The sequence below is a fragment of the Mobula hypostoma genome, chromosome 3 (genome assembly GCF_963921235.1).
Source record: "Mobula hypostoma chromosome 3, sMobHyp1.1, whole genome shotgun sequence".
NCBI classification, from domain to species: Eukaryota; Metazoa; Chordata; class Chondrichthyes; order Myliobatiformes; family Myliobatidae; genus Mobula; species Mobula hypostoma.
In genome coordinates, this window is record NC_086099.1 from 205072550 (window position 1) to 205216728 (window position 144179).

The window sequence follows — 144179 nt, forward strand, 5'->3', positions numbered from 1 at the left end:
TAATTTTGTTTTTCTTTGGGGATGGGGGTTTGTTTTTTTTTGGTTTTGTTTTTTATTCTTTTTCATGATTTTTTTTTCAGTTTATTTTATTTGTATTATCCGTTGTCAGTTCTACATGATTGGGAGCTTTGTTAACTTACACTATTTGATTTTACAATTACTTTTCTTAAGTGTAACAATATATCTCCTACCATTTGTATTATTGTTATGTTTTGTTTCTATATTTCGAAATTAATAAAAAGATTGAAAAAGAAAGAATTTGCTTCTGCCACATTTTCTGACATCTTGTCTGCGATTGGTTCCACACCCGCTGCTTATGGTTATGATTATGGTCTGGGAATGCGCAGGAGAGGGGCAGCATTGTGCAGGGGCATACAGTAAATATTTAGAAAGTGAGGCAGCTAATTGCATCTGCCAGTAGAAGGCAGGGAGTGAAATGAAACAGTTTGAAAGTACTCATTTCATTGGCAGCATCTGTAGAGAGAGCAAAAGAGGTAGCAGACACCTCACTAGAGGCAAGAATGGTTAGAAATCAAACATGTTTTGTTGTGTGAAACGGAGAGGTGTGGAGGGACCAAAGGCGACACCAAGAAAAGCTGAATGACACACGGTGAATGACATACAGTTGTGAAGGCAGATGAATTATCCAGAGAAGATATGACTAGGAGGCACATGAAAACTGAAGGAAGGTAGAGAGACAGAGTGGCAGAGAGAGAGAGAGAGAGAGTCTCAGAAAGACATAGAGAAAGAGACACAGAAAGGCTGAAAGACAGAAAGAGAGAGGTACAGGGAGAAACCAAGAGAAAGATAAGGAGAGAGAGACAGAGAGAGGCAGAGAGATGGTGGGGGGGAGGGGGAAGAGACAGACAGACAGACAGACAGGCAGACAGATAGACAGAAAACTAAGGGAGGAAACAAAAAGTGCCAAAATTGTGAGATGTAAAATGCTGCAAATGCAGTAAATCTGAAGTAAAACTGGGACTAAGCAGTTTAGAGCAGGGCAGTTTTCAAACCAAGCTGAGATATAACCTGTCAGGATATGCTCTATAGTGCATCTGTAGAAATTTGAGAGAATTCTTGTTGACAAACTGGAACTCAGCAGCTGTTTAAGAAAGTAAATATGTTGATGCATTTTCTTTTCTACCTCTTAAGGATGGAGGGATCAGGTGAGGTTGCTGTTGATATGGATGCTTAGAAATTTGAAGGTATTGACTATCTGTACCATTCTACTGATGAGGACAGGGTCTGTTCACTCATCATCACACTCACACCTACACCTCTCTCCACTTACTGTTAGTCAACAGCCAACTCTTTGTCTTGCTGACATTAAGTGCCAGGTTGCTGTTTTCACATGGTGGCACCAGTTTGACAATTCCTGTTGGGTGACTGATTGCTCATCTTGTTGTGCCAGTGGGCTACACCATTTCTTTCAGAGACACCTGCCGGCACTTGTCAGGGCGCAGGTATACAAATGTAGCTAAGTTTTTTTGCTTCCTTCGTGTAGTCATTATACAGGGAATATTGAAGACCCCTCTGTCAATTCCCTTCTCCTCTATTCGCTGGGTATCCCTGTCACTCCTGTCCCTTTAGCCGGCTGGTGGCGTAGTGGCATCAGCGCTGGACTTTGGAGCGAAGGCTCCCGAGTTCGAATCCAGCCGGCTCCCTTGCACGCTTTCCATCCGTGCTGGGTTAAGCGTCAAGCTAGCAACTCGGCCTCGTAAAAATAAGAAAGCCTGCTAAAAAAAACGCCGTCATGACGACGTCCCGATGACTCCACTCGGAGTTAAGGGCTTTCTTCTTCTTCTTCTTCTTCTTCTTCTTCTTCTTCTTCTTCTTCTTCTTCTTCTTCTTCTTCTTCTTCTTCTTCTTCCTCTTCTTCTTCTTCTTCTTCTTCTTCTTCTTCTTCTTTCTGTCCCTTTGATGCTGCTGCTGAACTTTCTTTTCCAATTATCTGGTAACTTACCCCTTTATGAGACTCACTAATCAATTGCCAGCATCTACCATGCCATAGAGCAAGGTGTTAAAAGCACCCATGCTTCACGTTGCTGACATGGGGCATGTTTGTCACTAAATTTGCCTCTCACTCTGTTCCTGTCCTTCTGAATCTTGATTCAAGTTAGAATTCCTTACGAATACTTATGCTTTGGTTCTGTATTAACTGGCAATTATTATTTCATTTCTGAATTTATTTTTACACTGTAGTTCCCCTAATTTACCAACAGGTGGTAGACAAGGTACAGAATTTAAATAGCAGCCTTCAATAGATGTTTTCCCCTCATGTCCCTCAAAGCATGCATTCGGAAACATGGATGAGGACGTACACACACAAACACCCCCACCGACGCGGACACATGCATGTGCACACACTCACAAACACCAACGTGGAGACACACTTTTGCACACATTATCACAAGCTCGCGCACACACACAAACGCACTAGATTTAACTGCGATTTGTTATGAATAAATTCCCTTCAATAAAATCAATGGTGTATATTTGAAAAAAATATTACGTAGATCAAAAGCAGATGGTTGAGGGCTTCCTGTGCTGGCTGTAAGCCAATTTAGGTTGTGCATTTGCACATCCGCGTGGATTATTGATCGCTTGATACCCTCCAAGAAAGAAATTCTGCTTAAATTTTTATATAGAGTTCACAATTAGTGACATATCAGTTGTTAACTCTGGTATAACTTCCTCTACAATGGCAATGAGATCTTTTACCCAAGAAAGCATACAGGACCATTACTCTGTACATGGGAGGCTCCAGAGTTGTGGCAATCCCACCGTACTGCATCGGAATAGCAGTTCGGATTTTTGTGCTCAAGTGACTAGAGTGAGAAAAGTGCAAATGGAGATATGTGAAAAGGCAGATGCACATCTCCAGTCAGTATACTCTCCATCCTGCATATATTGAAGTTTGTCAAAGTTTTAGGTGGCATGCCAAATCTTCGCAAACTTCTGAGAAAGTAGAGGCGCTGCTGTGCCTCCCTTGTACTGGCAGTTACTGTACGTGCTGGACCCAGCACACATCCTCTGAAAAGATAATGCCAAGGAATTTAAAGTTGCTGACCTTCTCCACCTAAGATTCTCTTATGAGGACTGGTTCATGGACCTCTGGTTTCCCTCCTTTGTAGTCCATAATTAGAAGTAAAATCAAAGAAAAAAATTCCAATGGCAATGAATGTAAAACGCAGGAAGGTAGACACTGAGTGCCAAAGTTTCCAAGACACTTGGACACTAGATTACTTCTTCATCAAGCAAGTTGGGAAACCAGTCTGTCTCATTTGTCTAGAAAATGTCGCTGTGAAGAAGGTGGCAAATATCAGGCAACATTATGAGACCCACCATAGTGGACATTTTAACAAGTTTACTAGGGAAGCAAGGAAAGATGAAGTTGAGCGAATGAAGGCTAGTTTTGGAAAACAAACATCAGTTTTTGCCAAGAAAAGCAGTGAAAATGAAGGAACACACATCAAAGTTGCAGGTGAATGCAGCAGGCCAGGCAGCATCTATAGGAAGAGGTACAGTCGACGTTTCGGGCCGAGACCCTTCGTCAGGACTAACTGAAGGAAGAGTGAGTAAGAGATTTGAAAGTTGGAGGGGGAGGGGGAGATCCAAAATGATAGGAGAAGACAGGAGGGGGAGGGATGGAGCCAAGAGCTGGACAGGTGATAGGCAAAAGGGATATGAGAGGATCATGGGACAGGAGGTCCGGGAAGAAAGACAACGGGGGGGGAGAAAACCCGAAGGATGGGCAAGGAGTTATAGTGAGAGGGACAGAGGGAGAAAAAGGAGAGTGAGAGAAAGAATGTGTATATAAATAAATAACGGATGGGGTACGAGGGGGACGTGGGGCATTAGCGGAAGTTAGAGAAATCAATGTTCATGCCATCAGGTTGGAGGCTACCCAGATGGAATATAAGGTGTTGTTCCTCCAACCTGAGTGTGGCTTCATCTTTACAGTAGAGGAGGCCGTGGATAGACATATCAGAATGAGAATGAAGATGAAGGAAATACCTGTGCCAGCTATGAAGTCTCAAAACGTATTGCAGAAAAGATGAAGCCTTTTACAGATGGAGAGTTTGTCAAAGAATGTTTACTGGCAGGGGTGGATATTGTTTATCCTTAGAAGAAATATTTATTTGCATTTATCAGCCTGTCAGCAAGAACGATCACGCGGCGAGTTGAAGAAATGTCAACATATGTTAAAAGTTGTTTAAGAGATGCCTGATTGCATTTTTTTTTCAATTGCGCTTGATGAGAGCACAGACTTGAGAGACACTGCTCTACTTGCAGTGTTTGTGCGAGAAGTGACCTCAACTTTTCAAAGTTTTGAAGAGTTTATTCAATTAATTCCTATGAAGGACACGGTTACTGGAGCAGAGATTTTTGAAGCTTTGCTGAAAATGATGTCAGAAATGAAACTTAATGTGTCGAAGCTAATTGGCATCACAACTGATAGGGCACCAGCAATGGTGGGACAGAAAAAAAGCATCATCGCATTGCTGCAAGGACAAATGGAAAACCTTGGTTAAAACCTGGTTAAAATTCATTGCAATATCCATCAAGAGGCATTATGTGCCAAATCTCTGAAATTAAAGGATGTTACGGACATTGTTGTGAATTCATTAATTTGAGGCAAAACATAACGTGATGTATTTAAATGGATAATTCCCATATTTCAAGTTTTTTATGGCCCTTATCTGGCCCACCGTCCGCTCATTAATACGCGATCCGGCCCACAGAGGCAAAAAGGTGGCCGACCCTTGGTGAAAAAATTGACGCGTGGAATGTAAAAGGTTGGCCATTCCTGTCTTAGAACTCAAGATCCATTCGTTTCCCATTTTTTTTTTACAGGATTTCACCACCATTAATAAGGCAAGAATTTATTAGTAAATGAGGAGGTGATGATGAGCTTCCTTCTTTAATGACAGCAGTCCTTTTGTTGAAGGTCCTCCCCATTTCAGCTGGGTCTGAGTGCTTCAGGGTTCACCTGCAACAATGATGAACAAGTGGTGATAAAATTCCATTTCAGTATGATGCATGATGTTCTTTCCTCTTTGTATATCAAAGTCCTTCCTGTTAAACATTTGCCCCTATTCCTCTATCCACAGAACTCCCTGACCCATTGAGATTTCTTCCAGCAGCTTGTGTTCAGTGAGATAAGTGAACCTAATATTCTCCACATCTTTCCTTATAGTCTCCTTTAATTTTTAATAAATAGTGAAATAATGTTTCCGCCGCAACTCCTGGGAGAGCATCTTGTCCATCCCTCATTGTCAGATCATTTCAGAGTTTACTGTGAGATTGGAGACACAAAAACTTCATACATTTCATAGAGGTGCAGTGTGGAGTCAGCCCTGTCGGCCCTTAGAGTCGCGTCAACGCAGCAACACCTGATTCAACCCTAACCTAGTTATGGGACAATTTACAAGGACATAGAAACATAGAAAATAGGTGCAGGAGTAGGCCATTCAGCTCTTCGAGCCTACACCGCCATTCAGTATGATCATGGCTGATCATCCAACTCAGAACCCTGTACTTGCCTTCTCTCCATACCCCCGATCCCTTTAGCCACAAGTGCCATATCTAACTCCCTCTTAAATATAGCCAATGAACTGGCCTCAACTGTTTCCTGTGGCAGAGAATTCCACAGATTCACCACTCTCTGTGTGAAGAAGTTTTTCCTCATCTCCTAAAAAAGCTTCCCCTTTATCCTCAAACTGTGACCCCTCATTCTGGACTTCCCCAACATCGGGAACAATCTTCCTGCATCTAGCCTGTCCAATCCCTTTAGAATTTTATACGTTTCAATAAGATCCCCCCTCAATCTTCTAAATTCCAACGGGTACAAGCCCAATTTATCCAGTCTTTCTTCATATGAAAGTCCCGCCATCCCAGGAATCAATCTGGTGAACCTTCTTTGTACTCCCTCTATGGCAAGAATGTCTTTCCTCAGATTAGGGAACCAAAACTGTGCACAATACTCCAGGTGTGGTCTCACCAAGGCCTTGTACAACTGCAGTAGTACCTCCCTGCTCTTGTACTCGAATCCCCTTGCTATGAACGCCAGCATACCATTCGCCTGTTTCACCGCCTGCTGTACCTGCACGCCCACTTTCAATGACTGGTGTACAATGGCTGGTAGGACCAATTAACCTACCAGCCGGTACGTCGTCAGACTGCGGGAGGAAACTGAAGCACTTGGAGAAAACCCATGCATTCCACAGGAAGGGTGTACAGACTCCTTACAAATGATATCAGAATTGAATTCTGAACTTCAAAACCCGAGCTGTAGTGGTGTAGCGTTAACCACTACGCTTAAAGGTAAATAAAAACATGATGGATTTCTTTCTTTTAAGAATGCACCAGATGCATTTTTACATTTTTTTCTATCATTTTTAATTATTCAAATTTAAGTTCCCCAGCTGCTATGGTGCAATTTGGCATTACAGTCCAGTCCTCTGGATATAAAGCTGGAACCTATTCCATATTCTATATTGGCTTTTCACTCCTTTGCATTTTTCAGCCGTGAAATATGTATGCAAGTGCAGAAGCTACCTTAAAATTTAACAACTTTAAACTCCTTCTACGTTTGGGAACGATGAAAGAACTTCATTCAGAAGTGATTTATAAGGACTGGAATAATGATTAATTAAGTTCACACACGAACAGTTATTAACCATGCATCCCATGCAGGTGCTAAACTGTTTAAAATAAACAGGTCTGGACCGCATAAAAATAGCACCCAGAAAGAATATAAAACAGAGCTTGAAACATTAACAAGTGAACTGCTAAAGTCAACATCTTTGGGTTACTTGCTTATAGAATGTAGATATGGAGAATATTTATTTCCCTATCTAAATGCTCCATTAACTGGCTATCTTGCAACTAAGATTTGGTCACATTGGTATGTGTTTGACATCATATATAGGTCAGAGGGAAGGTAGATTTTTTTGTGAAGGATGGAAATAATATAGATTTTCATGACATAATGGTAATTTCATAGCCACTCTTAATGATATTGGAATTTTTAAACTAACAGTTTTAAATTTCCATGAGACTTCTCTCTCTAGTTCAACTCAATAGGCCTCAGGTAACAATTCAGTGAATTAAATCAAGTGCTAACAAGGCAGGTCCTCCAGCATAAGATCGATATAACAAGATACATCTCCTCAACAGAATATTACCCATCAAGTCACATACCTCCAACACAACACAGACCATCAAGGAATTTCCCTCCAACAGGGACATCCTTCCAAAGCACTTGCCTAACATGAGGCATCTCCCGAACAGAACACCAATCCAACTTGGGACATCATTTCAACAGAACACGAATCCATCTTGGGACATTACTCCAACAGAACACTAAACCAACTTGCGACATCACTCCAACAGGACACTTAACCAACTTGGGACAGCCCTTCAATAGGACACAGATCCAACATGGGACATTGCTCCAACAGAACTCTGCTCCAACATAGGACATCACTCCAACAGAACACAAGTCCAACGTGAGACATCTCTTCAACAGAACACTGATCCAATTGTGGACATCCCACCAACAGAACACTGATCCAATTGTGGACATCCCACCAACAGAACACTGATCCAACATGGAACATTCCTCCAACAGAATATTGATTCAACTTGGGACATCACTTCACCTGTGAGTCGACTGGGGTGATATACTGCGTCCGGTGCTCCCGATGTGGCCTTTTATATATTGGTGAGACCCGACGCAGACTGGGAGACCGCTTTGCTGAACATCTACGCTCTGTCCGCCAGAGAAAGCAGGATCTCCCAGTGGCCACACATTTTAATTCCACATCCCATTCCCATTCTGACATGTCTATCCACGGCCTCCTCTACTGTAAAGATGAAGCCACACTCAGGTTGGAGGAACAACACCTTATATTCCGTCTGGGTAGCCTCCAACCTGATGGCATGAACATTGACTTCTCTAACTTCCGCTAGGCCCCACCTCCCCCTCGTACCCCATCTGTTACTCTTTTTAATGCACACATTCTTTCTCTCACTCTCCTTTTTCTCCCTCTGTCCCTCTGAATATACCTCTTGCCCATCCTCTGGGTCACCCCCCCCCGTCTTTCTTCCCGGACCTCCTGTCCCATGATCCTCTCGTATCCCCTTCTGCCTATCACCTGTCCAGCTCTCGGCTCCATCCCTCCCCCTCCTGTCTTCTCCTATCATTTTGCATCTCCCCCTCCCCCTCCAGCTTTCAAATCCCTTACTCACTCTTCCTTCAGTTAGTCCTGACGAAGGGTCTCGGCCTGAAACGTCGACTGCGCCTCTTCCTATAGATGCTGCCTGGCCTGCTGCGTTCACCAGCAACTTTGATGTAAGCTTGAATTTCCAGCATCTGCAGAATTCCTGTTGTTTGCGTTTTAATTCACTACTGCGAAGCCTCTTCCGGTGATGCCTACACCGAAGAAGTTTAGATCCTCTCTTCAACGGGAGTTCAGTGAAACCATCTCTCACTGCTCCCCATCTGTGATTTCTTCGGCTCTTCAACTTTTCGACCAGACTTTGACTCAAACTCGCTATCACTACCATGTATCCTTTCTTGGAACGTGCCTCCGTCGCCAACTTACTCCAGTTGGCTTTAGGATTCGTTTCCAAGCCTCTCAATTTGGACCTTCTGAGGATCCCAGGTACTCACATTTCATTGACTCTGCCTCTCGCCGCTTCTCCCGTCAAGCTCTGAAGGCGACGCTCTCCGCCATGAGGAGGTACTTGGTGTCCCTATCCCAGACCCTTCCACACCTTCGGGACACTTTCTTCGCCGTCTGTAATGGTCCTACCCGCTATTTCATCCTCCGTTGGATCCACGCCTGCAATCGCCGTTTCTTTGACTTTGTCATGTTAGGCAAAGATCGCAAGATCTTACATCTACGGACTGCAGAGCCTGCCGGCCCCGACGCTAGCAGGCATGGACTTTCGGTTGCGGCCCCTGCCGTTGGTCTCGGCGGCTCCAACACCTCAGGACATATTCAAAACCCGGACTCCAGCAACGACCATGGAGACATTCAAAGCGATCGTGCAACCACCAACTGCGACTCCAGCCTTGAACTCCAGGCCGGGTCTTTATGTGCTGCTGTTGTGACTCCCGTCTCCCCTTCCCCCACCACCACTCCGCAGCCCCGTCTTCCTCAGATCCCACCGTCAACTCCTGGGCCCTCAGAGGCTCCATCTTCCTCTCACCCCAACCCTCCCCTCTCCATTGACACCCCCAGCCTCCCCCCTCCCCCCTCTGATCCCAGCTCTCATCCGTGCCGGGTCTTTACCATCCCCTCCGACCTTCAACTGTCGGAGGCAGAACGCTCTGTTCTCAGTAAGGGCCTCACGTTTGTCCCCCTTCGCCCACACCTCAGTGAGTTCCGTGTTCGCCACGATGCGGAACTTTTCTTCCGCCGTCTCCGTCTCCGAGCCTACTTCTTCGGCAAGGACTCTTCCACCCCCACCGATGACCCCTTCTCCCGTCTTCAACCCTCCTCTTCTTCATGGACACCCCGCTCTGGTCTTCTGCCTGCTCTGGATCTCTTTATTGCCAACTGCCGACAGGACATCAACCGTCTCGACTTCACCGCACCTTGTCCCCATTCCAACCTCACTCCTTCGGAACGCTCTGCTCTCCGCTCCCTCCGCACTAATCCTAACATTATTATTAAACCCGCTGATAAGGGGGGTGCTGTTGTAGTCTGGCGTACTGACCTCTACCTTGCCGAGGCACAGCGACAACTCGAAGATACTTCCTCTTATTTACCCCTCGATCGTGACCCCACTAAGGAGCACCAGGCCATTGTCTCCCACACTATCAACGACTTTATCCGCTCAGGGGATCTCCCATCCACTGCTACCAACCTTATAGTTCCCACACCCCGCACTTCCCGTTTCTACCTCCTACCCAAGATCCACAAACCTGCCTGTCCTGGCCGACCTATTGTCTCAGCTTGCTCCTGCCCCACCGAACTTGTTTCTGCATACCTCGACACTGTTTTATCACCTCTTGTTCAATCCCTTCCGACCTATGTTCGTGACACTTCTCACGCTCTTAAACTTTTCGATGATTTTAAGTTCCCTGGCCCCCACCGCTTTATTTTCACCTTGGATGTCCAGTCCCTATATACTTCCATCCCCCATCAGGAAGGTCTCAAAGCTCTACGCTTCTTTTTGGATTCCAGACCTAATCAGTTCCCCTCTACCACCACTCTGCTCCGTCTAGCAGAATTAGTCCTTACTCTTAATAATTTCTCCTTTTGCTCCTCCCATTTCCTCCAAACTAAAGGTGTAGCTATGGGCACCCGTATGGGTCCTAGCTATGCCTGCCTTTTTGTTGGGTTTGTGGAACAATCTATGTTCCGTGCCTATTCTGGTATCTGTCCCCCACTTTTCCTTCGCTACATCGACGACTGCATTGGCGCTGCTTCCTGCACGCATGCAGAACTCGTTAACTTTATTAACTTTGCCTCCAACTTTCACCCTGCCCTCAAGTTTACCTGGTCCATTTCTGAAACCTCCCTCCCCTTTCTAGATCTTTCTGTCTCTGTCTCTGGAGACAGCTTATCCACTGATGTCTACTATAAGCCTACTGACTCTCACAACTATCTGGACTATTCCTCTTCTCACCCTGTCTCTTGCAAAAACGCCATCCCCTTCTCGCAATTCCTCCGTCTCCGCCGCATCTGCTCTCAGGATGAGGCTTTTCATTCTAGGACGAGGGAGATGTCTTCATTTTTTAAAGAAAGGGGCTTCCCTTCCTCCACTATCAACTCTGCTCTTAAACGCATCTCCCCCATTTCACGTACATCTGCTCTCACTCCATCCTCCCACCACCCCACTAGGAATAGGGTTCCCCTGGTCCTCACCTACCACCCCACCAGCCTCCGGGTCCAACATATTATTCTCCGTAACTTCCGCCACCTCCAACGGGATCCCACCACTAAGCATATCTTTCCCTCCCCGCCTCTCTCTGCATTCCGCAGGGATCGCTCCCTACACAACTCCCTTGTCCATTCGTCCCCCCCATCCCTCCCCACTGATCTCCCTCCTGGCACTTATCCGTGTAAGCGGAGCAAGTGCTACACATGCCCTTACACTTCCTCCCTTACCACCATTCAGGGCCCCAAACAGTCCTTCCAGGTGAGGCATCACTTCACCTGTGAGTCGACTGGGGTGATATACTGCGTCCGGTGCTCCCGATGTGGCCTTTTATATATTGGTGAGACCCGACGCAGACTGGGAGACCGCTTTGCTGAACATCTACGCTCTGTCCGCCAGAGAAAGCAGGATCTCCCAGTGGCCACACATTTTAATTCCACATCCCATTCCCATTCTGACATGTCTATCCACGGCCCCCTCTACTGTAAAGATGAAGCCACACTCAGGTTGGAGGAACAACACCTTATATTCCGTCTGGGTAGCCTCCAACCTGATGGCATGAACATTGACTTCTCTAACTTCCGCTAGGCCCCACCTCCCCCTCGTACCCCATCTGTTACTCTTTTTAATGCACACATTCTTTCTCTCACTCTCCTTTTTCTCCCTCTGTCCCTCTGAATATACCTCTTGCCCATCCTCTGGGTCACCCCCCCCCCGTCTTTCTTCCCGGACCTCCTGTCCCATGATCCTCTCGTATCCCCTTCTGCCTATCACCTGTCCAGCTCTCGGCTCCATCCCTCCCCCTCCTGTCTTCTCCTATCATTTTGCATCTCCCCCTCCCCCTCCAGCTTTCAAATCCCTTACTCACTCTTCTTTCAGTTAGTCCTGACGAAGGGTCTCGGCCTGAAACGTCGACTGCGCCTCTTCCTATAGATGCTGCCTGGTCTGCTGCGTTCACCAGCAACTTTGATGTAAGCTTGAATTTCCAGCATCTGCAGAATTCCTGTTGTTTACTGATCCATCTTGGGACATCCCTCCAACAGAACACTGATTCAACTTAGGACATCCCACCAACAGAACACTGATTCAATATGAGACATCCCTCCAACAGAACACTGATTCACCTTGGGACATCCCACCAACAGAACACTGATTCAATATGAGACATCCCACCAACAAAACATTGATTCAATATGGGTCATCTCTCCAACAGAACACTTATCCAATATGGAACATCTCTAAAAACAGAACACTGATCCAACATGGAACATCCCTCTAACGGAACACTCATCCAGCCTGGGACATCCCTCCAGAAGAACACTTATCCAATATGGAACCTCTCTCCAACAGAACACTCATCCGACATAGGTTGTCCTTCCACTGGAACACTGATCCAACATGAGATGTCCCTTCAACAGGACGCTGATCCAACATGAGATGTCTCTACAACAGAACACTTATCCAACATGGGATGTCCCTTCAATAGAACACTCATCCAACATGGGGTATCTCTCCAACAAAAGACTAATCCAACAGAGGGCATGATTCTAAGAGAACACTGATAGAACGGACCAATGCTTTATCAGATGGTTGATGTATAGAGACACTTCGTTCCAATGATATATTGTTAAAGTAACTTCATCCATTCATTCCCTTGTGATGGTTCTTCAGCGGAGCTCTTCTTAGCAAGTCCAAAGATCAGTATTGGAAAGCAGTCACTGGGTAGTACTTTGCTTCCCATTCACTGTATCACATTTCCTTCATTCTGATTGTGGGCAGGAAGTGCTTTGTATTCTTCCATTTCAGTGCCACTTACCCAGTCTCACCGTGACCTTGCAAGGCTGATGGCCCCTTGGTACTCAGAAGGGCAATTCACCTTTTAAGCATCCTGAGAATTGGATGCTCTCTTATTTCTGACTCCTGATTTTCTTTCCACCCTTCCAGAATGATATTCCTTTAAAAGAAAAAAAGATTTAAAGTTTGGCTTTATTTGTCACATGTATATCGAAACAAAGTGTCACCATGCTTCTGGGCCAAAATATCAGACCCGCAACTCACTAACCCTAACCTGTATGTCTTTGGAAAGTGGAAAGAAATGGGAGGAAAGTCACGTGGTCATGATGTGAACGTACAGATTCCTCACAGATGGCGACGGGAATCAAGCCCTGATCTTACAGCTGGCCCTATAAAGCATTACGCTAACCGCTATGCTGCCATGCCAGAAAAGCGCAGTAGTTGAAAATGTAATACAGAAATAGAGAATTCCAGAAATACGTAACATCTGGGGGACCAGAAAAAATAAAGTTTCAAACTGGACACTCTTTTTCAGGAGTTCTAATGAAGGGCCTTCAACCTCAAGTCAGGTTAAGTTTATAGTAATTTGCACAAGTATGGGGAGATACAGGTGGAATGAAAAATTGCTTGAAGCATCATTATAGGCATGTAGATTTGGGAAAACACAGTATAGAAATTATACATATATTATGCAAATTATACATATATTATGCCTATTATGCATAGGCATATAGGTTCAGACAACTATAGAAATTATACACATATTATGCAAGAGTGAAGAGAGAGAGAAGAAGGCTGTGCTAAAACATAATGCAAAACAGAGAGGCAATCAGTGACGTTCATTGTAGTGCAAGAGGTGGTCTGGCTGCTAAGGTAGGGTTAGGGTTATAGGAAAGCAGAGTTCCTGAATCTAGTGGTGTGGGACTTCAGGTATCTGTACCTCTTTCCTGATGGTAGCAGCGAGAAGTGACCTGAAGTATTGACTCCTTTTCTTTTCCCACAGATGCAGGCTGACCTGCTGAGTATTTCCAGCATGTTATGCTTCTGTTGTGGTGAACAGAAGCCCTTGCCTCACTTTGCAATCGGCAGAAACTCTGTGCCTCATAATTTCAATTAACACTGATGAGGCATCAGCCAGAAAACCCTTGGGAGTGTTTCTGATATCCGTCCAAACATTTCTGATCCACAGTGAGATTGCCAACCCTTTATTTGTTCAAGGTCAAGTTCATTCAGCCTTGTACCCTTCCCCAAATCTGTGGTTCTCTGACTTGTCTTGAATGCTCTCTTGTGTTCATTTTGGCTTGGTCTGTTGAAAATCTACCATACTGTTGGACCCTACAGAGAAATGGGTCATTTATTCTAATGAATTCATTGAAAACATTGAAAACATTTGATCCTCCAATTTTCTGCATCAACAAATTGTGTGGGTTGGTAGTGTAATACCTGTATATTGCACCTAAGGAAAGTTAGTGTAGTAATTACAAAGGGGATGAATATATTTTAGTCTCATAATTTTGGTTTTTAATTTTTAGTAAATTGTTGTCAGGTTTTGGATTTCTTCTTTTGATTTGACATGACGCACAATGTTTTGTAAATTAGTTCAAAAAATTCTACTTCAAAATATTTTAAATTTAGAAAATGAGACAGTAAAATGTGAAGATAGTTCTGGGGGCTGAATACTTTTTCAAGCACTGTACAGTCTAAGGTAGCATTAATGTTTTTCAAATTGGTTCAAGAACCTGATGGCAATGGGAAAGAAGGTGTCTTTGAACATTGAGGTGTGGGGCTTGAGGCTACAGTAGCTCCTGCCTGGTAGCAGCACTGGGAAGGGAGCATGGCCTGGATGGCAGGGTCCTTAGAATCAGGGTCATAGAGTTGTACTGCACAGAAAAAGGCCTTTCAGCCCCTATTTCTCCATGCTGACAAAGTGTATTTTCAAGTTAATACCATTTCCCAGCAGCTAGTCTATAATCTCCTATTATTCATATACCAGTTCAGATTCTATTTATGTATCTAAGGTTCTTGTTAAACTATTCCCAAGTCTTTACATCTTTTGCCAGAGTAGAAACAGAGGAAAAATAATCACCAAAAGCTCTGCCAACCTTTTACGTCTCCATCTTAGTCTGTTTTCTCCCTAGTCATTCTTTTTCCCTAATGCATTTTAAAAAATAAACTCTTAGGATTCTTCTTAATTTTCTCTGCCAAATCAGTCTTATACCCCCTTTTGGCCTTTTGAGTATCCTCTGGCATCAGCTATTTATCACCAGTGATTCACTGATCCCAGGTGCCTATATGTGACCCTAGCCTCCTTCTTTCTCTTGGTATCCATATTACCAACTCCCATCAGCTTTGCCCTTGACACCTAATGATGGATTTTGCTGTCCAGAGACACCACCTCCTGCAGATGTCTACAATGGTGTGGAGAACTGTGCCCATGTTGGAAATGATTGAGTCCACCACTCTCCATAGACTTTTATGTTCCTGTGCATTGGAGTTCCTACATCAGGCCATCATGCAGTCATGATGTAGAAGTCTGTCAGTCTTCAATACCATGCCGAATCTCCTAAAATTTTTAAGAAGGTGGGAATGCTGGCACGTTTCTTCCTGATTGAACTGATCAAGCTCATATTGCCACTTATTCCTCTGGGGTACATTAGTCAAAGTAATTCAGAAACATCTGGACAGCTGCCTCTGGGGAAATGAATTTGGATTATAAAGGCCAGATTTCCAATGCTCAGCCAAAACTAGCTGAGCCTTAGATTTAACAAAAACATTTTCATAGTGTTTGACTTTCAGCTGTTTTTGCTGGAACAGTAAAATGAATTTTTGAAATTGAGCAATGTTCTAATTTGGATCAAGGTCACTCAGACTTTCACCTCAATACATTTGGATGCTTTGTAACTTCAAGGAATGAGTTCTAAGTTAATGCGGTGCTACTTAACATTCCTGGGTATGTGGCAGAGCCAGTCCCTGCAGACTGTGCCAGCCACTGGGGTTGATGTCGTATGCAATACACACAATGTGCTGGAGGAGCTCAGCAGGTCAGGCAGCATCAATGGATAGGAATAAACAGTCTGCGTTTCGGGCCAAGATCCTTCAACAAGACCAAAACTTTTCAGCCTGAAACATCAACTGTTTATTCCCATCCATGGATGCTGCCTGACCTGCTGAGCTCCTCCAACACTCTGCGTGCATTGTGCTCTAGACTTCCAACATCTGTAGTACCTCTTGTATCTTTGACAAGGGGGACTTCCATTATTTCCAATTTTCCAATTTTTTAGCAGGCCTAAGAAGGGGTCCTTCAGCACACCAAGTCCATATTAACCAACAACTACACATTTACACTAATCCTACATTCATCCCACATCCTCATAACCCCCCCTCCCCCCGCAAGGTTTTACCACTCACCAATATATGGTGTCCAATTACTCTACTAACCTGCACGTCCTTGGGACGTGGGAAAAAACCATAGCACCCGAAGGAAACCCACCTGATCACATAGATCATGCAATCCCCATGCAGACAGCACCTGACGACAGAATTGAACCCAGTTTGAGGCAGCTGTTCGACCAGCTATGCCACAGTGTTGCCTGTTTGATTCCGGTTCAGGTACACTCAGCTTCGAATTGGGTGACTGAATCTTCATCGGCAGATTTCTTCTCTATTCATTTACTTCCAGTCACTTATCATTTTTAATTTGGGGAAGAATTTTCACAGAATTTCTCCTGTGGAACAGACTAACATTTAAACTGGAAGCCTGAACAGGTCACTGCATCCCTCAGGGGGAGGAGTACCAGAGGGAGGTGATTAGGTTGGAGGCTACCCAAACGGGATATAAGGTGTTGTTCCTCCAACCTAAGTGTGGCCTCGTCACGGCAGTGGAGGAGGCCACGGATGGACGTATCAGAATGGGAATGGGAAGTGGAATTAAAATTGGGAGACCCCGCTTTTTCTGGCAGACGGAGCGTAAGTGCACGGCAAAGCAGTCTCCCAATCTACGTTGGGTCTTACTGATATACAGGAGGCCACACCGGGAGCACTGAACACAGTATATGACCCCAACAGACTCACAGGTGAAGTGTAGCGTCACCTGGAAGGACTGTTTAGGGACCTGAATGGTAGTGAGGGAGGAGGTGTAGGGGCAGGTGTAGCACTTGTTCTGCTTGCGAGGATAAGTGCCAGGAGAGAGATCGGGGGTGGGGGTGGGAGCCATTCATGATCTCCTCCACTCCTCCACTGTTGTGATGAGGCCACATTTAGGCTGGAGGAACAGCAGCTTATATTCTGTTTGGGTAGACTCCAACCTGATGGCATGAACATCAATTTTTCAAACTTCTGGTAATGCCCCCCAGCCCCCTCCTACACCATATCCTATCCCTTTCCCCTCTCTAACCTTATCTCCTTGCCTGCTCATTGCCTCCCTCTAGTGCTCCAGCCCTCTTTTCTTTCTTCCACAGCCGTCTGTCTCTTTCACCAATCAACTTCCCAGCTCTTTACTTCCCCCTTCCCCCTTCTGTTTCACCTATCACCTTGCGTTTCTCTCTCCCCCTCCCCCCACCTTTTAAATCTACTCCCTAGCTTTTTCCTCCAGTCCTGCCAAAGGGTTTCGGCCAGACTGTACTCTTTTCCGTGGGTGCTGATGGCCTGCTGAGTCCCTCCTGCATTTTGTGTATGTTACTCAGAGTTCCAGCATCTGCAGATTTTCTTTTGTTTGTGGTCCAAAGACCCTTGAACCTCTAGTAGAAAATAAATGACTTAATCTCTGTGTTAAATGCATTCTTGTTTTTAAATAACAACCTATGGGTCTATTTCCCCGCAGAAGAAATATTCTCTCCTCTGTTAAAATCTGTCAGGGACAATTAGGTTTTCTCTCACTCATCTAAACTCTAACATATGTAAACCTAGCCTGTCCAACTTTTTCTCATAACAGAATGTGCCTGTTCCAGGAATCAGTCCAGTAAACCTTCTCCAAACTGCTTCCACTGCACTTATATAGAAAATAGAACATAGAACATTTCAGCGCAGTTTGGGCCCTTTAGCCCATGATGCTATGCTAATCTATGTAAATCTACTCTACAATCAACATAACTCTTTCCTCTTACCTGACCCATAACCTTCTATTTTTTTCGTTCCTCCATGTGCCTTTCTAAGAGTCTGTTATTGTCCCTATTGTATCAGCCTCTACCACCACCCCAGCAGTGCATTCCAGACACCCACCAATCTCTATATAATAAACCTACCTCCACATAATCTTTGTTCCACTAATGCTTTGATGGATATTCATGGTCCTGGGCCAGGGGTCCTTTCTTTTTTGCTGAGCTCAGCTTTCTAAACACAGCATCTGACAGTTCTAAAAGTCAAAGTGTTGTTTTTGAGTAAATTAAACTTCCAACCAATATTCTTTGTTTAGCTTCGGATCATAAACGGGAGTCAGTCTTCATTTCTTAACGTAGAGTGCCTTGAAAAAGTATTCAGCCCCCAACACTTGCATCATAAAAATGACTATTACAATTAGAGATTTTGATCTATTTAACTGAGAATTTTTATTTGTGAATAACTTGTACTTTTTTACAGTAGAGCGCAAAGACGGAAAATTATAAAACATGGACAATTAAAATTCAAAAACTGAAATGTCAGAAGTTCAAGTGTATACATTCCCCCTTTGTTCAGTATTTAATTGAACCAAACCACCTCTTGCAGCTATTACAGCCAGTAGTATTCCTTTATTAGCTGTGATGGAGCAAAGTTTGCCCATTCCTCCTTGCAAAATTGCTCAAACTGTGCCAGGTCAGTTGGGAAGCAGCAGTGGGTAGTAATCTTGAGGTCTTGCCAGAGATGTTTGATTGAGTTAAGGTCAGGAGGGCCCTTCAAGGACATCAATTTTCTTCTTTTGAAGCTACTCCATTATTGCTCTGGCAATGTGCTTTGGGTTGTTGTCCTGCTGAAAGACAAACTTGCTCTCCAGTTTCAAGTTTTCTGGCAGAGGCTAGCAGGTTTTTATCCAATATCTCTGTATTTCACGGTATTCATCTTCCCATCAATTCTGACCAGGTTTCAAGTCTCTGCTGCTGCCATAGCGTGATTCTACCTCCACCATACTTAACAGTAGGGATAGTGTTACCTCCCTGATGCACATTAATAGATCCATGCCATACACTCCGCTTAGTGTTGAGGACAAAATATTTCACTTTAGTCTCATCTGACCACAAGACCTTCTTCCACATCTTCACAGTATCTTCTAATTGACGTTTTGCAAAGACTTTATGGCCACACTTCCATAAATACACGTTTTATTCAAGGCCTTAGAGATTGTACAGCCATGAACTTCATCTTAGCATAGTAATTACAAAGGGGATTAATACTTTTTCAGCCTCACACTTCTGGCTTTTAATTTGTAGTAAATTGTTGGTATGTCTTGGGAATTTTTCTTTTGATTTGACATGATGCACCATGTTTTGTAGATTAGCTCAAAAATCTTATTTCAATATATAAATTGAAAAATTGAGACAGTAAAATGTGAAAAAAAAGTTGTGGGGGCTGAATACTTTCTCAAGGCACTGTAAGTGGCAAGAAATAATCAGACTGAAGTTCAAAGGGCATCTTTGCAAACAGTATTGATACAGTGTAAGTCAATGGGGTATGTTAATTGGGTTTGTTTCCAACTAGACGATGGTCGCTAAGTTACCTAGTTCAAGGAAGCTTGTGGACCAGATTGATATCATCATTTAGCATATCAAATAGTTAACCTGTTTGTAGCTAGAAGGTTTATGTGTGCAAAGAATCAGCGTTACAGCATTAAATGTGGGTACTTAAGATCTTTGTCTCCAGAATTTTTTCTTAAAAGTTATCCAATAAAATGTCACATGTGTCTGAAGTCACCCAAGTGGCTGAGAAACGCTATAAATAAAGAGAGCGGTCTAGGCTTTTTAGTAATGGTCCAGGAACATCAAGAAAAATAACAGAAAGACAAGGGTGAATTATTATCTATTCTTCTGTCTTCAATTTCTGCGATGGTCAATTTGTTTGCTGCTCACGGGTATGTATTTTCCGCTTATAGGAATTGTATTTGTGGTTTGGAATTACTTTGTGTTCTAGAAATGGTTTGTAATTTGGAAATCTTTGATGAGATAGAAATCCTCTGTGAGTTTTAAATTTGTTTTAAATATGTTGTTTGGATTTAAACATGTATTGCTGAAAATAAATAAACTATGTTTAAACTATTTTGTTAGCTGGAAGCATCTTCCATGACACAACATGAAATTTTTGTGACATCTAACTGAAATTTTAATTTGCTTGCTATAACATAGGGAATGCTGAACAGTCAGACAGTCTCAGTGATGAGAGACAATTTGATAAATGAATTAATTGTAAATCAGGATTTAATTAACTTTTTGTGCCACTTAGCTGAAATTTTAATTTCCTTGCAACAGCATAGAATACGTTGGAAATACTCAGCAGGTCAGGTGGCATAAATGATGAGAGACAATCAACACTTCAGATCAATGGTCTTTCATCAGAGCTGTTTTTAGATTTGAATTGCCATATCGCATTACACATTTTAATAAAAACGCCTCCACGAAATTATCCACATGCGGACAAAAACACAAGAGATTCTGCAGATACTGGAAATCCAGAGTAACACACACAAATTGCTGGAGGCGCTCAGCAGGCCAGGCAGCATCTATGGAGATGGGAACCAAAAAACGATGTTACAGGCTGAGACCCTTCATCAGGCTTTCTACTCTTCTCCATAGAAGCTGCTTGACCTGCTGACGTGCAAGGTAAGGCCCAAAACATTGGCTCTTTATTTCTCTCTTTTAAAAAATAGATTGTAACCTGGAAGGATATGACAGGGGCAGGACAGAAAATAAGCACCTGGGGAAAGTAGAGGTTCCTCCAAGAGAATCACAACCTTGTCATAGTGTTTGGAGGCTGGGTGCTTCAATGACCTGGAGAGCTATGTTGGCTGGAGTCAGGGCTTTATACTTTGGCTCTTGGTAGGGTCACCTATACCAATCAGGTCAAAGGGTAGAGGACAGACTAAGAGTGGTCCACCGGTCCACTAGGTTCAGGGGTTCAGCTCAGGTTTATCAACCCTGAATGGTTAAACAAAATAGTTATGGAAACAGCAATGAAGAATCCTTCTACATATGAGTGTGATGGTATTCCTGAGTTTTCAGCTGGGACTAGAGTATAAGGTGAATGTAAGGGTTTTTACAAGGAGATAACGCTGAGCCTTTATAAGTCACTAGTCAGGTTGCATTTGTAGTATTGTTAACAGTTTTGGGCCCCTTATCTCAGAAGCGAGGTATTGTTATTGGAAAGGGTCCAGATGAGGTTCATAAGGCTGATTCTGGGAATTAAGGGGTTAACATAAGAGGAACATTTGGCTGCTTTGGGCCAGTACTCACTGGAATTTAGAAGAATGCTTGGAGATGTCTTTGAAACCTACCAAATGTTGAAAGGACTAGATTGGGCAGATGTGAAGAGATTGTTTCCTCTGGTGGATGTATCCAGAACTAGAAGGCACAGCTTCAAAATCGAGGGGCGAACTTTTAGAACAGAAGTAAGGAGGATTTTTTTTTAACCAAAGAGTGGTGAATCTGTGGAATGCTCTGCCACAGACTGCGGTGGAGGCCAAGTCCGTGGGTATATTCAAAGCAGCTTGATAGATTCCTGACTGGTCAGGGCATCAAGGGATATGGTGAGAAACCATAGAAACCATAGAAAAACTACAGCACAGAAACAGGCCTTTTGGCCCTTCTTGGCTGTGCCGAACCATCTTCTGCCTAGTCCCACTGACCTGCACACGGACCATATCCCTCCATACACCTCCCATCCATGTATCTGTCCAATTTATTCTTAAATGTTAAAAAAGAACCCACATTTACTACCTCGTCTGGCAGCTCATTCCGTACTCCCACCACTCTCTGTGTGAAGAAGCCCCCGCTAATGTTCCCTTTAAACTTTTCCCCCCTCACCCTTAACCCATGTCCTCTGGTTTTTTTCTCCCCTTGCCTCAGTGGAAAAAGCCTGCTTGCATTCACTCTATCTATACCCATCATAATTTTATATGCCTCTATCAAATCTCCCCTCATTCTTCTACGCTCCAGAGAATAAAGTCCTAACCTATTCAACCTTTCTCTGTAACTGAGTTTCTCAAGTCCCGGCAACATCCTTGTAAACCTTCTCTGCACTCTTTCAACCTTATTTATATCCTTCCTGTAATTTGGTGACCAAAACTGAACACAATACTCCAGATTCGGCCTCACCAATGCCTTATACAACCTCATCATAACATTCCAGATCTTATACTCAATACTTTGATTAATAAAGGCCAATGTACCAAAAGCTCTCTTTATGACCCTATCTACCTGTGACGCCACTTTTAGGGAATTTTTTATCTGTATTCCCAGATCCCTCTGTTCCACTGCACTCCTCAGTGCCTTACCATTTACCCTGTATGTTCTACCTTGGTTTGTCCTTCCAACGTGCAATACCTCACACTTGTCTGTATTAAACTCCATCTGCCATTTTTCAGCCCATTTTCCCAGCTGGTCCAAGTCCCTCTGCAGGCTCTGAAAACCTTCCTCACTGTCTACTACACCTCCAATCTTTGTATCATCAGCAAATTTGCTGATCCAATTTACCACATTATCATCATTGATATAGATGATAAATAACAATGGACCCAGCACTGATCCCTGTGACACACCACTAGTCACAGGCCTCCACTCGGAGAAGCAATTCTCTACTACTACCCTTTGGCTTCTTCCATTGAGCCAATGTCTAATCTAATTTACCACCTCTCCATGTATACCTAGCGACTGAATTTTCCTAACTGGATTTCCCATGCGGGACCTTGTCAAAGGCCTTACTGAAGTCCATGTAGACAATATCCACTGCCTTCCCTTCATCCACTTTCCTGGTAACCTCCTTGAAAAACTCCAATAGATTGGTCAAACATGACCTACCACGCACAAAGCCATGTTGACTCTCCCTAATAAGTCCCTGTCTATCCAAATGCTTGTAGATTCTGGCTCTTAGTACTCCCTCCAATAACTTACCTACTACCGATGTTAAACTTACCGGCCTATAATTTCCTGGATTACTTTTCGATCCTTTTTTAAACAAGGGAACAACATGAGCCACTCTCCAATCCTCCGGCACCTCACCTGTAGACAGCCACATTTTAAATATTTCAGCCAGGGCCCCCCGCAATTTCAACACTAGTCTCCTTCAAGGTCCGAGGGAACACTCTGTCAGGTCCCGGGGATTTATCCACTTTAATTTTCCTCAAGACAGCTAGCACCTCCTCCTTTTCAATCTGTACAATTTCCATGATCTCACTACTCGTTTCCCTTAACTCCATAGACTTCATGTCAGTTTCCTTAGTAAATACAGACGCGATAAACCTATTTAAGATCTCCCCCATTTCCTTTGGTTCCGCACATAGCTGACCACTCTGATCTTCAAGAGGACCAATCTTATCCCTTACAATCCTTTTGCTCTTAATATACCTGTAAAAGCTCTTTGGATTATCCTTCACCTTGACTGCCAAGGCAACCTCATGTCTTCTTTTAGCCCTCCTGATTTCTTTCTTAAGTATTTTCTTGCACTTCTTATACTCCTCAAGCACCTTATTTACTCCCTGTTTCCTATACATGTCATACAACTCCCTCTTTTTCTTTATCAGAGTTGCAATATCCCTTGAGAACCAAGGTTCCTTATTCCTATTTACTTTGCCTTTAATCCTGACAGGAACATACAAACTCTGCACTCTCAAAATTTCTCCTTTGAAGGCTTCCCACCTACCGATCACACCTTTGCCAGAGAACAACCTGTCCCAATCCACGCTTTTTAGATCCTTTCTCATTTCTTCAAATTTGGCCTTCTTCCAGTTCAGAACCTCAACCCTAGGACCAGATCTATCCTTGTCCATGATCAAGTTGAAACTAATGGTGTTATGATCACTGGAACCAAAATGCTCCCCTACACAGACTTCTGTCACTTGTCCTAACTCGTTTCCTAACAGGAGATCCAATATTGCATCCCCTCTAGTTGGTCCCTCTATGTATTGATTTAGAAAACTTTCCTGAACACATTTTACAAACTCTAAACCACCTAGACCCCTAACAGTATGGGAGTCCCAATCAATATATGGAAAACTAAAATCCCCTACCACCACAACTTTATGTTTCCTGCAGATGCAGTGAGAGGGCAGGTGTATCAAGTTGAATGGGATCTGGGTTCAGCCAAGATAAAATGGTAGAGCAGACTTGATGGGCAGAATGGCCTAATTCTGCTCCTATGTCTTCTGGTCTTATGGACTTGCATGACTGACAGGAGTAAAAACCGAGAGGAAGCTACTAGCACAGTGAAGGAAGCCCTGAACATTGCCAGAGATAAAGGACCTTCATTGCTACCCTAAATGCCAGTGGCGTAATGGGCAGTAGGTAAGTAAGAAAATAGAGGTTAACTCTGGGTAGCATTTCTCAGGGTGAACACACCTTATGCTGCTGCTATTCTCACTCAGTGGAACATAATAATTGATAGATGAATAAATAACATTTAATAAATTTCATGCTTTGGCCTATGAACCAACTTTACTCAGATGTTTAAAATTGCTCGAAGTCGTAGTCAAGTAACAGCAGGCTAATAAATCAAGGCATTTTTCTTAACTTAGAAGAACAGTTTGAAAGGAACCAAACATCTTGAAACTGCAGGAATTACTCCTAACTTGGAACACATGTGTGTGAAGTAATGTTTGTTATAGGAACTCGGAGATTTATGGAGTGGTTCACCAGTCTTCGTTCATACAGTTCTCTGATGAATAAACACATTCACTTGCTGTGAAACATGAATTAAGATGAAGGAATATTGAAAAGTGCCTCATAATTAGTCCAAATCTTTGTAAAAGAGAGCAGGTGGATAATACTGGCTATTAATCAACAGTGACTCACTATTAATTTGCTAGTTCCTTCATCCACAAATATGTTGTATAGATAAGAAAATGTGGTGATGTCTGATGCCACAGAGGCCTGCAATGTAACCATATTATTATATAAAGCAACACACATCCAGGTTGCTGGTGAATGCAGCAGGCCAGGCAGCATCTCTAGGAAGAGGTACAGTCGACGTTTCAGGCCGAGACCCTTTGTCAGGTTATTATATAAATTATTTTTAACTATTTTTTCTCATGGAAAAGGCTTGGCTATTGGCAGGCCACCTGCAATATCTTATGAACTGGACCGTGTGTTTCTGGCATTTTGAAATAACTTAGCTCTAAGGTCACAATTAACCCTCAGAGATATCTTACCAGACTGTGCTAGATGTCTTAAACACAAGAGATTCTGCAGATTCTGGAAATCCAGAGCAGCACACACAAAATGCTGGGGCAACTCAGCAGGTCAGACAGAATCCATGGAGGGGAATAACCAGTCAACGCTTTGGGTTGAGATGCTTCATCAGGCTGAAGTTCAGCCTTGGACGTCAATTGCTTATTCCCCTCCATGGATGCTGCCTGACCTGCTGAGTTAGACCACAAGACCATAAGACATAGGAGCAGAATTTGGCCATCGACTCAACCTGCAAGTTAATCTTCAGAAAATCCCGTACAAGGACTCCAAATCCATTTGCACCTATGATTTTTGAATTTTCTTCCCATTCAGGAAATAGTCTATGCCTTTATTCCTTCTAACAAATTGCATGAACACACACTTCCCTACACTATATTCCATCTGTCACTTTTTTGTCCATTCTTCCAATTTGTCTTAGTCCTTCTGCAGACTCCTCGTTTCCTCAATACTAACTGCAACTCCACCTATCTTCATATTATCCACAAACTTGGCCATAAAGCCAGCGATTCCATAATCTAATCATTGACATACAATGTGAAAAGAACTGGTCTTAATACCATCCCCTGCAAAACACCACTAGTCACCAGCAGCCAGCCAGAAAAGGCCCCCTTTATTCCAACTCTTTCCATTCTGCCAATCAGCCAATCTTCTATCCATGCTAATATCATTCTTGTAATACCACGGGCTCTTATCTTGTTAAGCAGCCTCATGTATGGCACCTTGTCAAAAGCCTTCTGAAAATCCAAGTAAACAACATCCACTAACTTTCCTTTGTCTACAGTGCATGTTATTCCCTCAAAGAATTCCAGATGTGTGGTGAAAAAGGCACAACAGAGCCTCTTTCACCTCGGACGGTTGAGGAAGTTTGGTATGGGCCCCCAAATCCTAAGAACTTTCTACAGGGGCACAATTGAGAGCATCCTGACTGGCTGCATCACTGCCTGGTATGGGAACTGTACCTCCCTTAACCGCAGGACTCTGCAGAGAGTGGTGCGAACAGCCCAGCGCATCTGTAGTTGTGAACTTGCCATGATTCAGGACGTTTACAAGGACAGGTGCATAAAAAGGGCCTGTAAGATCACTGGGGACCCAAGTCATCCCAACCACAATCTATTCCAGCTGCTACCATACAGGAAGCGGTACCACAGCATAAAAGCCAGGACCAATAGGCTCCGGGACAGCTTCTTCCACCAGGCCATCAGACTGATGAACTCATGCTTACTTGAGTGTACTCTATATTACATTGACTGTTTTATTTATTATAAATTATTATAAATGACAATGATCGCACATTGCATATTTAGATGGAGACATAACATAAAGATTTTTACTTTTCATGTATGTGAAGGATGTAAGAAATAAAGTCAATTCAACTCAATTCAAGATTTGTCAGGCAAGTTTTCCCCTCAGGAAACCATGCTCACTTTGATCTGTTTTATCATGTGCCTCCAAGTACCCCAGAACCTCATCCTTAATAGTGGACTCTAACATCTTCCAACCTTCTTGTTGTAAACAATTAAACAGTCTTGTGCGCCCATGTTTAATCAATGTCAGGTTATGTTACTTGACCTGCGTCAGACCACACTGGCTAAGTGATTTGCACCATTGTGGCTAGGAAGCTTGCAGACCAGACTGATTTTGTCACTTCCAACATGATCACAGGTATGGTTGAGATATTTGTGTACTCAGAGAGTCAGCATTAATTTTATCTTTTTTATTTATTGAGGAACAGTGCAGAATAGGCGCTTCTGGCCCTTGGAAGCGCACTGCCCTGCAATTCCCTGATTTAATCCCAGCCTAATCATGAGACAATTTACAAGGACCAATTGACCTCCCAAATGGTTTGTCTTTTGGACTGAGGGAGGAAACCGGAGCACCCGGAGGAAACCCATGCAGTCATGGGGAGAACATACAAACTCCTTACAGGCAGCGGTAGGAAATGAACCCAGCTGGCCAGTTCTGTAAGGCGTTGTGCTAACCACTACATTACCATGCCATCCAATTTTGGGTGCTTGGGATTTTTGTCCCTAGAAGCATTTAGACCAGTGGTTCCTAACTTGGGGTCCATGGACCCCTTGCTTAATGGTATTGGTCCATGACATAAAAAAGGTTGGGAATTTTAGACCATCTGTGTGAATTACTTTGTGCCAGCAAAGGTATCTGAAAAATAACAGATGCAGATGTCAACTAGTAGCAAAACAGTACCAATGTTAGAAGGCCTTGGGGATTGTTAGGAATGGCAAGGGGAATGACAGAAAGAAGGGATGACAGGAAGTAGAACTAGAAATCATTCCTCAGCCTTCAGTTTCTGTGATGGACGACTTGATCATCTGCAACTTGTTGGTATGTACATTTGTACCTTTAGTTTGTAAGAATTGCATTTGTGTTTGGAAATCGTTTGCAGTTTATTAATATTTTGTAGTTCAGAAGCCTTTTATAAATTGGAAATCCTCTGTGAGTTTTAAATGTGTGCCTGGAATTATTTGTCTAAAATTAAATGTGTATCATTAAAAATAAAATAAATTGTGCTTTTACTTGTTTGCTAGCTGGAAGTATCTCCTCCTTGGTAGGGTGGGAGGACCCTCTACTTGAATTATAGACCAGTAAGCCTTACGTCTGTGGTGGGAAAGCAGTTGGAAAAGATTCTTAGAGATAGGACCTTTAGGCATTTAGAGAATCATGGTCTGATCAGGGACAGTCAGCGTGGCTTTGTGAAGGGCAGATCGTGTCTAACAAGCCTGATAGAGTTCTTTGAGGAGGTGACCAGGCATATAGATGAGGGTAGTGCAGTGGATGTGATCTATATGGATTTTAGTAAGGCATTTGACAAGGGTCCACACGGTAGGCTTATTCAGAAAGTTAGAAGGCATGGGAGCCAGGGAGGTTTGGCCAGGTGGATTCAGAATTGGCTTGCCTGCAGAAGGCAGGGGGTGGTGGTGGAGGGAGTACATTCAGATTGGAGGATTGTGACTAGTAGTGTCCCACAAGGATCTGTTCTGGGACCTCTACTTTTTGTGATTTTTATTAACAACCTGGATGTGGGGGTAGAAGGGTGGGTTGGCAAGTTTGCAGATGACACAGAGGTTGGTGGTATTGTAGAAAGTGTAGAGGATTGTCAAAGGTTGCAGAGAGACATTGATAGGATGCAGAAGTGGGCTGAGAAGTGGCAGATGGAGTTCAACCCGGAGAAGTGTGAGGTGGTACACTTTGGAAGGACAAACTCCAAGGCAGAGTACAAAGTAAATGGCAGGATACTTGGTAGTGTGGAGGAGCAGAGGGATCTCGGGGTACATGTCCACAGATCCCTGAAAGTTGCCTCACAGGTGGATAGGGTAGTTAAGAAAGCTTATGGGGTGTTAGCTTTCATAAGTCGAGGGATAGAGTTTAAGAGTCGCGATGTAATGATGCAGCTCTATAAAACTCTAGTTAGGCCACACTTGGAGTACTGTGTCCAGTTCTGGTCACCTCACTATAGGAAGGATGTGGAAGCATTGGAAAGGGTACAGAGGAGATTTATCAGGATGCTGCCTGGTTTAGAAAGTATGCATTATGATCAGAGATGAAGGGAGCTAGGGCTTTACTGTTTGGAGAGAAGGAGGATGAGAGGAGACATGATAGAGGTGTACAAGATAATAAGAGGAATAGATAGAGTGGATAGCCAGCACCTCTTCCCCAGGGCACCACTGCTCAATACAAGAGGACATGGTTTTAAGGTAAGGGGTGGAAAGTTCAAGGGGATATTAGAGGAAGGTTTTTTACTCAGAGAGTGGTTGGTGCGTGGAATGCACTGCCTGAATCAGTGGTGGAGGCAGATACACTAGTGAAGTTTAAGAGACTACTAGACAGGTATATGGAGGAATTTAAGGTGGGAGCTTATATGGGAGGCAGTATTTGAGGGTCGGCACAACATTGTGGGCCAAAGGGCCTGTACTGTGCTGTACTATTCTATGTTCTATGTTCTATGTTCTATGGAAGTCCTGGAGAGTGAGTATAGAGAGCTTGGTAGGAAGATGAAAAGCAGGACCTCGAGGGTGGTAATCTCAGGATTGCTGCTGTGCCACATGCCAGTGAGGGTAGGAATAGGATGCTCTGGAGGAGGAACAAGTGGCTGAGGAACTGGTGTAGGGGGCAGGGTTTCAGATTTCAGGATCATTGGGACCTCTTCTGGGGCAGGTGGGACCTGTACAAGAGAGACGGGTTACACTTGAACCACAGGGGGACCAATATCCTTTCAGGGAGGTTTGTTAGTGCTATTGGGGAGGCTTTAAACTAGATTTGCAGGGGGATGGGAACCAGAGTGCCAGAGCTGACAGTGTGGCTGGGGTGAAAATAAATGATGTTGAAAGTTTAAGCTAATCCGCAGATAGAAAGGATGTGAGTGGTGGTAAAAATCTTCTGAGGTGTATATATTTCAATGCTAGGAGTATTGCGGGGAAGGAGGATGAGTTGAGGGCGTGAATTGACACGTGGAATTATGATGTTGTAGCAATTAGTGAAACTTGGCTACAGGAGGGGCAGGACTGGCAGCTTAATATTCCAGGGTTCCAATTTTCAGATGTGATCGAGGCAGAGGAATGAAAGGTGGGGGAGTAGCATTGCTTGTTAGGAAAAATATTACAGCGGTGCTCAGGCAGGACAGATTAGAGGGCTTGTCTACTGAGTCCTTATGGGTGGAGCTGAGAAACAGGAAAGGTATGGCCACATTAGTGGGATTGTACTACAGACCACCCAATAGTCAACAAGACTTGGAAGAGCAAATCTGCAGAGAGATAGCAGGCAACTGCAGGAAACATAAAGTTGTGGTGGTAGGGGATTTTAATTTTCCATACATTGATTGGGACTCCCATACTGTTAGGGGTCTAGATGGTTTAGAGTTTGTAAAATGTGTTCAGGAAAGTTTTCTAAATCAATATATAGAGGGATCAACTAGAGGGGATGCAATATTGGATCTCCTGTTAGGAAACGAATTAGGGCAAGTGACAGAAGTCTGTGTAGGGGAGCACTTTGGTTCCAGTGATCATAACACCATTAGTTTCAACTTGATCATGGACAAGGATAGATCTGGTCCTAGGGTTGAGGTTCTGAACTGGAAGAAGGCCAAATATGAAGAAATGAGAAAGGATCTAAAAAGCGTGGATTGGGACAGGTTGTTCTCTGGCAAAGATGTGATTGGTAGGTGGGAAGCCTTCAAAGGAGAAATTTTGAGAGTGCAGAGTTTGTATGTTCCTGTCAGGATTAAAGGCAAATTGAATAGGAATAAGGAACCTTGGTTCTCAAGGTATATGAGGTTGCCGTGGCAGTCAAAGTGAAGGATAATCCAAAGAGCTTTTACAGGTATATTAAGAGCAAAAGGATTGTAAGGGATAAAATTGGTCCTCTTGAAGATCAGAGTGGTCGGCTTTGTGCGAAACCAAAGGAAATGGGGGAGATCTTAAATAGGTTTTTTGCGTCTGTATTTACTAAGGAAGCTGGCATGAAGTCTATGGAATTGAGGGAATCAAGTAGTAAGACCATGGAAACTGTACAGATTGAAAAGGAGGAGGTGCTTACTGCCTTGAGGAAAATTAAAGTGGATAAATCCCCAGGACCTGACAGAGTGTTCCCTCGGACCTTGAAGGAGACTAGTGTTGAAATTGCGGGGGCCCTGGCTGAAATATTTAAAATGTCGCTGTCTACGGGTGAAGTGCCGGAGGATTGGAGAGTGGCTCATGTTGTTCCGTTGTTTAAAAAAGGATCGAAAAGTAATCCAGGAAATTATAGGCCGGTGAGTTTAACGTCAGTAGTAGGTAAGTTATTGGAGGGAGTACTAAGAGACGGAATCTACAAGCATTTGGATAGACAGGGGTTTATTAGGGAGAGTCAACATGGCTTTGTGCATGGTAGGTCATGTTTGACCAATCTGTTGGAGTTTTTCGAGGAGGTTACCAGGAAAGTGGATGAAGGGAAGGCAGTGGATATTGTCTACATGGACTTCAGTAAGGCCTTTGACAAGATCCCACATGGGAGGTTAGTTAGGAAAATTCAGTCGCTAAGTATACGTGGAGAGGTGGTAAATTGGATTAGACATTGGCTTGATGGAAGAAGCCAGAGAGTGGTGGTAGAGAATTGCTTCTCTGAGTGGAGGCCTGTGACTAGTGGTGTGCCACAGGGATCAGTGCTGGGTCCATTGTTATTTGTCATCTATATCAATGATCTGGATGATAATGTGGTAAATTGGATCAGCAAGTTTGCTGATGATACAAAGATTGGAGGTGGAGTAGACAGTGAGGAAGGTTTTCAGAGCCTGCAGAGGGACTTGGACCAGCTGGAAAAATGGGCTGAAAAATGCCAGATGGAGTTTAATACTGACAAGTGTGAGGTATTGCACGTTGGAAGGACAAACCAACGTAGAACATACAGGGTTAATGGTAAGGCACTGAGGAGTGCAGTGGAACAGAGGGATCTGGGAATACAGATACAAAATTCCCTAAAAGTGTCGTCACAGGTAGATAGGGTCGTAAAGAGAGCTTTTGGTACATTGGCCTTTATTAATCGAAGTATTGAGTATAAGAGCTGGAATGTTATGATGAGGTTGTATAAGGCATTGGTGAGGCCGAATCTGGAGTATTATGTTCAGTTTTGGTCACCAAATTACTGGAAGGATATAAATAAGGTTGAAAGAGTGCAGAGAAGGTTTACAAGGATGTTGCCGGGACTTGAGAAACTCAGTTACAGAGAAAGGTTGAATAGGTTAGGACTTTATTCTCTGGAGCGTAGAAGAATGAGGGGAGATTTGATAGAGGCATATAAAATTATGATGGGTATAGATAGAGTGAATGCAAGCAGGCTTTTTCCACTGAGGCAAGGGGAGAAAAAAACCAGAGGACATGGGTTAAGGGTGAGGGGGGAAAAGTTTAAAGGGAACATTAGGGGGGGGCTTCTTCACACAGAGGGTGGTGGGAGTATGGAATGAGCTGCCAGACGAGGTGGTAAATGCGGGTTCTTTTTTAACATTTAAGAATAAATTGGACAGATACATGGATGGGAGGTGTATGGAGGGATATGGTCCGTGTGCAGGTCAGTGGGACTAGGCAGAAAATAGTTCGGCACAGCCAAGAAGGGCCAAAGGGCCTGTTTCTGTGCTGTAGTTTCTATGGTTCTATGGTTCTATGGTTAATAGAAGGTATTGGCATCTAGACCTGAGCACAGAGACTGGACAGGATAGTAAGGTAGTCTGTGAAGAGTAGTAGCCTACAATATAACCTCCCTATCGTTAGGGAACCCAAAGATAAACATACAGATAATAGGAAAACATCCTACTGGATTACGTGACTGTGGTAGTCCAAAGACAGTCCAGCATGTTTTGCTGAGCTGTAATCGATACAAAATTGAAAGAAGCATGCTGTTCAAGAGGCTATCTGGCTTAAATTTATTCTGGTTTTCTATTCAATCTTTGTTTGGCCATCAAGAGAATCAGCATCTGCTTGAAGAGTCTATCGTTCAGTTTACACGTGAGACTAGGTTTTATTCGAGAATTTGAGTTCCTTGAAGTTCTATAATTAAGTATACATCGTGCGGAGGGCGGTAATACGCCTAGATGCGTCTAAACAGCCGGAAATAGAAGAAGAAGAAGAACCCATAGATACCTATGTCGGAATGGGCTTAAAATCTCCTTTTGAATTTAGGGCTTTGCGGACGGTGAAGCTAACACCATCACAATTAACATATGGCATGAGATTTGTTTTGCAGCTGCAGTAGAGTGCAATACATAAACAATTACACGAAGTTGCATTAAAATGATAAGGAAGATAAGTAGTGCAAAAAGGCAGCAAAATAGTGAGGGAGTGTTCATTCAAAAAATCTGATAGCAGGGGAGAAGCAGCTGTTCCTAAAACATTGGGTGTTTGTCTTCAGGCTCTTGTACCTCCTCCCTGATGGTAGCAATGAGAAGAGGGCACGTCCTGATATCCTGAATTAAAACTAGTAATTTATTTATTGATTGAGGTACAGGACAGTGTAGACTTTTCCAACCCTTTGAGGTGCACTGTCCAGAACCACCCCCCCCCCGCCAGTTAGTTACAAAATACACATGGACTAAGATGTTAACTGTCCTGTGCTATCACCAGTGGGATCATCAGTTGACCTGCCACCTGTCTTCAGGAGTTTCAGCTGCTTATGATCAAGACTCCCTCAAGGTGGTCAATTTTAACTGTAGCCTAATCACAGGACAATTTACAATGACCAATTAACCTATCAACCAGTATGTCTTTGGGCTGTAGGAGGAAACCAGAGCACTCGGAGGAGACCCATGTGGTTATGGAGGGAACGTAAGAGCACTTTGCAGACGGTGGCAGGATACATACTAGTCAACGAATTTTGTTAGAACAACACATGAAAGCTCTACCATGTCCTCTGGACAGAATCTAGAAAATGGATGGACTGTTTGAGTTTTTTAAGATAATAAAATAAACTCCAGGCTTATTGTGCTGCTGTTTCTCAATGCCATTAGCTGCCCTGAACTCCATTAATGTGGTATTAAGATAGCTCTTAAACAGTCACCTTTAACGACATTAATGGATAGACATTCTTTATCCACTTCCACTTTTGTGTGAGCTCTATTGTTACGCAGTGTTGCTGAATATAACTATCCAAATCCGTAAAATGATTCATTAACTTGCAATGAACACTGCATAATAAAATTGCAGAATCATAACATCATGTTTAAAACCATTTCTCAACTAAAAGCAGCTGTCACACCAAAGATTCCTCACAAATAAACTTCATAACTCAGGTTGTTCCCACACCTAATTTAACCCTCCACTCCCTGAATATTTCCCCTCTGCTGCTTTTAGGCTGATCTGTTTTATACTTTTGGAATGAACAGTCACACTGCAACTTATATCAGTAACTGCATATACACACTTAAATAATGTCCTGCTGTATTTAGCACTTCCTGTCCATATGGTCCAACTAATCTCCCCTTTTACAAAGTGCCTCAGCTCAAACGGAAAGTTAAATGGACTGCTCCTATTTACACTTTGTATATTTGGCAAAAAGAATATCACTAACAAGGGAGACTATGTGGGCATTGGAAGTGTGGTGCTCAGGACAATCTTTGCTGATTTGATTTGGCACAAATAACACATTTCACTATATGTTTTGATGTACAAGTGAAAAATGAAGATAATTTTTATCTTAGAGAAAGCAACCCCTTGCCCAACTAATTTTTCCTATTCTCCCCATATTCCTGTCAACCTCTCCAAGATTCTGCACAGTAGGGGCAAATTGGAGCAGCCAATTAACCTGGCAACGTGCAGACCTTTGGGGAGGTGGGAGGAGGCCACAGGAGAACATGTGAGCTCCACATGGACAGTACCAGAGATCCAATCCTCATCATTCAAGCTATAAGGCAGCAGTTATACTGACTGCATGACTATGCCACACATGGTGACAGGTGTCAGGCAGGAAAGTTTAGAAAGTGTTCTCCAAAGTTTAGACAGCTGACAGCAAAAGCTACCTAGACGGAGAGTTGGGATGTTGGTAATGGTGGGAATGACACAAGTGACAAGGACTGGTCAAGCACAGAATTTAGTTCAGACTAGATCAAGGTGATGCATTTTGGGAAGATAAACCAGGACTTGGCATTCAGAGTGAATGACTGGTCTGTTTGATGTGTTGTAGAACAGAAACACCTAGGGGTACAAGTACTTAGTTCCCTCAACATGGCACCACAGGTAGGCGGGCTGATGAGGAAGATGTCTGTTATGCTTGTCTTCATGGACTGGGGCACTGAGTACAAATGTTGTGACAACAGATTTACTGGTAGATTTATTTTATTATCTGTCACATGTACATTGAAACATACAGTGAAATGCATTACTTTACATTAACAACCAAAACACACAAAGGTGTGCTGGGGGCAGCCCACAAGTGTGGCTAAACATTCCCAGCATGCTCGGCAGAGCAGCACGGAGCACAACAAAGCAGAACACACCAAGTGACAAAGCAGAAACAGCAAATCAAGCCTCATTCCTTCCTCCCACCCACCCACGCAAATACAGCTCTCTAACCCTATGACTGTCCGCCTTGGGCCTTCAGCCTTGAGAGGATTCGTGAATTTGCATTAAGCCTTCAATTTCCCTGATGGACTCCCAGAGATTCACAGACTTATTGCGCCAGCCACTGCCATTGACTTCTACTGGACTTCCAATTGACGTTTGGGCTTCGATCCCGACTTCTAATCAACCTTCAGGGTTGATCTGGACTTACTATCGACCTTTCAATCATTGGAAACAACTCAGGATTCGCCAATGATGGTGAATGAGGACTCTGGTCAAGGGCCTGAAATCCAGGCCTTGAGTTCCAGACTTGCTGATGTTACAACTGTACAAGATGTTTGTGAGACCCCGTGAGGGGCATAGATAAAGTAAATGGCCACACTTTTTCTCAAGGCAGTGGATTCAAAAGCTAGAAAGCATTAGAAGAAGGTGAGAGGGAAACATTTAGAGGGGAACTGAGGGGAAAGTTTTTCACGCAGCAAGGGCTGAGTATGTAGAATGACTAGCCAGAGGAAGTTGTAGATGTCGATACTATTACAATGTTGAAAGGAAACTTAGATAGGTACACGGATAGAAAAGATTTAGATCTATATGGACCAAATAAAGGCAAATGGAACAAGCTGAGGTAGCAGACTTGGTCAGTATCGATGAGCTTGGTCAAACATTGAACAGTACAGCACAGCCCGCAATATTGTGCTGAACTAATTAAATTAACAATCAAAAGGCCGGCTAAGCTAACCATTTCTACCTACAGAAGTCCAATTTCCTTCCATTTCTTGCACATCCATGTGCCCATGTAAGTGCCTCTCGAATGCCTCTGTTATCTTTCCTTCTGCCATCACCCAGGCAATACATTTCAGGCACTCACCACACTCCATATTAAAAGGGGCACCGAGGGCAAGTCGAGATAAAAAGCCTGCCCTGCACTTCCCCGTTGAACTTCCCTCCTCTCATCTTAAATGCTTGATTACTGGTTTCAGCCGTGCAAAAAGAGATACAGACTGACTACTCTACCCAGGACTCTCATAATCTTATAAAATCACTATCAGATTTTCCAGCAACATACATCAAAGTTGCTGGTGAACGCAGCAGGCCAGGCAGCATCTATAGGAAGAGGCGCAGTCGACGTTTCAGGCCGAGACCCTTCGTCAGGACTAACTGAAGGAAGAGTGAGTAAGGGATTTGAAAGCTGGAGGGGGAGGGGGAGATGCAAAATGATAGGAGAAGACAGGAGGGGGAGGGATGGAGCCGAGAGCTGGACAGGTGATAGGCAGAAGGGGATACGAGAGGATCATGGGACAGGAGGTCCGGGAAGAAAGATGGTGGGGGGGGTGACCCAGAGGATGGGCAAGAGGTATATTCAGAGGGACAGAGGGAGAAAAAGGAGAGTGAGAGAAAGAATGTGTGCATAAAAAAGAGTAACAGATGGGGTACGAGGGGGAGGTGGGGCCTAGCGGAAGTTAGAGAAGTCAATGTTCATGCCATCAGGTTGGAGGCTACGCATACGGAATATAAGGTGTTGTTCCTCCAACCTGAGTGTGGCTTCATCTTTACAGTAGAGGAGGCCGTGGATAGACATGTCAGAATGGGAATGGGATGTGGAATTAAAATGTGTGGCCACTGGGAGATCCTGCTTTCTCTGGCGGACAGAGCGTAGATGTTCAGCAAAGCGGTCTCCCAGTCTGCGTCGGGTCTCACCAATATATAAAAGGCCACATCGGGAGCACCGGACGCAGTATATCACCCCAGTCGACTCACAGGTGAAGTGATGCCTCACCTGGAAGGACTGTTTGGGGCCCTGAATGGTGGTAAGGGAGGAAGTGTAAGGGCATGTGTAGCACTTGTTCCGCTTACACGGATAAGTGCCAGGAGGGAGATCAGTGGGGAGGGATGGGGGGGACGAATGGACAAGGGAGTTGTGTAGGGAGCGATCCCTGTGGAATGCAGAGAGAGGCGGGGAGGGAAAGATATGCTTAGTGGTGGGATCCCGTTGGAGGTGGCGGAAGTTAGGGAGAATAATATGTTGGACCCGGAGGCTGGTGGGGTGGTAGGTGAGGACCAGGGGAACCCTATTCCTAGTGGGGTGGTGGGAGGATGGAGTGAGAGCAGATGTACGTGAAATAGGGGAGATGCGTTTAAGAGCAGAGTTGATAGTGGAGGAAGGGAAGCCCCTTTCTTTAAAAAATGAAGACATCTCCCTCGTCCTAGAATGAAAAGCCTCATCCTGAGAGCAGATGCGGCGGAGACGGAGGAATTGCGAGAAGGGGATGGCGTTTTTGCAAGAGACAGGGTGAGAAGAGGAATAGTCCAGATAGCTGTGAGAGTCAGTAGGCTTATAGTAGACATCAGTGGATAAGCTGTCTCCAGAGACAGAGACAGAAAGATCTAGAAAGGGGAGGGAGGTGTCGGAAATGGACCAGGTAAACTTGAGGGCAGGGTGAAAGTTGGAGGCAAAGTTAATAAAGTCAACGAGTTCTGCATGCGTGCAGGAAGCAGCGCCAATGCAGTCGTCGATGTAGCGAAGGAAAAGTGGGGGACAGATACCAGAATAGGCACGGAACATAGATTGTTCCACAAACCCAACAAAAAGGCAGGCATAGCTAGGACCCATACGGGTGCCCATAGCTACACCTTTAGTTTGGAGGAAATGGGAGGAGCAAAAGGAGAAATTATTAAGAGTAAGGACTAATTCTGCTAGACGGAGCAGAGTGGTGGTAGAGGGGAACTGATTAGGTCTGGAATCCAAAAAGAAGCGTAGAGCTTTGAGACCTTCCTGATGGGGGATGGAAGTATATAGGGACTGGACATCCAAGGTGAAAATAAAGCGGTGGGGGCCAGGGAACTTAAAATCATCGAAAAGTTTAAGAGCGTGAGAAGTGTCACGAACATAGGTCGGAAGGGATTGAACAAGGGGTGATAAAACAGTGTCAAAGTATGCAGAAACGAGTTCGGTGGGGCAGGAGCAAGCTGAGACAATAGGTCGGCCAGGACAGGCAGGTTTGTGGATCTTGGGTAGGAGGTAGAAACGGGAAGTGCGGGGTGTGGGAACTATAAGGTTGGTAGCAGTGGATGGGAGATCCCCTGAGCGGATAAAGTCGTTGATAGTGTGGGAGACAATGGCCTGGTGCTCCTTAGTGGGGTCACGATCGAGGGGTAAATAAGAGGAGGTATCCGCGAGTTGTCGCTGTGCCTCGGCAAGGTAGAGGTCAGTACGCCAGACTACAACAGCAACCCCTTTATCAGCGGGTTTAATAATAATGTTAGGATTAGTGCGGAGGGAGTGGAGAGCAGAGCGTTCCGAAGGAGTGAGGTTGGAATGGGGACAAGGTGCGGTGAAGTCGAGACGGTTGATGTCCCGTCGGCAGTTGGCAATAAAGAGATCCAGAGCAGGCAGAAGACCAGAGCGGGGTGTCCATGAAGAAGAGGAGGGTTGAAGACGGGAGAAGGGGTCATCGGTGGGGGTGGAAGAGTCCTTGCCGAAGAAGTAGGCTCGGAGACGGAGACGGCGGAAGAACAGTTCCGCATCGTGGCGAACACGGAACTCGCTGAGGTGTGGGCGAAGGGGGACAAACGTGAGGCCCTTACTGAGAACAGAGCGTTCTGCCTCCGACAGTTGAAGGTCGGAGGGGATGGTAAAGACCCGGCACGGATGAGAGCTGGGATCAGAGGGGGGAGGGGGGAGGCTGGGGGTGTCAATGGAGAGGGGAGGGTTGGGGTGAGAGGAAGATGGAGCCTCTGAGGGCCCAGGAGTTTACGGTGGGATCTGAGGAAGACGGGGCTGCGGAGTGGTGGTGGGGGAAGGGGAGACGGGAGTAACAACAGCAGCACATAAAGACCCGGCCTAGAGTTCAAGGCTGGAGTCGCAGTTGAATCAGATTTTCCATCAGCCTCCACTGCTCTAGAGGAAACAACCCAGGTTTGCCCAACCTCTCATTATAGCATCTCAATAATTCAGACAGCATCCTGGTAAACCCCTTCTGCACTCCCTCCAAAACCTTCCTCTAATGGAACGACCACAACCTAATGCAATACTTCTGTTGAGGCCTAACTAGAGATTTATAAGGTAGTAATGAGGGACAAAGAAATGGCAGATGAGCTAAATGGGTACTTTGCATCTGTCTTCACTGTAGAAGACACTAGCAGTGTTCCAGAGGTCCGTAAGTATCAGGGAGCAGGAGTGAGTGCCATTGCAATTACAATGAAAAAGTGCTAGGCAACCTCAAAGGTCTTAAGGTGGAGAAGACACCTGGACCAGATGGGCTACATCTCAGAGTCCTGAGAGAGGGTGCTGAAGAGATAATGGATGCATTGGTCATGATCTTTCAAGAATCACTTGATTCTGGCATGGTTCTGGAGGACTGGAAGATTGCAAACGTCACTCCACTCTTTAAGAAGGGAGGAAGGCAAAAGAAAGGAAACTTTAGGCCAGTTAGCCTAACCTCAGTGGTTGGGAAAGTGCTGGAGTCTATTATTAAGGATGGGATTTCAAGGTACTTGAAAATTAATGATAAAATAAGTCAAAGTCAGCATGGTTTCTGTAAAGGGAAATCTTGCCTGACAAATCTGTTGGAGTTATTCGAGGAGGTAACAAGCAGGGTGGACAAAGGAGGGGCAGTGGATGGTGTTACAGGAAAGATACTGGCATGGATAGCAGAATGGCTGACAGGCAGGAGGCAGAGAGTGGGAATAAAAGGGGACCTTTCTGGTTGGCTGCTGGTGACTAGCAGTGTTCCTCAGGGATCAATATTGGGACTGTTGCTTTTCACATTGTTTGTCAATGATTTGGATAATGGAATTGATGGCTTGTGACAAAGTTTGCGGATGATAACAAGATAGGTGGAGGGGTAGGTAGTGTGGAAGCAGCAATGCGATTGCAGCAAGACTTAGACAAATTGGAAGAATGGGCAAAGAAGTGGCAGATGGAATACAGTGTTGGGAAATGTACGATAATGCATTTTGGTAAAAGGGTCAATAGTGTGGACTATTCTGTAAATGGGGAGACAGTTCAAACTTCAGAGGTGCAGAGAGACTTAGGAGTCCTTGTGCAAGACTCCCAGAAGATTAATTTAAAGGTTGAATCTGTGGTCAAGAAGGCAAATACAATGTTGGCAATTATCTCAAGGGGAATAGAATATAAAAGCAAGGAGATAATGCTGAGCCTTTATAAGACACTTGTCAGGCTGCGCTTGGAGTATTGTCAACAGTCTTGGGCACCATATCTCAGAAAGGATGTGTTGTTATTGTTGAGTCCAGAGGAGGTTCATGTGGATGATTCCAGGAATGAAAGGGTTAGCACATTTGGAGTGTTTGGCAGCTTTGGGCCTGTACTCACTGCAATTTAGAAGAATGCGGAGGGATCTCATTGAAACCTACCAAATATTGGAAGGAATAGATAGGGTGGACGTGGAGAGGATGTTTCCTATGGTGGGGTTATCCAGAACTAGAGGGCACAGCCTCAAAATTGAGGGGCGACCCTTCAGAACAGGGGTAAGAAGGAATTTTTTTAGCCAGAGAGTAGTAAATCTGTGGAATGCTGTGACACCGACCGCAGTGGAGGCCAAATCCGTGCCTATATTTAAGGTGGAAGTTGATTGTTTCCTGATCGGTCAGGGCATCAAAGGATATGGTGAGAAGGCAGGTGTGTGGGATTGAGTGGGATCCAGGATCAGCCATGATGAGAAAACTCAATGGGCTGAATGGCCTAATTCTGCTCCTATGTCTCATGGTTTTATAATGCTACAAAATAACTTCTGGACTCTTTAATTAATTTCCTCAACTAATAAAGGCAAGCATTCCCTAACAACACACACAGAGTGCTGGAGGAACTCAGCAGGTCAGGCAACATCCATGGAGAAAAATTAACAGCTGAAGTTTTGGTCTGAGAAAGAAGGAGGAAGGTCTCAAAGTAAAAAGATGGGGAGGGGAGAAGGAGGCTGGCTGGAAGGTGACAAGCTCCCAAGAAGGATACAGAGCTATGGTAGCGGGTCTGGATGAGTACATGGTTGAAGAGTCGGAAGCCTTCTCTCGTATTCTACCAACCTGTGTCGTGCCTTTCAGGGAGCTATGGATTTGTATGACATGATCCCTCTGTACATCAACACTGTTAAGGGTCTTGTCATTAACAGTGTATTGTCTCTTTACATTCAATCTCCCAAATATCACATTTGGTCAAGTTAAACTCCACCTGCCATTTCTCTGCCCATATCCCACCTCTGATCTATATTCCCAGGTCAAAGAGCCTCATTCCACACTTTGTGAATCTATGACTCTGAGAGCTCTTGGAGGTGATATCAGTGGAATATATCGTTTAATGTGGGTTACTTGCAACCTGGTTGGTAATTAATGCGGGGTGAGGAGCCTGTTCTGAGTGAGGAAGCCCATGGTGGTAAAGGAATGAATATAAAACTTAGCAGCAGATAAAAAGGGGTAGTGCCCAAAGGGCAGACAAATAAAACATGACAGAATAAAACAGAAGATTGCACATAAGTTACAAAGCTGACCCATTTATTCAGTCACATAAAGTTCACACTACCTGTTGGGAAAAATATTATGTAGTTTCTGAAATTAGGGCTGGTTGAATTTTTCCCTTTGTTCATCATTAGTTGATGAGGCAGACCATTTGGCCCAGGGTTCACTTTGTATTGAGCTGTAATAACCGAAAGGAACAGTTAAAAATAACCTTGAAGAGTGCCGGACTATCTAAGTTCAAGGTTCAAAAATTTCATTAAGACAGCCAGTTCTCACAAGCTGTGCTTGACCATTTCACCTTGAACTCAGTCAGTACATCGTCACCGTCAGGTTCAGAAGGTTATGAGTTCGAACTTGGACTTCAGGTAATTAAAGTCTGGGCTGAAGTTCTGACAGAAACAATAAACAGAGGCCTTGCATTGCAGAAATTTTATCCAAAGGTCCATAGAATCAAAACACAATGAAACACAGACACAGGCCATTCGGCCCAACCAGTTCATGCCCACTACCAGGCCCATCCAGCTGATCTGAATTTCCTGCTTCGGCCCATATCCCTCTAAGCCCCACCCCTTCACATAGCTATCCCGGTACTTCTTAAATGATATTATTGTACCAGCCTCTAACACTTCTTCTGGCAGCTTGTTCCATATACTTAACTCCCTGGGTGAAAAAGGTTGCCCCTCAGACTCCTTTTAGATCTTTCCCTGCTCTGCTTAAACCTTTGCTGAATTGTTTTAGATTATCCTACCCTGAGGGAAAGACTGTAACCGTTCATCTTATCTATGCCTCTCATAATTTTAAACTTTTCTGTAAAGTTCCCTCCCCCAACTATTCTCCTATGTTCCATGAAATAAAAACCTAACGTGGCCAGCCTCTCACTATAACTCACAACCTTTAGTCCTGGCAACATCCTTGTAAATCTTTTCTGCCTTCTTTCCTTTTTAACCACATCTTTTCTCTAACCGGATGACAAAACTGTGCATGGGACTACAAATGCGAACTTACCAATGACTTATACAACTCCAACTCCTGTACTCAGTGCCCTGACTGATGACAAGCTGCGTATTAAACTCCTTTTTCATCCCCCGTCTACCACTGAACTATGCATTTGTCCTCCTATATGCCTCTTTTCTATTACACACTCTAATACCCTACCAGTCACAGTATAAACCCTACGATGGTTTGACTTTCTAAAATGCATCATCTCACACTTCTGTGTATTGAAATCTAGTTGTCACTCCTCAGCCCACTTCTCTAACTGATCGAGGTCCCCTTGTAAACTACGTTAATATTCTTCACTATCAACAATACCTCCTGATTCCATGCCCTCTGCAAACCTACTGATCAAGCCTTTTGCCCTTGTATCCATATCATTTACATAAATAACGAAGGTCCCAACACCAGCACCTATGACACACCACTAATCTCTCGCCTCCGTTCTGGGAAGCAACCTTTAACGACAACCCACTGCTTCTTACCTCCTAGTCAATCTTGAAACTACCTAACTATTTCTCCTTGGATTCCATGGGACCTTCCAGACTAGCCTACCATGTGGGACCTTATTGCTAAGGTCTAAAAATAAACATCCACTGCCCTACCTTCGTCTATCTTACAGTTGACTTCTTCAAAAAAACTCTAAAATGTTCCTCAAGTATGCATGACTTCCCATGTGCAAAGATATGCTATCTCCTCCTGAATCACCCCCTTTCTATCTAAATACTGGTAGATCCTCTCCCTTAGAATTCTCTCCAGTAACTTCCCCGCTAGTGGTGTTAGGCTGAGCCGAATTTTCTTCGTGTACTTTCCGATGACATTGAAGTTAAAGTGGTTTATCAAGTATTTGCCTTCAAGAAAAATATCACCTACAAAATTTACATTGCTTCTTTTGGGATCCTGCTCTGCACGTTATGTCTGGAGCATTCTGTCCAGTGGAGCGTATTTTATGTATTGGGGACAGTATAAAAGGTGTCATTAACATCCTAACCTGTCTTTCACTTCTAAAGGAAATAAGGGACTTCCTAATCCAAACAAAGGGATAAATAGTACAGTATACACATCAAAGTTGCTGGTGAACGCAGCAGGCCAGGCAGCATCTGTAGGAAGAGGTGCAGTCGACGTTTCAGGCCGAGACCCTTCGTCAGGACTAACTGAAGGAAGAGTGAGTAAGGGATTTGAAAGCTGGAGGGGGAGGGGGAGATGCAAAATGATAGGAGAAGACAGGAGGGGGAGGGATGGAGCCGAGAGCTGGACAGGTGATAGGCAGAAGGGGATACGAGAGGATCATGGGACAGGAGGTCCGGGAAGAAAGATGGTGGGGGGGGGACCCAGAGGATGGGCAAGAGGTATATTCAGAGGGACAGAGGGAGAAAAAGGAGAATGAGAGAAAGAATGTGTGCATAAAAATAAGTAACAGATGGGGTACGAGGGGGAGGTGGGGCCTTAGCGGAAGTTAGAGAAGTCGATGTTCATGCCATCAGGTTGGAGGCTACCCAGATGGAATATAAGGTGTTGTTCCTCCAACCTGAGTGTGGCTTCATCTTTACAGTAGAGGAGGCCGTGGATAGACATGTCAGAATGGGAATGGGATGTGGAATTAAAATGTGTGGCCACTGGGAGATCCTGCTTTCTCTGGCGGACAGAGCGTAGATGTTCAGCAAAGCGGTCTCCCAGTCTGCGTCGGGTCTCGCCAATATATAAAAGGCCACATCGGGAGCACTGGACGCAGTATATCACCCCAGTCGACTCACAGGTGAAGTGTTGCCTCACCTGGAAGGACTGTTTGGGGCCCTGAATGGTGGTAAGGGAGGAAGTGTAAGGGCATGTGTAGCACTTGTTCCGCTTACACGGATAAGTGCCAGGAGGGTGATCAGTGGGGAGGGATGGGGGGGACGAACGGACAAGGGAGTTGCATAGGGAGCGATCCCTGCGGAATGCAGAGAGAGTGGGGGAGGGAAAGATGTGCTTAGTGGTGGGATCCCGTTGGAGGTGGCGGAAGTTACGGAGAATAATATGTTGGACCCGGAGGCTGGTGGGGTGGTAGGTGAGGACCAGGGGAACCCTATTCCTAGTGGGGTGGCGGGAGGATGGAGTGAGAGCAGATGTACGTGAAATGGGGGAGATGCGCTTAAGAGCAGAGTTGATAGTGGAGGAAGGGAAGCCCCTTTCTTTAAAAAAGGAAGACATCTCCCTCGTCCTAGAATGAAAAGCCTCATCCTGAGAGCAGATGCGGCGGAGACGGAGGAATTGCGAGAAGGGGATGGCGTTTTTGCAAGAGACAAGGTGAGAAGAGGAATAGTCCAGATAGCTGTGAGAGTCAGTAGGCTTATAGTAGACATCAGTGGATAAGCTGTCTCCAGAGACAGAGACAGAAAGATCTAGAAAGGGGAGGGAGATGTCGGAAATGGACCAGGTAAACTTGAGGGCAGGGTGAAAGTTGGAGGCGAAGTTAATAAAGTCAACGAGTTCTGCATGCGTGCAGGAAGCAGCGCCAATGCAGTCGTCGATGTAGCGAAGGAAAAGTGGGGGACAGATACCAGAATAGGCACGGAACATAGATTGTTCCACAAACCCAACAAAAAGGCAGGCATAGCTAGGACCCATACGGGTGCCCATAGCTACACCTTTAGTTTGGAGGAAGTGGGAGGAGCCAAAGGAGAAATTATTAAGAGTAAGGACTAATTCTGCTAGATGGAGCAGAGTGGTGGTAGAGGGGAACTGATTAGGTCTGGAATCCAAAAAGAAGCGTAGAGCTTTGAGACCTTCCTGATGGAGGATGGAAGTATATAAGGAATGGACATCCATGGTGAAAATAAAGTGGTGGGGGCCAGGGAACTTAAAATCATCGAAAAGTTTAAGAGCGTGAGACGTGTCACAAACATAGGTCGGAAGGGATTGACAATCTCCCCCATTTCACGTACATCTGCTCTCACTCCATCCTCCCGCCACCCCACTAGGAATAGGGTTCCCCTGGTCCTCACCTACCACCCCACCAGCCTCCGGGTCCAACATATTATTCTCCGTAACTTCCGCCACCTCCAATGGGATCCCACCACTAAGCACATCTTTCCCTTCCCCCCCTCTCTGCATTCCGCAGGGATCACTCCCTACGCAACTCCCTTGTCCATTCGTCCCCCCCATCCCTCCCCACTGATCACCCTCTTGGCACTTATCCGTGTAAGTGGAACAAGTGCTACACATGTCCTTACACTTCCTCCCTTACCACCATTCAGGGCCCCAAACAGTCCTTCCAGGTGAGGCAACACTTCACCTGTGAGTCGACTGCGTCCGGTGCTCCCGATGTGGCCTTTTATATATTGGCGAGACCCGACGCAGACTGGGAGACCGCTTTGCTGAACATCTACGCTCTGTCCGCCAGAGAAAGCAGGATCTCCCAGTGGCCACACATTTTAATTCCACATCCCATTCCCATTCTGACATGTCTATCCACGGCCTCCTCTACTGTAAAGATGAAGCCACACTCAGGTTGGAGGAACAACACCCTATATTCCGTCTGGGTAGCCTCCAACCTGATGGTATGAACATCGACTTCTCTAACTTCCGCTAAGGCCCCACCTCCCCCTCGTACCCCATCTGTTACTTATTTTTATGCACACATTCTTTCTCTCACTCTCCTTTTTCTCCCTCTGTCCCTCTGAATATACCTCTTGCCCATCCTCTGGGTCCCCCCACCTCCTTGTCTTTCTTCCCAGACCTCCTGTCTCGTGATCCTCTCGTATCCCCTTTTGCCTATCACCTGTCCAGCTCTTGGCTCTATCCCTCCCCCTCCTGTCTTCTCCTATCATTTTGGATCTCCCCCTCCCCCTCCAACTTTCAAATCTCTTACTCACTCTTCCTTCAGTTAGTCCTGACGAAGGGTCTCGGCCTGAAATGTCAACTGCACCTCTTCCTACAGATGCTGCCTGGCCTGCTGCGTTCACCAGCAACTTTGATGTGTGTTGCTTGAATTTCCAGCATCTGCAGAATTCCTGTTTGCGTTTAATGGTACAGTATATATGTATATCTAGGATGTAATAGGTATCTCCCCCAGCTTTCAAATATGATTCATATTATTAATCCCACATGGTCCGACGAGGTTGTCAGTAATCAAAAAGAATTTGTTTATTTCTAATTATAGTCAAAATAACAAATCAGAAATAGCTCTGGTATTACAGAGTGCTTGAGAAAGTATAAACGAAATGGCTCTGGTTTCTGTAATGTTTAAAGAACCTCACAGGAACGTAGAGAGTTACGCAGAACTTTAATAGTTTCAGGGCAATCACCGATTCCCTCTCAAATAGCACATTCAAGACTAGAAACTTGACTGGACCAGATTACAAGAACTAGGTAGCCAATTACAAATGGCTACTCTACTGACATCCTAAAATCCTTCTATTAACTGCAAGACGTGAGTAAGTTTACCAAAACGTAATTATGGCTACCACATTAACTCCATTCTATGATTCCATTCCATTGACATTGTGCACTTTAGATTCCGGATTCTGTGCTGTGACATGTAGCTGAGTGCATAAAGAGCTTCATTCTCCTGCTTACACAAAGCAACACTGAATTTTTCCAACATATCATTAATATCATTTGAAATAAAGCAGGCATGACTACCTTCCAATGGTGTACAAGTGACTTGCTCGAAGCAATTCTTTTGCAGCTCATAGAAACATTGCACCATATCTTAACTTTTTAGTTAAAATTAGCCATTTGAATGATTAGGCGTTTATTAACCTAGAATTTGTGAGAAAGATCCATTACTTACATTCTACATTTTATTATTCTGCACTTTTTATATACAATAGAATTGTTCAAGGCAGATGTCCATTAGACATATAGGAGCAGAATTAGACTACATGGGCCAACGTAGCTAATTTATTATCCCCCTCAACCCCATTCTCCTGCCTTCTCTTCCATAATCTTTGACACCCTTACTAGTCAAGAACCTATTAACCTTCATCTGCATAGCTGTGGCAATGAATTCCACAAGTTCACCACACTCTGACTAAAGAAATTCCTTCTCACCTCTATTCTAAAGAGATGACCTTCTTTTTTGAGGCACTACCCTCAAGTCCCAGACTCCCCCACTATAGGAAAAATCCTTCTTCTTCTTCTCCTCTCCGTCTTGTTTTACGGCGGTTGGCACCCAGCTTAATGATGCATTACCACCACCTTCTGCTCCAAAGTGTGCAATAGACTTACATTCTAAATCCCTTCACCCAATCTCTCTCTCTCTCACACACACACACACACACACACACACACATACCCTAACCTACACTTTATCCTCCCATCTTTGGCCATCCTAGTACCCTATTCCTGCTTATCCATGATATCCTATAAAAAACCCCTGTATCCCTTAAGAAAGCTAAAAATACCCTGACCTGTGCTCTCTCACCCATGCCCAGCAACCCTTTTATTGTGAATTCCTGCACCCCCAATTCCCTTAGATTAATTCTCATATCTCTCTCTGTATCCCATACTTCCTGCAACTCAGAACTACATGTTCTACTGACTCCTCTTCCTGACATTCCTCACACAATCCTGTCTGGTGTTTCCCTATCATTTTCAATGTTTTGTTTAATGCACAGTGCCCCAGCCTTAACCTAGTCCACACAATTTCCTCTCTTCTGTTTCCATTACCTACCCTAGTAACTGCAACACTCTTTTGTATTTGATATAAATGCCTCCCTTTCCCCTCCCTGTCCCATTTTTTTTTGCCACATTTGGTTGATTTTTTCCCAGATTACATACTTAACCTCTGCTTTACTGATACTAATGTGCATTTCTATATTTTCTTTCTTTAACGGCCTCTTCGCCAACTCATCCACCCTCTCATTCCCCTTCACCCCTACATGTGCTGGAACCCATAGAAATTTTACCTGACCTCCCCGATTTGCAATTCTTGTGACTGACTGAAGGACTTCATAAAGTACATCTTGCCGACTGTTTGAGTGAAATGACCTTAAACTTGCTAGAATTGAGGATGAATCTGAGCATATCAATAGGAAAAGTCCTCTGCATGTCCACTCTATTTCTTTCAATGGGTTTCAATTGGTCTCATTCTTCTAAATTCCAGTGAGTATTGGCTCAAGGCCATTAAATAGGACCCTTTCAGACCCTTTCATTCCCAGGATTATTCTGTGAAACTCCCCTGGACCCTCTCCAATGCCAGCATTTCCCTTCTTAGATATGAGGCCCAAAACTGCTCACAATATTCCAAGTGCAGACTGACCAATGCCTTATAAAGCTTCAATATTACATCCTTGGCTTTCTTGCTACACGGATTCTAGATGAATTCTTCTTTAATTGATTGTAATGGTTGATCACTTTTGCTGGGTTCCATTCCTCTTAAAATTGTCTTTGTCTTCTTTCCTCACAACTGCTTCACGTTAAAGGAAAAGAAGGTGGATTAATTTAAGACTACACATTGATGTTCTTCAGTAGTTGGTGTCATTGGAGAAACATTCATTTTTTCATGGAAGATTTATTAATAATTTTACCACAAATATCAACTAGTTCCTAGAGGACAATTGCCACAAAAATAAAAGACTCGTGAAATCAAATTCTTTTAATTCTGTGCAAAGAGAAACAGAACTAATATTCCAGGACAATGACCTTGTATTGATTCTGCTGAAGGGTCATTGACCTGAAATGTTAATGCTGTTTCTCTTCACAGAAGCTGCCTGAGTATGTGAAGAATTTTTTGTTTTTACTCAATTCCAAAGTTCAAAGTAAATTGAGTATCAAAGTATATATACACACACACACACACACACACACACACATACACACATATAAAAATACACACACAACCCTGACTATATACATCCCAATTCATTTTTTTGTTGGCATACTCAATAAATCTATAGAATAATAACCATAATGGAATCAACGAAAACCCACCCAGCTAGGGCATCCAGTGTATACAGTTTAATTTTGCTTTTCTTGTTGCTTGTAAAATTTACTTGCAATGCAATTATTTAGTGTCTTTGAACTACTGCAGTATTATTTTCTGAATTTGAGCAGGGATTTTAAAGATGTTGACGCAGTCATGATGAAGGAATAGCAACATAATCTTTTCCCTCCCCTTTCCCTCTTCTTCTATTCCTAACTCTGGTCTCTTACCTCTTCTCGTCTCCTGCCTATCACGATCCCTGGTGCCCCTCGTCCTCTTTCTTCCATGGTCTACACTCCTCTCTTATCAGATTCCTTCTCCTCCAGCCCTTTGCCTTTCCACCTATCACCTTGTAGGTTCTTACTTCATCCTCCCTCCCCCACCCACATGACTTAACCTGTCACCTTCTAGCCGGTCCTCCTTCCACTCACTCCACCTTTTTTATTCTGCTAACTTTCTTCTTCCTGTCCGGTCCTGAAGAATGGTCTCGGCCTGAAACATCAACGTTTTTTTTTCATTTCCATAGGTGCTGCCTAACCTGCTGAGTTCCTCCAGCATTTTGTGTGTGTTGCACTAAGGTTGATAAAGCCAGGAAGATAAAGAACCCACCATTAAAGGGGGGAAAATATCAAAGTGAATGTGAGAATCCGTTTTAAGGAGATAAGGAGCAGGTTTTCTGAGGTTCAGGAAAATTGGCATACCTCAGTCTACTCTAAGTGCGACTTAGAGACTCCAGTAATTTCTGAAAATGATCTGAGCTACAGAGATTTGAGTGAATTTCAAGTCACCATAGGAAGCTGCATCTGTAGCAACATTCAAGGATATCCATATACAAAACTTGCCCCGTTTACTCTGAGGTTCAACACTGAAACTTTGTTTAGAAACAGACTGCACAATTACTTAATATAAGCATTTGTTTAGAAATGGGGAACTATGAAATTTCAGGACACTGTAGATTTAGAATCCATTAAAACAGAAGAATTTGCTGTACATAGCATCAGGATTGAATTGAATTGACTTTATTTCTTACATCCTTCACATACATGACGAGTAAAAATCTTTATGTTGTGCCTCTATCTAAATGTGCAATTTATAATAATTTATAATAAATAGAATAGTCTATGTAATATAGAGTACACTCAAGTAAGCATGAGTTCATCAGCCTGATGGCCTGGTGGAAGAAGCTGTCCTGGAGCCTGTTGGTCCTGGCTTTTATGCTGCGGTACCACCTCCCGGATGGTAGCAGCTGGAATAGATTGCGGTTGGGATGGCTTGGGTCCCCAATGATCCTGCAGTCCCTTCTTACACACCTGTCCTTGTAAATGTCCTGATCCGTGGGAAGTTCACAACTACCGATGCACTGGGCTGTCCGCACCACTCTCTGCAGAATCCTGCGATTAAAGGAGGTACAGTTCCCTTACCAGGCAGTGATGCAGCCAGTCAGGATACTCTCAATTGTGCCCCCGTAGAAAGTTCTTAGGATTTGGGTGTCCACACCAAACTTCCTCATCCATCTGAGGTGAAAGAGGCGTTGTTGTGCCTTTTTCACCACGCAGCTGGTATGTACAGACCACATGAGGTCCTCAGTGATGTGGATGTTGAGGAACTTGAAGCTGTTTACCCTCTCAGCCCCAGATTCATTGATGTCAATAGGCATTTGTCCATCTCCATTACTTCTGTAATCCACAACCAGCTCCTTTGTTTTTGTGACCTTGAAGGAGAGGTTGTTTTCTTGACACCACTGTGTCAGAGAGATGACTTCTTCCCTGTAGGCCACCTCGTTATTGAGTTCAAAAGTCCATGGGTGTCCTTGAAGTATTTGATATATTTTTGAGGATTGAAAAGAGCGGTTTGGTAATCAGTAATGGATCAAAACATTTGAGATACAGAAGATACTTTCCTTTGATCTTTACTGAAGAGTATTTTACAGAAGTGGTATATCATGGAGGTGTGAGGATTTTATTGTACCTTTTCCTCACTGCTCTTGTACGTCAGCCAATAAACTTGACTTGTTTGGGATAATTAGAACTGCATTGAGAGCTCAGAGTAAATGACATCAAGACCACACTCCCTTTATTGTTGCAATAAGGATCCTCAGTAAATGTGAAATTAAAGAGGATCACAGGGGGTAGCTACCCAAGCCAAAGCTGCAGTTCTAGACACTGGCATTTGTATTGTGTGAGACTTTTTCCACCCGTTAACAATATTGCACCTGGGAGTGTTAAGTCTGCTGTTGTTCTGGAAACCAGAGTAGTAATTACTACTTGAAGAACAAGCACTCTCAATCTCCACTGAATATTTTATTTGTTCATTGTGTTTCCTGAGCCATTGAGACAACACTGTGTTTAAGGTAATCCAGTCGCACTGTTAAGTAGGCTAGAATTTTGGCTCATAACGATGAATTGGGGTGGAAAGGGAAGTGTGCCCACTGGTTAGTGTGGACATGATGGGCTGAATGGCCTGTTTCAATTCTGTATGATTCTGTGACTCCGAATCTATAAACCAGAATTGTGCCTAGCTTGGCGGCGATTGGATTCCTAATCATTTTCTGCCCTTTCATTCTACCTCATGAAGGCTGTGGGCTTGTCAAGTGCTGCCAAAGATGTCTTAGCAACTTGCTGTAATGAACAAAATATACAGCATACTGCATCCTGTGCAGGCATTGCAGCCAAATTCTACTGTTGGTGGAGAAAACTGATGCAGAAAAATGGACTGAAAATTGTCAAATGGAATTTAATGCAGAAAAGAGTGAAGCATTGCACTTTGGCAGGACAAGTCAGAGCAAGACTTCCACAGTGAATGGTGGGGCACTCAGGTGTGAGATAGAACAGAGGAATCTGGGAATATAGATCCATAATTCCTGGAAAGTGGCAACATATGTAAAAATCCTAGGCACATACAAACGTATATTCAGCTAGGGTACCTAAGACTTCTGCACAGTACTTTAGTAATTTTATGTATTGTATTGTACTGTTACACAAAAGAAAAACAAATTTTATGACATATGTAAGTGATTCTGATATGGGTCTCTATTATGGACTTAGAATGGGAAGGGGCCAGGGAGAGGGGAATCATGGTTGGGGAAAGGGGAAGGGAGAGGGGAGGGAGTGGGAGGCACCAGAGACGTTCTGTAATGATCAATAAACCAGTAGTTTGGAGTCAGGTTACCTTGGCCCGGTGTCTCTGGGCTCAGTGTGTCTGCACCAGTGCCCCTGGAACTCCTTCTCTGCCACGTGTCTCACACCCCTCCTGCAGTGAGGCCTTCACCAATCCCAGCATCCTTTGCTTCCGCCAGGTTTACAAACTCGCTCTTCACTCCACATTGGCAAATACACCACTGTGCAAAAGTCTTGTGCACTTCACTCCCTAGAACATAGGAAAATAAGGGGGGATCTTAAAGAGGTGTACAAAATTATGAGGCATGTAAGTAGAATAAACGCCTACAGGCATTCCCCTGAGGTTGGGTGAGACTAGAACTAGACGTCATAGGTTTGGGTTGAAAGATGAAATATTTAAGGGAGACCTGAAGGGAACTTCTTCATGCAGATGGTGGTGTGAGTGTGGAACAAGCTTCCAGCAGAAGTGGTGGATGTGGGTTTGATTGCAACATTTGAGGGAGGCTTGGGTAGGTACATGGTTGTGTGGCATATGGAGAGCTACCATCTAGGTGTGGGTATTTGGGATTAGGCATAGACTAGATGGGTCAAGTGATATAGATTAAAGATTAGCTTTATTTGTGACATATACACTGAAACATTGAAGCATACAATGAAATGCGTCTTTTGTGTCACTGATCAACATAGTCCAATGATGTGCAGGGGAAGCCGTTAAGTGTCACCGTTCTTCCGGTGCCAACATGGAGCATGCCCACAACTTACTAACCTGTACATGTTTGGAATGTGGAAGGAAACTGGAGCACCTGGCAGAAAAACACACAGGGAGAACTTGCAAACTCCTTACAGACAGCAGCAGGAATTGAACCTTAATTGCTGGCACTGTAGAGTATTATACTAGCTGCTACTCTACAACCCCGCCTGTTTCTGTAATGTGGTGCTCGATAACTCCGTGGATCTGTCTCTGCTATTAGACAGTCCATCAATTAATCAGAACGCTTTATCCTGGGTTATTCTGAGCTGCTTGGTATTTTGGAACTGGATTTGGAAATATTCTGTAACTCTCCCGACTGAACTGAATGGCTTGAGGAGTGGCTCTGGGTATTCAACAGGCAATCAAACCATCATCTAACATTTAGACCTTGACCATCTCTTGTAGCCACCAGACTTGTGTGGATTGGTAAACTGTGATACTCACATCTTCTGTGCTGTTTACAATGAAGAATTAAATGAAGGTGATGCAACAGAGAATCAAGAAAAAGGTGTAATGGCTCACTGTGAAATTCTGATTAAAGTTGTTGAGGTGAAACATCAACTCTCCAAAGGCGCTATCTGATTTGCTGAGTACTTCCAGCTTTTCGGTATCCATAATACTTTGCTTTTGGACAACAAAACCACCCTTTTTTTGTATCCCTGTTGATTAACTGTTATATGAAGCGTTTCCCACAGAGGGAAGCCTTACATTATCAAATATAGATTAGAAATTTCTGCTGTAATATTTTGTTTATCACGTTTTTCAGAAAGCATGATTTTGTAATATAAATTATTTTGCTGACTAATTCTTAATATTTATTGTTTCTGTCACCAACAATTACTCATGGTGCCAAGATTTTCCTCTGGGTATTTCTTTTCTTTTTTTATCAATATCTCAAAGGCATTAAAAAGTTCCGGAGTCTCTAGCACTTTGGCATCCGTCGTTCTCAGAACAGTCAGACAATGGGCCAGGGGCAAACTGGGGCCTCTTGGAAACAAGTCCTCTCACCATTGCCAACATGCTACTACATACGTATTTAGTCAGACAATAATTAACAGATTGGGCGGACTCAATGTGTAAATCCATGGGATGCTCTGAGCTATTATAACAGCTGATTTACAATGTACCATGATCTACAATGAAGAAGTTACTTTGTGGGCAAAGATTGAGTAAATATGGCCTTTATAGAATTCTGAAGGAAGTGAATTGTTTCTTAACAATTGGCTCTGTTGGTGAGGAATGAAATCCAGTCCCTTGCGAGGGGTGACATAGAATCAGGAGATGTAGAGTCAGTATGGATAGGACTGAGAAATTGTAAGTTCAGAAAGACCCTGATGGGAGTTATCTACAGGCCACCAAACAGTAACCTGGATATAGAGTGCAAGTTGAATCAAGAGTTAAAATTGGCATGTCGCAAAGGTAATGCTACGGTTGCTATGGGGGATTTTAACATGCTGGGAAAATCAGGTTGGTACTGGAGCTCAAGAAAGGGAGTTTGTGGAGTGCCTCCGAGATGGATTCTTAGAGCAGCTTGTACTGGAACCTACCAGGGAGAAGGCAATTCTAGATTTAGTGTTGTGTAGTGAACTGGATTTGATAAGGGAACTTGAGGTAAAGGAGCCATTAGTAGGTAGTGACCATAATATGATGTTTTAATCTACAATTTGAGATGGAGAAGGGAAAAACAGAAGTGTCAGTATTACAGTTGAACAAAGGGGACTATGGAGTCATGAGGGAGGAGCTGGCCAAAGTTGACTGGAAAGATACCCTAGCAGGGATGACAGTGGAACAACAATGGCAGGTATTTCTGGGAATAATACAGAAGGTGCAGGATCAGTTCATTCCAAAGAGGAAGAAAGATTCTAAGGGGAGTCAGGGGTGACCGTGGCTGACAAGGGAAATCAAGGACAGTATAAAAATAAAAGAGAAGATGTATAACATAGCAAAGATGAGCGGGAAGCCAGAGGATTGGGAAACTTTTAAAGAGCAACAGAGGATAACTAAAAAGGCAATACGGGGAGAAAAGATGAGATACAAAGGCAAGCTAGCCAAAAATATAAAGGAGGATAGTAAAAGCTTCTTTAGGTATGTGAAGAGGAAAACATTAGTTAAGACCAAAGTTGGGCCCTTGAAGACAGAAACTGGTGAATTTATTATAGGGAACAAGGAAATAGCAGATGAGTTGAACAGGTACTTTGGATCTGTCTTCACTAGGGAAGACACAAACAATCTCCCATATGTAATAGTGGCCGGAGGACCTAGGGTAATGGAGGAACTGAAGGAGATTCACATTAGGCAGAAAATGGTGTTGGATAGACTGATGGGACTGAAGGCTGATAAATCCCCAGGGCCTGATGGTCTGCACCCCAGGGTACTTAAGGAGGTGGCTCTAGAAATCGTGGATGCATTGGTAATTATTTTCCAATGTTCTATAGATTCAGGATCAGGTCCTGAGGACTGGAGGGTAGCTAATGTTATCCCACTTTTTAAGAAAGGAGGGAGAGAGAAAACAGGGAAGTATAGACCAGTTAGCCTGACATCAGTGGTGGGGAAGATGCTGGAGTCAATTATAAAGGATGAAATAGTGGCACATTTGGATAGCAGTAACAGGATCGGTCCGAGTCAGCATGGATTTACGAAGGGGAAATCATGCTTGACTAATCTTCTGGAATTTTTTGAGGATGTAACTATGAAAATGGACAAGGGAGAGCCAGTGGATGTAGTGTACCTGGACTTTCAGAAAGCCTTTGATAAGGTCCCACATAGGAGATTAGTGGGCAAAATTAGAGCACATGGTATTGGGGGTAGGGTACTGACATGGATAGAAAATTGGTTGGCAGACAGGAAACAAAGAGTAGGTATTAACGGGTCCCTTTCAGAATAACAGGCAGTGACTAGTGGAGTACCGCAAGGCTCAGTGCTGGGACCGCAGCTACTTACAATATATATTAATGATTTAGATGAAGGGAAGAAACATTAGCAAATTTGCAGATGACACAAAGCTGGGTGACAGTGTGAAATGTGTGGAGGGTGTTGTGATAATTCAGGATGACTTGGACAGGTTGGGAGAGTGGGCAGATGCAGTTTAATGTGGATAAATATGAGGTTTTCCACTTTGGTGGCTAGAACAGGAAGGCAGATTACTATTTGAATGGTGTCAAGTTAGGAAAATGGGAAGTACAACGAGATCTAGGTGTCCCTGTTCATCAGTCTCTGAAGGTAAGCATGCAGGTACAGCAGGCAGTGAAGAAAGCTAATGGCATGTTGGCCTTCATAACAAGGGGAGTTGAGTATAGGAGCAAAGAGGTCCTTCTGCAGTTGTACAGGGCCCTGTTGAGACCACACCTGGAGTATTGTGTACAGTTTTGGTCTCCAAATTTGAGGAAGGACATTCTTGCTTTTGAGGGAGTGCAGCGGAGGTCCATGAGGTTAATGATGGCGGGACTGTCATATGTTGGAAGATTGGAGCGACTGGGCTTGTATACACTGGAATTTAGAAGGATGAGAGGGGATCTGATTGAAACATATAAGATTATTAAGGGATTGGACATGCTAGAGGCAGGAAACATGTTCCCGATTTTGGGGGAGTCCAGAATCATAGGCCACAATTTGAGAATAAGGGGTAGGCCATGTAGAACAGAGTTGAGGAAAAACTTTTTCACCCAGAGAGTTGTGGATCTGTGGAATGCTCTGCCTCAGAAGGCAGTGGAGGCCAATTCTCTGGATGCTTTCAAGAAAGAGTTAGATAGAGTGCTTAATGATAGCAGAATCAAGGGATATGGGGAGAAGGCAGGAACGGGGTACTGATTGTGGATAATCAGCCATGGTCACAGTGAATGGCGGTGCTGGCTCGAAGGGCCGAATGGCCTACTCCTGCACTTATTGTCTATTGTCTTAATGAAATCCAAAAAGGATTTGAGAGAACCGATGTGATAAAGTTTTCTTCCAGTGATGACGAATCAGCCTGAAACTCTGGCTGAGTGGCGGCATAACAACAGCCTCTCACTCAATATCAGCAAGACCAAGGAACTGATTGTAGACTTCCAGAAGGGGAAACCAGACGTTCATGAGCCAGTTCTCCTTGGAAGATCGGTGGAGAGGATGAGTTAAATTCCTGGGTTTTACTATTTCAGAGGACCTGTCCTGGTCCCAGCACGTAAGTACAATTACAAAGAAAGCTTGACAGTACCTCACAACAGGAATTCTGCAGATGCTGGAAATTCAAGCAACACACATCAAAGTTGCTGGTGAACGCAGCAGGCCAGGCAGCATCTCTAGGAAGAGGTACAGTCGACGTTTCAGGCCGAGACCCTTCGTCAGGACTAACTGAAGGAAGAGTTAATAAGAGATTTGAAAGTGGGAGAGGGAGGGGGAGATCCAAAATGATAGGAGAAGACAGGAGGGGGAGGGATGGAGCCAAGAGCTGGACAGGAGATTGGCAAAGGGGATATGAGAGGATCATGGGACAGGAGGCCCAGGGAGAAAGACAAAGGGGGGGGGAAACCAGAGGATGGGCAAGGGGTATAGTCAGAGGGACAGAGGGAGAAAAAGGAGAGTGAGAGAAAGAATGTGTGTATAAAAATAAATAACGGATGGGGTACAAGGGAGAGGTGGGGCATTAGCGGAAGTTAGAGAAGTCGATGTTTGATGACAGTGCCTCTACTTCCTTAGGAGTTGGTGCATATTCAGCATGATATCAAAAAATTTGACAGGCTTTTATAGATGTGTAGTGGAGAGTGCATTGACAGCCCGGTATAGAAACACCAATGCCTCTGAACGGAACATCCTGCAAAATGTTGTGTGTTTGGCCGAATACACCATAGGTAAAGCCCTCCCAACTACTGAGCATATCTACAAGAAATAGTCATAGTCATACTTTATTGATCCTGGGGGAAATTGGTTTTCGTTACAGTTGCACCATAGATAAATAAATAGTAATAAAACCATAAATAATTAAACAGTAATATGTAAATTATGCCAGGAAATAAGTCCAGGACCAGCCTATTGGCTCAGGGTGTCTGACCCTCCAAGAGAGGGTCCTCAACAACATAGATCCTCGTCACTCAGGCCATGCTCTTTTCTCACTGCTGCCATTAGGTAGAAGGTACAAGAGCTTCAGGACTCCCACCACCAGGTTCAAGAACAGTTACTACCCCTCCACCATCGGGCTCTTGAACAAAAGGAGATAACTACGTAAACAACAGGAATTCTGCAGATGCTGGAAACACTCACTTGCCCCAGCATCGAAATGTTCCCACAACCATTGATCTCATTTTTAAGGACTCTTTAACTCATTATCTCATGTTCTCGTTACTTATTGCTATTTATTTATATTTGTATTTGCACAGTTTGTTGTCTTCTGCACTCTGGTGAACTTTCATTGATCCTGTTATAGTTACTCTTCTATGGATTTGTTAAGTATGCCCACAAGAAAATGAATCACAGGGTTGTAAATGGTGACAAATAGGTACTTTGATAATAAAATTTACTTAGAACTTAGAACTTTGAACTTTGGAGGAATTAGACATTTGACCATAGATTCAAAATAAGGGTTGAGATGAGGTCCATCTTCTCTCAGGGGACCATGAATCATTGGACCTCAGTGAGCCCTGGGGAATAAATTACTGGGTAACTTTAAAGCAGAGAAATGGACTACAGGGAAATCAAAATTTATGATGATCAACAGGAAGATGGATTTGGCCAAGATCAGATCAGTCATAACCTTATTAAATAGTGAACATTCTCAAGGGCCACGTGAACTGAAGTAGGTATATATATATATATATATATATAAAATGCGGCAAAAAGAACCAGAATCAGAAACAAGTTTAATATCACCAGCATATATCATGAAAGTTGTTAACTTTACAGGAGCAGCACAATGTAATACATAAGAATAGAGAAAAAAAACTGTGAATTACAGCAAGTATATACATATAAAAGAGTTAAATTAAATAAATAGTGCAAAAATAGAAATTTTAAAAAGTAGTGAGGTATCGTCCATGGGTTCAGAACTGTTCAGAGGCTAACGAACCTGCAGAGAGTAACTCAAATCCTAACTTCTCAGAGCCTGTACAACATCTACAGGGCCCAAGTCAGGAGTGTCATGAAATATTGCCCACTTGCCTCGATGAGTGAAGCTTCACAACACTCCAGAAGCCCACCGCCACGCAGAACACAGCAACCCCCTTGATAAGCTCTCCATCCACAACCATTCACTCAATCCACCACTAGCAGTGCAGCAATTCACCAGGACACGTAGGTAGCACCTTCCAAACCCACAACCTCTACCAGCTAGAAGTACCAGAGCAGTGAAAACATGGGAACATCATTGCCTGGATGTTGGAATATTTGGCCATTTCTTCACCATCGCAAGGTCAAAATTTTGGAAATCGGTTAGCAATGCTGGTATACCCACACCTCAAGGACTGGTGCAGTTCAAGAAGATAGATCACCACCACCTTCTCAAGGGTAACTAGTAATATAAATATAATTATATTATAAATACAGAATATAAATGGAATTTTTTGATGTATTCCTAAATTCTCATAAGCCTCTCACTTCACTCTCACCACCAGCGCAAGTGCAAACCCTACGTCAGTGCTGCATAAAGGAGCACTTGAAATGAGCGTATGGAATCTACTAAACAGATCCATCACACTGCAAAACACAAAAACAGCAAACTTTGAGAGAGCTTCTTGATCAACAGATTAGGCAAAGTCAGTAATCAATGTTGAGACCTAAACAATAAATCCTGAAATATTTATCAGGTTAGTTGTAGCATGCTTCCTGCGAGCTCACATTGAGAAGGAAACATGATGACGGAAGTTTTCACTTCTTTTATGTGGGCAGGAATTCCTGGGCGGTGGAATGCCCATAAATCTGAGTACAAAGCAGCAGAGGGAATGTTCTTGGAGTGAAAGTTTATGGGAGCCTTCAGTGAAAACAACGGTCAGGAAAATTTTTTAGCATAAGTCTCAATCATAAAGATTGACAGTCTGTACCTTCTGCCTATTTTAGAACGGGGGGCATAGAAAGTAGAACAATATCGTACACTCCAGACTCTTCAGCCATAATGTTGCGTCGCCCTCTTAACCTAGTCCAAGATCAATCAAATGCTTCGCTCCCACCTAGCCCTTCACTTTTCATTCATCCATGCGCTTACCCAAAACTTTCTTATATGTCTGTAATGTATCAATTTCTACCGCCACCCTCCATGCACTTACTACTCTGTAAAAATAAAGGCATCCGTTAGTCTTGTGAGACCATGGATCTGCGCCTGGAAAGTCTTCACTCTCCAGGGTGCAGGCCTGGGCAAGGTTGTATGGAAGACCAGCAGTTGCCCATGCTGCAAGCTTCCCCTCTCCATGACACCAATGTTGTCCAAGGGAAGGGCAAGGGCTGATACAGCTTGGCACCAGTGTTGTCGCAGAGCTGTGCGGTTAAGTGCCTTGCTCAAGGACACAACACGCTGCCTCGGCTGGGGCTCGAACTCACGACCTTCAGGTTGCTAGTGGAATGCCTTAACCACTTGGCCACGTGCCCACTACTCTGTAAAAAACCTACCTCTTATATCTCCCTTTTACTTTCCTCCAATTGCTTCAAAAATATGTCCTCTTGTATTAGCCATTTCCACCCTGGGAGAAAGGCGCTGGCTATCCACTCTACCTATGCCACTTATCATCTTACACACCTCTAACAAGTCACTTCTCATCCTCCTTCACTCCAAAGAGAAAAGCCTTAGCTCACTGAACCTTTCCTCAAAGGCCATGATCTCTAATCCAGGCAGCCTTCCGGTAAATTTCCTCTGCACTCTCTTTAAAGCTTTCACATCCTTCCTATAATGAGGCAACTGGAAGAGAACACAATACTCCAGTTGTGGTCTAACCAGAGTTTTACAGAATGGCATCATTACCTCATGGCTCTTGAGTTCAGTCCCATGACTAATAAATGCCAACACACCACACTCCTTCTTAACAACCCTAGCAACTTTGAGGGAGATATGGACTTGGACCCCAAGATCCATCTGTTCTTCCACACTGCTAAGGATCCTGCCATTAACCTTGTACTCTGCCATCATGATGACGAAGGGTCTCAGCCCAAAACGTCGACTGTGCCTCTTCCTAGAGATGCTGCCTGGCCTGCTGTGTTCACCAGCAACTTTTATGTGTGTTGCATACTATTGAAAACATTAGTTGTACAGTTCTTGAAAGTGAGTTCATAGATTGTGGAATCAGATCGGTGTTGAGGTAAGTGAAGTTATCCATACTAGTTTAGGAGCTTGATGTTTGAAGGGTAATTAATGTTCCTGAATAGCTTTGAATGTGTGAAGAACTTTGACTGGATAAAACATGATCACCATTCGCATGTCTGCAGAAATGTTAAATGCTTCCACAAACCCATGTGGTTTAAGACGTGAATCAAATGCTTTATTCTTTGCCCTTCAGAGTTAGTTTCCTGCAGCCATAAGAACTGTATGGTTTAAACCTCTAGATCATGTTGATACTACGTCTGAGACTCGTGAAAATTTACAATGATATGATTCTAATGTGCCAGTTGGAACAGTTTTCTGAGTGGAAAGGTGTGTGATATATTGGAGAACACAATCAAAGTTTCCTGGAACAGAATGTTAGTTTTTGTGATTAATTTATTTTAACATAATGACTTGTGTGGAATATAGTACAACTAATTATGAATAATGAAAAATGGCATTAGAGAGATGATTTGCATCTACATGCTTAATACTGCTGATAGGATATTGACATCATCTCTGTTTCTGGTGAGATTCCTGGTACTGGATGCTAATTATATTAGCCAACAAATTCCCAGAAGGTTAAAATTGCCTTAAGTTAAATTGTTGTTGGCCCTAAAACTTAGTGAAAAGTTCACACCAACGTTCTATAGACAGTAAATTAGAATATGCATAGTGCTGTGAGTCGGTATCCAAGCACCCAGCAGCTAATATATAGAGTCATTGAGCACCACAGTCAGAAACAAACTTTTCAGCCCATCTCGTCCCGGTCCCATCGAACTGCACCTTGATCATAGCCCTCCACACACGTTCCATCCATGTACTTTCCCAACTTCTCTTAAATGTTGAAATTGAACCCGCACCCACCTCATCCACTGGCAACTCATTCCACACACTCACCACCCTCTGAGTGAAGACGTTTCCCCATATGTTGCCCTTAAACATTTCACCTTTCACCCTTAACCTATGACCTCCCGTTCTAGCCTTATCCAACCTCAATGTGGAAGGTGATGGTGGCTGTACCAGACCTTTTGAAAGCTAGAAGAGCCGTATCATTTGCGCATTTTTATACAAGCACAGAATGTCAACAATCTGTTAGAGCAAGAGCAATTCAGTAGCTGATAGTGCCTCTAGAATAGGATTGGGAAATACATTAACATAACATAGAACTATACAGCTCAGGAACAGACCCTTCTGTTCATTATGTCTGCATTGAACACAACAGTAAATTAAACTTAAAACTCCTCTATGTGCACATGAACAATATCCCTTCATTCCCTGCCTGTTTATATGTCTATCTAACTGCCTCTTAAGCATACTGAAGGAGAAATTTAACTCAGTAATCTGTTAAGAAAACTAGCACTATGAAAACAGCATTCCCTAGCTGTCAGCTCCATCCCTCCACCTGACCTCTATTTGAAATTGTATCAGATTGTTCCCAACCTTAGACGCTAAGGGTCCAGAGATCATCTTCCCACCTCCTCTCCTCTCTGGTGAGGAGAATGCCTATTTTCACTGCTATAAAGCCATCTCAAACCTTGTCCCAGCAGCCTATATTTGATGAATATATCTTTGGCATTACATGATGCCTGCTCTGCTAATTGTAGTAAAAAGGCATCATTTTAAATTGCAGTTGCATAATCAGTTCAGTCTATGAGATTTACACAGGAAGATGTTTCTTGCTTGACATTGCTGCCTGCCGCTCGTCCAGCAGTGCCCTTAAGTTAGCTATGAGGTCATCAGCTGGGGACCACCATTCACTGATGTTTTGCTCCCTTAGTCCTGGTACATCTCCTGGTGGCGGAACAGTGGCAGTGACGTCACTTCCTGGCAGGGAGCTGCAGGACGTCTCCCTGCCACCCTCTGCAGCTTCCAATAGGCTTCGTCTCACCCCCAGTTACTGTCCTTCCCCCTCTGTCACGGTCAAAAGCTACCCTTTTCTGCCTCTTCGGCCAGCTCTCTGGTGGACCTCCTGAGCCTTGCTCCAGTCACTGCCATATCACGGAGTACCCTCGCTGTCGATGTGCCGATGGAGCAGTGGCATCCTGGCATCCTACCTCCCCAGGGTAGATGATGGTCCTCCAGCCAGCTCTGAGTACTTCACCCTTTTCTGCTCGTGGGCAGTCCCCACTCCTTCCTTCCAAGGGATGGTTAACTCAATGAGGAAGACTCTTGGCAGCTGTGGACCACAGTACTATGTGTGAGCTGAGAGATGTGGTGGCGATTTCTCTGGTTAGACCAGGGGTTCCCATCTTTTCTTATGCCATGGATCCCCACAACGTCTAAGAGAAGTTTGATTAGGAATTTGGACAGTAGGGGTAGGGAAGGCTATGTTCCCAGTGCAGTTCGATGGGAGTAGGCAGTATAAATAGTTTTGGCATGGACTAGATCAGCCGAAGGTCCTGTTTCTGTGCTGTGCTTCTCTGAGACATTCTGAGTCAACCTCAGGCTGGGAACCCTTGGGTTAGGCAGCACTTGGAGAATTGTGCTCAAATCTGATTGCCTCATTACGTGAAGGATGTATAAATGTTAGAGAGAGCGCGCAGAGGAGATTTACCAGGTCACTACTTGGATTAGAGAGCATGTCGGATGAGGAAAGGTTGAGTAAGCTAGAGCCTTTCTCTTTGGAGAGACTGAGGATGAGAGGTGACTTGATGGAGGTGTAACAGATGATGAGTGGACACCCAATGTCTTTTTACCCAAGGTGGAAATGTCTAATATGAGAGGGCATAATTTTAGATTGATTGGAGGGAAGGTAGGTTTTTTTTACATGGAGAATGGTGGGTGCCTGGAATGTGCTGCCAGGGGAAAATACATGTAACACTCGCTTTGCCTAGTGGCTTAATATACGGGGTGATAACCCCCTGCCCGGCCAAACTTAAGAAACCTCGCTTGGGTGGATGTGGCCCCTGTTACAAATCAGTACCCCAAAATAACAAACAGCATGGAACATATGATTAAATGATTAAGCTTTACTTTGACTATATGGTTAGTAGAGAAACAAAATATAAAAGAAAAAGGGCCCAAATCATAAGATTTAATAATCAACAGTCAAAAATCATAAGATTTAATAATCAACAGTCTGTGCACAAAAGTTGGGGCTCACTGCAGTTCAATAGTCCTTCTTACACCATCGGTCTCCTCCGAGCATTGCCGACCTTCGGACCCCGCTCCGAGTCCACCCCGTCCGGCGGCCTATCAGATCTCTCCATTCGCGTCTTCTCTCTTCATCTCTCCCTCTCCCTCTGGCAAAACCCTGCGAAATCAACTACTTCCAGAATCACAAGACAGGGCAGCAAACTCCTGGTTGGCTAACCCCTGCATTCTAAAGCCCCGTTATCTCTAGTCATAACCCAAACATTGCTTCTAGAGAGAAACCGTTACCTTAACAGTGGAACATTACACAGAAGCCATTACATTAGCCTTAGCAGTGAAACCTTACAGCGTGTTACATACATTAGGACATTTAAGAGAATCTTAGAAAGACACATGGATGAATGAAAAAATGGAGGGCTATATGGAAGGGAGTGTGGTGTGTGGCCAAGTGGTTAGGGCGTTGGACTAGCGATCTGAAGGTCATGGGTTCGAGCCTCGGCTGAGGCAGCGTGTGTGTCCTTGAGCAAGGCACTTAACCACACAATGCTCCAGTCTACCCAGCTGAGAATGGGTACCAGCAAAAAATTGCTGGGGGTTAACCTCGCGATAGACTGGCCTCCTCTCCGGCGGAGGGGGGGAGTCTCATACTCTCAGGTGCTTCACGCCACGGAAACCGCCATAAGCACCGGCCTGATGGGCCACAAGGCTCGTGATAGACTTTAATATGGAAGGGAAGGGTTTGATTGATCTTGGAGCAGGTTAAAAGATTGCCAAAGATCCCAGACTTTAGTGCATTGTTCTATAGTCTATATTCTAGAAGGCACAGGTTTTAGATGAGAGGGTAAAGGCTTAATAGAAACTTCAAGGGCAACTTGCTTATACAAAAGATGGTATACAGGTGCAATAGCCGCTGGAGGATGTGGCTGTGTCAGTACAGTAACAACTTTTAAAAGACATTTGGACAGGTACACGGATTGGAAAGGTTTAGAAGAGTATTGGCCAAACTCTGGCAATTGGTACTTGCTTGGAGCATTGACCAGTTGGGCTGAAGGGCCAGTCTCAGTAGTTTATAACTCTGTGACTCTGTGTCTCTATGAATAAAATGGGATGAGTGCAATTAGGTGCGTGATGCTCAATGGGCAAAGGGCCTGTTTTTGTGCTGTGTGATTTTGTAGTTTGTGAAAAGAGCTTCAAGTGTGAGATAATTGTAAATCATTTGTTGCCTATATTGTATTATTTTGTTGTTGATTCTATCCAAATTAAGCTGTTAACTGAGTAGAAACCCCATAAAATTCCAACCAAATATTTTCTTGTTGCCTGAGAGAGTTGAAGACTTGAATTGCTTTTCCACATTCTTTTCGGTGCATGATATTTCAGCATGAATATATTAATGCTTTAGTAAAATAAAAACACATCCATCAGACTATTAAATATTAATTTGTTCATTCCATTATTTTCATTTTTGACAGTACAGTGTATTATTGAAAACACAATTTCTTTTTTTCTAAAGGCTATGCTTTAGATTTCTGTTTATAATGAGGTGTTTAAATGCACAAATGATATTGTCATACATTATTCCAAGAACATTGTGGATTTTTATGTGAACATTGAAGTCTCTTTGGATCTGTTAGCAGATACAATGCGATTTGCAATAAATATACAGTAGCCTTATTTACATTCTATAGCTTGTCCTCATGTAACAGCAGCTTAGAAGCAGGTGAGTGGGGAATATGGGAAACAATACACTGTACAGCATGCTCTGCCTAAGACCACATGAAACTGCAGAGATCTGTGGACACAACTCACCAAAAACCAGCCTCTCCTCCATGGGCTCTGTCTACAGTTCATGTTGCCTCAGTAAATCAGATAACCTAATCAAAGACTACACCCACCCTAGACATTCTCACTTCCCCCCACCCCCCCCAGCCTTTTGGGCAGCAGATACAAATGCCTGAGAGCGTGTACTACCAGGCTCAATGATAGCTTGTATCCTGCTATTCTAAAACTATTGAGCAACCCTTCTTGTATGATGAGGTGGACTCTTGGCCTCATAATCTACTTCATTCTGGCCTTGCACCTTATTGTCAGCCTGCACTGCACTCTCTCTGTAACTGTAACACTTCATTCAGCATTCTGTTATTGTTTTCAAGGGTGGACGGGTAGGTAGTGCTGAGGAAGCAGGACTTAGACAAATTGGAAGAATGGGCAAAAAAGTGGCTGATGGAATACTGTGTTGGGAAATGTACGATAATGCATTTTGGTAAAAGGAACTATAGTGCGGAATATTATCTAAACGAGAGAAGGTTCAAATATCAGAGGTGCAGAGGGACTTAGGAGTCTTCATGCAAGACTCCCAGAAGGTTAATTTACAGGTTGAGTCTATGGTAAAGGAGGCAAATGCAATGTTGGCAGTTATTTCAAGTGGAATAGAATATAAAAGCAAGGAGATAATGCTGAGCCTTTATAAGACACCGGTCAGGCCACACTTAGAGTATTGCCAACAGTATTGGACTCCTATCTCAGAAAGGATGTGTTGTCATTGGAGAGAATCCAGAGGAGGTTCATGAGGATGATTGCAGGAATCACGGGGTTAACATATGAGGAGAGTTTGCAGCTTTGGGCCTGTACTCACTGGAACTTAGAAGAATGCAGAGGGTTCTCATTGAAACCTACCGAATGTTGAAAGGCCCAGATAAGATGGATGTGGAGAGGATGTTTCCTGTGGTGGGGGATCCAGAACTAGAAGGCACAGCCTCAAATTTAAGGGGTGACCCTTTAGAACAGAGGTAAGGAGGATTTTTTTTTATTCAGAGAGTAGTAAATCTGTGGAATTCTCTGCCATAAACTGTGGTGGAGAGCAAGTCAGTGCATATATTTGAGGCAGAAGTTGATCATTTCCTGATCGGTCAGGGCATCAAAGGATATGGTGAGAAGGCAGGCGTATGGGGTTGAGTGGGATCTGGGATCAGTCATAATTGAATGACGGAGCAGACTCGATGGGCTGAGTGGCCTAATTCTGCTCCTATGCCTTATGGTCCTATGGTCTAAAGTCAGTTTTAAGGGAAAATCTTGCTTGACAAATCTGTTGAAATTCTTTGAGGAAGTAACAAGCAGGATAGACGAAGGTAAATCTTAGATTTTCAGAAGGCCTTTGACAAGGTGTCACAGATGAGGCTACTTAACAAGATAAGAGCCATGGAAAGATATTAGCGTGGCTGATTGGTAGGAGGCATGAGTGGGAATAAAGGGAGCCTTTTTCTGGTTGGCTCCAGTGACAAGTGATGTTCTGCAGGGGTTGGCGTTGGGACAATTTCTTTTTACATCATATTGTATGCCGATGATTTGGATGTTGGAATCAATGGACTTGTGGCCAAGTTTGCAGACGATATGAAAATAGGAGAAGGTCAGATAGTGTTGAGGAAGCAGGGAGGCTACAGCAGGACTTAGACAGATTAGGAGAATCGACACAGAAGTGCCAGATGGAATACAGTATTGGGAAGTGTATGGTTATGCACTTTGGTAGAAGGAACAAAAGTTATTTTCTAAACGGGGAGAAAATTCAAAAATCCGAAGTGCAAAGGGATTTGGGGGTCCTTGTGCTGGATTCCGTAAATGTTAACTTGCAGGTTGAGTTGGTGGCGAGGGAAGACAAATGCAACATCAGCATTAATTTTGAGTGGTCTAGAATAAAAAAGGAAGGATATAAGCTGAGGCTTTATAAGGCACAGGTGAGATCTCACTCGGAGTATTGTGAATGGGCTCCTTATCCAAGGATGTACTGACATCGGAGAGGGTTCAGAGGAGGTTCATGAGAATGATTCCAGGAATGAAAGGCTTATCGTATGAGGAATATTACTTAACTTTATTGTCGCCAAACAATTGATACTAGAGCATACAATCATCACAGCGATATTTGATTCTGCGCTTTGCGCTCCCTGGAATACAAATCGATAATAAATAGTAAAAATTTAAATTATAAATCATAAATAGAAAATAGAAAAGGGAAAGTAAAGTAGTGCAAATAACCGAGAGGTAGGTCCGGATATTTGGAGGGTACGGCCCAGATCCGGGTCAGGATCCATTCAGCAGTCTTATCACAGTTGGAAAGAAGCTGTTCCCAAATCTGGCCATACGAGTCTTCAAGCTTCTGAGCCTTCTCCCAGACGGAAGAGGGACAAAATGTGTGTTGGCTGGGTGGGTCGTGTCCTTGATTATCCTGGCAGCACTGCTCTGACAGTGTGTGGTGTAAAGTGAGTCCAAGGGTGGAAGATTGGTTTGTGTGATGTGCTGGGCTGAATATTTGATGGCTCTGGGCCTGCACTCATTGGAATTTTTGGAATTTAGAAGAATGGTGGTGCAGAATTGCGTTGAAACCTATCAAGTATATGGCCTGGATAGAGTGAATGTGGAGAGTATGTTTCCTGTGGGGGGGAGGGGTGAGTCTAGGACCAGAGGGCACAGAATAGAGGGATATCCACTTCTAATGAAAATGAGGAGGAATTTCTTTAGCCAGAGGGTGAATATGTGGAACTCGTTGCCTCAAATGGTTGTGGAGGTTATGTCACTAGGTCTATTTAAATGAGAGGACATTGAAGATTACAGGGAAAATGCTGAAGAATGGGGTTGAGAGGAAAAATAAATCAGTCATGATGGAATGGCGGAGAAGACTTGATGGGCTGAATGGCATAACTCTGCCCTTATATTTTATGATCCTATGCCTTATGCCCTGTGGAAGGTGCTAGTGACCTGCCGCAGTCCGTCTTGGCTGCAGCGGAGCGAGTGGCCAGTGATGTGGATATCCGTGGATGTTAGGCAGTGGGATCAAACACCTGTGCAAGCAGGAGGCACGGGGGCCGGTCAGCCTGGAGTTTGCGGCCCAGCCATTGGATAGCCTGGAGGTCGATATCGAAGACTGAGGTTGATTGGGAGTCCGCAGTTTGAAGCCTGATGGCCGAAGAGTGAGACTGGAGGCCAGCCCTGGAGATCGAGGGCTGTCTGTGTGTATGTGGGAGGGTGGAAGGGAGGAAAGGCACTTGTTTTTCTGATTGTCGTGTTTTGTTTCGCTGTGTTCTGTGTCGTTCTGCTAAGTAACTGTGTTCTGAAGAAGGGTCTAGGCCTAAAATGTCAACTGTTGACTCATTTCCATAGATGCTGCCTGACTTGCTGAGTTCCTCCAGCATTTTGTGTGTGTTGCTGTGGATTTCCAGCATCAGCAGAATCTCTTGTGTTTAGATTCTGCTGAGTATTGTGGGTGTGTTATGTTGGTGCTGGAATGTGTGACAACACTTGCAGGCTACCCCTGGAAGTATTGGTTTTTAACATAAAAGGCATATTTCACTGCATGTTTCCACAAAACTGAATCTGAATAGAACGTTCTTAGACTTAGACCTACTAGCAATAAAAGGATGGTGATATTTTCAAACTCAGGATAGTTTGTGACTTGAAGTGGACCCTGTACCTACTGCTAAGCCCCCTCCCCACCCCATTTTGATACCAGAGGCCATGAGTTTACTTTCAGAATAGCCCAGATGAGCAACTGCAGTTAATTTTGTAAATGGTAAATGCTGTTGTCATGGTGCACAGATGGGGAAAGGGGTGAATGCTTCCTCTGAAGGTCGATCTTTCACAGAGAGAGAGGTGGGTATGTGGAATGCACTGCCAGTGATGGTGGTAGAGGTGGATACAATAAGGTTGTTTAAGAGGCTCTTAGATAGATACATGGAGCTTAGAAACATAGAGGGCTATGTGGTGGGGTAATTTGAGGCAGTTTCTAGAGTAGGTTACAAGGGCCTGTAATGTGCTGTAGATTTCTATGTTCTATGTCCTGTGAAGGCAAAAGAGACTGCAGATACTGGGATCTGTATACTGGAGGAATTCAATGGGTCGAGCAGCACCTGTGGAGGCAGAAGGTGTAAGCTGATATTTCTGGTTGAGATGCATCATCGGGACAAAGAGGGAAGGGGATTGATAGCCAGTCTAGTGCAGATTGAGAGAGCTGAGATAAAGGCTAGTAGGTGATAGTGTGGAAGTTTTGGTAAGGCAGGGTTAAAGACAATGTCCAGACAAATATCGAGGGAACACACACCGGTCCTCGTCGAGGGATCAGAAATGGAAGGGGTGAGCAGCTTCAAGTTCCTGGGTGTCAACATATGTGAAGATCTATTCTGGACCCAACATACCAATGCACTTACAAAGAAAGCATGACAGCGGCTGCATTTCATTAGGAGTTTGAGGAGATTTGGCATGACACCAAAAAGATTCACAAGTTTCTACAGATGTACTGTGGAAAGCACTCTGACTGGCTGCATCACCGTCTGAGATGCAGGGGCCACTGCAGAGGTTTGGAAAAAGCTGCAGAAAGTTGTAAACTCAGTCAGCTCCATCACGGGCACCAGCCTCTCCAGCATCCAGGATATCTTCAAAAGGCAATGTCTCAAGAAGGCATCATCTATTATTAAGGACCCCCATCCACCCAGGACATGCCCTCTTCTCATTGCTACCATCAAGGAGGAGATACAAGAGTGTGAAGACATATGTTCAATATTTCAGGAACAGCTTCTTCCTCCCTGCCATCAGATTTCTGAATAGAAAATGAATCCATGAACACTACCTCAGTACTTTTTCCCTCTCTTTTTGCACTACTTATAAATTATAATTTTTATTATTATACAAAATAACAAAATTTCACAACATATGCCAATGATATTAAACCTGATTGTGATTCTGATTTTGATTTTGAAAAAGATAGACATTGACAATTCCTTTCCGCCCACAAATGCTGCTCGACCCCCTGAGTTCTTCCAGCAGATTATTTGTTGCTCCGGATTCCAGCATCTGCCGTCTCTTAGGTCTCCATTGTTCCTTCCATGAAACTGTGTTCCAGAGGGTTCAGGAGGAATTTCTTTAGCCAGAAGTTGGTGAATCGGTGGAATTCATTGCCACAGACAGCTGTGGAGGCCAAGTCATTGGGTATATTTAAACTGGACATATATTTAAAGCAGAGGTTGATAGGTACTTGATTTACTAAAGGTAACCAAGGTTATGGGGAGAGGGCAAGAGAATGGAGTTGAGAGTGATAAAAAATCAGCAATGATCAAATGGCAGAGCATACTTGATGGGCTGAATGGCTTAATTATGCTCCTACATCTTATGGGTTAACCATGCTTTTTGAAGGGACAGAGAAACAACGAAAGCCAAACTGCAAAAGAAAATAAACTATGCTTCCCTCACAATGCATGAAGATTAAAAGATTTGTTCATAACCCACCCACTAGGCATTAGACCAGTCCATGGAAGTCTGGCTGTTAATCATCATAAGGAAGTGTGGTCCATCTTTGAGAATCGGTTATGGAAGTCTGCAAGTTAAGCCAAAAGTGATTCATATCCTGAATTTGTATTCATCCAAAAACAAAATACTGGGGGAGCTCAGCGGCACGTGCAAGATCTGTGGAGGGAAATGGAAAGTCGATGCTGCTGCTCAAGATCCTTTGTAATCAAGCATCCTGACCCAAAAAGTCAATTGACTAGTTCCTTCCATATGTGTTGCCTGAGCCACCAAGTTTCCCCTGCATTTTGTTTATCGCTCCAGATTCAAGCATCTGCAATCTTTTGAATCTCCAGTGTCTTCTCCTCCAAGATCCTTTTGCTGTAGCTTCACCTGAAGCCATTGACTAACACATGACCCGGACAATTAATTCCAAGCCATACTCAAGAAGAAGAATCAACACAAATTAGTTACAGAATGTTTTTTCAAGCATTAAGCATTTCTACAATGGTTTGGATTATTGTTGACAGCGCTGAGCAGAATACAGTTAGCTGGGAGGGATTTACTTTTAAAATAGTTGACTTAAAAATAACTTTGTTGGATATTATTGAAGTCCTTTATTTAACTTTGTTGAAGGGCAATCTAATTTTACAGTGTCAGGATATTAAGGTTAATGGTACTGTCAGAAGGTAAACATTACGTGCACATAAGTGTTGATTTTAAATATGTTCATCTTTAGATCATATCCACTCTTATCTCGGGCAGCATCTACATAAAGTGAGATGTTCAATGGTTCAGGTCTGCTATCATTCATTAGAACTGACACACCAAGGTAGACCCTAAATATTGATTGTTCTTCTCTTCACAGAAACTGTTGCCCTGATGAGGTTTTCCTTCATTTTCTGTTCTTTTTTTTTCCAGATGTCCAGCGTCTGCATTTTGTTTGATTTTCAATGGTTGAATAGATCAATGGTTCAAAAGTTCCATTTACTATAAGAAAATGTATACAATATACAACCTGAAATTCTTCTTCTTCACAGACATCCATGAAAACAGAAGAGTGCCCCAAAGAATGAGTCACAGTAAAAACGTTTGAACCCCAACCCCCCCACTTCCCCTCCCACGTATAAGCTGCAGCAAAACAATGACCCTCCCCTCCCCCACTTACTTCAGCAAAAAAAAGCTTCAGCACTTTCCATCCACCAAGCAAAGCCCTCAAAAGAGACCATGATCTGCAGTACAGCAAAAACTAATCATTCACCCGACAAGTCGACATTCCACAATCTCTCCCTCTGTCCCTAATAATAGTGCGGAGAGGCGTCCACCTTTCACAGCGAGAGGGGAGGCCAACAAAGACAAACAACTCGCTGGTTGCGGTGTTAAAGTCTGCCATGTCACTTTTTTTGCTGAGCTCTCCGACTCGAGAATCAGCAACAGACTCATTAACGTGAGAAGGAGAGAGAGTGCGCAATTCGGCAGGTAAAGAGCCCTCGATAGCTGATCCGCTGTTCCTGATGTTCCATTTTGTCCCGTGATGCTTCAGTCAGCAGTCCTGCCATAGAATCGGCTCAAACAAAGGGCTGAAGAGCCTCAGAAACCTGAAGGTGAGCTCATCTTCTAGGCTGCATCCTTGGGATATTGAAAAACAGCCGGTCGTAAGCCACTGGGAGTGGGTCCTCGTGCCGCAAAGGACCAAAGTGTAACTCCAGGTCAGAGTCTTCAACAGAACCCCATTCACTTTGATCTGATCCTTTGAAACAAAGTAACATGAATACTTCATTCAATTTCCTGATTCTGTCATTCATTGGGGAAATTTCAGATCTCCTACTCACACCTACCAGAACAAAGCCCTTCTCTAACAGAGATCGAACAATCTCGGCTTTGTTGTTTTCATTTGCACCACAGCTTCAGCATTTTATTGAATGAGCCAAACTGGGATGACACAGTAGTGCAGTGGTCAGCACGACACTCTACAATACCAGCAACCCAGGTTCAATTCCCGCCGCTGCCTCTAAGGAGCATGTGAGTTTCCCCCGCGTCCTCCGGTTCCCTCACACATTCTAAAGACCTACCGGTTGGTAAGTTAATTGGTCATTTTTAATTGTCCCGTGATTAGGTTAGGATTAAATTGGGAGATTGCTGGGCAGTGCGGCTCGAGAGGCCGCAAGCGCCTACTCTGCAATGCTTGTCAGTAAAAAAAATAGTTAATTAAGATAAAATCGGAATCAGGTTTATTAGCACTAACATATGCCAGGAAATTTGTTGTTTTGCAGCAGCAGTATAGAATAATACATTTAAAAAACTATTATAAATTGCAATGAGCAATATATAAAATATAAATTAAGTAGTGCAAATAGTGAGGTACTGTTCATGGATTTTATGGTCCATTCATAAATTTGATGGCGGAGGGGAAGAAGCTGTTCCTAAAATGTGGAGTGTGTCTTCAGGCTCCTGTACCTCCTCCCTGATAGTAGCAATGAGAAGAGGGCATGTCCTGGGTGGTGAGGGTCCTGAGTGATGGATTCCACCTTTTTGATAAATAGCCTATTGAAGATCAAATGTTCAAAGGTTCAAAGATGCCCTCAGTGCTACTGCCCATAACGGAGCTGGCTCAGCTTATGACCGTCTGCACTTGCACTTCTGTACTGTGATGCAGCCAGTTAGAGTAGTCTGTTCTGTAAATCTGTAGAAATTTGATGGAGCCTTTGGTGACATACCAAATCTCCTCAAACTCCTAATGAAATATAGCCGCTGGCATGCCTTCTTTGTAATGACTCAGGATTTAAAAGATTAATTGATGGAACTCTACGGACCATTTCTACACTACCACGGACTTAATTTTAATTGCGTCTTCTCATTAAGATCTTGTCATGTTTTCTTCACTGTCTTGTATGATTTATGTGTAACATAGGGAAAAGCTGAATAGGTTGGGACCTTATCCGCTGGAATGTAGAAAATTGAGAAGAGATTTGATAGAGGTATACAAAATTATGAGGGCATAGATAGGGTAAATACAAGCAGGCTTTTTCCTCTGAGGTTGGGTGAGACTTGAACCAGAGGTCATAGGTTAAGGGTGAAATGTGAACTATTTAAGGAGAGCCCAAAGGGCTCAGAGAGTGGTGCGAGTGTGGAATGAGCTGCCAGCAGAAGTGATCGAAGCAAGCTTGATGCAGTATTTACAATACATGGATGGGAGGCTACGTTCCAGGCACAGGTTGATGGGACTAGACTGAATAACAGTTCAGCACAGACTAGATGGGCTGAAGGTCCTATTTCTGCTCTATGACTCTCTGACTGTACAGATCGAAAAGGAGGAGGTCCTTGCTGTCTTGAGGAAAATTAAAGTGGATAAATCCCCGGGACCTGATAGGGTATTCCCTCAGACCTTGAAGGAGACTAGTGCTGAAATTGCAGGGGCCCTGGCAGAAATATTTAAAATGTCGCTGTCTACAGGTGAGGTGCCGGAGGATTGGAGAGTGGCTCATGTTGTTCCGTTGTTTAAAAAAGGATAGAGAAGTAATCCGGGAAATTATAGGCCAGTAAGTTTAACGTCGGTAGTAGGTAAGTTATTGGAGGGAGTACTAAGAGACAGAATCTACAAGCATTTGGATAGACAGGGACTTATTAGGGAGAGTCAACATGGCTTTGTGCGTGGTAGGTCATGTTTGACCAATCTATTGGAGTTTTTCGAGGAGGTTACCAGGAAAGTGGATGAAGGGAAGGCAGTGGATATTGTCTACATGGACTTCAGTAAGGCCTTTGACAAGGTCCCGCATGGGAGGTTAGTTAGGAAAATTCAGTCACTAAGTATACATGGAGAGGTGGTAAATTGGATTAGACATTGGCTCAATCGAAGAAGTCAAAGAGTGGTAGTAGAGAATTGCTTCTCCGAGTGGAGGCCTGTGACTAGTGGTGTGCCATAGGGATCAGTGCTGGGTCCATTGTTATTTGTCATCTATATCAATGATCTGGATGATTATGTGGTAAATTGGATCAGCAAATTTGCTGATGATACAAAGATTGGAGGTGTAGTAGACAGTGAGGAAGGTTTTCAGAGCCTGCCGAGGGACTTGGTCCAGCTGGAAAAATGAGCTGAAAAATGGCAGATGGAGCTTAATACAGACAAGTGTGAGGTATTGCACGTTGGAAGGACAAACCAAGGTAGAACATACAGGATAAATGGTAAGGCACTGAGGAGTGCAGTGGAACAGAGGGATCTGGGAATACAGATACAAAATTCCCTAAAAGTAGCATCACAGGTAGATAGGGTCATAAAGAGAGCTTTTGGTACATTGGCCTTTATTAATCAAAGTATTGAGTATAAGAGCTGGAATGTTATGATGAGGTTGTATAAGGCATTGGTGAGGCCGAATCTAGAGTATTGTGTTCAGTTTTGGTCACCAAATTACAGGAAGGATATAAATAAGGTTGAAAGAGTGCAGAGAAGGTTTACAAGGATGTTGCCGGGACTTGAGAAACTCAGTTACAGAGAAAGGTTGAATAGGTTAGGACTTTATTCCCTGGATCGTAGAAGAATGAGGGGAGATTTGATAGAGGTATATAAAATTATGATGGGTATAGATAGAGTGAATGCAAGCAGGCTTTTTCCACTGAGGCAAGGGGAGAAAAAAACCAGAGGACATGGGTTAAGGGTGAGGGGGGAAAAGTTTAAAGGGAACATTAGGGGGGGCTTCTTCACACAGAGAGTGGTGGGAGTATGGAATGAGCTGCCAGACGAGGTGGTAAATGCGGGTTCTTTTTTAACATTTAAGAATAAATTGGACAGATACATGGATGGGAGGTGTATGGAGGGATATGGTCCATGTGCAAGTCAGTGGGACTAGGCAGAAAATAGTTCGGCACAGCCAAGAAGGGCCAAAAGGCCTGTTTCTGTGCTGTAGTTTCTATGGTTTCTATGGACTCTATGTTCTGTGTTGTGATCTCTACCTATGTGCCCGTGTTGCAGCTGCAAACAAGTATTTCAAGGTACCCATGCCCCACTATACTTGTGCATATGACAATGAACTCGACTATCACTAATGATCATTAAAGGCCACACTGTGAATTTCTCCAGAACTGGCAATTGTGAAAATCCTCATAAGCTTAGAGGGCCCATTATTGTAACTTGGTTCCAAATAGTGCTTCATCGGAATGTCAATATTTCCAGAGGAAAAAGAGAATTCAGTTACTAGGGTTTAGTTTGCAGTACAGCACGGAAATCAATTCAGCTGAAAAATACTTGAATCACAGAGACATACAATACAGAGAGGCCCTTGGGCATTGTTTCAAATCTGACCTTTATGCTCATTTGCTATTTGATATTCATTGCATAAATTGTATGTATAAAATCCAGTATGTCTGCAATATGAAATTGCATGTCACTTTTTCTGCTGAATTTGAATGTCTTGTTTCAGGTTGAAAAACATTTTATAAATCTAGTAAGTGGTAGTCAAACTCAGCAAAAAAAAACTAACACAGAGTGTTTGAGCAATTCACACAGAAAATGCTGGAGGAAATCGAAAGGTCAGGCCACATCTGCTGTGACAAAAAATCAGTCAGCATTTCAGGCTGAGACCCAAGTACTTCTAAAGTCTAGTCTTTACACAGCACCACATATTTTACACTGTGTAGTAAAATCACTCAAGAGCAAATGCAAAAAAATGGAATCTTCTTCCAGAGCTAAAATGGCAGAAGAGAGAAAAGTAGCATAAAACAGAAGCTGCTGGAAACACTCGGGAGATCAGATGGCATCTAGGGAGAGGAAAACAGAGTTACAGTTAAGGTTCAGAACAACAACCATCTTCCTGATGGGAACGCTGTGCTTGTCTGAGTATAGATGACATTTTATACCATATGCCTGATAGGGTCTCTCCTCTGGACTGAAGCCACACAAGATCACACTATTGTGTTCGTGGGTATTTGCTGTGTTTGCCGTTAGTAATGGTCATGTTTTCTAATCTCAGTTGTTAGGGCCCTATAAATAAAATAAATACACTCTGACAAATCGAGTAATGGCTCAGATGCAGGCACTAATCAACCTTCATGCTCTTAAACCGGTCATGACTATACATTTTCAATGCCTGTAAAACATGAATATAACCCTTTCCACACTCAGCTGCCCGACTGCCAAAATGAATCAGACTCTCATTTTATCCACCTGATTGATGATAACCAAGGTGCACATATCCCTGGACTATGTTGGGCTGGAGTTTTTTTTAAAAATTCCAATATTTTGTGATCGAAGATTCTACCTTGTAACCATTTCGACAAAAGATCGGTGAATAGGCACTGCTGATTGATCGCGGATGCTGACGGCTGTGCTAATAATTCCAGATTTGATTGAGCAGTTCCCGAAATGTAGCAGGTAAGTAGAGTCCGTTTTCCTTTCTGTAACCATTCTATTTGTCCCTTCACACCTCAATGGAAGTTGATGACTTTATTCAAGAGAAGCTCTGTTCACATTATCTTCCACACTCACAAAATTTGAGCCAAGTCAGTCAGCAGCATTTATGGAGGGGAATAAACAGTTGACTTTTTGGGCTGAGACTCTTCGTCAGGACTGGAAAGGAAGGGGGCAGGAGCCAGAATAAGCAGGTGGGGGGAATAGAAGAGTAAGTAGGGTGGATGGGGAGAGAAATTGCGGGAGGTTAGAGAAATCGATGCACATGCCATCAGGTTGGTGGCTGCACAGAGAGAATATGAGTTGTTTCAATTTGATTTCCTATTCCTATTCTGACGTGTCTGTTCATGGAGCCCCCTACTGTCATGATAAGGATGAACTCAGTTGGGGGATCAACATCTCAACTTCTGTCGGAGTAGTCTTCAGCCTGATGGCATGAACATTGATTTCTCTAACTTTCAATAATTTCTCCTACCTTCCTTCTTACTCCTTCCCTTCCCCTACCTTCTTACTGTGGCTTTTACCCTCTGCCTTTCCAGTCCTGATGAAGGGTTCTGGTCCAAAACATTGGCTGTTTATTTCTCTTATTAGATGCTGTCTGACTCCCTGTGTTTCTCCAGCATTTTGCTAGTATTGCTCTAGATTGCCAGCATCTGCAGAATCTCTTGTGCTTATTTTCAGCTTAGCTTATCTACAGTTCAGATTTCAACACCATAATTCCCCTCAGGCTTGACAAGATGCTCAGAGACTTCACCCTGCACCCCGCCTTGTTCAGCTGGATCCTGGACTTCCCGTCGGATTGCCAGCTGGTGGTAAGGATGTGCACCTTTGCCTCCACCCCTCTGACCTTCAACGCAGGGCTGTGTCCTGAGACTCCCTATGCACCCACAACTGTGTTGCCACCCACAGCTCCAAATCTGCCGGTCAGATTTGCAGACGACACCACATTGATAGGCCTTATTTCCAACAATGATGAGACAGTCAAAGCCCTGACACAGTGGTGCCAAGAAAACAATCTCTCCCTCAATGTTGATCGTGGATTACAGGAGGAATGGAAACAGGCTAGCCCCTATTGACACCAATAGGACTGTAGTTGAGAGGGTGAGTAGTTTCAATACCCTTCCACATTTCCCTTCCTTATTGCTTGTACATAGCGAGGCAGATGCAACATAAAGATTTTTACTCCCGCATGTTGTGAGGTGGATGTAAGAAATAAAATTCTAATTCTAATTCTAAAACTCTACACTGTAAGGTCCCGGGGCACAGTACCACTTTGCTCATTTTATGCTGTTACCAGTGTTTTACTTTGGAATGGATCAGAACATCGTTGGGCTAGTAGGCTAGATGGTATCCGAAGAGTTAACATTTTAGGTCGATGACCTTCAGTTCAGAACTGATATGAAATGAAAATGCTGCAAAATTTAGAAACTGGAAGTAAACTCATAAAATGCTGATATTTTTCTACAGCTTACACAGCATGTACGGTGAGAGGGGTTACATCGCTTCTGTTGCCTTCCATCAGTGCTGACACAAATTACTTTGACAATGGTTGTAAAGTGCCTGGAATTGGATGTAGTATTTCATTGCATGTCTCTATTTAGAGAGTCCTGAATGCCTTTGCTTGACTAGACTGTAACAGTGCAAGGAAGTAGGCTCCTCAGACCCCCAAGCCTGCCCCGGAGTCCAAAATGTTCATGACGAATCTCCCCAGATCTCATCCCTCTTCTGTGCCCCCTCCCAAATTCCCAAACCTTTCAATAGGTTATCTGCCTCCTCTTTAAATACCTCTAATGATGTACCCTGCAGGTGATTCATCACCTTCTGCTTTATAAACCTACTTCACCAGCTTCACAGATTAGTGCACATATCTAAGTTTCTGTCCATGCATCCCTTTTAAAAACACACTGTTTAGCATGCACAGTCTATCCTAATTCTTGGTAGCAAAACTTATTATCTCTTATGACCTCCATTGAAAAGTCACGGTGAAGCAAGAAAACACCACACTGATATCAACAATAAAGAGTCAATTAATAATCTGCAGTGAGGCAGGTGCTCGAACCTAGAGCCAAAAACAAGCTTCTGGAGGAACTCAGTGGTCAGGCAGCATCTGTGAAGAGAAATCCGAGATCACATGTCAGTTCTCATAGGTGGGGCGGAAGTGGAGCAGGTCCTGGGCTTTCACCTTTCAGCTGAGCTCAGAAGGTAGATGCAACCATGAAGAAAGTATACTAGTGGTACTGCTTTCTCAAAGGTTTAAGAAGATTTGGCATGTCATCATATTCTCTAACAAGCTCCTCCAGGTGCACAATTGAGCATGTTCTGACTGGTTGCATCGCAACCATGTATGGCACATGGCACATGGCTTCAAGAGGCTGCAGAGATTAGTGGACACGGCCCGGTCCACCTAGGGCACAGCCATTCTCACCTAGGACACAGCCTGCTCCACCTTGGACACAGCCATTCTCACCTAGGGCACAGCCTGCTCCACCTTGGACACAGCCATTCTCACCTAGGGCACAGCCACCTCCACCTAGGGCACAGCCATTCTCACCTAGGGCACAGCCTGCTCCACCTTGGACACAGCCATTCTCACCTTGGGCACAGCCATTCTCACCTAGGACACAGCCATTCTCACCTAGGACACAGCCATTCTCACCTAGGGCACAGCCATTCTCACCTAGGGCACAGCCATTCTCACCTAGGGCACAGCCTGCTCCACCTAGGACACAGCCATTCTCACCTAGGGCACAGCCATCTCCACCTAGGACACAGCCATTCTCACCTAGGGCACAGCCATTCTCACCTAGGGCACAGCCATCTCCACCTAGGACACAGCCATTCTCACCTAGGGCACAGCCATCTCCACCTAGGACACAGCCATTCTCACCTAGGACACAGCCATTCTCACCTAGGGCACAGCCATCTCCACCTAGGACACAGCCATTCTCACCTAGGGCACAGCCTGCTCCACCTAGGACACAGCCATTCTCACCTAGGGCACAGCCATCTCCACCTAGGACACAGCCATTCTCACCTAGGGCACAGCCATTCTCACCTAGGGCACAGCCATCTCCACCTAGGACACAGCCATTCTCACCTAGGGCACAGCCATCTCCACCTAGGACACAGCCATTCTCACCTAGGACACAGCCATTCTCACCTAGGGCACAGCCATCTCCACCTAGGACACAGCCATTCTCACCTAGGACACAGCCATTCTCACCTAGGACACAGCCATCTCCACCTAGGACACAGCCATTCTCACCTAGGGCACAGCCATCTCCACCTAGGGCACAGCCATTCTCACCTAGGACACAGCCATTCTCACCTAGGTCACAGCCATTCTCACCTAGGGCACAGCCATCTCCACCTAGGGCACAGCCTGCTCCACCTAGGGCACAGCCATTCTCACCTAGGGCACAGCCATCTCCACTACTGACAGCATCTGCCTCAGGAAGGCAAGCACTAGGGGAGAGGTTGTTTCAACAGTCTGGAAAAGCATGGATAAAGTCAAAGGGAAGAAGAGTGCAGGGAAGGCTACTGATGTCTACAGAATAAAGAATAAGACAAAAAGTTTAGAAAGGAATTAGAATTTAACTTCAGGCAACATTTAGGCACAAGTGAAACAAGGGTGGTGAATACAGGACTGAAGATGTTTTATTTGAATGCACGCAGTATACAAAATGAGGTAGACAATCCTGTTGTGCAGTTAGGAATAGGTAGATATGATGTTGTAGGTATCACAGAGCTGCTGGTAAAAATTAAATTGAATTGCAAGAAAGAAGTGACGTAGGATTGGAAGACAGAGATTCTTATGGGTAAAGTTGAGAATCTGCAAAGGTAAAAACACCTTGATGGGAGTGAAATGCAGGCCTCTGAACAGTGGCCAGGATGTGGGATACAAATTACAATGGGAGATTATAAAGGTATGTAAAAGGTATGATAGCCATAGGGGATTTCAATATGCAGGTAGGTTGCAGCTGGATTCCAGAGAAGGAATTTGTAGAATGCCTACAAGGTCCTATCCATTTTTAGAGCAGTTTGTGCTCAGAAAAAAGGCAATTCTGGATTGGGTATTGTGTAATGAACCAGATTTGATTAGGGAACTTAAGGTAAGGAATGCATAGGAGGCAGTGATCATAATATAACAGAATTCACCTGCAGTTTGAGAAAGAGAAGCTAAAATTGAATTTATCAGTATTCCACCTGAGTAAAATTAACTACAGCTGGCCAAAATTGATTAGAAGGGGATACTATCAGGGATGTTGGTAGAGCAGCTATGGCTGGAGACTCTGAGAGTAATTCAGAGGACAGTGGATTGATTCATCTCAAAGAAGAAGCATTCTAAAGGTAAGATGAGGCATCCATATGTGACAAGGGAAATCAAAAACAGCATAAAAGCAAAGAGAAAACATACAACATAGCAAAAATTGGTGGGGAGGTAGAGGTTTGGGAAGGGAAGTAATAAAGTAATAAGAAGAGAGAAAAAGAAATATAAAGGTAAGTTATTGTGTATACTTAAACTGGTGGTTGCTAGCTTCTTGATTAGTAAAGGTGTCAAAGGTTATGAGGAGAAGACAGGAGACTCAATGGGTTGAATGGCCTAATTCTATTCCTATGTCTAATGGTCAAAGACAGCATCTATCATTAAGGAACCACCTTCAGAGTTTACCCTCTTGTTGCCATTATCATCAGTCAGGAGATACAGAAGCCTGCAGTCTAATACGAACAGGCTCAAGAATAGCTACTTCCATTCACCTAGCAAGCTCTTGAGACAGCCTGCATAACTCTAATCCTAGCTCAGCAATGAAACACTATAGACCACCTAATGAGCTACCATGGTTTTGTTTATGATCATGTTTACTTTTGACTAATATCTTGTTTTGAATAGTCTTTTCACTGCTTCATATAATGTATGTATTATTTATGTTATACTTGTGCTTTGCACCAGTATGTCACCTTACTTGCACATGACAATAAACTCAACTTGGCATGACTTGATCAGAATCCTTTATTATTGCCAAGTATGTGGACACATACAGGGAATTTGATGCCGGTTTCCCTGAGCAGGCTGTACAGAATCAAAAAGCAAACAAAACAATAGTGCAAATAATCATGAACTATATACAATGAGGTATACCTGTGTATGTACAGGTGGACTTGGTTTATAATAGACTAAAATTCAAGTGTTCAAAAGACTGATGGCATACGAAAGAAACTGTTCTTGTACCTATTTGTCCTGGCATGCAGTTGTCTAAAGTGCCTGCCAGAAGGAAGGAGTTGGAACAGGTGATCTGACTTGAAATGGACAGTCGATGTTTTGGATCTGATCCACGGTGTGATATTGATGTGAAACACACATGACCTGCCAGCCTCCTTTCTCAACGTTTTAATATTGGTTTCTCTATCATGTATTGCAGCCTGTTAACAAAACTCCCATTTGCATTACATGTCTCTGCTCCTGCACTTTGCTGTGGCATCGGGCTCTCTGCACGCGCTACTTGATCAGGGCAGACTACCATGTGAGGGTGGAAGGAGATGATCACTCTTCCTCATCACTAAGTAAATCTTTTATGTAGTGCTTCTGTTTCTGCCATGAAGTGATTTTTTTTTTGACAAACTCTGAGTCACTTCCCGGTGCTCAGCAGACAATAAAGCAGTAGCTGCTGAGTTTGTGAATACTTGGGCATTAGTGCACTGAAAAAATAGGTGACCTCCAATCTCTCAGAAATGAGCTTATACATTTATCAAAAACAAAACAGGATTACTTCTTTATTGAGATGAATGGTTTCTAATTTACAGCTGAAAGCGAGTTGAACGAGTACATGGAAATGTAAGATTTAGAGCAGGTGTTCCCAACCTTTTTTATAGTTTGGACTAATACCATTAAGCAAGGGGTTCCTGGACCCCAAGTTAGGAAACATGGTTTAGAGGGATGTGGGCCAAATGCAGGCTAATGGGACAATTTTAGCTGGGAACCCTGGTCAGTGATGACCAGCATCAAGGAAGAGCTGTATCCATGCTGTTTGACTCTATAACATCACATTCCAGAATCCAGTTTGAAAGTATATAAAAAAATGTGTATCAGTTGCAACTTATAACATCTGAGCATTTAAAAAATGAGTTCACATTTGGTTGGTTCACATTAACAACAACAAATGGTTGTAAATTTTCTTTTTGCTTATCTAAATCCCATTAATTGCCTTATTGACTTGTTATACCACCCTAGCTGATCATTAATCAATAGAACTTTACTTCCCCTGGAAAATTAAACAAGCACTCTACACCCTACAGATTTCCTTTGTCTCTAGGCAAAAAATTGAAACAAGGCACAGCCAAACCAGATGGAGTTAACACAGTGGTCTGAGGCAAACATTAACCTTTGCTTTCAGATTGATTTTAATCTCTTCCTCAGGAGTGTTCCCGAAGCCACTTGATTATGCTGAAATAGATTGACGGTATTCTTCCTGAAAATATGAGGGATGTTTTTATTTAAAATGGGACCTGGTGCAGATGTGACTAGGGAGGCTAGAAGTCTCCTGGAAATTCAGTGGTATTCTTTAAAGTGGGACAGTGTAGGAATGATTGACTGAAGCAAATAAATCTAAACAAATAAGCAGGTCCAAAGATCTCCCTTTTGAGAAATGACCCAATATATTTTACAGCCATGCTTAATGTTTCCACAGCAGAAGCTTTGTATTGAGCCATAAATGAGAATGTGGTTTGGAATTGTTTCCATGGTATTACTTAATAACCATTAAATAAAATAACAGGATTGATCTTTGACTACTCAATTAATTTTCCAATTGCCACTATAAATTGATGTGGTCAGGCAACTGAATAATGCAGGCATCTGAGAAGGGAGTGGCTGAGTTGGCTGGACTGGAAGCTGGCTGTGTTTTGCTTGATGCGTGAATGTGGTTCGGAACCTGTTGAGGGAAAGAGAGTGGGGAAGGAACGGAAATTGCTGGGAGGGGGTCGTGTGGGTCTGGTAATGGCGGACAAGATAAGAGGTGGGGTTGAGGGAAAGAAAGTGGAGAAGGAGAGGGATAGAGACTTGGGACCACAGGTAGGCAGCTGGGGAGAGGTGGATTATTGTGAAGGGAGAAATAGAGGGAATGAGGAGATAGTGAGGGGTTGGATGAATAAAGACAAAGGGAATAAAAGAATAAGTAATGATAGTGGAGAAAGCTCAAAGTGAGGAAGGTGAACAAGCTCAGAGAGGAGGTGTTGTCATAATTAGGTTTAATGAGAAGGCTCGGGGACATATAAAGAAAATTAACCCGTTTGTGCTAACAACAACTCTGACAAATAAGATAGGGGAAATAGTATTTGCAAAAGTCCTTAATGATGGCAACTTATTGGTAAGATGTGCGAATGAGGAACAACTTGAGAAAGCACTCAAGCTAAAAGAGATAGGAAAATGCAAGGTGGAATATACTGGGAGGGTGGGAGCACAAAACAGTGGTTGTAAAGGAGTGATCATGGGGATACCAATGAGTATAAATATGGAGGAGATAAAGAGGAATATCAAAGGAGGGAAAGTAATGAATATTCAAAGACTGAAAACAACAAAGGAGGGAGTGAAAAAGGAAAGTGAATCTGTATTGATTGAATTTGAAGAAGAAAGAGTGCCAAGGAAGGTGTTCCTGGTTTTCATGAGTTACCCAGTAAGGGTGTATGTGCCAAAGCCATTGAGGTGCTATAATTGTCAAAGGTTTGGACACGTGGCTAAAAACTGTAAAAGGCAGAGGAGATGTGCTAGATGTGGGGGTGATCATGAATATGGAAAGTGTGGAACAGGAGTTCAACCAAAATGCTGCAATTGTGGAGGAGCTCATAATGTTGCATATAGTGGGTGTGAGGTTGTGAGATGGGAGACTAAAATTCAAGAAATAAGAGTGAAAAGAAAGATCACTTATGCAGAAGCTGTAAGAATGTCAAGAGAACAGAATAATGCTCCTAATGAACAGGGAGCAATAGGGATATGAGAGATGCAACAAAGAACAAATGACAGGATTTATGTAGACAAAAAGGCTCTAGTAACATTCATTGCAGGAGTGATTAATAGTACGGCTGAGGTAAAGTCAAAAAGTGACAAAATTCAGCTGGTGGTAAAAGCAGCAGTGAACCATTTAGGGTTAGTAGGACTGACATGGGAGGAAGTGAGGGAGAACCTCAGTAATCAGTCAAGCCAGGAAGTGTCATGTGTTGGTTAATACTAATTAAGGTGATTCTTTTACAATGGAATGCAAGAAGCTTACTGGCCAATAGCCAGGAATTCAAGCACTTTATTAAAGAAATGGTTGTAAAACCGGATGTAGTGTGTATTCAGGAAACTTGGTTGAAACCAACTTTAGACTTTGTGGTATATGGGTATACAATGATAAGGAAAGATAGAAATCTAGGATGAGGAGGGGGTTGCGCTATGTTAATCAAGCAAGGTATACCATATAGGGTGCTGGAAAAAGGAGATGATCAGGAATACATAGTGGTGGAAGTGTGGGAGAGAGGGGAGGGAGTGGTTATAATTAACTACTACAATCCATGTAAAAGGTTGGATTTGGACAGCCTATTAAAGATACAAGGACAAAACAGACATAAAGTAGTGTGGTGTGCAGATTTCAATGCTCATAGCACAATATGGGGGGATCAGATTACAGATCCAAATGAAAGGTAATTGAAGATTTGATGGAAGAAAGGGATTTAGTGTGTATGAATGATGGTAGCGGCACAAGGATAGATATAACAACAGGAACTGAGTCAGTGTTAGATATTACGTTAGTGTCTAATACCTTGGCTGGCGTTAGTAACTGGGGAGTTTGGACTGCTTCAACAGTAGGCAGTGATCACTACCCACTTTTGTGTTCAGTGGGTGAAAGAGTTGAAGTAAGACCAGGTGGCGGAACCCCAAAGTGGGTGTTTGAAAAAGCTGATTGGGGTAAGTTCCAGAAGTTGAGTGAAGAAGGGTTGACAAAGATTGATATTTCTGGAAATGTAGATGAATTAAACAGTCAGGTGACTTCAGCAATTATCATGGCAGCAGAAGGATCTATACCTAGGAGTAAAAATAGGATGAATAGAAAACTGGTACCATGGTGGACAGAGGAATGTTGTCAGGCTGTAAAAAAAAAAAACAGAAATAGAGCATTCAGGCTAGTTAAAAGAACCCATAATATGCAGCATTTAGTTCAATATAAGAAAGCACAGGCAGTGGTGAGAAGAACTATACGTCAAGCTAAAAGGGCAAGTTGGAGGAGTTTTTGCGACAAGGTAGGAAGAACAACACCTGCGGGAGAGAGATGGGGAATGATTAAGAGGATGGGAGGAGATAGAAGGGAATGGGAATATCCAGTAATGAGATCTGAGGAGGAAACTGCAGTCTCCAGTAGGGATAAGACTGAGGTCATGGCCAAGTCATTTGTACTGATACACAGTTCAGAAAATTTGTCAGAAGAAGGGAAAGAATAATGAGCCAACACCCAGGTGTGTTAAGCAGGAGGGAAGGAACAGATGATATAATTGATGATCCATTTACATTAGCAGAAATGGTGAGAGCAATAAAGAGATCGAGACCAACCTCCCCAGGGAAAGATCTGATATGCTCTGTGTTGCTAAAAAATCTAGGAGAAGGAGCGCTCTTGAAGTTGCTGCATTTTTATAACCGAGTATGGGAGGAGGGAAGATTACCAAGTGCATGGAAAGAAGCAGTAGTAATTCCAATAAGGAAGCCTGGCAAGGATCTGTCAAAACCCACTAGCTACAGACCAATTGCATTAACATCAAGTATATGTAAGATAATGGAAAGGATGATAACCTTTCTGTTATCATATGAGCTTGAGAAAAGAGGAATGCTGGCAAGTTATCAGTGGTTTTAGAAAGGGAAGGAATTCCATGGACTCAGTGATTATGTTAGAGACTGAAATAAGGAAGGCCCAGGCAAATAGAGAGTCAGTAGTGGCAGTGTTCTTTGACATTGAAAAAGCCTATGATATGATGTGGAAGGAAGGATTATTAATTAAACTGCACAAGATGGGGGTTGGTGGGAGAGTTTTTAATTGGATTAAAGATTTTTTGTTTGGTAGAAGAATTCAAGTTCGGATTGGATCAGAATTATCAAAACAGTACATAGTGGAAAATGGCACACCTCAAGGTAGTGTGATTAGCCCGTTATTTTTCATCATTATGATCAATGATGTCTTCACAAAGGTACCAGTGGATATAGGTAGGTCACTGTTTGTGGATGATTGGGGCCTTGTGGAAAAGAGGCAGGAACATGGACCATATAATCAGGAAACTACAAGAAGCAATTGATGAAGTGGTGGAGTGGGGTTATGATTGGGGATGTAGATTTTCAGTAGATAAAACTCAAACTGTATTTTTTACCAGGAAAAGGGTTGAGGTAGGGAAGAAGTTATGGGGTTGAATTAGAAAGGGTTGCATCATTTAAATTTCTGGGAGTTGTATTTGATTCACGATTAACATGGGCAGACCATATCAGGAAAGTTGAGGAGAAATGTAAAAAAATGTGATGAGATGTTTGGTAGGGAATGGGGAGCAAGTTGTTTAGCTTTGAAGAGAATGTATGTGGCTTTAGTGAGATCTGTATTGGATTATGGAAATATAGTATATGGATCAGCAGCTAGGTCTCTTATAAGGAAACTGGATGTGATTCAGGCTCAGGCCTTGAGAGTGTGCAGTGGGGCTTTTAAAACGTCACCAGTGTCAGCCCTGCAGGTAGAAATGGGAATAATGCCTTTGGAACTAAGAAGGATGCAACTGATGGCAAACTACTGGGCTAACTTGCAGGGGCACAATGATTCTCACCCTACTAAAGGAGTGTTGCGGGAGTGCTGGGAAAATGGGAGGTTTCAGAGGGATACCTTTAGTTGGGTAGGGAATGATATTGTGAAAGAATGTGGAGTATTTGATCTGAGGATAAGTCTTTCAGTAGTTTATCCGGTTGTAGCTCCATGGAAGCTTGTATGGCCTGACATAGACTGGCATTTGTTAGAGGTAAAAAGGAAAGAAAGATATAAAACAGATTTTGTAAATGCATTTAACTGTCATGTGATGGAAAAGTATAGTGATTATACTCACATTTATACGGATGGTGCGAAGGAACCTGAAACAGGAGTGACAGGGTTTGGGGTGGTAATACCAGCAAAAGAAATTGGAATCAGCAGAAGAACATCTAATAAGTTAGGGGTGTTTACAGTGGAGATGCTGGCAGTGTTGGTTGCATTGCAATGGGTGCAGAAAGCCAGACAAGCCAAAGCATTGATATGTTCAGATTCATCCTCAGTTCTAGCAAGTTTAAGGTCTTTTCACACAGACAGTCGGCAAGATGTACTTTATGAAGTCCTTCAGTTAGTTACAAGAATTGCAAATCAGGGAGGTCAGGTAAAATTTCTATGGGTTCCAGCACATGTAGGGGTGAAGGGGAATGAGAGGGTGGATGAGTTGGTAAAGAGGGCGTTAAAGAAAGAAAATGTGGAAATGCACATTAGTATCAGTAAAGCAGAGGTTAAGTGTGTAATCTGGGGAAAAAGTCAACCGAATGTGGCAAGAAAGATGGGACAGGGAGGGAAAAGGGAGGCATTTATATCAAATACAGAAGAGTGTTGCAGTTACTAGGGTAGGTAATGGAAACAGAAGAGAGGAAATTGTGTGGACTAGGTTAAGGCTGGGGCATTGTGCATTAAACAAAGCATTGAAAATGATAGGGAAACACCAGACAGGATTGTGTGAGGAATGTCAGGAAGAGGAGTCAGTAGAACATGTCGTTTTGTGTTGCAGGAAGTATGGGATACAGAGAGAGATGATGAGAAATAAATTAAGGGAGTTGGGGATGCAGGAATTCACACTAAAAGGGTTGCTGGGCATGGGTGAGAGAGCACAAGTCCGGGTATTTTTAGCGTTTTTAAGGGGTACAGGGGTTTTTTATAGAATATGACGAATAAACAGGAATAGGATACTAGGATGGTCAAAGATGGGAGGGTGAAGTGTAGGTTTGTGTGTGTATGTGTGTATATGTGTGTGTGTATGTGTGTATGTATATGTGTGTATATGTGTATGTATGTATATGTGTGTATATGTGTATGTATGCGTGCGCGATTGAGTGAAGGGATTTAGAATGTATGTCTAGTGCACATTCTGGAGCAGAGGGTGGCGGTAATGCACCATTAAGCTGGATGCCAACCGCCGTAAAACAAGATACAGACAGACTGAATAATGCACCATTGGGAGATTTTGGTTCTGAATTACGTGTCAGTTACAGCTCATGGGATGGAATCTTTGTTATTGTATTCTGATGTAAAGAAAATATCTTGATGGTACATTGTTTCTTGCTCCTTGCTAGTTGTCCTTGAGGTGTTGGTAATGAGACATCAACTTGAATGGTGCAAATCACTTGGGGTGAAGGTACTCTCAGACTGTGAGCTGAATGGGGGTGTGATCTCACAGACATGTATAAAATCCTGAGAGGTTAGATAAAGTCAATGCACAGTATTTTTTTCCAGGGATATGGAAGGAAGAACTAAAGGGCATAGGTGAGTAGGAAACATTTAACTGGAACCTGAAGGGCAACATTTTCACCCAAAGGGTGGTCAGTCTATGGAGCTGCCGGAGGAAGTGGTCGAGGCAGATTAACAACATTTAAAAGGTGCTTGGACAGGTACATGGGTTGGATAGGTTTAGAGAGGGATATGGGCTAACTGTGGGCAAATGAGACTAGCTTTGTTTGGAATCATGCTCTGCATATACCAGATGGGATGAAGAGTCTGTTTCTGCGCTGTTTGACTCCAGCTCTCTATGACTAACCATATGATTTTGATACCTTTTAGCCTTAATTATAAAGTAATGCTAGAACAACATGAAGATGTAGGTTGGAGGGGATCTTGGACGTGGTGGTACTCTGTCTTCTGGCCTTGCTTTACAATGTAGCAGCATTAGCATTACTGTATTGGGAAGTGGTGCGGAAGATGTCATGGCAACTTGCTGCAGTCCACTCACAAGGAAAGCCTTGTCCAAAAATATTTTCATGCTCATCCACATTTTAGATTTTTCTGAGTCATGGATAGATACAGTATGGAAATAGGCCACTCAGCCCATTAATTACCCAATTTGCAACAATCCCAACCTAACTGATTCTTTTTTCCACCACATTTCCACCTCAGATTCTACAACTCGTCTACACATCAGCAGCAATCTAAGATAGCTGTGTAACTTACAAACGCACACAGTTTTTGTCATAATGTCATAGAATGATGTGGCACAGAAAAAGGGCCCACAGCCCACCTTGCCGGTGCTTGGCCGTAAGTGCTGATCTGTACCAATCTCAGTTATCATACAATCTGTACCCTACTATGACTTGATGATTCAAGTGCTCATCTGGCTGCTTCAATGTTTTGATCTCCTCTGGACTCTAAACTGCGCCAACACACCCAGGATCTTATAGACAGACATACTTTATTGATCCCGAGGGAAATTGGGTTTCATTACAGTTGCACCAACCAAGAACAGAGTATAAATATAGAAATATAAAACCATAAATAATAATAATAATATGTAAATTATGCCTGATGGAAATAAGTCCAGGACCAGCCTATTGGCTCGGGGTGTCTGGCCCTCCAAGGGAGGGGTTGTAAAGTTTGATGGCCACAGGCAGGAATGACTTCCTATGACGCTTAGTGTTGCATCTCGGTGGAATGAGTCTCTGGCTGAATGTACTCCTGTGCCCACCCAGTACATTATGTAGTGGATGGGAGACATTGTCCAAGATGGCATGCAACTTAGACAGCATCCTCTTTTCAGACACCACCGTCAGAGAGTCCAGTTCCATCCCCACAACATCACTGGCCTTACGAATGAGTTTGTTGATTCTGTTGGTGTCTGCTACCCTCAGCCTGCTGCCCCAGCTCACAACAGCAAACATGATAGCACTGGCCACCACAGACTCGTAGAACTTGCACTCCTGATGATAATCTGCTTACATTTGTCATGATCTCCCATTCATGTTCCTGCATAAGCTCTTCATTGTAGTGCAATCCACAAAGAGAATACAATATCCTTTAATGGGAAGATTGAATGCAACTATACTCCTCCTTTAATACAAAGAACAGCATTATTTTGTGTACTTAAGGTGTGGTCTCCCCATACACTTTTCTGTCGCAGCAAAGCTTCCCCACGTTGTCCACCATCCCTTTGCATTAGCAATGATCAAAAGGTTAGTGGTCACACATGGAAGTGACTGATTATCGTGCTACTTGTCTAATCAACTTCACAAGCCTTCCCCCTTTCTGAGGTACTCTCGAAAAGCAACAGATGGACGAGCATAGCAGGGGATTGTTAAAGCCTCATAGATTGGCACTGTTCATTGCCATGGAGATAATTGAGTGAGCGGGATAGGAGAATATCAGGAAGCAAATCTAACAGTCTTAATCAAGCTGTTGAACGCATCATCACTGATGAAGCAACAGAAGGATTGATTAATTGAAAGTGATTACCTCAGTGAGGACTTCTTCACTTATTTTGAACTTTAGAGTTGCTCTTCTCACAATTTTAAATGCAATGTGATCAGCAAGTACCCTCTCTCGAGTTAACAGTCACAAAGACACAGCAAGAAAGCAAGAGCTTTAATCCACAGGGTCCACATCAACTATTAAGAACTTGCTTCGGCAGCACATACGGTATACTGAAATTAGAATGATACAGAGAAGATTAATATGGCCCCTGTACAAGGAGGGCATGCAAATTTGTGAAGCATTCCATGTTTCTGGGGCAGCATCATAGCGTAGCGGTTAGTGTAAGACTATTAGAGTGCCAGCTGTAAGATTGGAATTCAGTTCCTGTCACTGTCTGTGAGGAGGTTGTAGGCTCTCACTGTGACCATGTAAACTTCATCCGGGTGCTCTGGTTTCCTCCCATATTCCAAAAAGACATGTGGACTATGGTTCATATGTTGTGGGCATGTTATGCTGGTGCTGAAAGCGTGATGGAACCTGCAGTCTGCCTGGCACAATCCCCACTGAGCTGATTTGATGCAAATGATGCATTTCACTATATATTTCAATGTACATTGACAAATTGAGAGATATGACATATGGAGAGACTATCGAGTGAGGCACTGGTTAAAAAGAGAAGGTGGATAGCTGGTATAGGTAGGAAGGAACAAATGAGGTAGTTGAGTATAAGAAACGAAGAAAATTAGGAGGGTGAATTGGTGATGTAGAATGCTGCAAGTCTGGTTCATTGGTGAGACCGATGGCGGGGGATATGCGTGGCCTTGGTTGTTGTACATTCCAGGTCCTCGTGCTGTGGGCTCATCTGTTGCAGCTGGCCAGGGGAGGTAGACTCCGGAGTTGGCAGCTGGCCCCTCCCATCAGTGCTGCCCTCTAGTGTTCCCTCGGTGGAAGACGAGCTGGATTGGGTTTGTCTGCAGCTGCACTGGCGCATGATGGACAACTGCTGCGTGCTTGTTCTCGCAGAAACGTGGCTCCAGGACATCATCCCATGTATCGTCGAGACATACAGTGAAATGCGTTGTACACAGTCTGAGGATTCTGCTAAGGCTGCCCACAAGCACATCCTTCCCTATATTTCTTACCAACATGTATCACCAAAGATCCCTACCATCCAGACCATGGCATCTTCTTGCTATTACATCAAGCAGGAGGTACAAAAAGGCTGAGGTCCACACCATCAGGTTCAGGAACAGTTACTTCCTTTTAACCATTCGGTTCTTGAACTAACCCACACAACTGTACTCACTACAGTTTGGGAACGCTTTGCACAGAAATAGACTTTTTTTTCCTTCTAATTGTTCTTTCTTGCAAAAACTGAAAATAATTTATATTTAATTTATAGGTTTCTTGTAAATGCCCCTTATACGATGCTGTGTGGATGTGATGTTACTAAAAGTAAGTTCTCCATTGTCTGTGCATTTATGTCCACATTTGTTTGCACATACTTGCACACATGACAATAAACTTGACTTTGACTTCTTTCTTCCATCGGGCAGATGAAACAAAAGGACTGAACGCACATACCTACAGGCTCAAGGACTGCATCTACTCACTGTTATAAGACAAAATACTCTGCAGATGCTGGGGTCAAAGCAACACTCACAGCACGCTGGAGGAACTCAGCAGGTCGGGCAGCATCCATGGAAACGATGAGTCGAAGTTTCGGGCCGGAACCCTTCATCAGGACTGTAGAGGGAAGGGGCAGAGGCCCTATAAAGAAGGTGGAGGGAGGGTGGGAAGGAGAAGGCTGGTAGGTTCCAGGTGAAAAACCAGTAAGGGGCAAGGTAAAGGGGTGGGGGAAGGGAGGCAGGGAGGTGATAGGCAGGAGAATAGGGGAAAACACAATGGGTAGTAGAAGGAGGCGGAATCATGAGAAAGGTGATGGGCAGCTGGGGCAGGGGGCAGAGTTACATAGGGATAGAGGAAGGGAGGGGGAGGGAATTACCGGAAGTTGGAGAATTCTACGTTCATACCAAGGGGCTGGAGACTACCTCGACGGTATATGAGGTGTTGCTCCTCCAACCTGAGTTTAGCCTCATCATGGCAGTAGAGGAGGCCATGTATGGACATATCTGAATGGGAGTGGGAAGCAGAGTTGAAGTGGGTGGCTACTGGGAGATCCTGTCTGTTGTAGCGGACGGAGTGGAGGTGCTCGACAAAGCGGTCCCCCAATCTGCGTCGGGTTTCACTGATGTGGAAGAGGCCACACCGGGAGCACCAGAAGCAATAGATGACCCCAACAGACTCACAAGTGAAGTGTTGCCTCACCTGAAAGGACTGTTTGGGGCCCCGAATGGCGGCAAGAGAGGAGGTGTGGGGACAGGTGTAGCACTTGCGCTTACAGGGTTAAGTGCCGGGTGGGAGATCCGTGGGGAGGGACATGTGGATCAGGGAGTCGCAGACGCTCTGTAATTGTAACACTACTCACTGCAATCTGCAACTGATTTTCCCTTGCAATAACTTGATATGCTGTTGTTCTGAAATGGTCAGTATGGATGGCATGCACTAAGTTAATAATAAGCCCACCTACAAGTACAACCATTACTAACTGTCTATAGTATTCTTGTTGTGTCACTCAGTTGCCTTTCACTCTTCATCAGGCAAAGTAACTGTTGTCTACAGTATTTTACCTCTCTAACCTTGACATTGGTATGACACACAGGTCCACAGCAAATGTCACTTAGTTTGCTCTTCACTCAACTCTGGAACATCTGGACAACAAAGATGTATACACCAGGATGCTCTTTATTGCCCACAGCTCGGCATTCAATACCATCATCCCTGCAAAGCTAATCAATGAGCTTCAAGACCTCCTTGTGCAATTGGATCCTCAATTTCCTCACTTGCAGGCCCCAGTCAGTTTGGATTGGCAATGACATCTCCTCCACAATCTCCATCAGCAGAGGTGCACCAAGGGCTGTGTGCTTAGCCCCTGCTCTACTCACTTTACATTTATGACTGTGTAGCTAAACGTGGCTCCAATGCCATATTTAAGTTTCCTGATGACACCATGGTCGCTGGCCAAATCAACAGTGGTGATGGATCAGCATATAGGAGGGAGATTGAAAATCTGGCTGAGTGGTGCCTCAACAACAACCTCTCACTCTGTGTCAGTAGCATCCATCATCAAGGACCCCCCACCCTCCAGGCCATGCTCTCTCCTCGCTGCTGCCATCAGGAAGAAGGTACAGGAGCTTCAGGACTCTCACAATTGGGTTCAGCAACAGTTATTACCGTGTCAACCATCAGGCTCTTGTACCATGGTGATAACTTCACTCTACTTCACTTGCCCCATTAGTGAACTGTTCCCGCAATCTATGGACTCATTTTCAAGGACTCTTCATCTTGTGTTCTTGATATTTGTTGCTTATTTATTATTATTATTTTCCCCTTGTGTTGCTCAGTTTGTTGTCTTGTACATTGGCTGTTTGTCTGCCCTGTAGAGTGTGATCGTTCTTGGATTCTGTTGTGGTTCTTGGATTTACTAAGTATATCCACACAAAAACAAATCTCAGTATTGTATAGGGTGATATATATTTACTTTGATAACAAATTTACTTTGAACTTTATAACCCAATGCATTTCCTTGAAACACAATGATGCCTAAACCACATGGGCTCCACAGACATGATACTGGAAAACCCCTGGGTCAAGCAACATCTGTGGAGACAGAAGGGATCCTGCATCAGGAATGCTCCACGTTCCAGCATCCGCTGTCTCCTTCTCCAAGCCACTCAGTTTGGATGCCCATTGGCTTTGAGCCAATCTCAGTAATTCTTACTTTTCTCTTACCACATGAGTGAGGAAAACAACAAGTAAATCCCAGCTCCTGATAGTAATTCACCTCCAGTAGAGCAACTTGTCCAGGAAAGGAAGAGCAGAAGTGGAAACATCCAAAGTGCTGTAGATTGTGGTTCTTGGAAGAAGTTTTATACTCCTTGCCACTTTATATTTAACGTAGCTTATGGGGCATAATGGTAGTGTAGGGGCAGCACAGCTGTGTAAAGGTGAAGTTCAAGTTTGGTTTTCATTCAACCACACATGAATACAGTCAAATGAAAGTGTTCCTCCGGGGCAAGGTGCGAACACAGTACCAACAGCCATACACAGCACAAGGCATATATAACACATATAAGATAGAAGTAAACACACAGTCACACCAGAAACGTCTACTAGAGCCCAAGTCCTGAGTCTGTGAATGTGCCAGCTGCAGCTGTCTGCAGTCAAACGCAGTTCAGCTCATCTTCCACCAAGCGACCTCTGGAGAGCAGCACTGATGCCAGCATGGGTGCCACACCTCACCTCCCATGGCACCGACTCCGACACCGCTCTCCCGGGTAGCTACAAACGGGCAACGTGAGGTCTAGTTCTCACTACAACTGACGCCACGCAGCGTCAGCCACACCACGGAACCAGTGACCTGGCCTCGCTGCACTGTGCACTACCAACGTCCAACGGGGTTTTGTGATCACAAGAACAATGACAAAGACGATCACCAGCTGTTGGGCTGCACACTGACTCTGCCAGCTGTCTTCAGAGTCTGCAACACGGTCCACACTCCGTCTAGCTCCTCGACCAACGAGCAACGCGCTGCTGATAGGGGTAGAGCTGCAGTACTTGAAGTTTTTAATGTTCAGCGGTATCTTGAGATGATAAAAAAAGAGAATAACATCTTTGGTTGGCCCTATTGAGGCCGCTGCATCGAAACACACAGCCATCCTATCAGAAGTGTTTTAGCGCAATGCTTTACAGCCCCAGCTATAACAATGGAGTACAATTCACACCACTGTCTGGAAGGAGTTTGCACGTTCTCCTGGGTTTCCTCTGGGTACTCCAGTTTCTTCCCATGTTCCAATATGGATTAGAGTTTCTGTATTGTGGGCATGCTACGTTGGTGGGGGAAGCGTGGTGACACCTACGGGCTGCCCAGCGCAATCCTCGCTCATTTGATCTGACACGAGTGACTCATTTCACTGTATGTTTCAGTGTACATATGAGAAATAAGGCTAAACTTTAAAAAATAATTTTTTATAGACTATTTTGTGACAAGTTGCTGAAAACTATTAAAATATTTGCCTTCAAATTTCAAGCCCTTTGTAGTAATGTTCCCTTAATACCATTGCAATCATAATAAATGAAATGTGCCTGCTATAGAATAAGCAGTTTATATCTTTTGAGACACCAGAGTCGAAGATGAAGGAAAATATTCTAAACAATTTACTTCACTGCACGTTATCGCTGCTGGGACAATATTGCACAACCTGTCACAGGCAAATGTATCTAATTATTTGAATCATTATGGAAGGAATGTAACATTTTCAGAAGATACAGTTGCTGCTGTTTATATTTATGTAAAATATTAAAATAACCTGTTACGTCCATGGTATCTGTACTTTATTTAGTGTTGAACTTCCAGAAGCAAACAATGGAGTTAGAACTACCACTAGAACATTCTTTTTTTGAAGGCAATAACATACAGTATTTGGAAAATAAGATGTAAAAACTCATACCATGTGGCTTTCAAAGGTTTACATAGATTCATATATGTAGACTGAAGTCACGGAGTTATACAGTATGGAAAAAGGAACCCTAGCTCAACTGGCCTATGCCAACCAAGATGCCCCATCTAAGGCAGACCCATCTGCCAGCATTTGGCCTATAAGTATTTAAGTATCTATGTACCTGCCAAACTGTCTTTAAATGGTTGTTCTTGTCCCTGCCTCTGGTAACCCAGTACACATTCATACCACCTCTATTGCCTCTTAAGTTCCGAATGAATCTTTCCCTATCATATTAAACCTATACCCTCCAGTTCTTGATTCTGTAATGCTGGGGAAAAGGGGGTCTTCTGGCCTGATACCTGACTATGGCCTTTGAACATGGACCAGGGGCTTAGGATCTGGCTTGTCTGCTAATTACCCTGAATCCCTGTCCCTAAAAGTGACAGGTTGCACCTGAACCCAAGGGGGGCTAATATGCTTGTGGGCAGGTTTGTCAGAGCTGTTGGGGAGGGTTTAAACCAATTTGGCAGGGGGGTGGGAACCAGAGAGAAGGGACTTAAGATAGGATGGATGGTAAAAATAAAAAGGAAAGATAGCATGCAGTCAGACTATCAGGAAGGGCAGGTAGATGATAGGGCAAAATTGCAGCCAGCAGGGTGAGTTTCAGTGTACTAGGGATGCAGAATCAAAAAGCGTAGCAAATACAGTCCTCAAAATATTATATCTCAATGCACGGAGTATAAGAAATAAGGTGGATGATTTTTGATGCACTATTACAGAATGTCAGGTATGATGTTGTGGCCATCACTGAACCGTGGCTGAAGGATGGTGGGAGCTGTATGTCTGAGGTTACACATTGTATTAAAGGGATAGGAAGGTAGGCAGAGGGGATGGCATGGCTCTGCTGGTAAAGAATGGCATCAAATCAGTAGAAAGATGTGGCATAAGATAGGAAGAAATTGAATCCTTGTGGGTTGAGTTAAGAAACTGCAATGGTATAAGGACCCTGATGGCTGTTATATACAGGCCTCTCAACAGTAGCTAGGATATGGACCACAGATTACAATGGGAAATAGGGCAATGTTATGATAATCATGGGAGATTTTAACATGCAGGTCAATTGGGAAAATCAGGTTGGAAATGGATCTCCAGAGAGTAAGTTTGTTGAATGCCTATGAGATAGCTTTTTAGAGCAGTTGGGTGTTGAACCTACTAGGGGATCAATTATACTGGATAGGGTGTTATGTAATGAGCCAGAGGTGACTAAGGAGCTTAAAGTAAAAGAACCCTTCGGAGACAGTGATCATAATATGATTGAGTTCAACTTGAAATTTGGTAGGGAGAAAATAAAGTCTGACGTTGCAATATTTCAGTGGTATGAGAGAGGAGTTGGCCAAAGTAAATTAGAAAGGGCTGCTGGCGGGAATGACAGCACGGCAGCAATGGCTTGAGTTTCTGAGAAAAATGAGGAAGGTACAGGATAGATGTATTTCAAAAATGAAGAAATACCCAAATGGCAAAATAGTACAACTGTAGCTGACAAAGGAAGTCAAAGCTAATGTAAAAGCAAAAGAGGGCATACAACAAAGCAAAAATTAGTGGGAAGATGGAGGACTGGGAAGCTTTCAAAAACCAACAGAGGACACCCAAAAAAAAAGTCATTAGGAAGGAAAAGGTGAAATATGAAAGCAAGCTAGCAAACAACATCAAAGTGGATAGTGAAAGTTTTTTCAGCTATGTTTATATAAAAAAAAAATAAGAGAAGAGTGGATATAGGACCACTAGAAAATGAAACTGGAGCAATAATAATGTGGGATGAGGAGGTGGCTGATGAACTAAATGAGTTTTTCATCATTCTTCACTGTGGAAGACCCCAGCGGTGTGCCAGATGTTGAAAGGTGCGAGGGAGGAGAAGTGGATGCAGTTATTATTACAAGGAAGAAAGTGCTCAAAAAGCTGAAAGACCAAAGGGATACAAGTCATTGGGACCAGGTGAACTTCACCCTAGGGTTCTGAAAGAGGTAGCAGTAGAGACTGTGGAGACATTAATAACGATCTTTCAAAGATCACTGGACCTTGGTATGGTACCAGAGAACTGGAAAGTTGCAAATGTCACTCCATTCTTTAAGAAAGGAGGAAGGCAGCTGAAAGGAAATTCTAGACCAGTTAGCCTGACCTCAGTCATTGGGAAGATGTTGGAGTCAATTGTTAAGGATGAGATTATGGAGTAATTGGTGACACAGAACAACATAGGACAAAGTCAGCATGGTTTCCTTCAAGGAAAACCGTCCTGACAAACCTGTTGGAATTCTTTGAGGAGATTACAAGTAGGATAGATAAAGGGGATGAAGTGGATGTTGTATATTTGGACTTTCAAAAGGCTTTTGACAAGGTGCCATGCATGAGGCTGCTTACTAAGTTAAGAGCCCATGGTATTACAGGAAAGTTACTAACATAGAGCATTGGCTGATTGGTAGGAGGCAGCGAGTGGGAATAAAAGATCCTTTTCTGTTTGGCTGCCAGTGACTAGTGGTGTTCCACAGGGGTCGGTGTTGGGACTGCTTTTTATGCTGCATATCAATGATTTAGGTGATGGAATAGATGGCTTTGTTGCCAACTTTGCAAATGATATGAAGATTGGTTGAGGGCCAGGTAGTGTTGAGGAAATAGGCTGCAGAAGGACTCAGACAGATTAGGAGAATGGGCAAGAAAGTGGCAAATGAAATACAATGTTGGAAAATGCATAGTCATGCACTTTGGTAGTAGAAATAAGTGTGTGGGCTATTTTCTAAACAGGGTGAAAATTCAAAAATCTGAGATGCAAAGGGACTTGGGAGTCCTTGTGCAGAACACCCTAAACGTTAATTTGCAGGTAAAGTCAGTGGTGAGGAAGGCAAATGCAATGTTAGCATTCATTTCAAGAGGTCTAGAGTATAAGAGCAGGGATGTGATGCTGAGGCTTTGTAAGGTACTGGTGAAGCCTCACCTTGAGTATTGTGAACAGTTTTGTGCTCATTTTAGAAAAGATGTGCTAGCATTGGAGAGGGCTTGGAGGAGGTTCACAAGGATGAGTCTGGGAATGAAAGATTTATCATAAGAGGAACATTTGATGGCTCTGAGTCTTTACTTGCTGGAGTTTAGAAGGATGAGGGGGAATCTCATTGAAACCTTCTGAATATTGAAAGGCCTAGACGGAGTAGATGTGAAAAGGATGTTTTCCATGGTGGGGAAGTCTAGGACAAGAGGGTCGTCCATTTAAAACAGAGATGCAGAGAAATTTCTTTAGCCAGATGGTGAATTTGTGGAATTTATTACCACAGGAAGCTGTGGAGGCCAGGTCATTGGGTATAGTTAAAGCAGAGATTGGTTCGTGATTGGCATCAAAGATTATGGGGAGAAGGCTGGGGAGTGAGGAGGTGGTTCAAAAAAAAAAGATAAGTCATGATTGAATGGTGAAGCAGGCTCGATAGACCAAATGGTCTAATTCTACTCCTATACTTTGTGCCATGCTCTTGTCTCAATACTGTTATCAGGCAGGAGCTATAGGAGCAGAAGAACAATGCCTCAATTTTTTTTCCTACTACCATTAAGTACTTGAACCAAACTGCAGAATTTGAGATTGTGCGAGCAGCTACTTGAAGTGAACGTATCCTGTCAGGATCTTGCTATTTATTGGGCATTCTGCAAGTAGCAATAAAAATAAATGAGGTGCAGCCATAACATGAGTCAGCCAGAGTGGGGAAACGAGGCTTTGGCTCAAGCAGCTTTGGCAAGAAAAGGCGGAGGTTAATGTACTGTATCAGTTTCTGGTAAGCTTCTTATAACACAGTTAGACAGAGGGAATGCCAGGCAGGATAGTGGAATGCTCCTTTTGCATAATGTGGGAAGACGGGGATGTCCAGTATCCCTGGCAAGTACACTTGCAAGAAGTGCTTCAAGCTGGAACTGGATGACCTTTGGATTATTCAGGAGCAGGAAGGGATGACTGACAGGGAAGTAGATATACCTAGGTGCAGGACACGGGTGACCTTCCAAAGGGGGAGTGGAGATGGGCAGCAAACACAGGATACCATTGAGCTGTTCCCTTGAATAACCAGTCTATTGCTTTGGATATGGTTGGAAGGATGAATTACCAGAGGAAAGCCACAGTGGGCAGGTCTCCGGCACTGTGTTTCAGAAGGGAAGGTGGGAGAAGAGGCAGTCAGTTGTGGTAGAGGACTCATGGCTTAGGGGAACAGACAGGAAGTTCTGTGGATGAGAATGAGATTCCACATGGTATGTTGCCTCTCAGATGGTAGGGTCAGGAACATCTCGGATCAAGTCCATAGCATTCCTGAGGTGAGAAAACAGAAGGCATGGTTTACAGGTTTAGGGAGCCTTGGTTTTTGACGGATATTGAAGCCCCTGTTAAGAAGAAGATGGAAATGTATACCAGGTATAGGCAGAAAGGAACAAATGAAGTACTTGAGGAGTATAAGAAATGCAAGAGAAAGCTTAAGAGGGAAATTGGGAGGCTAAAAGAAGGCATGAAGTTGCTCTGGTAGACAAGCGGAAAGAGAATACAGATAGTATTAAGAGCAAGAGGAGAGCAGGGGACAGAAATAGTCCTTTGGAAAATCTGAATGGTCATATATGCATGGGGCCGAACAAGATGGGGGAGATCTTAAATGGATTTTTTTGTATTTACTTGGGTTCAGACACAGAGTCTACAGAAATTAGGCAAAGCAATAGTGAGGACATGGATTGTATACAGGTTACAGAGGAGAAGTGTTTCCTATCTTGAGGCAAATTAGGGTGGGTAAATTCCTAGGGCCTGACAGGGTGTTCTCTCGGACCCTGTGGGAGGCTAATGCAGAAGTTGCAGGGCCCCTAGCAGAGTTATTTAAAACATCTTTAGCCACGAGTTGAGGTGCTGGAGGATTGGAGAATAACTTGTGTTGTTCCATTATTTAAGAAAGGATCTATGATTAAGCCAGAAAATTACAGGCCAGTGAGCCTGGCATCAGTACTGGGTAAGTTATTGGAAGATCCTCTTAGGGACCAGATATATAAGCATTTGCATGGAAGGACTGAATAGAGATAGTCAATATGGCTCTGTGCGTGGTAGATCATGTCTAACCAATCTTACAGAAATTTTTGAGGAAGTTGATGAAGACAAGGCAGTGGTTACTGTCTACGTGGACTTCAGCAAGGCCTTGACAAGGTCCCACATAGGAGGTTGATCAAGAAAATTCAGTTGTTTAGCATTCAAGATGAGGTAGTAAATTGAATTGGACATGGGCTTCATGGGGAAGCCAGAGAGTGGCAGTAGATGGTTGCCTCTCTGACTGGAGGCCTGTGACTAGTGTTGTGCCGCAGGGATTGGTGCTGGGTCTGTTGTTGTTTGTGATCTGTATCAACAATCTGGATGATAATATGGTAAACAGAATCAGCAAATTTATGGATGACCAAGTATGGGACATCAAGGAAGGCTACCAAAGCTTGCATTTGGATCTGGACCAGATGGAAGAGTGGGCTGACAAATGGTGGAGGGAATTTAATGCAGACAAGTGTGAGGTGCTGCACTTTAAGAGGACCAAACAGGGTGGGTCTTATGCAGAGTGTGGTAGATCTGAAGGGTCTGGGAATACAGATCCATAATTCCTTGATAGAGTGGATATGGAGAGGATGTTTCCTTAGGTGGGAGAGTCTTGGACCAGAGGACATGACCCCAAAATAGAGGGGCGTCCTTTTAGAACAGAGATCAGGAGGAACTTCTGTAGCCAAGGAGTGGTGAATCTGTGGAATTTTTTGCCACAAGCAGCTGTGGAGGCCAAGTCTGTATGCATATTTAAGGCAGAGGTTGATAGATTCTTGATCAGTCGGGCCATGAAGGGATACATGGAGAAGGTGGAAGATTGGGGCTGGGAGGAAAATGAATCAGCCACAATGAAATGGTGGTGCATACTCACTGGGCCAAATGGCCTAACTCTGCTCCTATACCTTATGGTCTTATGAAAGTGGTGTCAGGATAGATAGGGTCGTAAAGAGAGCTTTAGGCACATTGACCTTCATAAATCAATGTATAGAATACAGGAGTTGGGATATAATGTTGGTGAGGTCTAATTTGGACTATTCGGTCCAGTTTTGGTCACCTAGCTACAGGAAAGATGTAAATAAAATTGAAACAGTGCAGAGAAAATTTACAAGGGTGGTTGTCAGGACTTGAGACCTGTCCTATAGGGAAAGGTTGAATAGGTTAGGGCTTCATACAAAATTATGAGGGGTATAGGTAGGGTAAATGTAAGCTTTTTCTACTGAACCTTGGTGAGACTAGAACTAGATGCCATAGTTTAAGGGTGAAAGGTGAAATGTTTAACGGGAACATGAGGGGGAACTTCTTCACTTAGATGCTGGAGAGAGCGGGAAATGACTGCTATCACAAGTGGTGGATGTGAATTTGATTTCAATATTTAAGAGAAATCTGGATAGGTACATGGATGGGAGGGGTAGGGAGGGCTTTGATTCAGGTGCAGGTCGATGGGACTAGGCAGATTAATGATTTGGCATGGACTAGATGGGCTGAAGGGCCAATTTCTATGTTGTGGTGCTCTGTGACTCTGATTCTATGGAAAAAAAAATCTTAAAATTTATATTTTCTCTCAATCCTGCACTAGTCTAATTATGTTTATATTGCTTTCTGTACATGTTTAAGTTATGTATAGTTTACATTATTTTAACTTTGTTAACTTATGTTTGTCCTCCAAGAGGACCACAACATCGTGGTGCTTCAGAGGTCTGTGTGCCTCAATGACCCGAAGAGCTATGCTGACTGGAGTCAGGGTTTTATGGTTTGGCTCTTGCTTGGGTCACCCGTGCCAAACAGGTCAAAGTGCACAGGCCAGACCAGAGTGGCCCTCTGGTCCTCCAGGTTCAGGGCTTCAGCTCAGGGCTAACAACCCTGACTGGTAAAACGAGAGTGTTATGGAAATAGCAGTGAGGTATCCCTCTATATCTGTGGTGCAATGGTATTCCTGAGTCTCCACCCGGGACTTACATGACTGACAGTAAACTGAGAGGAAGCTACTGACAGGATGAAGGAAGCTGTGAATGCTGCCAGGGATGGATGACCTTCATTGCTGCCCTCAACACCAGCAAAGTAGAAAAACTTGTGTTCGCCATGCTGTAATGCACACTGTGCTGTGAAAAGCTTATTTTATGACATTTATATCCTGTGTATTTATGCCTTTAACAACTATAAACTTGAACCTAAGCTTGATCTGTTTTTGAATATAAAATTCTGCAGTGAATTAACATTTGCACCAATACTCAACTGTAAATTCAGTGAACTTTAAGTTCATGCAGTCTCTTAGTCACGGTGCTCACTGAACATTTTACTACAGTCTGCTATGACACCTCTGAAATAACAAATCAATTCCAATAGATTAATCCCCAGACAGACCTCATATACCTGGCGTCTTTCACTCTGTTCTGCTTTGGCACAGTTGTCTTCAGAGCCATTATTACGTACTGTATTCATGGCTTCAGTCTTCTGGATATCAACCAAATGTACTAAACTATTCTCAAATCTATCAGAGCTGAAACCCAAACAGAACACTTTGGATAGTCTCAGCAGGTGAGAGAACATCTGTGCAGAGAAACAGACTGTACTTGTGGAGATACAACATTGGCGTGTCTGGCTGTATTGCTTTCTCTTGCCTTTTGCTCTAGAGATAATAATTTTAGGTTCCTTAATACACCGTCCTTGCATCCTTTGGCCAAACTGCAATCTTCCCTCCTGCCTGGAAGGCTTAAATTTAGCAGGTTAGCTCAGATTCCAGCACAAGCTTGTCTGATGGACTGTCTTTGAAGTTTCTTAGGCTTGGTGCTTGTTATCACAATATGGTCACCTCACCTGGTCTCAGGGAGAGAGGTGCTTGTACTTCACCTTCATCCTGGGCTGTACTATCTCTCGGCTTCCCAAGTATTATTGCGGTCATTTTTTGTACACTGTTTTCCACATCTATCTCACCTCCTTCCCAATGATACTGCCACATCCTCGGACTCTAATCTCTACCTCTCTTGGTGATTCTGTTATTTTAAAATAAACATTTCTTTTTTCACTACTTCAGCTTGTACGGTAAACTCTGCACCATTCTGCTGCTTTGCTCTCCTTGCTGGATTTATTGTTGTATTTGTCACTACTATGTAATAAGTGACTGGAAAATTACAAATGTCATTCCACTCTTTAAGAAGAGAGGCAACGACAGGAAGCTATAGGCTAGTTAGTGGTTGGCAAGATGCTGAAGTCCATTATTAAGGGTACTTGGATGCACATGATAAAATAGGCCATAGTCAGCCATGTTTCCTTATGGGAAAATCTTGCCTGACGAATAGGATGGAATTCTTTGAGAAAACAACAAGCAGGTTAGTCAAAAGGGAGTCAGTGGATATTGCTTACTTGGATTTACAGAAAGCCTTTGACAAGGTGCCACACATGAGGTTGCCAACCAAGATAAGAGCCCATGGAATTACAGGAAAGATACCAACATGGATAGAAGATTGGCTGATTGGCAGAGGGCAAAGAGTGGGAATGAAGAAGGCCTTCTCTGTTTGGCTGCTGGTGATTAGTGGGCTCCCGCAAAGGGTCAGTATTGTGACTGCTTCTCTTCAAATTATATGTCAATGATTTGGATGACAGAATTGATAGTTTAGTGGCCAAGTTTCAATCTAGTCACTGGAACATATTCAGAAAGTGACAGGGTCTATTTGTCCTTGTTCACTCCCCCACCTCCCATGATTCAGAGAGCATCTCTTGAATTTGAGCTTAATGCTATTCTGCTCTGCATCATGCTGGTTAACATATTTCAGATGGGCACCTTGGCCTAAGGAAGATTGACTTGAGCAGCACTGCACATATTTTTAGTTGCTTCCTCAGTCAACAAAGCGGCCTTATGTACCATGTCACAGCTCTCCTGCAGTGTCCAATAGGATCCGTTCAGCATTCCTATTTCCAATCCTTCATTGTTTGCCGCCACTGTGTGCACTGTAGTCCAGTGGATTATTCCATGACCTTTCCCACGTATCCAAGGCAAACATAGAGCACCAATTGATACACACTGTTTTTAGCAGATAGACTACTGTAATGCACTCTTTTTAGGACTGCCTAAGAAAGATAAATTGGCTGCAGCTTGTTCAAAATACAGCAGCAAGAATCTTAACCAAACAAAGGAAATCTGAGCACATTTCACTGGTTTTGGCATCATTACACTGGCTGCCTGTGTCCTTTAGTGTCAATTTAAAAATACTCTTGATTGTATATAAGGCTCTGAATAATCTAGCTCCTCTGCATATTTTGGAGTGTCTATCCTCTTGCACATCCCTAATCATAATCTTAGATCCATGAACATCAGTTTACCTAAGTAGCCAAGCATGTAAGAACTGGTGATGTGAGTTTTTGCATCAAAAATCTAGAATACTCCACTGAGTACATCAGGTTAGTACTGTGGAACATTTCAAAATGCTTCTAAAAACCTACTTTTTTGATTTAGCCTGCTTATACAATTACTTAATGCCTGTTGCCCTTGATGCCTGTTGACCTTGATTATCTTTATATAATTTGGTATATTCAATTACATTTTATTCTATATAATAGAACATAGAATAGTACAGCACATTACAGGCCCTTCGGCCCACAATGTTGTGCCGACCCTCAAACACTGCCTCCCATATAAGCCCCCACCTTAAATTCCTCCCTATACCTCTCTAGTAGTCTCTTAAACTTCATGAGTGTATCTGCCTCCACCACTGACTCAGGCAGTGCATTCCACGTACCAACCACTCTCTGAGTAAAAAACCTTCCTCTAATATCCCCCTTGAACTTCCCACTCCTTACCTTAAAGTCAGGTCCTCTTGTATTGAGCAGTGGTGCCCTGGAGAAGAGGTGCTGGCTATCCACTCTATCTATTCCTCTTATTATCTTGTACACCTCTATCATGTCTCCTCTCATCCTACTTCTCTCCAAAGAGTAAAGCCTTAATCTCTCCCTTAATCTCTGATTATAATGCATACTCTCTAAACCAGGCAGCTTTCTGATTGGCAGAGGGCAAAGAGTGGGAATAAAGAAGGCCTTCTCTGTTTGGCTGCTGGTGACTAGTGGGCTCCCGCAAGGGGTCAGTATTGTGTCTGCCTTCACTTACGATTTTTAATTTGTCTTGTATTTTTATGACTACATTGATTTATTTTTACAATCCATGTAAAGCACTTTGAGCTTAATGTATGAAAGGTGCTCTATAAATAAACTTGTTATTTTTAATACCTGCTTTGTTGAGAATGATCATTTTTAGCAATGCATCTCCATACGGTAGACCTTGCTCTGTGCAATTGTTACACTAGATCACCTTGAGTGGACATTCTGCAGTCAGGTAGCACCTATAGCATCCATGGCCTCCAGCAGCCACATCGCTAGCGCCCTTTGTGTCTATCGCACTAAAGAAGACCCACTGGTTTCCTGTTAAAATCACTTGCAGCATCTATGTGAGTCGGCCACAGAGAAAAGCACCATGTTGCCGGTCCCTACTTACTCTTGGTATTCTGCCCTGAGCCAAGTTGTATTTAACATGTACCATCTCCCTCGGCATGTTCCCTTCTACATTGTCTACCATGTTAAAAACCTTCACCGAATACTCTCGTCCATCACTTGACATGGAATATAATCCCAGAATACCCAGTATAAAAAGGTCTGGATGTTGTTCCTTGTGCTAAAGTCTTTAGTCTGAATCTCTTTATGCTAACTGTTCCCTCTTGTCCTGAACATCACGTCATCTAAGATTTTGCCGACTTTTACAGACGCACAGCGGAGAGCACACTGACTGGTTGCGACCTGGCCTGGTATGGAAGCACTGTTGTGCAAGAGCAGACAAGCCTATTTATTTATTAACCTACTTATTTACTAATTTATCGTATTTGCACAAGGTGTCTTTTGGTTGTTTGTCAGTCATTGTTTGTAGATCCTCTTTGATTCTACTGTTTGACCGTGAATGCCTGCAAAAAAATGAATCTCCATGACTTTGAACTTTGAGCATTTGCCTGTCCTGCTGAGGAAGGGTGGAAGGGTAAAATGGACCGACACTGTCCACAGGGTCACAAGGAAAAACAAGGATGAGTAGAAATAGTGACAGTGAGGGAGGTGATACTTGGAAGCAGCAACAAGGTTCAGAAGATGGAATCTTATTGGAGAAGAAGGAGGAGCATAGAATGAAATCAGGGACATGGTGGGAATGATGGGAGCAGTGGGGAGTGGGGACCCGGTGGGAGGACTATATGGGAGGTTTAGGGAAAAGAAGCAGGGTTATGTGGGTAACTCACACAAAAAATGCTGGTGAACACAGCGGGCCAGGCAGCATCCATAGGAAGAGGTACAGTCGACATTTCGGGCCGAGACCCTTCGTCAGGATGAACTGAAAGGAGAGATAGTAAGAGATTTGAGAGGGGGAAGGGGGAGATCTGAAATGATGAGAGAAGACAGTAGGGAGGGATAGAGCTAAGAGCTGGAAAGAGCTTGGCAAAAGAGATACGAGGCTGGAGAAGGGAGAGGATCATGGGACGGGAGGCCTAGGGAGAAAGAAAGGGGGAGGGGAGCCCAGAGGATGGGCAAGGAGTTGTAGTGAGAGAGACAGAGGGAGAAAAAAAGAGAAAAAATAAATAAATATGAAGGGGAGGTGGGGCATTAACAGAAGTTAGAGAAGTCAATGTTCATGCCATCAGGTTGGAGGCTACCCAGATGGAATATAAGGATTATAAATATAAGGAAAATAAGGGTTATATGGGTCTTGAATGGGAGGTGGGTGCAAGAAGAACTGGGTAGATCAGGAGCAGAGAAAAACAGAGAAGGAGCTAATTAATGTGCCTAATAATGTCATATCCAACTTGTACACTTACTGGCATACAGTGTGCAAAAGTCTTCGGCACATATACACACTCGTAGCTAGGGTGCCTAAGACTTTTGCACAGTACTGTATTTATCAATGTGGAGTGGAGAGTGAGTTTGTAAATCTGGTGGGAGCAAAGGATGTTCGGATGGTGAAGCTAGAGTGCTGTGGGAGGAGTGTGGGATAGATGTCAGTGAAGGAATGTCAGGGGTGGGGTTGGGTGGTGTGGGTGCAGATGCACCCAGCCCAGAGACACCAGGCAAGGTCTTTCGATTCGAAACTACTGGTTTATTGATCATTACAGAACATCTCTCTGGTGCTTCCTGCTCCCTTCTCATTTTCCCAACAATGATTTTGTCTGTCACTGCCCCTTTCTCATTCTAATTCCACAAAATAGAGCCATAAAAGAATCAGATTTATTATGACTCACATGTGTCATGAAATGTGTTTTTGTTTTTGCAGCAGCAGTATAGCACAATACATAAAATTACTACAGCACTATGCAAAAGTCTTAGGCACCCTAGGTATATATATACCTGGTAAAATGGACCTCAAAGGTGCAGCCTCCACTGTCCACAAGTCACAAGAGAAACAAGGAGCAGATGAAGCTGAGATCTCCAGCGAGAAGCAAAGCAATCGTCCAAGTGACCAAATAATCAGTTGGACCAGCTTTCAGTTGTTAAAGAGCCGTTCCCATTATTTATTGCTGCTCCCTGATTTGTTTTAATATTATCTACATCATTGCATATTCCTGTGATCCCTGTCCCATTAATCATCCCACACAGTGGGGTCACTGATGGTGTGAGGCACTCTCAGGGCAGTGCATCACAACGAGAGAACCAAATTGAGTCCTCAAATCCAAACCCTGGAGCACCACGGAGTAGGCCCGAAACCTCACTTTTCAGTTCATCATATTAGTTTGCACAGAGCACATCAACTGGGACAGTCTTCATAGCCTCAGCACCATTGAGAAAGGAGTGACCATTGTGGAGAGTGAGCAAAATCGGCTCTCGCCTCTGATCTGGGCCGGCATTTAAATTATCCTCACACTAGGACTTGGCTGCTATGAAGGGCTCTGGGCCTAGTCCATACCTCCCAGCAATCTACTCCAGGCTTAGATTTTGCAGCCCAGCCTGAAGCATCTTTCAAGCTCTTCAAATTGGCTTGGTGTCCAGAGTAATCCAAGCTCATACCCAGACCCAGAACTCCACTGCCCTGACCGCTCCTCTCCAATTGGCTCACTCTATATGCATCAATACTGAAACACACCATCTCGGCTCATCCCCCAAACCCACCTCACTATTGCTTGTCCCCTCACTACTTGCAGTGATAATTTATTGCAATTTACCTCAGGAAAAGTGTTTTTAGTGATATTTTTAGTCAAATTTCTTGCCTTTTGAACTACTGGTGAGCTTTTGCACATGCTCGGTAGCAGCATCTTAACCAGGTGAAGCTGTTGCTGTTGTTGGGCAATAAGAGAACATCGACAATGAATCACTGTAGCCCCCGTGGGGGAAACGTAGTTCCAATATTCAGTTCACCCTTCCAGGATTTAAATAATCCTATCATTGCTTGATTTTTTTTTAAGGGAATAAAACACACAAAACCTAGTTTCTGTACATCAGTACTTCATCTACTCTATGTAAATTCAACAACTTTTAATTTGTCAAAATGGTGTATCTGGAAGCCGGAATAAACAGCCCTTACTAGAAATAGTATTGGTGTTGATTGGTTTTAGACTATTATTGTCACATGTACCAAGATATAGTAAAAAGCTTCTATTTTGTGTGCCATCAAGAAAGATCCCATTCATAATTATATGGAAATAGCACAAATAATACAGAACATAGTCATGAGAAGCTGGAAATCCAGAAAATACTGGAAGTTTTGTCAGATTTACCTTCCAGCGGATTTGAGCTGCTGAGTTCCTTCAGCATTTTGTGTGTGTTAAGCACAATATGGCAGAATATAGCATTGAATTTACAGGGGAAGTTCAGAGCAGGTACACAAGTAAAATACAAGGGACACATCGTTGATCTGAGTTCAGGAGTTCATCTTTTAGCACACCCTGAGGACTACGTGAGGGTCTGATAAGTCGGCCAAAAGCTGTTCTTGAATCTGGTAGGACATGTTTTCTTTCTTTTGTATCTTCTGCCCAGTGGGAGAAGGGAGAGGAGAGAATGACTAGGTTAGGACGGATTTTTGATGATGTTAGCTGATTTGGTCAAACTACACCTGAAATATTATGTGCAGGTCCAACTTGATGACCCACACATGAATATACCTGCAAGAGAAGGAATGCAGTGAATATATAACAGATGTACCTGGTACAGTGGCACAGCAGTGGTCACAGAAGGGGGCCACCATATAGGGTAAGAGCAGAACTGCTGGAAATGGAGGACATCCCATTGAGAGCTCCTTCTGCTATGGCAGTGGGAAGCCACATTTCAGGAAGGAGGATGCTTCAGAGATAACAGGGCTGAAGGCCTCATCTCATCATTGGAACAAAAGCAATGGAGACGGAGAAACTGGGGAGGAAGGATGTCATCCCTAGAGAAAGCAGGGCAAGTGGATGTGGCATTAAAGGCAGTTGTGGGAGTCTGTGGACTTGTAGAAGATGGTGTCTCCCCTGAGCTGGAGATGGGGAGATCCAGAAAGGGAAGGGAATTACCAGAGATGGACAACGGACATGTGAGGACAGAGTGGAACTTGGCAGCAAATATAATGACATTTTTGAATTTTAATATTTCATCTGGCTGGGGTGTTCAGAAACAGAAGCCATTTTCTTAAAATAAGGTCTCCACTAATCAGACCTAAGCTAAGGAGAAATAGCTTTACTCTGAAGGGAGCAAATCTCCACCCAAGACAAAGCTATGTAAATAAAATTGCCCAGTATGTTAATAAAAAACAACGAATAAATAATCAGATATTAGAATCATAGAGTCATGCAGTTCTGAACCAGGCCCTTCAGCCCAATTGGTTCACGCCAAGATTCCTGTCTCATGTAATCCCATTTGCCTGTAAACCTTTCCTATCCATGTCTCTGCCCAAGTACTTTTCAAATGTTGTTAATGTACTTGCCTCAGCAACTTCCGCTGGCAGCTCATTCCATATATGGATTGCCCTTTTGGGTGAAAACGGTGTTAACAGTCTCTCCTCTCACTGCAAACCTGTAGCCCTTGATTCCATGAGAAAAAGAATGTGCATTCACCATCTATGCCCCTCATGGTTCTGTTCATCTCTTTAATAACACTCCACATCCTCCTACTCTCCAGTAAATGGTCCCAGCCTCCTCAGCCTCTGTCCATTACTGTGTCCCTCGAGTCCCAGCAACATCCTGATGCATAGAACACGGAACAGTACAGCTCAGGAATAGACCCTCGGACAATGATGTTGTGCTGAATTAATTAAACATCTAATCTTTTCTGCCTGCATATGGTCCACACCCTTCCATTCTCTCCATATTAATGTGCCTGTCTAAGAGTTGCTTACAAACCACCATCATAAATCTCTTCTGTCCCCTTTCAAGTTTAATGGCATCTTTCCTATAGCGAAAATTCCATGTGAACACAAAAAGTAAACCACGCAGTTGTTTATAATATGTATTAATGACTTAGACGAGGGAATTAAATGCAGCATCTCCAAGTTTGCGGATGACACGAAGCTGGGTGGCAGTGTTAGCTGTGAGGAGGATGCTAAGAGGATGCAGGGTGACTTGGATAGATTAGGTGAGTGGGCAAATCCATGGCAGATGCAATTTAATGTGGATAAATGTGAGGTTATCCACTTTGGTGGCAAGAACAGGAAAACAGATTATTATCTGAATGGTGGCCGATTAGGAAAAGGGGAGGTGCAATGAGACCTGGGTGTCATTATACACCAGTCATTGAAAGTGGGCATGCAGGTACAGCAGGCGGTGAAAAAGGCGAATGGTATGCTGGCGTTCATAGCAAGAGGATTCGAGTACAGGAGCAGGGAGGTACTACTGCAGTTGTACAAAGCCTTGGTGAGACCACACCTGGAGTATTGTGTGCAGTTTTGGTCCCCTAATCTGAGGAAAGACATCCTTGCCTTAGAGGGAGTGCAAAGAAGGTTCACCAGATTGATTCCTGGGATGGCAGGACTTTCATATGATGAAAGACTGGATCAACTAGGCTTATCTTCATTGGAATTTAGAAGATTGAGGGGGGAGATCTTATTGAAACGTATAAAATCCTAAAGGGATTGGACAGGCTAGATGCAGGAAGATTGTTCCCGATGTTGGGGAAGTCCAGAATGAGGGGTCACAGTTTGAGGATAAAGGAGAAGCCTTTTAGGACTGAGATGAGGAAAAACTTCTTCACACAGAGTGATGAATCTGTGGAATTCTCTGCCACAGCAAACAGTTGAGGCCAGTTCATTGGCTATATTTAAGAGCGAGTTAGATATGGTCCTTGTGGCTAAAGGGATCAGGGGGTATGGAGGGAAGTCAGGTACAGGGTTCTGAGTTGGATGATCAGCCATGATCATACTGAATGGCGGTGCAGGCTTGAAGGGCCGAATGGCCTACTCTTGCACCTATTTTCTATGTTTCTATAAAATTCCAAATGTGGCTTCACCACTGTTGTTATTTGTTTCCCTTAAGGGAATTAAGGGCAAGAAGAAATGTAGGGATGGCGCAGAAAAATGTTGCAAAGGTAAAGATTAGCCATGATATTAAATGGTGGATCAGATGCAAAGGGCTGAATACCCTTCCCCTGCTATTTTTCATGTTTAGGGTTTGGTGCATAGACTTCAATCAAGTAAAATGCATATCAAATACACTCAGTGAACACTTCATTAGGTACAGGAGGTACGATTACATCCTTTCCTGGAGATACAGACAGTGGCTGCATTATTAGGTACACCCTATACCTAATAAAGTAGCCACTGGGTGTATATTCATGATCTTCTGCTACTGTAGCCCATCCAGTTCAAGCTTCGATGTGTTGTGCATTCAGAGATGCTCTTCTGCACACCACTATTGTAACATGTGGTTATTTGAGATACCTTTGCCGCCTTGTCAGCTTGAACTAGTCTGGCCATTCTCCTGTGACTTCTCTCATTAGCAAGGTGTTTTTGTCCACAGAAATGCTACTCACTTTTTTTTTGCAACATTCTCTGTAAACCCTAGAGACTGTTGTGTGTGAAAGTCCTAGGAGAACAACAATTTCTGAGATACTCAAACCATCCCATCTGGCACCAGCAATCATTCCACAGCCAAAGTCACTTAGGTGACATTTCTTCCCCATTCTGATGTTTGGGATACGAACAATAATTGAAACTTTTGACCACGTCTGTATGCTTTTATATATTGATTTGTTCCACATCTTTGGCTGATGAGCAGGTGTACCAGTGGCCACTGAGTGTATCTAATAACTTCAAACTAGTCTCTGTAATTGAGTGTGTAACCTATGAATATTTGTTAGTGAAGTTCCAAATGCTGTAGTTCTATTAAATCTCTTACCTCATTTACTTGCAGAGGTGGATGATACCCTTGTTTTTGATTTTAATGAACAACTTCCTTACATTTGTAATATGCTTTCTTTCCTGAGACTAACCCCTAAAATATTGTGCCAGAAAACAGATCACGGGATTGTTTAAAAGATTGCCAAATCCTGAAATTCTTTATTCTGATTGGCTATGAACAGTTGGTATTTACTCAGGCCATGTTGCTTGTCTTAAAAGCTTCATGATAAAACCCTATTTTAAGTGTGTTAAATAGGATGCACTTTAATCATAGGATTACAAGGCAGATGCAGATAAGACAGTTCCTCCATTTCATCCTAGTTTAGCAATCTAGAAGGAAAGAATACTTAGACATCCAAATGTTTCTTCAAATAACTCAAGAGCTTTATGGTTGGTCTAATCTTTGTCATAAATATGTGCTGCTGCCATTTGTGTGAATATTCTTAATGGGTGGTAATAAATCAGAGTACACAGTCCTGACGTTGAAGAGGAAACCAAATCTAACTTGGATTCACTGATCCGTTTCCGAATGTCAGTGAAAGCAACAACAGGAGTGAAGCATTTTGATCTGATACATAGTCAGAGATTACTTGCAAATATTTGGTAAGCTTTTATTCCATGAGTAAATAACAATCAAAATCAGGTGTAATATCACTGGCATATGTCACGAAAATTGTTGGTTTGCAGAGGCAACGTTCAGTGGCAAACCAACAATTCTGAAGCAAGGCTTCAATTCTGACAGCTGATCCTTTGCACTGAATTTAATCAAAGGACGGGTTAAATCATGGAGACTACAAGGAAGATCTTCTGATCCCCTGTTATATTAAGTTGTGCTAAGATTTTCACAACTCAAAGTGAGAAAGCACATGAGACAACCTGTGAGCCAGTTTTGGCACTGCTGAGAGAAGATGAACAGTTATGTTTCAAAATGCTGCAAAATATTTATGTACTTAGAGTAATACACAAAATGCTGGAGGAACTGAGGTTTGCCAGGACCTGATGCAGGGTCTCGGTCCAAAGTATGACTCTTCATTCCTTTCCGCAGATGCTGCCTGACCTGCTAAGCTTCTCCTGCATTTTCAGTGTTACTCTGGATTTCCAGCATCTGCAGAAGCTCTTGTGTTTGTATGCTTGTTCGTTTCTCAAGATCTGGGCTTTGCTGGCAAAGCTAATATTCATTGCCAAGTCTGAATGACCCTGAGGAAGATGGTGGCGAGTTGCTTCCTTGAACTGCTGCAGCCCTTCTGGTGGAGGTGCTCACATGGTGCTGTTGGGCAAGGAGCTCCAGGAACTAGACCTAGCAACAGTGAAGGAATGGTGAACTATGTCCAGGTCAGGGATGGGTGTGGCTTGTAGAGAAACTTGCACATGTCCTTGCCTTGGTTGGTGGTTTAGTTCATTGGCTTGGGAGGTCCTGTTGGAGTAGCCCGAGCCACTAATTGTGCTGCAGTTTGTAGACAGGACAAACAGCAGCCGGGGTGTACCAATGGGGAAGGGAATGCATGTTCAGGGTGGTCAATGTGTACTAAACAAGAAGGCTGCTTTGTTCTGGCTGATGATGATGAATCAGAATCATATTTATTATCACTGATACATGTTGTAAAATTTGCTATTGTAACCCTCAGGTTCGGCTCGTGGCTTACACTAGGGAAAGACGGCCTCCAGCCTGGCCAAACGTGAGAAATCTTGTTTGTGTGGCTGCTATGTGATGTGTTCCCCTGTTACAAATCAGGACCACGAAATAACAAACAGTACACAATATGCAATTAAACTATTGAGCTTTATAATTCTTAATTTGACTATAGGGTTGGTAAAGAAACAAAAGTAAAAGGGCCCATTCTCATTAAACAGTCTATTTCACAATGTTGGAACTCACAGTTTTCCCTTCAGTTCATTCTCCCTTGATTTTCTCCCTGGATGTCGAGTCACGACCACATTCCAAGTCCATTCTGTCCTGCAGTCTATGACTTCCTCGATCTGGCATCTTCCGCTGAGGAAAAAAAGACCATGAATCCCTTATCTCAGCCTCACAAGAAAGAAACAACACACCTCTCATTGGATAGCACACATTCCAAAGCCCCCATCATCTCTGGTCATAACCCAAACATTGCTGCTACAGAGAAACCATTACATTAGCAGTGAAACATTACAGAGAGGCCATTACATTAGTAGCAAAACATTACAGCGTGTTACACTCTTTTGCAGAGGCAATACAGTGTAAGATATAAAAATTACTGTAAGTTACAAAAGAAATAAATAGAGCAAAAGAAAAATAATGAGGTAGTGTTTATGAGTTCATAGACCATTCAAGTGAAGAAGCTGATCTTAAAGCACTGAATGTGGGTCTTTATGCTCTTGCACCTCCTCCCCTACAGAGGTGATGAGAAGAGAGTATGTCCCAGATGGTGAGGGTCCTTAATAATGGATACTGCTTTCCTGGGGCAGCGATTTTCTCAATCGCGTTGAGGACTGTACTTGCGATGGAACTGGCTAGCCTACAACCCATTGCAACCTCTTGCGATCCGGTGCATAGGAACCTCCACACCAGGTTGGGATATAACCAGTCAGAATGTCCTTCACCGAACATCTGTAGACAGTTGCAAGAATCTCTGACAAACTGAATCTCTTCAAACCCCTAATGAAGTAGAGCTGCTGGTATGCCTTCTTCATGATTGCATCAATATGCTGCCTCATCTGCTGAGCAGCTGTGAATTAAATTTAACATTGAACAGGGCACGTCCCTACTTCTGACCGTATGATATATGGAAAGTCATTGATCAAACAGCTAGAGGTGGTTGGACCTTGAGTAATCGCTACAGTGATATCTAGAGCAGGAACGACTGACACCCCAAGATTAGAATGATCTTCCTTTGTGCAAATATTCCAGTTACTGTAGTGTTTTTGATTTTATTCACATTGACTTCAGCGTTACCAGGACTCAGTCGAATGCTGCCTTGGTATTGAGGCAATCGTTTTCATCATACCTTGTTCCATGTTTGGACCAAGCTGTGTGGACGAGTTCAGCAGAGGAGTGGGCATTGTACTGTAAGTAGGTTATTGAATGGGGAGTGCCAACATTAGCATATTTATTATCATTTTGCTGATTGAGAGAATGATAATTGGTTGCGTTGGATTTAATCTGATTTTTATGATTAGAAATATCTAGGTATTTTCCAAATAGTTAGATAGTGTCATAAACAAACGTGTCTAAAGACGCACCTAGTTCTGGAGCTTATGGTGTTCCTTGGAGTGATACTCCATTCCACATTTGACAGGGTTCTTCACAAGGCTCTACCCATAAATCCATGAAACCATAAGATATAGGAGCAGAATTAGACCATTTGGCCCATTGAGTCTGCTTCACCATTTCATCATGGCTGATCCAATTTGCCTCTCGGCCCAGTCTCCTGCTTCTCCCCATATCCCTTCACACCCTGACCAATCAATCATCTGTCAACCTCTGCTTAAATATAGATAAAGATTCGGCCTATGGCACTGAATTCCACAGATTTGCCACTCTCTGGCTAAAGAAATTCCTCCTCACCTCCATTCCGAAAGGACATCCCTCAATTCTGAGGCTGTGTCCACTGTTCCTAGAATCTCTTGCCACAGGGAACATCCTTTCCACACCTGCTCTATCAGAGTCTTTTAACATTCAATAGATTTCAATGAGGTCATGCTTTATTCTTTTGAATTCCAGAGAATATAGGCCCAAATCTATCAAAAGCTCATCATATGACAAACCATTCAATCCTGGAATAATTCTCCTGAAACTCCTTTGAACCCTCTCCAGTGTCAGCATACCCTCTCTAAGATAAGGGGCCGAAATTGCTCACAATACTCCAAGTGAGGCCTCACCAGTGCTTTATAAAGTCTCAACGTTACATCCTTACTTTTATATTCTAGTCCTCTTGAAATGAAAGCCAAGATTGCATTTGCCTTCCTCACCACAGACTCGAACAGCCAATTAACCTTTTGGGAATCCTGAAGGAGGACACTCAACTCCCTTTGCACATCAAAGTTTTGAATTTTCTCCCCATTTATAAAATGGTCTACCCTTTTATTTCTCCTACCAAGTGCATACTGTAAACTTCTCAACACACTATTCCCTGCCACTGTTCCTCTCTTCCTAATCTATCTAAGTCCTTCTGTAGCCTCTCTACTTCCTCAGAACTACCTGCCCCTCCACCTATCTTCATATTATCCGCACACTTTTCAACAAAGCCATCATTTCCATCATCCATGTCATTAACACGTGATATAAAAAGAAGTGCTCCCGACACAGACCCTGGTGGAACACCACTAGTCACCAACCACCAACCAGAAATGGCTCCCTTTACACCCAATTTTTTGCCTCCTGCCAGTCAGCCACTGCTTTATCCATGCTAGAACCTTCCCTGTAATGCCATGGGCTCCTCACTTGTTAAGCACTCATGTGAGATACCTAGTCAAAGGCATTTTGAAAATCCAAGTGCACAACAACAACAACCAATTCTCCTTTTTCTATCTTGCTTGTTATTACTTCAAACAATTCCAACAGATTTATCAGGCAAGATTTTCTCTTGAGGAAACCATGCTAACTATCACCTATCTTGTGCTTCTAAGTACTGTGAAACCACATCATTAACAATCAACTCCAACATCCCCTCAACCACTGAGGTCAGACTAACTGACCTATAACTGCCTTTCTTCTGCCTCTCTTCCTTTCCTTGAAGAGTGGAGTGACATTTGCAATTTTCCGGTCTTCTGGAACCATTCCAAGATCTAGTGGTTCTTGAAAGATCATTACTAGTTCTCCCTCAATCTCTTCGGCCCCCTCTTCCAGAACCCTGGGGTGTACAGCATCTGGTCCAGGTGACTTATTTACCTTCAGACCTTTCTGTTTCCCAAGAACCTTTTCACTATTACTGACAAGTTCACGTACTTCTGACCCCTACCACTCTCCATATTCCAGCATACTGCTAGTGTCTTGCGCAGTGAAGATGGATGCAAAATACTACTTCAGTCATTTGTCCTCTCCTTGTCCCCCATTACTACCTATCCCACATCATATTAGTCATAGTCATACTTTATTGATCCTGGGGGAAATTGGTTTTTGTTACAGTTGCACCATAAATAATAAAATAGTCATAGAACCATAAATAGTTAAATAGTAATATGTAAATTATGCCAGTAAATTATGAAATAAGTCCAGGACCAGCCTATCGGCACAGGGTGTCTGACCCTCCAAGGGAGGAGTTGTAAAGTTTGATGGCCACAGGCAGGAATGACTTCCTATGACGCTCTGTGTTGCATCTCGGTGGAATGAGTCTCTGGCTGAATGTACTCCTGTGCCCACCCAGTACGTTATGTAGTGGATGGGAGACATTGACCAAGATGGCATGCAACTTAGACAGCATCCTCTTTTCAGACACCACTGCGAGAGAGTCCAGTTCCATCCCCACAACATCACTGGCCTTACGAATAAGTTTGTTGATTCTGTTGGTGTCTGCTACCCTCAGCCTGCTGCCCCAGCACACAACAGCAAACATGATAGCACTGGCCACCACAGACTCGTAGAACATCCTCAGCATCGTCCGGCAGATGTTAAAGGACCTCAGTCTTCTCAGGAAATAGAGACGGCTCTGACCCTTCTTGTAGACAGCCTCAGTGTTCTTTGACCACTCCAGTTTATTGTCAATTGGTATCCCCAGGTATTTGTAATCCTCCACCATGTCCACACTGACCCCGTGGATGGAAACAGGGGTCACCGGTACCTTAGCTCTCCTCAGATCTACCACCAGCTCCTTAGTCTTTTTCACATTAAGCTGCAGTGTCCGATATCCACTCTCGCCTCTCTTTTACTCTTTATGCATTTGAAGAAACTTTTAGTATCTTTAATATTCTTGGCTAGCTTATTTCCATATTCCATCTTTTCCTTAATGATTTTTTTAGTTGCCTCCTGTTGGTTTTTAAAATCTTCCTAATCCCTTAACTTCCCGCCAATCTTTGCTCTATTATATGCTCACTCTTTGGCTTTTACATTGGCTTTGACTTTTGTTCGCCATGGTTGTGTCTTTTTGCCTTTAGAATATTTCTTCCTCTCTGGGGTGTATGTATCCTGTACCTTCTGAATTGCTTCCAGAAATTCCAGCCATTCTGCTCTGCTGTCATCCCTGCCAGTGATCTTTTCCAATTAATGTTGGCCTCTTTAATGCCTCTGTAATTCCATTTACTCCATTGTGTATTCAGGAATAATCCAGTCTGTTCCCTGTTCATCCATCACTGTCTGGTTTGGATCAGCTTCCAAACAAGACAAGAATAGACTCCAAAGAACCGTCAGGGCTGCGGAAAGGATTATTGTTGTGAAGCTGCCCTCGATCCAGGACTTGTATGCATCTAGAGTCAGGAAGCAAGCAAGCAGCATCATTGTAGACCCATCACACCCTGGACATCACCTGTTCCAACTCCTTCCTTCTGGTAGGTGCTTTAGATCACTGTATGCCAGGACAAATGGGTACAAGAACAGTTTCTTCCCGTATGCCATCAGTCTTATGAACACTTGAATTTTAGTCTATTATAAACCAAGTCCACCTGTACATACACAGGTATACCTCATTGTATATAGTTCATGATTATTTGCACTATTGTTTTGTTTGCTTTTTGATTCTGTACAGCGAGAGCTCAGGGAAATCGGCATCAAATTCCCTGTACGTGTCCACATACTTGGCGATAATAAAGGATTCTGATTCTGATTTGGATTCTGTAATATTGATCCGTCTGACTTTAGCATCTTCTTATCAAATTTCCGTGTGAATTTGATCATATCATGAACCCTAAGGTTCTTTTACCTTAAGCTCTCTAATCATTCTGGTTCACTGCACAACACTAAAGCCAGAAGTGCTGATCCCCTAGTGGGTTCAAACACGAATTGCTCTAAAAATCAATTAGATTTTCCCAATCTATCTGCATATTGAAGTCCCCCATGGCTATTATAACTTGGCCCTTTTGGCACGCATTTTCTATCTCCATTGTAATTTGTAGACCAGATATTTACTACTGTTTGGGAGTCAGTATATAACTCCCAGCAAGGTCTTTTTACCCTAGCATTTCCTTAGCCATACCACAGCGACTGAACACCTTTCATCCCTATGTCACTTCTTTCTCATGATTTGATTTCATTTTTTTTTACCAGCAGAACTATGCCATCCCCTCTGCTTTACCTGGCTGTCCTTTTGGTACCTTGGATGTTAAGCTCCCAGCTATCATCTTCTTTCAGCCATGATTCAGTGATGCCAACTACAACATAAATGCCAATCTGTAACTGTGCTAAAAGTTCATCTACCTTATTCCATATACTGGGCGCATTCAAATATAACATCTTCAGTCCTGTAATCACCCTTTTCAATTTTGTCCACCTTTTACATTGCAACTCATTGTGTTGACTGCCATTTTGCCCTATCATCAGTCTCTCCTTGCTAGGAGTCTCACTATACACTGCCTTTGTTTCTAAACCAACTACCTCAACCTCGGCACTATCACAAACAAGAGAAAATCTGCAGTTACTGGAAATCCAAGCAATACACACAAAATGCTGGAGGAACTCAGCAGACCAGGCAGCATCTATAGAAAAGAATACAGTCAACATTTTGGGCCAAGGCATTAGAGGGGAGGAGAATATGGCGGCGCAACGCAGTGCGTGCGGCCACTCCGAATTGATATCGTATTTGTTAACTGGGGGCCGTGCACAATCCTGATTTGATGGAGATGGACGTGAGAAGCACGGAGGAACCTCTGGAGAAACTTCTGGAATGCCTGCTTCGCTGCTGCTGCTACTGTGTGATCGAGAATCTCCAGAGGGGGAGTCCCCAAATCCTTGGCTTTGCCTGTTGCTGGGGCCGGGGTCGAAGCGCTCGGCAGAGTCGGTGCTCGGTGTCGGAGGGCTGGTTGGAGGCTCGAAGTTTTCGGACGGACTCGGAGTTAGACTTTGGTCGGGTGCTTCCAAGATGCTGCATCAGCAAGTTTGCAGTGCTGGAAGCTCGTGGCAGGGAGAGTTTCTCCCTTCAACCGTCTGAGTGAGATGATGCGATTTTCGAGAGACTTTGAGACTTTTTTTTACCGTGCCCATGGTCTGTTCTTCATCAAATTATCGTATTGCTTCGCACTGTTGTAACTATATGTTATAATTATGTGGTTTTTGTCAGTTTTTTTAGTCTTGGTTTGTCTTGTGTTTCTGTGATATCATTCTGGAGGAACAAATTGTATCACTTAATGCATGCATTACTAAATGACAATAAAAGAGGACTGCGTGTCCTCATAATCTAAGACCCTTCAGCAGGACTGGCAAAAAAAAAATGAGGAGTCAGAGTTAGAAGGTGGGGGGAGGGGAGGGAGATACACAAGGTAATGGGTGAAATTGGGAGGACGGAGGGGTGAAGTAAAGAGCTGGGAAGTTGATTGGTGAAAGAGATCAGGGCTGGAGTAGGGGAATCTAATGAGAGAGGACAGAAAGCCATGGAAAAAGGAAAAAGGAAAGGAGCAAAAGAGGGGGGCGATGGGCAGGCAAGGAGATAAGGTGAGAGAGGGAAATGGGGGTGAGGAAATGGAGAAGGGGAGATTACCAGAGGGTCAAGAAATCAATGTTCATGCCATCCAGCTGGAGGCTACCCAAACGGAATATAAGATGTTGCTCCTCCAACCTGAGTGTGGCCTTGTAGTAGTGCTGCATCTCTTTCCACTGTATCTGCTCCCAGGATGAGGCTTTTCATTCTAGAATGAAGGCTATGTCCTCCTCCAAAGAAAGGGGCTTCCCTTCCTCCACCATCAACACTACCCTCAAACACATCTCTTCCATTTCGCGCACATCTGCTCTCACCCCATCCTCCTGCCACCCTATCAGGGATAGGTTTCCTCTTGTCCTCACCTACCACCCCACCAACCTCTACATACAGCACATAATTCTCTGCAACTCCTGTCATCTCCAGTGGGATCCTACCACCAAGCACATCTTTCCCTCACCCCCACTTTCTGCTTTCCACAAGGATCACTCCCTATGCGACTCCCTTTTCCATTCGTCCCTCCCCACTGATCTCCCTCCCAGCTTCATCCTTGTAAGTGGAACAAGTGCTACACCTGCCCCTACACCTCCTCCCTCACTACCATTCAAGGCCCCAAACAGTCCTTCCAGGTGAGGTGACACCTTGTCTGTGAGTCTGTTGGGGTCATCTACTGTATCTGGTGCTCCTGGTGTGGGCTCTTGTATATCAGCGAGACCCGACATAGATCGGGAGACCACTTCACCAAGCACTTGCACTCCATCCACCAGAAAGTGTGGGACCTCCCAGTGGCCACCCATTTTAATTCCACTTCCCTTTCCCATTCCAACATGTCTGTATTGTGTGCAGTTTTGGTCCCCTAATCTGAGGAAAGACATCCTTGCTATAGAGGGAGTACAAAGAAGGTTCACCAGATTGATTCCTGGGATGGCAGGACTTTCATGTCATGAAAGACTGGATCAACTAGGCTTATACTCGTTGGAATTTAGAAGATTGAGGGGGGGATCTTATTGAAACGTATAAAATCCTAAAGGGATTGGACAGGCTAGATGTAGGAAGATTGTTCCCAATGTTGGGCAAGTTCAGAATGAGGGGTCACAGTTTGAGGATAAAGGGGAAGCCTTTTAGGACCGAGATTAGGAAAAACTTCTTCACACAGAGAGTGGTGAATCTGTGGAATTCTCTGCCACAGGAAACAGTTGAGGCCAGTTCATTGGCTATATTTAAGAGGGAGTTAGATATGGCCCTTGTGGTTAAAGGGATCGGGGGCATGGAGGGAAGGCTGGTACAGGGTTCTGTTCATACTGAATGGTGGTGCAGGCTTGAAGGGCTGAATGGCCTAATCCTGCACCTATTTTCTGTTTCTATGTCCATGGCATCCTCTAGTGTCGTGATGAGAACACACTTAGGTTGGAGGAGCGACATCTTATATTCCAGCTCTTCCAGTAGTGGCCCCCCCCCCAACCACCTTCATCATTCCCATCCCCTTTTCCCTCTCTCACCTTGTCTCCTAGCCTGCCCATTGTCTCCTCCCCCTTTTTGCTGCTTCTATGCTTTCTGTCCTTTCCCATTAGATTCCCCCTTCTCCAGCCCTGTATCTCTTTCACAAATCAACTTCCCAGCTCATTTCTTCACCCCTTCTCCTCCCAGTTTCACCTATCACCTTGTGTTTCTCCCTCCCCTCTCCCCACCTTCTAACACTGTCACCTCATCTTTTTTTCTGCAGCCTTGCTGAAGGATCTCGGCCCAAAACATCGATAATAATCTTCTCCATAGACGCTGCCTGTCCTGCTAAGTTTCTCCAGCATTTTGTGTGTGTTCCTCAGCACTATCACTCCAGTTCCCATCCCCCTGCCAGATTAGTTTAAACACTCCTGAACAACTCGAGCAAACCTGCCTGCAAGGATATCTGTCCCCCTCAGGTTCAGGTGTAACCTGCCCCATTTGTACAGGCCGTACCTTCCCCAGACGAGAGCCCAATGATCCATAAATGTGAACCCCTGCCCTCTATACCAGTTCCTCAGCCACATATTACATGCCAAATTATCCTATTCTTACCCTCAATGGTGCGTGGCACAGGCAGCAATCCATAAATTACTACCCTGGAGGTCCTGTTTCTCAGACTTCTAACTAGCTCCCTGAAATCTCTTTTCAGGACCTCTTCACCTTGCCTACCTATGTCATTAGTGCCAATATATACCAAGACTTCTGGCTGCTCACCCTCACCCTTGAGAATGTCATGGACCCGATCTGAGATATTACTGACCTTGCAAAGTAGCATCCAGGTGTCTCTATCGTGCCCACAGAACCTCATCTCTGTTCCTCTGACTATGAAAGCTCCTATCAACACTGCAGTTCTCTTCACCTCTCTGCTCTTAACAGCACCAGATTCAGTGCCAGAGACCTGGTCGTTGTGGCTTCCCCTGGTAGGTCATCCCCCTCAGCAGTATCTGAAGTTGTATACCTTATTGAGGGGAATGGCCACAGGCCTTCTGAACTCATTGTGCATTTCACTTCCTTTCCTGACAGTCACCCAGTTGCCTGTTTCCCAAAAACCTCCGGGTGGCCACCTCCCCGTCGCTCCTGTCTATCACCTCCTCATTCTCCTGTATGGTTCCAAGGCCATCAAGCTGCAGCGCCAGTTCCTTAATCTGTTCTCTCAGGAGCTGCAGCTTGGTGCACCTGGTGTAGATGTGTTTATTTGGGAGACTGGAAGTGTCCAAGATTTCCCACATCCCACACACACAGTACAAAACACTGCCCCAGGAGCCATTCTCACTACACAACTACGCCCTGACAGACAAGGAATAAACAAATAAGAACAGAAAGAGAGAAACTTACCAGATACTTTACCTCATCCAAGCCTGATGAGCCAAAGCCACTCTAAACACTGGCACACTCAGAAGAATGGCCTCTCCACTTGCACTTGCATTATTTTTTATTCACTCTTTCTAATGAATCCCTCTTGCCGAATGGTCCCAGCCTAATGCTGAGAAAAAGCCACAAAGCTCTGCCTTCTAAATTTTGATTGCTGACCTGATTGAAGAGGTAGCTCTATTTATGCACTCCCTCATGTGATTGGTCACAATCCAGCTCCCCTCGAGGTCTGGTTACAGAAGAACACTAGACTGGTCCTTCCACTCTGAGCCCTTGTATTGAGCGTACCAAGCTCCAGTGCATCTCTTACTTCAGACTCCTGCAGCCTGCAACGTGCCAGTCAGCTGCATTCTCTTACAGGCTGTGCTGGGAGACTGGTTTCAGGCCGACCAAAGAGTACCCTCCACCAAGTTAATAATCCTTCAGCAGCAATTGATATGTGTCTGTCCACAGACAGCCCATGAGTCAGAACTAGATAAAATATGGAGGGAACTGTATCGGTTGAAGATTGGTGAGAATCTCAGAACAGAGCCAAGAAGGCCAGTTCTTTTGGTTACACTATTATCAAACTCTCCTGCATTTTGTACAGTCCACATGAATGAAAGAGGGGTCTTGCTTCAGACAGAGTGAGGAGGCACTGCTATGAGAACGGATGTTGTTATGGTTTCCATGGTTGTTCTAGCTTTGTAAGCATTTATGTTCAATATTTTCCCAGCCGGGTGTATTGAACAGTGAAAATGTCCACAGACTAAATGGATGCGAAGAGGGAACTTTAAAAGATATATTCATCTGCTTGACTTGCTCTGTATCCCTTCCATTATAAAACAGCAATTACAATAATTTCCTAGGTACAGGTTATGCAGTACTGCACTGGTAAGCAGTAATGATGGGTTTGGAAATGTAAGAACACAAGAAATAGAAGGAGGTTAAGGAATTCTGGCTTGTTACCTAATACTTAACAAACTTCAGCAGATATACTGTTGTAAGTATCTGGACAACATCTTGATCTGATATAGTAATTAAAATGTACAGCAATATACTATGAGAAGCTGTAGAGAGTAGACGGCACTGCCCAGTTGGCTATAGACACAACCCTAGCCACCATCAGCGGTTTTGACAAGAGGGCATGCCTCGAGAGGGCAGTAACCAACATCAAAGATCCTCATCATCCAGGCTATGCCATCTACTTGCAGCTACCATCGGACAGGTGGTACGGAAGACTGACATCCTACGCCACCAAGTTCAAGAACAGCTACGTACTTCCCTTCATCCATTCAGTCCTTGAACCATTCGGCACAAGTTTAGTCAGTACACTTTAGTAGATTATGTTGATCACTTTGCACTAAAATGAACTTGGAGCCGTTGTGTTCTATTCTGTTTGTTGTAAAAATAATGGATGTTTTTCTTGTGAATGCTGCTTATATGACACTATGTGCTTGTGAACCAGCTTCAGACAAGCTTTTCAGCATACCTCAGCATGCAGGGAGTTTGACATTGGGGAGTTGGACATTTGGCCCTTCACACCATCTCTGCTATTCAGTGAGACCAGGGTTTCTTGAGTAAGACAGCAAGTGTGAGAAATTTAATGGCACCTTCCAGCACAAGTTCCATTATCTCCTGATTCCTGTCTTATCTAAATATCTAATGAGATCTGTTTTAAAACCTGACCTTAAATACACTCAGTGGCCACTTTACTAGGTATACCTGTACACCTCATTAATGCAAATATCCAATCAGCCAATCAAGTCACAGCCACTCAGTGCATAAAAGTATGCAGTTCAATTGTAGTTCAGTCCCAACGTCAGAATGGGGGAAGAAATGTGATCTAAATCATTTTGACTGTGAAAAGATTGTTGGTGTCAGACAGGGTGGTTTGAGTACCTCAGAAACTGCTGATCTCCTGGCAATTTCATGCACAGTAGTCTCTAGAGTTTATAGAACAATGTGTGAAAAGCAAAAAACTTTCAGTGAACAGCAGTTCTATGGGCAAAGACACCTTGTTAATGAGAGTGATCAGAGGAGAATGGCAGACAGGTTCAAGCTAACAGAAAGGTGACAATAACTCACATAAGCAAGTGTTACAATAGCGGTGTGCAGAAGAGCATCTTGAAATGTACATTATGGTGATCCTTGAAGCTGTAGTGTAATGTAATGGGTGAAAGATGACCCACATTGTTCATAATAGAAACTGTCCTATGTAATTCACAAACCATCATTAAGTTGTTGTGTTCAGTTCAATAGAAGGTATCTAACGTAATGATGTCAGTGCAAGACGACTGCTTTGGTTTTGTTCATAATCGATTAAAGGGCTGCAGCTTTTGTTAAGCACATAGAACAACTCTTGCATGTTTTATTTACAAAATCCTGGCGGTCTCGGACAACTCCGTAGTTACTCAATGAATCTAACAAATAATATCAAAGAGGATACTAAAAGCTTTTTCAAGTATATAAAGAGTAAAAGACAGTTGAGAGTAGACATAGGGCCAATAGAAAATGAAGCTGGAGGACATCAGCAGAATATCGGACACTCAAGGGTGTCAGGGAAGAGAAGTGTGCGCAGTCACAATTACGACAGAGAAAGTACTGAGGAAGCTGAATAGTCTAAAGGTAGATAAATCTCCCGGACCAGATGGAATGCACACTTGTGTTCTGAAGGAAGTAGCTGTGGAGATTGCAGAGGCATTAGCAATGATCTTCCAAAGGTCAATAGATTCTGGCATGGTTCCGGAGGACTGGAAGATTGCAAATGTCACTCTGCTATTTAAGAAGGGGGTAAGGAAGCAAAAAGGAAATTATAGACCTGTTAGCTTGACATCAGTGGTTGGGAAGTTGTTGGAGTCGATTGTCAAGGGTGAGGTTACGGAGTACCTGGAGGCATATGACAAGATAGGCAGAACTCAGCATGGTTTCCTTAAAGGAAAATCCTGCCTGACAAACCTATTGCAATTTTTTGAAGAAATTACAAGTAGGCTAGACAAGGGAGATGCAGTGGATGTTGCGTATTTGGATTTTCAGAAGGCCTTTGACAAGGTGCCGCACATGAGGCTGCTAAACAAGATAAGAGCCCATGGAATTACAGGAAAGTTACATACGTGGATAGAGCGTTGGCTGATTGGCAGGAAACCGAGAGTGGGAATAAAGGGATCCCTTTCAGATTGACTGCCAGTTACAAGTGGTGTTCCACAGGGGTCCGTGTTGGGGCCGCTGCTTTTTACGTTGTACATCAACGATTTGGATTATGGAATAGATGGCTTTGTGGCTAAGTTTGCTGATGATACGAAGATAGGTGGAGGGGCCGGTAGTGCTGAGGAAGCAGCGAGTCTGCAGAGAGACTTGGATAGATTGGGAAAATGGGCAAAGAAGTGCTAAATGAAGTATAATGTTGGAAAGTGTATGGTCATGCATTTTGGTAGAAGAAATAAACGGGCAGACTATTATTTAAATGGGGAGAGAATTCAAAGGTCTGAGATGCAACGGGACTTGGGGGTCCTCGCACAGGATACCCTTAAGGTTAACCTCCAGGTTGAGTCAGTGGCGAAGAAGGTGAATGCAATGTTGGCATTCATTTTTAGAGGAATAGAGTATAGGAGCAGGCATGTGATGTTGAGGCTCTATAAGACACTGGTAAGACGTCACTTGGAGTACTGTGTGCAGTTTTGGGCTCCTTATTGAAGAAAGGATGTGCTGACGTTGGAGAGGGTACAGAGAAGATCCACTAGAATGATTCCGGGAATGAGAGGGGTAACATATGAGGAACGTTTGTCTGCTCTTGGACTGTATTCCTTGGAGTTTAGAAGAATGGGGGGGGGGGGCTCATAGAAACATTTCGAATGTTGAAAGGCATGGACAGAGTGGATGTGACAAAGTTGTTTCCCATGGTGGGGGAGTCTAGTATGAGAGGGCATGACTTAAGGATTGAAGGGCACCCATTCAGAACAGAGATGCGAAGAAATTTTTTTAGCCAGAGGGTGGTGAATCTGTGGAATTTGTTGCCACGGGCGGCAGTGGAGGTCAAGTCATTGGGTGTATTTAAGGCAGAGATTGATAGGTATCTGAGTAGCCAGGGCATCACAGGTTATGGTGAGAAGGCAAGGGAGTGGGACTAAATAGGAGAATGGATCTGCTCATGATAAAATGGCAGAGCAGACTCGATGCTCCTTTGTCTTATGGTCTTACGGACATGAGCATGTGTATGTTAGCACACCCCCTGGACGAGTCAGAGGCACCTGCTGCTACTCCAGCCAAAGCACATAACAGCTTGTGCACGCTCCAGGCAGTCACAATCCCCGTTTTGGTGAATTGTTGGTGGGTGTGGGGGGGGGGGGAACTGTAGGGTAATATAATTAATATAATAGGTGACAGATGACACATATTGTTCGTCATAGAAATAGTTCTACGTGATTTACAAACTTTAAGAGACAGTGTCAGAAAGGGTAAGATGAGTGGATTCTTGATTACCTGACTGGCAGACCACAGTACGTGTGCTTGCAACACTGTGTGTCCGACACAGTGATCAGCAGCACTGGGGCTCCACAGGGGACTGTCTTGTCTCCCTTTTTCTTCACCATTTACACCTCGGACTTCAACTACTGCACAGAGTCTTGTCATCTTCAGAAGTTTTCGGATGACTCTGCCATAGTTGGATGCATCAGCAAGGGAGATGAGGCTGAGTACAGGGCTACGGTAGGAAACTTTGTCACATGGTGTGAGCAGAATTATCTGCAGCTTAATGTGAAAAAGACTAAGGAGCTGGTGGTAGACCTGAGGAGAGCTAAGGTACTGGCGACCCCTGTTTCCATCCAACGGGTCATTGTGGACATGGTGGAGGATTTCAGATACCTGGGGATATGAATTGACAATAAACTGGACTGGTCAAAGAACACTGAGGCTGTCTACAAGAAGGGTCAGAGCCGTCTCTATTTCCTGAGGAGACTGGGGTTCCTTAACATCTGCCAGATGATGCTGAGGATGTTCTACGAGTCTGTAGTGGCCAGTGCGATCATGTTTGCTGTTGCATGCCATCTTGGACAATGTCTCCCATCCACTACATAATGTACTGGTTGGGCACAGGAGTACATTCAGCCAGAGACTCATTCCACCGAGATGCAACATAGAGCGTCATAGGAAGTCATTCCTGCCTGTGGCCATCAAACTTTACAACTCCTCCCTTGGAGGGTCAGACACCCTGAGCCAATAGGCTGGTCCTGGACTTATTTCCTGATATAAATTACATATTACTATTTAATTATGTATTGTTTATTACTATTTAATTACTTATGGTGCAACTGTAATGAAAACCAATTTCCCCCGGGATCAATAAAGTATGGCTATGACAATGAGAGAAAATGAACCAATCCTCATAGAGGGATCAGAAGTGGAGAGAGTGAGCAATTTTATGTTCCTTGGTGTCAACATCTTTGAGGATCTAATCTGGTACCAATATTTCAATGCAGCTATGTTCCATTAGGAGTTTGAGGAGATTTGGTTTGTCACCTAAAACCCTCAAAACTTCTACAGTGGGGAGCATTCCGACAGGCCACATCACCATCTGGTATGGGGGTGGGGGGTTTCTGCACAGGACTGAAAGAAGTTACAGAAAGTTGTAAAATTAGTTAGCTCCATCATGGGTACTAATCTCCATCGTATATCAAGGAGCGGTGCCTCAGAAAGGTGGCATCCATTATTAAGGAGCCCCCCCCCCCCCAATCACCCAGGATCTGTCCTCTTCTCGTATATATCATCAGGAAGAGGTACAGGAGCCTGATGGCACACAGCAATTCAGGAACAGCTTCTTCCCCTCTACCATCCAATTTCTAAATGGACATTGAACCTATAAACACTACCTCACTACTTTTTATTACTTCTGTTTTTGCACTATTTTAATTTAACTATTTAATATACTTACGGTAATTGATTTGTTCTATATTTATCATGTATTGCATTGTACTGCTGCTGCTAAGTTAACAAATTTCATGACATCGGCTGGTGATATTAAACCGGATTCTGATGTAATGATGTCAATGCAAGGCGAATGCTTTTGGTTTGCTTGTAATGGACATAAAGGGCTGTGGCTTTTGTCACATAAAAGGACTCTCACATGTTTTATTCACAAAATCCTATGAAGTGGATGGGCTACAGCAGCAGAAGATCACAAGCATACACTTAGTGGCCACTTTATTAGGTAAGGAGGCACCTAATGAAGTTGGTTAATATGTGTATCTTTAGTTAGGTTTTTACAATATTTCCCTTCGTCTGTTACTGCTGTGCATCAGAAGGTGTCTGGCACACAGTTAGTGGACTGTTACTATATACCCCCTGCCACATGCTTTCATAAGTCAGAACATAACTACTAAGTCCGAGACATGAAAATAAAGAACAAGGACATGCCTTCTAGCCGGCAAAGGACTTCCTACTCATTAACAACTACTGACTTCCAGAGGGCCGGTTTTAAGAATTTTGACTAATTAGTGGGAAAGAAATTCTTTGCTGATAACTTTACATTGAACTTTGAGTATAAAATGAGTATCTTTTCTCCATGACCTCAACATTTCCTGGCAGCAACAGAATGAAGATAAAACAGAATAGATGTATAAATGTGGGAATCGTGAGAGAGATCACCACTTGCAGCAAAGACTGAACCTCAGCTGATCACACGGAGTAAGGAAGAACATGTTTTAGACTACAATCTGCCAGCATGCATGAAACCCAAAGAAAAGAAGAACATTGATAAGATAGAGCACGATTAGATCAATAAAACTAGGAATGCATGCAAAGATAGGGATATTGGGCTTATAAGGTTTTCTGTAAACATAATCTAGGTCCAGCAAATGGGATGAGCTGGAATGATTGGTTGATGGTAAGTGATCAGCTATTCTTACAATTACATCCTTTCCTGGAGATATACTCAGCGGTCACTTTATTAGGTACTTCCTGTACCCCATAAAGAAGCCACTGAGTGCACATTTATGGTCTTCTGCTGTAGCCCATCCAGCGGTCCAATTTAATAGCAGAGAATGTACACAGTACACAACTTGAAGTTCTTACTCTTCCTGGACATGCACAAAACAGGAAAAAAAAACCATGAATGGCAGAAAATGTTAGAACCCCGAAGCCCCTCCCCCTCCCATGGACAAACAGCAGCAACAGCTTCAACCCTTCACCCTTGCCCTCCCCACAATTGCTCCAGCCAAAGCAACAAACCCCCACCGCCCATCATGCAAGCAATAGCAACCCCCTCGGAGACCATGATCGAGAGTCCATCAAAAACTACCGTCCATCCCAACACTTCGACATCTCAGAAAGGCTCCCTCTCTCACTAACGAGGGAGAGACAGATATCACTCCAGCCACAATGAGAGGGGAGGCCAAGAGCTTGCTGTTTCGATGTTACAATCTGCCACATCGCTTGTCCGAGCCCGCACCCCACCCCACTACCCGACTCGAAGACCAGCAAACTCTCATTCACCATTGAGAGAGAGAGCGAAAGATCGCTCGAGTTGCGCACACTGCCCATTGTCTCAATATTTCAATGCCCCGCAGCGCTTCGGTTGGTGACATTGGCAAGGAATTGTGGCGTCCACAGGGCTGCAGCCCAAAGACACACATCTTCCAGGCTGCACCTGGAGATACTGAAATGCCCGGCCACTCGGAGAGTTCTGAGAGCACAAAGCCCCACCCGTGAAAAACCGTAGTTTGAGCCTGTAGATCATGGACTCCAACAGGACTCCAGCCACCTTGAGAAAGAAAAAAAGAGATGTATGAAGAGAAGGTTTAAGCTGTTTCGTGGACGAACTGGAAGAAGTTGCCCGGGTCTGCAAAAAGCCTCTGGCGCCATCTTTAGCTCCTCACACTCTCACTCCAATTCAAGGTTTGACGCATTGTGCATTCAGAGATGCTCTTCAGATTATTTGAGTAACTGTCACTTCCCTGTCAATTTGAACCAGTCTGGCCATTCTCCTCTGACCTCTCTCAGTAACAAGGTATTTTCAACCACAGAACTGCCACTTCATGGATGTTTTTTCATATCAAACCATTCTTTGTAAACTCCAGAGACTCTTGTGTGTGAAAGTCCTAGCAGATCAGCAGTTTCTGAGATATTCAAACCACCTTGTCTGGCATCAACAATCGTTCCACGGTCAAAATCACTTAGACTATATTTCTTTCCTCATCCTGATGTTTGGACTGAATTACGACTGAACCTCCATGCTTTTATGCATTGAGTTGCTGCCACATGATTGGCTGATAAGATATTTGCATTAAAGAAGTAGGTGTACATGTAGACCTAATGAAGTGACTGAGTGTACACTTCCATTCAAAAATGTAGGCAGCAGAAACTTCATTTGCAATATGTTCCCAGCTTTGTTACTGTAAATAATTCCATACCTCTAAGAGTGAAGGAGGCCAATCAGGTGGACATCATTAATCTGAATATAAGTTACCAGTATGATCCAGGAAAATAGGTGAGGACCTGATGTCTTGGGTATGGATCAAGATTAAGGAGAAGAGGATATTTTCTTCTTCTAGCAAAAAGCAGAGTTAGTAACTAGACAACAAAGGTCTAAAGGGATTTTTCCTTTCGCCAACACGGACAGTTCTTTGATGAAAGGTCTTCAATCTGAAGCAGTAACCCTGTTTATTTTCACACAGAAATGGCATGATCTGTTGAGTACTTAAATATTAGATTCCAATTTAAAAGCAGTCATTGTACAATAAGCTGAAAAGAGGCAAAACACTAAGGTTTGGAGAAGACCATAAGACATAGGAGCAGAATATAGCCAACTGGACCATCATGGCTGATTTATTATCCCTCTTAACCCCATTCTCTTTCCTTCTCCTAAAAACTTTGATGCCCCGACTAATCAAAAACCTATCAACCTCTGCTTTAAATATACTCAGCGATCTGGCCTCCACAGCTGCCTGTGGCAATTAATTCCACAGATTCATGACCCTCTGGCTAAAGAAATTCCTCTTCTTCTCTGTCCTAAATGGACATACCTCTATTTTGAGGATGTCCCTCTGGTCCTAAATTTACCCACTGTAGGTAACATCTTGCCCCCCATCCACTCTATGCAGACCTTTCAATATTTGATAAGATTCAAAGAGAACCCCCCCTTCTTCTAAACTCCAGTGAGTACACAGCCATCAAAAGCTCCTCTTATGTTAAACTTTCATTACTAGAAATTATTCTTGTGAATCTTTTCTTAGATAACAGAGCCAAAATTGCTCACAATACTGCAAGTGCAGTCTGACCAATACCTTATAAGGTCACAGTATTACATCCCTGCTCTTATATTCTAGTCCTCTTGAAATGATTGCGCTAACATTGCATTTATCTTCCTTATCACTGACTCAACCTGCAAGTTAACCTTTAGCAAGTTTTGCACAAGGACCCCTAAGTCATTTGCACATCTGAATTTTGAACTTTCTCTCTGTTTGGAAAATATCCTCAACCTTTATTTCTTCTACTACACTATATTCCATCTAACACTTTGCCCATTCTCTCAATCTGTCCAATTCCTTCTGTAGACTCCATATTTCCTCAACACTACCTGCCTCTCCACATATCTTCATATTATGCAAAACCTTGGCCAGAAAGCCATCAATTCCATCATCCAAATCATTGAGATTTGACATGAAAACAATTCCAACACTGACCCTTGCGGAACACCCATAGTCCTTCACAGCCAACCAGAAAAGATCCCCTTTATTCCCGTATGTTGCCTCCTGCCAGTCAGCCAATCTTCTATCCATTCTAGTATCTTTCCTGAAATATCATAGGCTCTTACCTTGTTAATCAGTCTCACGTGCAGCATTGTCAAAGGCCTCTGAAAATCCAAGTAAACAACATCCACTGACTCTCCTTTATCTATCTTGCCTGTTATGTCCTCAAAGAATTCCAACAGATTTGTCAGGCAAGATAAAACCAGGCTGATTTTGGCCTTTTCTATCATGTGCTTCTGTACCCCGAAACCTCACCCCTAATAACGGACTCCAACATCATCCCATCCCAACCCGACCACTAAAGTCAGGCTAACTGGCCTATAATTTCCTTTCTTCTGCCACCCTCTCTTCTTTAAAAATGGAGTGACATTGCAATTTTCCAGTCCTCCAGAATCTCGTGATTCTAGAAAGATCATTACTAGTGCCTCCACAATCTCTTCAGCTACTTCTTTCAGAACCCTGAAGGGCTGTCCATCTGGTCAATGTGACTTAACTACCTTCAGACTTTTCAGCTTCCCAAGCACCTTTTCCTTAATAATAGCTGCACTCAATTCTGTCCTTGTCACTCTGGAATTTCTGTCATACTGCTAGTGTCTTCCATAGTGAAGACTGATGCAAATTATTTATTAAGTTCGTCTGCCATTTTTGTGTCTCTCATTACTACCTCTCCAGCATTATTTTGCAGTGGTCCAATATCCTCTCTTGCCTTTCTTTTACACTTTAAATTTAAAAAAGACTTGTGTTATCCTACTGTATATTATTGTTCTAGCTTACCTTCATATTTCATCTTTTCTCTACTTAATGGCTTGTTTTAGTTGCCTTCTGCTGGTTTTTGAGTTTCCCAATCCTCTAACTTCCCACTAATTTTGTATGCCTTCTCTTTTGCTTTTATGTTGTCTTTACCCCGTCAGCCACAGTTGCCATCTTTAAGATGTATCTATCCTGTACCTTCTGAACTGCCCCCAGAAACGCCAGCAATTGTTGTCCTGCTGTTATCCCTGCTACGACATGTCCCCTTCCAATAAGCTTTGGCCAGCTCCTCTCTCATGCTTCTGTCATTTCCTTTACTCCACTTTGTTACTGATATATCTGACTTTAGCTTCTCACCCTCAAACTGCAGGTTGACTTCTTTCATATTGTGTTAACTGTCTCCTAAGGCAGGGGTGTCAAACTCATTTTAGGTCACGGGCCAGATTGGGCAAAATGCGACTTCATGCGGGCCGGATCAGTTGTGCACACGCACGTGCTCCCACAGCTTTCGTTGCCTTCGTTTTTTTCAACCTGCTCTCATGTGTCTCAGTCTCTGCTATAACTACGAAGTGTTTCACTTTACCAGTTTCGCTTCTTATGAAGAAGGTTGCCTAGCAAGCATTATTTTTATAATTGGTATTAACTTACAGTCATAGGCTACAAGAAAGTTGTGAAGAGAGAGAGAGAAAATCGGGGCTACTTTGGCTAAGATTGTTTTGGGAGCCACACCCTTTCCATTAATAAACCATTTGAAATTGAATATTAGCAGAGACAAAGTAGACCTATCGAAACAAATTGTAAATGTAGGCTACACAACTGCACCTAACTTTTATTAGCCTGCTTCTAGCAATCAAACTCAGACAATGAACGCAGTTAGCCTCTAATTTTATTGAAGTGATTACATTTACAACAATAGAATGGTCAGAAAATGAATGAATCCCAATATTATGACACTCAATATTTCATAATGCATTTTGCTTACCTGTCCAGTGCATCAAAGAGTGTCACTCATTTTTCACCTGCTGCCTCCAGACACCTGACATCTCTTGGCTTTAACCAGCCTGTCAACATCAGGGACCAGTTTCTGGGCAGTTGTGATTTTCATAATGTCATTTAGATGTCTGTGCGTCGGCTGTGAGTGCAGTTTGGATTTGTTAATGTTCATCATGGAGAACACCTGCTCACAAAGATATGTTGTCCCGAACATGCAAAGGATCTTTGAGGCAAAGTCTGTCATCTTGGGGCACAACAGTCCCAGGTATTGATAGAATGAGTCCAGACCCACAGTCTCAAATTTATATTTCAAAACCGAGTTACACTGAATTTCAATTAGTTCCATTTGGAGTTTCTCCGGCACATCTGATGCTGCGTTGACGGCAAACAGCGAGCAAAATAGGGAGAATTCCTTCTCGAGCTGAGTGAAGCCTTGGAAACGATTCTGAAACTCACTTTTCAGCCGTGATATTTTGTCCTTGTACCTGTCCATGTTGTCATTATTCCCATGAGCGACACGCACAGACTGCAAAGAGGGGAAATGAGCTGGGTTGCTCCGGGGTAGTTGATTCTCCCACAGGCCTAATTTAATTTGAAAGGCACGAATGCTGTCGTCGTCTTCCGTAACAAGTTTGTTGCGGCCTTGCATGTTAACATTAAGCACATTTAAGTGCTCTGTTATATCCACCAAAAATGCAAGATCATGAAGCCAGTCTGTGTCATCCAACTCTGCTACTGGCTTCTCTTTCTCAGTCATGAATAGTCCAACTTCCGCACATAATTGAAAAAAACGTTTGAGCACAACCCCTCTGCTCAACCAGCGGACTTCAGTGTGGTAGGGCAGGCTGTGTCCAATATTACTTTTGGACAAAAGAGTGTTAAATTGCTGATGGTTGAGTTCCTTGGCTCTAATAAAATTAACCGTTTTGATTACCACATCCATGACATTGTCCATTTTCAGGCTCCTGCTACATAACGCCTCTTGGTGTATAATACAATGAAAATTTACAGAATTCCTGCTCTGGATTCTCTCTCTGATTTTTCTGAGTTTCGCAACAACACCTGCCTTTTTCCCCACCATGGACAGTGCGCCATCTGTTGCCACGCTGACAGTGTGACTCCAGTCAACCCCCAGTCTGTCCAAGGCCTCGATGAGGCTGGAGAAAACGTCGTTCGCTGTTGTGGTGTTCGTCATGGCACCATCTCCACAAACTCCTCCGTGACAGTCAAAGGTGCATCAACACCACGAATAAATATTCCCAATTGAGCTACACCATTCACGTCGGTGCTCTCATCAATTGCAATAGAGAAGGCAATAAATGACTTCACTTTGTCTTTTAGTTGACTGTTCAGATCTCCTGCAAGGTCCCCGATTCTCTCTGCCACAGTATTTCTTGACAAGCTGATATTACCAAAAGCCTGTCTCTTCTCAGGGCACACCAGCTCAGCCGCCGTCAGCATGCATGCTTTGCTGAATTCCCCCTCAGAGTATGGCTTCGACGCAGCAGCTATTTTGTTGACAATAAGATAGCTGGCCTTGACAGCTCCATCATGAGTCTCTCGACTTTTGAAGAACACTGATTGCTGTTTTTTCAGAACTGCTTCAAGCTCGTTTACCTTTTGCGTTCTGAGTCGTCCTGCACTTGTCATATTTTTCTCCATGTGACGTCTCATACTGTCGTTTGATACTGTACTCTTTCGCCACAGCCGCTTGTTGCCAGCATATCAGACACACAGGTTTGCCCTTGACCTCACAGAAGAAAAGACGATCTTTCCAATTATCGTTGAATATCAAACCTTCGATGTCAACTTTTCTTGGAAAGCATTTTGAACCACAGCAGCAAACAGTCTCAGCCTTGCTACAGGTGTTACTTACCTGAGTACTCTGTGTGTTTATGCTGTGTCTGACGCCGTAAGTGGGGCCCGAGTGGTCTTCAGTGCAGGGTGGTAGGTGCTTACGCACAGCGGGTGGTTGACTGCCGCCTGTTGTTTTCTGAGTACACACAACAAGCTGCCGGCGCAGCGGGCGGCACAGACTGCGGTGGGAGAGAGCGGCTGCCGTACAGATACAGAATAAATAGTCGTGAATATACTTCCCCCCCCCCCCAATCATTCTGCGGGCTGGATTGGACCCCTTCGCGGGCCGGTAGTTTGACACCCCTGTCCTAAGGGTTCCTTTATCTTAAGTTCCCTAATCAGCACCCAATTCAGAATTGCTTTTCCCCAGTAGGCTCAATCACAACCTTCTCTGGAGAGCTATCTCGCAGGCATTCTACTGTTTACCTTTTTTTGGGACCCTGCACCAATCTGATTCTCCCAATTTACCAACGTATTGAAATCCCAGACGCAGGCTGGGAGACCGTTTCGCTGAACTCCTACGCTCTGTCTGCCAGAGAAAGCAGGATCTCCCAGTGGGCACACATTTTAATTCCACGTCCCATTCCCATTCTGACATGTCTATCCACTGCCTCCTCTAATGTCAAGATGAAGACACACTCAGGTTGGAGGAACAACACCTTATATTCTGTCTGGGTAGTCTTCAACCCGATGGCATTTTGGATCTACCCCTCCCCCTCCCACTTTCAAATCTCTTACTATCTCTTCTTTCAGTTAGTCCTGACCAAGGGTCTCGGCCGGAAACGTCCACTGTACCTTTTCCTAGAGATGCTGCCTGGCCTGCTGCGTTTACCAGCAACTTTTATGTGTGTTGTTGCAATGGATTTGTGTAACCAATGGGTTTCCACAGAGTAGCCCAGGAGGAGGAGGTGTCACAAACTCGTTACGTACAGGTAGTGCTAAGTTTGATGTTGGAAGTTATTTCTTCACAAAGACCAACAGGCTCATGGAATTGGCTGTTGGTTCATGCAGTGAGGGTGCCTCTTCCTGTCTGTCACTTTTGTATGCTTAAGACATCATGCAGCTGACTAAGATTTGCTTTTCATTGTTAGTGTTTTAAATAAGGATGGTTTCTAGACAGGAATGCTGACAGCTTGCCTAGCATGTCCTCTGGTCCTCTGCCAGTTCTGACAGATTGAAAAGCACCAAATGTAGCTTGTTCAACTTGTAGGTGACCATCACTTTCTTAGCTGCAAGACAGATGATTCTTATTAGCAGCACTTTGAGTTTTGTAGTAATTTTTTTATAGGCAATTTAAATTACTTCTACAACTTTCGGATTTGTTTGGTAGTGTGCTGATTCCAAATGAAGCTCTGTTTACATAAGAAGCGTTTATTTATGCCAAACTGAGGGAAGACTGGGCCTCAAAACTTATTAAAACATTTCTTAATTTGGACTTGACATCGAGTGTTATTGGCAGACTCAGCGTACTTTTCCAATCGTTTTTTTTCCTCAAAGCACATTTTTTATTGGATTCCATTGTTTCTCCCTCTCCAGCGCACCTTCTCTCTTCTGTTAAAATGGGTTATCGGGCATAACAGCTTTGCCTGAAGTCTTTTAATCTAAGAGAGGCAGCAAATTTGCACAAACCAGAGGAGGTGGAGGAGAATTTACAAATTAGCTGACAAAGGGGAACATCTTAAAAAAACAAACTTGTGACGGAAGCCAAGCAAGTGTTCCAGATAATAAAACTAAATTCGTACCTCTTTCAGTCTGAGTCAGTTCCAGCAAAGCTGATGAAAAATCAAGTTAATATGTATCTGACAGTTCAAAAGAGGGTTATAATTAGAAAGATGCAATTGTTAAGTGGATTGCACACGATCCAGAATGGAGCAGCCCAAGCTTTTGGGACACCATGGATAAATTGGTGATGACTCACTGGTGGCTTTGCAGGATCAAAGAAAAGTCTGCTTACACCTGATAAAATGAAAATATACATTTTCGCAAATATAGCCACCTGAATCCAGCTAACAGACACCGTGCCAGTTTTTAGAATGAAGTCTATCACCAGTGCTTTAAGTTTGGTCTGGAGTCACCGCTTGTAAACAGAAAACGGTAGATCAGTTTCTGTCTCAGTGCTAGGAGGAATGAGAAGTGAAGACGTATTTGAAGAAACATTTGCCAAAGTTTAATGTCACCTCTCATGAAGTTTAGAATTGCTACTACGATAGTGCAGCGGCTAGCATAACGCAGCTGCGACCGGGATTCAGTTCTGGGTGCTGCCTGTAAGAAGTTTGTATGTTCTCCCTGGGACTGCATTGGTTTTCTGCCAGGTGCTCGCATTTCCTCCCACTTTCCAAAGACGAACGGGTTAGTATGTTAATTGGTCACATGGGTGGCACAGACCCGTTGGGCCAGATGGGCCCATTACCGTGTATTATCTTGAAATATAATAGCATTATGCAAGATGACGTGCTATCATCAGCAATGATGTTAACTACCTTTACCGTTACTGGAAATGCGACGGCAGTCATTCATTTCTCAGCTCCTTGGACCCTCAGACATCAAGCAGTTAACTATTCTCACACGATAATCCTCTACGTTCACTTATATTCAAAGCTGGAGTTGATCAATTGCCCCAGAATTCTTGGAAGTTTTCTTACCTCTGCTAAAAAGTTTTCTATTTTGTTAGAAAGTAATCATAGGCTATCGATTGTATTCCAAAAGCTACTGACTTTAAATATTGCACATAGTAAGAGTAGGGATATAAGCAGTTAATTCAACTGCTTATCTCAATCATATTTGATTTCCTGCATTAGCCAGGGCTTTCATGACTGAGAAGAGGTATCATGGGTGTGGTATCTTTGAACAGAGTACTAAAATTACAGATCACTCACCCAACCCCTCGCTCAGTGTTGAAAAATCAAAGCAGCTGTGGCCCTGATGAAACCAAACTTGAGCTTTTTGGCCATCAGACAAAACGCTATGTCTGTCTGCTCATCACCCTGCAAGAAAGAAACACCACACAACATCAAAAACACACCATCTCTACCGTGAAGGTGGTGGTGTCTGCCTCATACTGTGTCCAGATATGCAAAGCTGATAGGGACCTTTCCACCCAGACTCAAACTGTAGTTGCCACCAAAGATGAATCTACTAGATACTGACTTGAAGGGGGTGAATACTTATGCAATCAACTATATATATAGATACACACATAGCTAGAATGCCTAAGACATCTGCATAGTACTGTAATAATTTTATGTATAGTACTGTACTGCTGCCACAAAAAAGTGAATTTCATGACACATGTGAATAATGATAATCCTGATTCTGATATGGGTCTCTATTGTGGACTGAGAGTGGGAAAGATGCAGGGAGAGGGAAATCATCATTGGGAAAAGGAGAGAGGAGAGGGGAGGGAATGGGAAGCACCAAAGAAACATTCTGTTATGACTAATAAACCAGTTGTTTGGAATCAAATGACCTTGCCTTATATCTCAAGGCTGGGTGTGTCTGCAATTGCGCCACCCCCCCTGTCTGTAGCATTCCTTCTCTGCCACCTGTCCCACTCCTCCCCCACGGCACTCCACCCTTAACATTCGCAACATCCCTTCCTCCCACCAGACTTACAAATTTGCTCTCCACTCCACTTTGACAAATAGAGTGCTATGAAATAGTTTTAGGCACTCTAGCTGTTACACAAGTAAAATG

General features: G+C 43.5%; 1 long non-coding RNA gene and 1 other non-coding gene across 2 annotated transcripts; one reads left to right on the forward strand and one right to left on the reverse strand.

Moving 5' to 3' along the window:
- Window positions 1–4655: 4655 nt before the first annotated feature.
- LOC134343651 (uncharacterized) lies at window positions 4656–117745 on the reverse strand. The gene is made up of 4 exons (XR_010017308.1): window positions 117633–117745; window positions 52626–52823; window positions 12716–12853; window positions 4656–4993 (listed from the first exon to the last, which is right to left on the reverse strand). It is a non-coding gene; the product is annotated as an uncharacterized LOC134343651 (long non-coding RNA).
- On the forward strand, window positions 93006–93112 carry LOC134344628 (U6 spliceosomal RNA). Its single transcript, XR_010017476.1, has one exon. It is a non-coding gene; the product is annotated as a U6 spliceosomal RNA (small nuclear RNA).
- Window positions 117746–144179: the final 26434 nt, after the last annotated feature.